Source organism: Ursus maritimus, unplaced genomic scaffold, assembly GCF_017311325.1.
Source record: "Ursus maritimus isolate PB19 unplaced genomic scaffold, ASM1731132v1 scaffold_17, whole genome shotgun sequence".
Classification (NCBI taxonomy): domain Eukaryota; kingdom Metazoa; phylum Chordata; class Mammalia; order Carnivora; family Ursidae; genus Ursus; species Ursus maritimus.
In genome coordinates, this window is record NW_024424119.1 from 46765419 (window position 1) to 46909597 (window position 144179).

The window sequence follows — 144179 nt, forward strand, 5'->3', positions numbered from 1 at the left end:
AAACTAGACGTGCCCAATGTGGCTTATAATATGGCCCCTCTGCCACCTTCTTCTTTTTAGCTTCTTCACTCCAGATTTTTGCACCAACTATAATGATCAACTTAACAACCAGCTGATTGTCATGTTCTTTCTTCCCCTTTTCCTGGGGTTTGCCCAAGTTGTTCCCTTTGCCAAGCAAATTCTTCCCCCACTGTCCTACACCTTGACTAAATTCTTGACCTCTTTCAGGCCTAGGATGAAATATCACTTCTGGAAAACCTTTGCCTAAAAATAAAATAAATAAAACATATTGAGAACTTACTTTGGGGCCCGCACTTCTCTAAGTTCTTTCACAGGCATTAACTTTTATAATTATCAGGAAAACTGTAGGAAGTAGGTACGATTATCCCATTTTGTGGATGAGGAAACTGAGGCACGGATAGAGGGAATTTCTAAAACATTGTTACAAAGATGGGACCATGAATTCTCTGATAAAGTCAGAAACGGATTTGGTTAAATGGTTAAGAATGAGGGATTGAGTATCATAATGAAGTTAAGCATTGTGGTGGGACGGGGGGTCTTTTGAGCAAATGAGTTAAGATTCGAAGGTAATGGTTAAAGAGAGGTAGTGACTGCATTGGAGACTTCTGGAGATGGTGCAGCCTCTGATGGTGGTGACACGGTTCAAGCTACAAGCCGGGAAATGAGAGGCTGGGGTGGAGGAAGGTGTCCTTGACGATGTTTTTGGTTTTTCTTAAAGATTTTATTTGTTTATTTCCAGAGCGAGTGGGGGAGGCAGAGGGAAAGGAAGAGAGAGTCCCAAGCAGACTCCGCTGAGCATGGAGCCCCATGTGGGGCTCGATCTCACCGCCCTGACATCATGACCTCAGCTGAAATCAAGAGTCCGAGCTCAACCGACAGAGCCACCCAGGCACCCAGAGGATCATTTTTGTTTTTTGCTTTTAAATTCACAGTATCTGCTAAGTTCTCTTTAACCGCTGGATGGATGCTGTGAAACGCAGCACTTTCAGGCAAGCCCTAACTGAAGTCTCCTCAGACGCTTCTTGCTTTTCTTTCTCTGTTCCGCACCAGAGGAATATTCTCCACAGCCCACGGGAACATTCGCTGCCCGGGTTTCCAGGCTGGTCTGGCTCCCTTCACCTCAGGTGGCAGCCGCGTCCAAGCTCAGCACTACATCCACGTCCGGCCTCACTGGTCCCTGAAGGCGAGAATTCGCCTCAGAAACAGGCCGCGCAAGGAGGAGAAGCCGCTGCCAGTATCGGAAGGGCGGCAGCTTGGCTGCGCACGCAGTCTGTCCCTCAGGTCGGCCTGTGGCCCAGCACCCCGCAGGAGCGTGTCCGAGCCTCGGCGTGAGGCAGCTGCGGCTTAGTCTCGGGGAAGGGAGATGGGCTCGTCGGCGGCTGCAGCAGAAAACCTCGCCCCCCACAGGATCCACACCATTAGGAAGCCTCGCGTCCCTGAGGACCCGAGGCAGAGGCGGCAAAAGCGGCGGGAAGCCCGGCCCCGCCTCTTCAACGGCTCCGGGAGGGGCGTGGCCGCAGCAGACCCCGCCCACGCCGCGCGCGGGGCCCCTGGGCAACCGGCACAACACAACAAAATGGCTGCCGCGTCGCTGGACGCCTAAAGGAAAGGAGCTGCGCGTCTCCCGCCCCGCCTCGTCCCGCGGGTCTGCTCCGCTCGGCTCCTCGGCGGTGAGTGCCAGGCCTGATCGAGGCCGTTCTCGGGCATTGGGCGGAGCCGTGGGGGCCGGCGGCGAAGGCGGGAAGGCCTGGCCCGAGCGTGGGGTGGGCCGGCTGGAGATGGATGCGGGGACGGGGGCGTGTTCCTGGGAATTGGGATTGGATGAGAAGGAGGGGACGGCCCGGAACGGGCGTGGAGAGGAGGATGAAAAGAGGGAGGTTTGGATGAGTAGTGAGAAGGTAACGCGTGGGGATGGCGGGGGCGCTTGGGGGTAGAGAACCAGAATTTCTGGGGAGGTGTGGACGTTGGGGTGCGGCGCCGAGAAGGATGGGGGTCCCGCCACCCAGAGGAGGAGGGAGGGGCTGGAGTGTGCCAGGTGTCTGTAGGGAATGACGAGCATAAAGGACGTTTTGGGTGTTCTCACGAGTGTCATGGTATCGGATGGAGTATAGTACGTGGACAATGAGGAAAGTTAAAGTATTGGGAAGAAATGTTAAATGGAAGAGCAAATATTTTGTTGTCTAATGGTTAAAGGGTGGGTGAATTTTCATGTCAAAACTTGGGTTCAAGTTTTGACTCGGCCACTTTGTGTTACTTAACCCGCTCTGTGACTTTGGGTGTGTTCCTTAATCTTCCTGAGCATGTTTTCTCGTTTGTAAAAATAACGGCTGGTTACCTTTGAGTCTACGCTATGTGTCAAATTCAATTCTAAGCCCTTTGCATGTATTAACTAATTCGGAATTTAAAATAACTTGTATGAGGTAGCCATCTTCTGTTTGAAGATGAAACTGAGGATCAGAGAGGTTAAGTAATTTGCCTAGTGTCAGTAAGTGGAGAAGCAGGATTTGAACTCGGGCTGTTTGGTCCCAGAATCCAAGCTCTTAATTCTCAGTGAAACACTGCCATTTGTAAATGAGGTTAATAATTCTGACCTTATACCTCATGTGTGAGAATTTAAATTTCCTAATGTCTTTAGAGTGCTTAGTACAGTCCTCTTTTCATTCATTCAACAAATATTTATTGTGCATCAAATAATAGAATCTCTGCTGTCTTGTAGCATAGAAACAAGTAATAATCAAGTTGTTGCACAAATGATTATTTAATTCTAATTATAAGATGTTATAAAGGAGACTACTTGGTGCAAAGACAATGTATACTAGGGAGATGTAAACCTTTTGTGTATCTTGAGTGTAGAAACACTGCTTTCTCAGTTTTATTTTTAATGCCTGACACGGTTCTTAGTGCATAAAAGTTACTCAATAAAATTGAATTACTGAATAAATATATTAATGGGAGGAGATGGGCAGTATGGGCTTTTAGGCAGACACTCCCCTCTTTTATTTTTTTAATCTCCTCCCTTTATGAAAACTACATATAATTCAAAAATAAATATATTTAATTTTATTTGTTTATTTACTTATTTTTACAATTTTATTTTTAAAGCACATGCCTCTTAGCTATCCTCAAGTTTGAGTATATATTATTCTTATTTAGAAAGAGACACCCTTACAGAATCAGTATTACTAAGAAACTTGTTTCCATGGCAGAATGGTGTGATAGTAGCAATAGAAGTTTTTGCCACACTTGGGAAATTAGGACCAAAAGCATTGTCACTGGCATAAATAGCAGTTATATGAATTGGAGGAGGCTTTTCTGATCTATATGGATAGTTTAACATGAAAAAATGAAAGAGAAAGTAAAGACACATAGAAGTTTGCAGTTTAAAGTGGACTGTACTGTTGGCACAAGGCAGTTGGCCATATTGTAATGTATAACTGTGAAATAATAATCACTTTTTAAAAGCAAATGTAGCAGACTTTTGTTCTCTTCAAACTTGTCACTTAAGAAGCTAGATAATGAGTTCAGTGATGTTATTATATTAAATTTTCTGTGTTTCCCTCAGGAATTATCTTATAGGATATGCTATCTGTTGATCAAGGTCAGTTAGTGTCATTTATTCTGGTCTATTTTGTGTGAGGCACCATGCTAGGCTCTAGAGAGCAAATCAAACATGATCTGGACTCCAGAAAACTCAGTCAGCAGTATGACATGGTAATGAAGACCTGGGCTTTGATATCAGATCAGGATTCAAGCCTTGGATTAACTAATTAGTTATGGGACTTTGAACAAATTACTTAACCTTTTAATCTTTAAAGGGAGAGATGATAATACTTATTTTGGGGAATTGTTATATTTAATCCTCCTAATGTGATGATACATGTAAGAGCTTATCACAATATTTGACAGATGGTAAAGTTAATGTTCAACCTGGGAAATTTAAAACAAAGTGTAGTTAAAGTGATGGGTCTGATTTTCTGGTGAGATGTATAAATAATTCTGAAAGCAGGAGCCAAAGAGGAATTCCAGCCATGTTTTGGGTAAGATCAGCATTTCTAGAATGACTACGTCATCATAGAAAGATATTACATCTATTAATTGTTGGTTAATTGATTGACTATATTAATGGTGCCTCTCTTTTCCATATATTATATATGTTCTAACCATTTAACAAATAAATTTCTTCATAATCCCAGCCTGTATAATAATACCTATATACTTGTGAAGGTGTTCACACATCAAACCATTATAATATCTCATTCTAATACCAATTTATGTAGCATTAACATTGGGGCTGCCCAAAATCTTTGAATTGATAACTTTTCTAAAAATTAAAGATTTTATTTGAGAGAGAGAGTGAGCAAGAGAGAGAGCATGAGTGGGGATAAGAGGCAGAGGGAAGGGGAGAAGCAGACTCTCCCGCTGAGCAGGGAGCCCAAAGCGCCGGGCTCAATCCCAGGACCCTGCGATCATGACCTGAGCCGAAGGTAGACACTCAACTGACTGAGCCATCCAGGTGCCCCAACCTTTCTAAAAATTAATTTGTGTTTTGTCTTCACATTTTAAGAAGGGAGAATAGGGGAGATTATGGATATTGAGCAAAAATAGCATCATTGTTAATACAACCTTGCTGAAAACCTATCCATTTTATAAGATTTTTTTTTGTCTAAAAGTTTGTCAAACTTATGATTTTTGCAATGGTTATACTTGTAAAAGTCATAGTGTATCATGAAAATCTGTTTTGCATAAACCTAACCTTGCACATTAGGACTCTTGGTGTTGAGGACTAATATTGCACAAGAAGATATCCTTTTGTTAAGGTATTAAATAATTGCATTTTATCAGTTCTTCATGAGTAATTCATTAGATAAAATTAATTAGCTGCTTTCTGCTAAGTTCTGCCCTAGGCCTGGAATAAACCAGTGAACAATATCCCTGCTTTCATGGAACTTACATTCTACTAGATTAGTTATGTGATTTGACATACAAATTAGAGAGGAGGACTGATTCTCTTCGTTACTATAGCTAGCATTGTGTCTGACCTAGTCATTTACCAGTCTGGGCTTTAATTTTCTTTTCTGAAAAATAAAGGGATTTGACTAAGATCCCTTTCATCAATAAGTGCTTTCATTCCTTCTGAGAGACCCAACCTTCAACAAAATTGGTTATGTTTAACAAGGCAGATAAAAATATTCTATGATTTCATTTACATATAGTTCAAAAATAGCTTATGGAGTGCCTAGCTGGCTCAGCTGGAAGAGCACGTGACTCTTGATCTCAGGGTTGTGAGTTTGAGCCCCATGTAGGATGTAGAAATACTTAAAAATAAAAATCTTAAATAGTTAAAAAAATCTTTGGCATTAGAAATCAGCGTAGTGATTACCCATGTATGTGGGCTAATGACTGGAAGGGGGTACAAAGTGGCTTTTGGGGTTCTGGTAATATTGTTTCTTGATCTGAATACTGGTTGTATTCACTGTATAAAAATTCATGGAGCGGTACACTTAATGATTCATGCATTGTTCTGTGTGGGAGGAATGGGGGAAGTGATAAATTCAGTTTGGACAGACTGAGTTTAGGATGGCAATGAAATATCAAGTAGACAATTGGGAACAGGAATCTGGAACTCAGAGGTTGGATTAAAGATATAAACATCAATATACAGGTGACATTGGGAGTCATGGGTGTGCATTAGATTGTCTAAAGTGAGATTGGAGAGAGAATAGAAGAGACTCGAGGAGCTCTGACATTTGAAGATTGAATACAGTACATGAGCCAGCAAAGGAAGCCAAGGAGTGGCCACAAAGGCAGGAGGATACCAGGAGAATGTGGTGTCCCAGAAGTAAAAGAAGAAACTTTATCAGGAAGGGGAGAGTAATTGTCAGTATTAAATACTGCTGGTTGCCAAACATTTCCAGCTTCCTACATTCTAGGACCCTTTGTGGGTGTGAGGGGTGCTGTGACTAGTTTGGTCCAATACAGAAGAGAAATGACAGGTGAGATTTCTGGCTGGAGCATGTGTCAATACAAGAGCTTTTGGAGGTCTCTTTTCCCTCTGGCAAGGTGATCAGCAGTGTTTGAAGCAGTGTCTGCTCCCATCAGGTTGGAGTAGTATGGGTCCTAGGATCTGTAGCCTCTGAGTTTGTAACTTCGTCATCTTCAGAACACTAGAAATAAGGGCGCTTGGCTGGCTCAGTTGGTAGAATGTGTGACTCTTGATCTCGGTATCATGAGTTCAAGCCCCACTCTGGGTGCAGAACTTAAAAAAACTCTAGAAGTAGATCAATAGTTATGAGAGCTCTAAAAAATTAACCTTGTTAAATATGCCGAAATCTCTTACAGGTTTTGATGGACACCTGGCTTTATTCTTGCCATGAAGAAAGGTTCTCAGCAAACATTTTCCAATGCAAAGATGCCACCATCGCCTCACTCTCCTAGTCCACCATCCCTTATGTCCAATATGAGATCTAGGTCACTTTCACCTCTAAGTGGATCTGACAGTCTTCGTTTTGGAGGACAATGGAGTGAACAAGTTGAGATTACAGATGAAAACACGGTGCTTTTGGACAGCCAAGACCATAAAGGTAATGCTTTTTAATCTAAGAATTTGAACACATACTCTAGAGTAGAGATGGACAATTACCAAACTTACATTTTTGGTCCAAGTGAAATATATATCTTCGTACTAACATGACCTATTGTTTATATCTGCAGGAAGTGTATAAGGACAGTGGAAGATGAAGGCTTCTGGGTGAGGGTGAAGCTGTCTGAAAGAGTTAGGAGAAGAGAATTTCCAGAAAGAGGAGGCTTTATTTCCTGTGGCGGGAGAGTACCTTAAAGCTCATATTTCAAATTTACCATCATCCTTAGTTAGAGGAAAAGCATATCTGTTCACTTCAGAGTGGAGTGTCTTAATTCAGTACAAAAATATAATCTACCCTTGGGCTATTCTAGTCTGCTTATGGTCAAACTGCTTATCATGTTCCTGTAAGGGACATGTATATGTTCCTCCAAGGTTTTGCTTTTATTTTTTTCTTAAAAGCAGTCTGTTCATGTGGGAATCTGTTTTCAGAAATATATTCTTTTTTTCTAAGAGACCCTTTAACGTGACTGAATGTGAATGAAAACTATGTGATTTCTTTGCTAAGTCATGAAGTCACAGCTATCTAGCTGCTCAGTTTTTATTACTAAACCTTATCAGCAATTGAGTTTAGACTGTACTCTTACTGTCAGTTGGTACACTGTTGACTCTGATTTGATTAATATTTTAGAATATTAGTCATTTTCTTTCCTAGAATAGCCCAAATTAAAGGAAAAAAATCACTTTATTTTGAACCCAGATAAATGTAATATTAATTTATTATAAATAATCTTAGGGAAATTTTGTCATACAGCCTGAATCTGAACCCAGCATTGATTTTTTTCTGACTCAAAGAAAGAATTTTCTTTTTACAGCTGCTTTTGTAAAATGTAAGATGGCTTTGAGAAGCTTTGACAGCAATGTCCAGTCTTAGGGCGGGAGTGCTGTCCATCAAGTTAGTACTTTATAAAATATATTGTGTTATTCTCTGTTTAAAAGAACAACAAATTTGAGTTTTTCACCACTAAAAAAAGAAAAAAAGGATTTTTAAGAATTACAGTGTTTCTGAAATTTAGATTGGAATTTAAAAAAACAAAAACAACCAGAGTAGTGACAGCTTATTTAAAACAAAACAAAACAAAACAAAAAACTAAGTAATTTAGCACTGTAATAAGTCGATAACTGTAAAAAAAAAGACCCGAAAACTAGGGCGTGCCTGGGTGGCTTAGTCGGTTAAGCCTCCCACTCTTGATTTTGGCTCAGGTCTTGATCGCAGGGCTGTGAGATCCAGCCCTGCTTTGGGCTCTGCTCTTGGTGTAGAGCCTGCTTATGATTCTCTCTCTCCCTTTCCTGTGCGCCCCTTCTCTCTCTTTCCCTCTCTCTCTCTCCTTCTCTAAAAACAAAACAAAACAAAACAAAACAAAAAAGCTAATATCAAAAATATTGCTAAAACTTTAATGCTGCATGGGATTAAAAGTATAAGTTTTGGATTCTTCTGCCTGGGTTCAGGTCCTGGATTTCCACATCATTAGCCACAAGATCTTGAGCAAACTATTATAGTTTTTTTTAAATAAATGGGAATAGTAATTTCTATTTTAAATGTTGTACAAATTAAATTGTAAGTGTAAAGCGTATAGTGCAAGCTTGGGACAGAGCTAATATTTATAAAGTATAACTTACTATATATGTATGCAATTATTATAATATAATGCTATATAAAGTAAAATATAATTAAAACATTGCAGTTAGAACTAACCAGCTGTTTTTATATTTGCATGTCATAAAAATTTTTTTTGTTATATATCATCAAAATAATTTGTTTTTCAGAGGTGTCCCTTCTACTGATGATAATCTGTTTCTGTAATTTCAGAAGCCGATTCACATACAGGAGTCCGATACATTACAGAGGCCCTTGTTAAAAAACTTACTAAACAGGACAATTTGGCCTTGGTAAAATCTCTGAACCTTTCACTTGCTAAAGATGGTGGCAAGAAATTTAGGGTAGGTTACCAGCATTGTTTTTTAATTTTTCTGTTTTAAAACTGAAAATTAAAAGATTATACTAGATTTACAGTAACATTTCATCCTAATGTCACCTAATTTGTAGCCGACCTTGTATTGTTTCCAGTGGAAGTTCTATATCGGAAGTATGACATCTTCACATTCATAAGCTCCTATTATTCTATACATTATTGGATTCTTTCTAGAGATGGGGTTGGCAAACTATATAGCTTGTAGGCCAAATCAGGCCTGCTGCCTGTTTTTGTAAATAAAATTTTATTGGAACACAGCCACACTTATTTGTATACATATTGTCTGTGGCTGTTTTTGCACTACAATAGCAGGGGTAAATAGTTGTCACAGAGACTATATGGCCCATAAAGCCAAAAATATTGACTATGTGGCTTTTTCCAGAAAAAGTTTGCTGATCCCTGCTCTTGAATGTTTATTACTTTATTCGTAAACTATACAACATGAATACATTGTAAAAGACAACTTAAACATTTTAATTGGAAAAAAATATAAACTTAGATGCCTACTACATTAGTCACAAAAATTAGTTCCGGAAGGTTGAAGATTTAATGAAACCAGAACAAAACCCACAAAAATGCTATAGAAGTATTAGGAAAGAATATAGGAGAGTTTATTTTAGAGTCTTAGAGTTGAGAAAGCCCTTTAAGCGAGCACCAACCCTAGTACCACAAAGAAAAATATTGACAGACTTAGTGTACATAAAGATTAAAAAGTGTTTAATGAAAGATATGTTTTAAAAAGTTAAACTGTCAGGGAGTGTTTTCAGCATATGTAATAGTACCCATATAAAGAGCTTCTACAATTCAGTAAGAGAGACAACTCAGTGGAGAATGTGCAAAGGATATGAACAGGGCATTCACAAAAGTATTATAAGTGGCATGAAAATATATCCACCTTTATTAATATGAAAAATATGAAAACAATAGTTTGATACCATTTTCATTCTTGTATGTCTAATGGTCAAGAATTAAAAGGATTATTTCAGTGTTCAGAATGGTGTGGGAAGTGGGTATTATCATATTGTCTTAGTGGGACATACACATTGCTCCTGCAATTTAGAAAGACAGTTTGGTAGCATTTATCCAAATTTCACGTGTACTTATTTGATCCAGCAATTGAGTTTATGCTTACTGAATTTATACTTACCAACCCAGCAGTTCTACTCCTTGATGTCCGTTCTACCGATATTACATGCACATATATCCAGAAGTATCTATATAGTCATGTTTATTAAGCATTATTTAAAATAGAAAAATTGGAAATAACCAAATTTCTATCAATAGGGAATTGGTTAAATAAATTATGGTGCTGTAGACCAAGAAATACTATCAAGTTTCTTAAAAAAAATAAGAATGTCTTAATGTGGGACAATGTCCGCAGTGCATTTAATGAAAAAAATTCTAAAACATTTTGTATAATAAGGTCTAAAAATTCTGTTTTTCTATATGTGTATATATGGATGTAAATGAATAGAAAGCTACAGATGTTTATATGTCAGCCTCTTAGCAACGGTTACCTTTGATCAGTGGGATTTTTTTTACGGGTGCCTAGGAACTTGAAGAAGAGAGCTTCTTTTGTTTCATTTGAAATTTTTATTAGAATATGTTTGTATTTTACTTGTGTAATTAAAAAGGAAAAGGGAGACATTCTGGAGTTTACAAGTTGCAAAAATGAAATCAAAGTAGTAAATATTTACTGTATGGTTATTATATGCCAGGCATTATGTTAGGCTGTGGGAATAAGTACACAGGTAAATAAGCTAAGTTTCTGATCTCTGGAAACTTAGAGCTTCCTAGAAGAATGTCTGGAATTAAGAGGAGAAATAGTGAAGGGGAGTCAGAGAGAGAGAGAGAGAAAGCACACACAGGAGAGGCATACCCAGTGAAGAAATCTGAAGGGGCTATTAGAACAAGAAGATCTAAGAGTATGATGAATGGAGACCAAAGGAAGGATGGATGATATAAAATGTCACAGAATCATTAAGTAGGACAAAAACTTAGAAGTCATTTGGATTTGGCAGTTCAGAAGCCCTTCTATTTCTCAAACTAACTGGGCCTTTGTATTTTTCTCCTCTGCCTGTTGTTCTCTGCCCCCACATGTTCACAGAGCTGGCTTCTTGTTATTAAGGTCTCAGTTCAGTGTACTTCCTCTATGAGGCCTTCTCTTACCACCCAGTTGCCATTAGCTACCTTCTCCATGACTCTCTTTCATTCTTTCCACCAACAAATACTTATTCAGTGCCCACTATGTGCCAGGCATTTATGCTTACGCAGTGAACACAGCAGACAAATCTGCCCGCCTTGGTGATTTGCATGCTGTCACATCACATTATCTTTAGTTTCTTGTTAGTACACTTCAGTGTCTGAAAAAGTTGTTTATTTATTGACTTTCTCTGTGAATGAAAGCATGAACCTTGGTTTCCTTACTCACCAGTGTATTTCTAGTACCTAGAACAGCCCCTGGCAGATAATCCATGTTTGATAAATGTTTGTGGAATGGATGGATGAATGGCAATCGTGGAGAGAACTATTTGAATACATAGTAAAAGCAGAAGATATTTTGCCTTACCAATAGAATAAATGGAAGGCAGAATGAGCAAATGTACACAACTCTTGTGAGAACATGATCACAAATAAAGGAGCTAAAATGATAGCTTGATAGGAAAACAAGTTTAGCATGAGGTGATTTGTTCTGTATAGAGGAGATTAAACCTGTTGAACAAAGGCTCCTGTAGCAGGGAAGTTGTCTAGTTCACTGGTATCCATTGCCTGGTGGTGCATCTGATATGTAGTAAGTACCTATTGGATAGTGACTTCTTCTTTTTTTTTTTTTTTTTAAAGATTTTATTTATTTATTCGACAGAGATAGAGACAGCCAGCGAGAGAGGGAACACAAGCAGGGGGAGTGGGAGAGGAAGAAGCAGGCTCATAGCGGAAGAGCCTGATGTGGGGCTCAATCCCATAACGCCGGGATCATGCCCTGAGCCGAAGGCAGACGCTTAACCGCTGTGCCACCCAGGCGCCCCTGGATAGTGACTTCTTAAACTTAGGGGAAGATCCAGGAGTGAAAGAGATTAAAGATGCAAGACCGTGGGGGGGGGGGGGAGGAAGTAGATGAGGTTATGCAAGAGCATAGGTATCTAGCTGAATTTCGAAGAAAGGAGGAGGAGAGGAGGCATAGAAAAGTTGAAGTGGAATTCTTGTTGAATAGTTTTGATTGTCTTGATACATAGGAAGTGTTGTCCATCCAGGGGCAAGGAGAGCTGCTATTCCTGGTCGAAGGAAGCTGTACCAAAGGATTGTCCAGGAGAGCAGGAAGGGTTTATTATTCTCTGGTGACTGATCAAAACAGCCCTTGATGCATATACATACATGTTGTACTTTATGTAAGGAATTTGTCATGTAAAGTATTTATTCATTTGTTTCCAATTAGTATATTGAAAATTTGGAAAAATGCGTTAAACTTGAAGTACTGAATCTCAGCTATAATCTAATAGGGAAGATTGAGAAATTGGACAAGCTGTCAAAATTACGTGAACTCAACTTATCGTATAACAAAATCTGGTAAGTAAATACTCTTTATGTAGCATTGTAGCATTGTCTTTGTTAAAGAGGTAGATTAATGTTGCCCACGTTACTGAATTGAAAGAGTCCTTTGAACAGCAGTTACTTGGATCCTCATTCATTGCTAGTCTAGCCCTTCGCGTATGATAACTGCTTTCGTGTTTTGGCATTACTAAAGTACCGAATAATATTTTTCTAGCATTATCCTTCGCGTATGATAACTGCTTTCGTGTTTTGGCATTACTAAAGTACCGAATAATATTTTTCTAGCATTATCCTTCGCGTATGATAACTGCTTTCGTGTTTTGGCATTACTAAAGTACCGAATAATATTTTTCTAGCATTATCCTTCGCGTATGATAACTGCTTTCGTGTTTTGGCATTACTAAAGTATCGAATAATATTTTTCTAGCATTATCAAAGAAGGAGATACATGAATACCAAATTTTATTTTACTTCCATTTTTGACAGGAAGTTTTCACAGATAGAGTCTTTGATCCACTGCCTTATTACATTAAGAAAGTTGACATGAAGCAGAGTGTTTTAATCCTGTCATTTTGATCCTGAAGATATTTCAATGTATTTTGATACTATGTGTTTATCCTGATGTTCTTTGTTCATTGCTGTAATACATTCAGTCGTGCTTTCACTTCATAATATATATTACTGTGAGGAATAAACATAATAAAACTGACAGTGGCAAAAAACCACACATAGAAAACTTGTTATAAACAAAATGATGCAATTGTCAAGTCTTGAAAATCTTTATATCTGTATACTTCCCCCCACCTTAGACTTGGAAGATAGTGGCCAATAAAATAAAACCACTAACAGTGGCAGAAGCTCTAATATGGCAAAAAATGAAAGGGGAAAAAAAACGGAACCAAATCCTTAATATAAAGTTTGTATAAAAAATGATCCTGATAAAAATAATTTTAATAAAATAAAGAAGCTTGGAAATATTTGCCCATAGAAAATTTACCAAGGAATTAAAAGTGACAAATTGTAATCAATTAAATTGACAATTAAATTGGCAAAATATTTCATCAATGAAAATTCATCAATATGATAAATGTTCTATTGATTTAAATATTCTGATTAAAATATTTATGTTCATAAATTAGTGTTCTAGAGAGTCCATCAGTTCAAAATGGCAATCATATCCTGGTGTTGTAACTAATCTTTTGGTGATGACTTAGGGTAATAACGAAGGTTATCTCTTGTGCAGGGCTGTAACAAAGGAGTGTGTGCTGCTGAGTTTTTCAGCTCTCCCCTGGCTATCCACTAGTACTGCTCCCAGTGAGTAGTGATAATGCCATGGATAGACTCTCCTTTTCTGTGTTGTGGGATCCTAAAGATAGGTAGGATTTCTGGACCCAGTAATGAAGAGTTGGCAGCTTAGCTGTTCTGGTCAGTTTCTTTTTAGCCACTTTTGTTTGGTTCTCGTTTATTAAAAGGGTTAACAAATTATAATTATGAAAAGTAACCCCACATAAAACCAAGGCTATTTATTCTTAAGCATACAGTGGAGGGACTCTATCATTGTATTTACTAAATTTGATTTTATCCTTTGGTTTCCAGCAAAATTGAAGGCATAGAAAATATGTATAATCTGCAAAAGCTAAACCTTGCAGGAAATGAAATTGAACATATCCCAGTATGGCTAGGGAAGAAGTTAAAATCTTTGCGAGTCCTCAATCTGAAAGGCAACAAGATATCATCGGTAAGTTATTCAAAGTAGCAAGAAGTTTTTTCAAATTTTTAGACTTGTTGAAAAAAATATTAAAGTCTAAGTTTTTAAAAAGTGAGATTTCTTGGGGCACCTGGGTAGCTTAGTTGGTTAAGCATCTGTCTTCGGCTCAGGTCATGATCCCAGGGTCCTGGGATTGAGCCCTGTATGGGGCTCCCTGCTCATCAGGGAGCCTGCTTCTCCCTCTCCCTCTGCTGCTCCCCCTGCTTGTGCTCTTTCTGTCAAATAAATAAAATCTTAAAAAAAAAAAAAAAAGATTTCTTCTTTTAAGGTTCTTGGTCCTTTGACCAGACATCAAATTTAGGTATAACCTAGGACTCTCTAGGGTAATTAAATATAGGCATTTCTGGTTTTGCATGGTTCCATGGTAACTGAGAGTTGACCTCTTCGGATTTTTGCATTATCATTTCATTTGAGCCTCAGAAAACTTTTCTTAAGGAGGCAGTAAAAAGATTATTTTTTGACTGCTGTCAGTTAGGTAGCATTGTCTTTTTCTCATTTTCAGGTTAAATCTCTTACCCAAAGTCACACAACTTGTGCCAGAATCCAGGTCACTGAATGCCAGGAACTGAGTTCTTTTTTTTTGTTTTTGTTTTTTTAAACTTACGAATTAAGCTTGATTATAGTGTCAGGTGTTATAAGTGGTTATTCACTAGCTCTTTTATCATAGAGCAATTTTGTTATCATGGCTCACATAATCTGATAATTGTGTATGCTTTCCTTTGGAGTATAATTAATGATTTTCTTGTAACATTTATACAGTTAGGTGTTTAATAAGTATTTGTTAAGTAAAAACATGAATTTACTTAAATCTATATTAAAATTGAAACAGCCATGCTTAAAGAACATTAGTCATAGAAAAGACAATAAAAGATGTGCTTTCTAATATGGGTCTAGACCTGCCTTCTATGACCTTGGAGAATCCCTTTATCTCTCTAAGATTCTTTGTTTAAATTAGAGCAAACAAACCCTACCCTGCCTTCTTTACAGGGGTGTAATGGGGCTCGATAAAATGATAGATGTGAAGATGTTTTAAAAACTCAAAAACACTAAATGACTCCTTAAACCTTCACCAGTGGAAGAAGCCATTTGTTTAATTACTGTGTGATTCACAATGTCCATGCTTTCTTATTCCATCTTTATAAAGGTCTGGTAAGGTGACTACCATTTCACTGCAACAGCCCAAGAGCCTCAGAGCCCAGACCTTATACTATGTTGCACTGCATCACCTTGGAGCTCTTGGGGCTTATGCTATGATGGAAGGAGGTAGCCATGAATCTAAAAATTGCTATAAATATTCCTTCAAGTAGTCGATTGTTAGATAGTACTCAGTGTCAGCTGATGTTAACAGGAAAATCATTCAATAAATATTATCATTTCTAATTTTTCATGACTTTCTCATCCCAGTTTATATTTGACATTGGCATTAGTAAGAGTGGTACACATTCACTTATGAGAGGTATTAAGGTATTAGGAGTAGCATTTCTTGACCTTTTAAAGTCCCTCTTTGGATAAACATAAAAATCTTTAAAAATGTGACTATCTCCCAGTCTCCTTACTTATTTCTTTTAACGATCAATTATAACTGTTATCTGAAGATTTACCAAAATCTTTTTTATAGCCATTTATATTTTTGATGTGTTCAATCAATATAATGAAAAAATAGTAGGTTTAAAGTTACACAGATAAATTCAAATCCTCTTTTGTTCATTTGTAAGGTCTGAGCTTTGGGCAAGTTATTCAACTTCTTCAAACCTCAGTTTCTTCGTCTACAAAATTAAGATGTTGTTTCTATCATAGGTTGTTGTGAGGAGTCAAATGAAATGGTATATGGAAAATGCTTAATACTGTCCTGATACACTATGGATCCTCAAATACTCACTTTCTGTTCCTCCCCTCACACCACTAATTTTGGATAATGGGTTCCATGAATAGGTTCCTTGCCATGTTGATAGCAATTTTCTTGATTTATTACTTCCTTTAGGTATGCTTTTATTATTTTAAAATTAAATTATACTAATACTGTTACATATACAAATATTGTTACATATCATTTCAGCTCCAAGATGTAAGCAAGTTGAAACCACTTCAAGATTTGACTTCTCTGATCCTACTTGAAAATCCAATTGTGACCCTTCCTCATTACATCCAGTTTACCATTTTTCACCTTCGCTCATTGGAAAGTTTGGAAGGTCAGCCAGTAACTACCCAGGACAGACAAGAGGCTTTTGAGAGATTCAGTTTAGGTAAGGTGACATTAAAAAAAAAACAAACTAAATTTGGGTGGGGGAGGAATTTATTTTCAGAAGTTATCCAGAAAAATATGTTGAAGTGTGAGCTATTTAACTTAATTTTTTTGAAAATACCCCCATAAACCAATTAACATTAATGTCATTATACAACATTTACACATTATTATACAACAATTATACATTAACATCATTAAGAATCATCAGATATTTATTGAGCATGTACTGTGAACCAGGCACTGTATCTGGCACTAAGGATACCATGGTGAACAAGACATATGGTACTGGCCTGCATACAGCTTGTATTTTAATGGAAAAGAAAGACAAAAAGCAAGCAAACCCAGATAAAGTAACAGGAGAAAACCTCCTTTTGGCAAAGGTGTTGTAAAGGAATGACTCGCTCAGAAGTGACATGTAAGCTGACGGCATAGGCAGGAGAAGATCAGCCACGTGAAGAAAGACGTTCAGAGAGAGGAACAGTTTGCACTTTCAGGCTGGAAAGCCGCTGGTAGATTAAGGAACTAAAGGTTCAGTATGACTGGAGGATAAGTCAAGAAAACGTTGGGAGAGATGGGGGAAGGGTGAGATGACAGAGGGCCTTGGGGTTTGGATTTTATTTCAGGTGCAGTAGGAAGCAAATGAGAATTTTTAGGCAGTAGTGGGACACGATCCACTTTTTATTAAGAAAATTATTTTTAGAGTACACTTATCCTGATGAGCACTGAATAATGCATGGAATTCAGTCACTGTATTGTACACCTGAAAGTAATATATGTTAAGTATATTGGAATTAAAATTTTTTTAAAAGATTATTTTTAATGCAGGGTGGAGAGTGATTTGAAGCAGGGCAAGTGGAGATAAAGGGACATGTCCAGAGGCTGTTGCAGTAATCTAGGCTAGAAGTGTTGGTGGTCTGTATTCAGGTGGGGGATGTAGAATAGACAAATCAGTTTTGGGGGTAGAATCAGCAATACATTCTAATGAATTGCATAATTCCCAGGCTTCTTGCTTGAAGAAGTAGTTGGATTGGTGATACTATGTTTACAAAAGGGAGGCTTTAGAATGCTAAGTTTGAATGTCTGCAAGACAACCAAGAAGAGGGTTAGATATGTGAGTCTGGAGTTCAAAGAGATATAAATGTTGTCAGTGTTACAGTGATATTTAATCCCACTGGAACTGATTGGCTCACTCAGGCAGGGGTGGAGAAGAGTCTGGAGTTCAAAGAGATATAAATGTTGTCAGCGTTACAGTGATCTTTAATCCCACTGGAACTGATTGGCTCACTCAGGCAGGGGTGGAGAAGAGCAAGGTGAGCCATCTAAGGAGACTGAGAAAGAGAGGCCAAGTAAGGGGAAACCCAGGAAGTAGTGGGTTGCAAAAGCCCCAGGAAGATTTCACGAGAGGAAGTGGTCAGCTAGGTTGAGTGTTGCAGAGACATAGAGAAAGTAAGTAAGAAAAAGTAAGATGAGGACAGAGAAGTGCTTTAGATCGCAATACATGATGGTCTTGACCAGCACAGTTAAGGAGTGGTTGGAACAAATTCTAGATTACAGATCCAAGAGTGAATGGAAGGGACACATTTGGGTGAAGATTTGAAATTTCCTCCCATGATTTCTCTCTCCTAGTACCTAATAAATGAATTTTTAAAAAGAGTTTAAGTTAGAAAAAATTCACCAGTATCTTCCAGACCAGAAAATGGACAGAAGCAAATGCAGTAAACCTCGAAGCTAGTAACCGAAGAAAGAAAGAGAATGTTTGAGGGTGGAGTGGAGAGACCATCATGGCTCAAATTCTTACGGTCCTTGAAAAGACAAGATGAGATCAGAGAAAAAAAAGAAAGAGTGNNTCTTGATAAGAGGGACACTTTATCAGAAGGGAGCAAAGATGTGTGCAGGTGTGGGTAGTTTTTGTTGCTTTGGTGGTGGGAAAATGAGAAAGTTCCCACGGATGGGGTCTCTTTTCTCAGTGAAATATGAGGTCATCAGCTGAGAAAGAAAATGGAAGGAGTATGGGAAGTTTGAAGAAAAAGAAGAAGGTATGAAATAGCTATTTTAGAGCATTCGGAAGTGAGTCTGTAGGTTCAACCATTCAAAATTGATGTTAGTCCATTTTGGCTTACAAAAAGAGCAGTTTCATATGGTTTGATACAATCCTTGAGAAATATGGTAAATTTTTATTAGTTTGGATCCCCTAACTCAATATTTATTACCCTGAAATTTATGTTTTGGAATCTTTAAAAATATAAATAATGCAAAGGAAAGCCCTCATATAAATACACTTTTGGGGAAAATGTTTAAATTAGGATTATTTATGACTGAGTATTAATTAAGAGGCTCTTGGGATCCAGCGGTGAGCCAGACAGATGCAGTTTCTGCTTTTACAAAGCTTTAGTGGGAAAGGCAGATGCCTAGCCATTTGATCACATTTTATAACTCATTGTGCGACAAAGGGCACAGCAGAGGTACAGGGTGACCTGAGAGCATCTCTGGGAAGCATCTCACCTGGGGAGAGGATAGAATCAAGGCAGGCTTCTCAAAATATTTTCAAAACTAAGACCTGGAAGGTACAAAATAGGTCAGTAGGAGATAGAAGAAGAAAGTTCCAGACAGAGGTGTGAATAAAAGCCTGCAGGATGGGATGCCTGGGTGGCTCAGTCGGTTAAGCATCTGACTCTTGGCTTTGTCTCAGGTAGTCATCTCAGGGTTGTGAGATAGAGCCCCACATCTGGCACTGTGCTCAGCAGGGAGTCTTCTCATCCTTCTCCCTTCCCCTTTGCCCTTCCCTCTCTCTCTCCCTCTCTAAAATAAATAAAATCTTAAAAAAAAGAAGCAGCAGCAGCAGCAGCAGCAGCAGCTTGTAGGTAAGAAGAGGCATCACAAATCTCAAGAAGTGGGGTCACTTCAGAAAGGCTGTAGGGAGTGTACTTGAAAATGAGCCTGGAGAGGGATTTTGAGACCAAATCATGAAGATCTTTGTGAGTTTCATGTAAGTTTGGATGCTATCCTATCCATAGTAGGAAGCCTTGGAAGGATTTTTAAGATCACATAGTATTTTGCAGACCTACTTGCAGCACCCTTTAAAGTGTAATTACTAATATCAGATAAAATATTGCGTGTTTTTTAATAGGAGACCTGGAAAAAACCTTATTTACCAACATGCTAAGTGAATGAAATACTTGGAAGTAAAGTGTTGTTTGTTTTTTTTTTTTAAAGATTTATTTATTTATTAGAGAGCAAGCGCATGAGCATGTGCTAGAGAGCAGAGGTAGGGGCAGATGCACAGGGAGAGAATTTTCAAGCTGACTCCCCACTGAATTCGTGAAGCCCAGTACTGGGCCAGATCTCACAACCCTGAGATCACGACCTGAGCTGAAACCAAGAGTCGGACGCTTAATCGACTGAGCCACGCAGGTGCTCTGTAATGTGTTATCTTTTAAAATTGTTATCCAAATGATAATGCCTTCTTCCTTTTTGATATAAATCACTTGCTAGCTCAAGACTATCTTTTTCCCCCAAAACCATAGTGAATAGTTTTCAAAGTAGAATTGTACTTATATTATTCTAAGACATCTTCTGCTATTATTTGAGAAATATTCTTACCTTTCTTCAAGTAGAAAATATAATGATTAATAAACTATTAAATTTGTGTTGGCAGACGAGGTAGAAAGACTGGAAAGAGATCTGGAGAAGAAGATAATGGAAACTGAAGAGCTTAGGAGCGAGCAGACAAGGTTCCTTGAGGAAATTAAAAGTCAAGATAAATTGAACAAGTCACTGAAAGAGGAGGCCAGGTTACAAAAACAGAGCTACGTGGAGATGGAGAGTAACCTAAACACAAAAAATGAATTGGTAAGCCTGTGTTTTACATTGCTTTGACTATATTCTCTTGAAATAGAGAATTCTTTGCCCTTGGGGCTAAAAACAAAACTTCTTGACTATAGAATGGGGAAGATGTGGTTTAACAGAAATTTGTGCAGAAGTTTCTACAAATTGTAGCTGACCATGCACTGTGTGACATGGGTCCCCAAAGGACGAATACTATCTTGGGCTGCATTATGTGAGAAGTATGGTATCCAAAATAAAGGAGGACAGTGGAGCCCCACACTGAGGAGTCGGTCAGACTGCCCCTAGATGTTTGTATTTTATTTTTAACAACATTGTTGGTAAGACTATGCCTTGGCAAAAACTTTTAGAAGGCAAATTGGCAATATTATCCAAATTTAAAGGGACATACCCTATGTTCTATATATTAGAAACATTTTATATATTTAACATATAATAGTTATATATGATACACATTTCTAATACATTTTGTAGAAATTGTAGCAAGAATGTATTGGGGCGCCTGGGTGGCTCAGTCGTTAAGCATCTGCCTTTGGCTCAGGGCGTGATCCCAGAGTCCTGGGATCGAGCCCCACATTAAGCTCCTCCACTGGGAGCCTGCTTCTTCTTCTCCCACTCCCCTGCCTGTGTTCCCTTTCTCGCTGGCTGTCTCTCTCTCTGTGGAATGAATAAATACAATCTTAAAAAAAAAAAAAAAGAATGTATAAAGATATTGTATACCTACATATATACACATACATACATGGACATTCACTACAATATTGTTTATATTAGTAAAATACTGAAAATAGTGGAAATGTCCCTCAGTGGATATCCATCTGGAAGAATGATTGTGTTGCTATTAAAATGAGGTAGCGTTGTATGTCCTGATATGGAGGTATGTCTAATCCATATTGCTACGTGAGAAAAGCAAGCTGTGAAACCGTATATCAAGTATGATGCTATATAGGTAGTATATATAATAGTATAAGTGTATGTAGGGAAAAACGGTAGATATGTACCAAACTCTTGACAGTAGTTATTTCTGGGGAGTGGAATTATAAATAGCACTTTCAAATTGCCACTAATGTGTATCTGTAATGTTTAAATTTTATATAATTTGGCTTTATGGTTGAAAGAAGAAGAAAAGATATTTTAAAAGAGATTTAGACAGATTAGATAGCTTATAATCAGAAGTGCCAGACCCAGAGACTTCAGAGGCCTTGAGACCACACCCTATGAGGAGTGGCCAAAGTAACAGGGGTGTCCAGGCTGGAGAAAAGGAGATCTAGTGAGCTATGACCATTATCTTCAGAGAGTCAAAGGACGGTTTCATGGAAGAGGGACCAAAGTTATTGACCAGGGTCCCAGGCCATAAAATCAAGAAATGGCAAATAAATTTATAACAAAACAATTTTCCATTGAGTAATAAAGAAGAAATTTCTAGGGGTACCTGGGTGGCTCTGTCAGTTGAGCATCTGACACTTGATTTGGCTCAGGTCATGATCTCAAGGTCATGAGATGGAGCTCCACGCCCAGCATGGAGCCTGCTTAGAAAGAGAATCCTTTTTCTGACTCCTCCCCTAGCCCTCCCCCCCCTCCCCACCCCGCCACTGGCTCATGCATGTGCACTCTCTATTTTTTTTTATAATAATATTTTTTATTATATTATGTTAGTCACCATACAGTACATCCCTGGTTTTTGATGTAAAGTTCCATGATTCATTAGTGTGCACTCTAAAAAAAAAGAAGAAGAAATTTCTATTAACTGCCCTGAGACAATGTGATAATTCTGGAATGGGATTGCTGTCACTGAAACAGGCATATATGCTCAGGGCTTAGAGAAAAAATAAAAGACATTAGCTAGGGAGATGGACTAAATGATCTTAAAAGGCCTTTTCAACCCAGATAATCTGATTCTGTAAAATAATTAAGTTATTTTCCTTGAAGAAAAAAATAGCTGTTGCTACTCTTTTTTTTTTTCTTTTGACAATTCTTTTTCTGATCTGTGGATAACTTAGAGAATCTGATTTCTCATATAACTAATGAAATCCTAGATAGTTCTCTTTCTTTTTGCACCCCCCCCCTTTCAAGATGGGGATTCTGGCTTGAATGACTTGATTTGTTGACAAGAATTCTGCTTAAGCACTTATGTTTTTTAGCAAGAAAAAAGCGTTTCCTTCTCTGTGTAGAGATGGAAATTGTTGCTTGAAATCTGAATACTTGACTGCCTCTTTCTTGAGCTCTTCTTTGACTGAGGAAAAAGATGATTTATACCAGGGGGAACATGATGAAAGACAGGGCAGCTTCCCCAGCTCTGTCAGTTAACTGTTCAGAACATTTGTGGGTTTCTTCATATGCCTCTTATTTGAAGGTATTTTTCAAATATGTCAGCCATATTCTGAAGGCATATTATATATGATGTTAATAATCCGATAATTATCAATAGTTTTATGTTATACATCTGTGGCTCTCTAGTCCATAATTCCATAATGATGAGTAATTAAATCATTGGAAACTTATGTGACAATCAGTTTTATTTTAGCAGTGAACTCTTTGGGCCACCACTTAACATTTGTATGTAAAATACAAGTATAGGGCACCTGGCTCAGTTGGTAGAGCGTACAACTCTTGATCTTGAGTTCAAGCCCCATTTTGGGTGTGGTGCCTACTTAAATAATAAGTTAAACTTAAAAAACAAAAGAAAATACAAATATAAAAGACAGTATTACTATGGTATTCCTTGGTATTTGTGAACATTTAATAAATTTTCCTGCGTTACTGATCTTTTTTATAATACAGAATCCATTTTTTATTACTAAGATAAAAGAACATTATAACTTCTATATGCGGACCCCCTGGTAAATGTTAGTTAACTCATTGAAAACCTGGGCAAGGGGTGCCTGGGTGGCTCAGTCCGTTGAATGTCTGCCTTTGGCTCAGGTTCCTGGGATCAAGCCCTGCAGGGCTCTCTGCTCAGTGGGAGGTCTGCTTCTTCCTCTCCAACTCCCCCTGCTTGTGCACGCGCTCTCTTTCTCTCTGTCAAATAAATAAAATCTAAAAAAAAAAGAAAAAGAAAAAAAAGAAAACCTGGGCAAAATGTTGTATCTTTTGACTTTGCGCTTTCCCCAAATTACGGATTATCATAGTTGCTAATTTTCTCTTTTTTCTACTAATAATGTTGATACGTTTGTGCTGTGAATAACTGTTTTATAAATTGTCAACAGTTTTTGCTGGGTTTATTTTCAGTAACTATTTTTGGTTAGAAGATATTGCTTTTCTTCATGTCATTGTTATTTTTATCATTAACCATTTAAAAACATATTGACATATGAAGTTAGTATATATTTATCGTGACAAATTTAGACAACACAAATGTATACAATAGAAAATGAAGGTCTCACTCTTTCCCTTCCCTATTCCCTGATGTTAATATATATCCTTTTTGTTTTCTACGCTTAAATGTATGCGTATATTTATATAATGTATATGTAATTAAATATATATACCTTTAAATATTTTGTGATAAAAAGAACCTTACTATATTTTTTAATTCTGCATCTTATTTTTTTTTTACAAAATGGTATATATATCATAGCTCTCCAAGTTAAAAAACATACCCACACACATGTGCACACACAAATATACACACATAATCTTTTTTACTTTTTTCAAAGTTTATATTGTATTCCGTTATATGGATCCACAATAATTTATTTAACCTACTCTTATTGATGAATACTTAGGTTGCTTCCATTTTTTTTACTAGAAACAATACTACAGAGAAAATCTTTGTAAATATGTACTTATGCATTCATAATAGTAATTCCTTGGTATAAATCACTACAAGTTGGGGTGCCTGGCTGTCTCAGTCAGCAGAGCATGTAACTCTGAGTCTCAGGTTTGTGAGTTCAAGCCCCACTTTGGGGGTAGAGGTTACTAAAAAAAAAAAAAGAAAGAAATCACTACAAGTGGAATTACTGTGTAATTTGCATTTTAAATTTTGGTGAATATTAAAAGTGTATATCTGCTTTATATTTCTATAACAGTGAGTGAAAGAGCCCAATTCCCCACTTGAAATTATTATTTTAAACTTATAAATAGGATAGGAAAAAAGTGGAATCTCATTGCTTTAATTTCACTTTTTTTTAGTTGTTGGGAGAGTTGAGTATTGCGTATGTATTTATTAGCTATTTTATATTTCTTCTTTAAATTTGTTTTTTCTTTTCTTAATCAACAGGCTATTTTTTATTTAAATTTAATTAATTAACATACAGTGTATTATTAGTTTCAGAGGTAGAGTTCAATGATTCATGAGTCTTGTATAACACCCAGGGCTCATACATCCCCATGCCCTCCTTAATGTCCATCACCCAGTTATCCCATCTTCCCAACCTCCTCCCCTCCAGCAGCCTTCACTTTTTAAATTCATTTACCTGTTTTTTCAGTATTCCAAAAGACTATTCTATGTTTCAAAAAGAATTCTGGATCTTATTCTAAGAGCCTGCATTTGAAAAATATTTTCCATTATCTTCTGCAGAATATCTGGTGATAATATCATCTACAGTTATATAATGTTTTCCAGTTTCAAAAAGTAACTCTTCACATAGTAGGTCATTTAACCTATAAAAGAAATGTAGTAACATTAAAGTAAAACTTCTGGTGCCATTCAAACTATAATAATCCCCCTCTCCTGCCACCAGTAAATATTAATTTAATTAACTTTAATGTTGATATTACTCTTTGTCTTTTTGCAAGTTATTTAACTCCGGTTTTTCAGTTTCCTCATTTTTAATATGAGGATGATTTACCTGTTCTGCCAGCCTCACAGAGTTGTGAGGACTAAACAAGGTAATGAATATGAAAATAATTTGAATTGAATTAAGCTAAGTAATGGAAGGTGGTAAATCTGTAGCATAGAAGGATGATAAAATGTGTGTCCATATAAGAGCGGTGCAGGTTCTAATAACATCTTCCTAAGGTAAGTTGTCAGTAAAGAGCAGCTTCTAGTACTACAGCTTAACTCTCCAAAGTTCTCCAGGTGATGGTCTCTGTTTGCTTTTTTCTCCTTTCAGCCCTTGTCTTGGTTTCTTGCAGAGCATTTTCTGCCGATTGTTTATTCTTCTTTAAAGGTAGTTCCTTCAGGGCTGAATTGCACACTATGTTTTTCATGGTTTGCATGATAACTTGAGTTAATATGCTTATGTACATCTTAAGTTTTGAAACTGGCTTGCCTTCTCAAGAAATGTGCTTGTGTGTGTATGTGTAATTTTTTTAATGGATGTGTACATACGACAGTGAATTTGAATGTGAGGGAAAGAATTTGTATCATTTTTCTGATCGGTAAATGTGTTAACTGCAGTCAACTCTTGATTATCCACAGCTAATACTGTAACCAGCCTACTTTCCAGGTCCTTCAACTCCTAATTTGCTCTCATTTATGCATTTCTTCAGCAGACATTTATTGAATACTTACTAAATGCTAAGCCTCGCACTATAAAAGACACAAAGGTAATTTTAAAATGCACAGAGTATATATGAGACCAGTCCATATGTTGTCCATGGTCCCAGTCACATATGCCTTTGTTTGGCCCTACTGCCAATGATCTTTGGGAAGAGAAACCTGAGATTAGCTTATGCTGTTGGTTGTGAGTTGCTTTCTTGAGATTCAGGGACTTAAAAGCATTCAGTGGAAGCATCAGTGTGGGTAATGTGCTGGACACCCTGCAGCAGGACATCAAAGGCAGCGTTGTAGAGTGTTAGATTTGAAATCAGGAGACTCGTAATGGAACTCTGCCTCTTCACTATGAGCTGCGCAATTGGGCAAGTTATTTAATCTCCTGGTGCAGCTTTTATCATTTCATAGGGTAGTTGTAAAGACTCAGTGAGCAGCACAGGTTCTGGCATATATGAGTACTTGATCGAGATTGCCTGTCATCCAGGTTAGCGTTACTTCCACTTGGATGGATAATCAGGAGATGACTGTAAGCTAAATCATGCACGAATTTGAGTTCCTGAGCCTTGTAAAATATTCATGTTTGTTTATGTTTTATTCTCTTTAGCTTGCATTTTCATATTAATGAAATTTTTTCTGCATGTTTTTTGTCTGGTATTTGTGATCCGATGCTGTCAAAAAAAAAAAAAAAAAGAAAAAGGCAAAAATCACTTAGTGGACCTTTGAAATGAACTCACAGGATTGGTTTAGTAGGAAGGGGGCTGATAGTGGTAGTTAATAAAATATTTAGCTTCTGCTACTAATCTAATATGTAACTTTTGACAAGACAGTTCACTGATCTACACTCAATTTCTTTATTTGTAATTCAAATAAATCAATAAATTAAATTAAATTCAAATAAATAAAATAAATTAAAATGATCTCTTTTCTTCTAGCTCCAAAAATTTCTAAGAATAAGTAAAAAGTTGTAATTACAGTAGAATTACTTTATTAAAAATTTAATATTATATATTGGGATCTGATTGACCTTATTTATATCCTTTATCCTCTATTACAAAGAATAATGTACAAAGATATACAGCAACAACAGTATAATTGAAATCAATCTCTTATTTTCATCCTTCTCACTCCTTCTTGTGATTCCTTTGTAATTCCAAATATCATCTCTATCCATAATTTGAAGCTATCATTAACATTGCAGAGTAAGTTAAATAAATTAGTGTTAATTATTGAAAAATCAGGAAACAGATACTTAATAGAGTATTTAAAAATAATTGATACAGAATTATTTTCATGTTTGGATAAAGCAAATTTAAATGATCTTTAAATCTTTATTCACTGTATCCTGAAATAGCATATAAACTTCAAAGGTCTTTTACGTGATCTTTTATGAAGTGATAATTTTATATTGCATTCTTTGTAATACTTTAGAATGAAGATAAAATACTGTGACTGTTCTGCTATTTGCTGTGGGGTTTAAAACAATCTAATTATTAGTTATGATTAGAACTTGCCATGCCATTGTACCTTTATACTAACTTACTGACATTATATGTTGTTTCACATCAAATTGGGACTATAGCTAAAACAGAAGACCATGGAACTAATGCGAGCATGTCAGAAACAGTATGAGATGGAACAGGAATTGGCCTTTTATAAAATTGATGCCAAATTTGAGCCACTAAATTATTACCCATCAGAGGTGAGTTTAACTTTTATTTATTTATTTAGAGTTTAACATTTTAGTAATCCATAGTTAAAGCCAGCAGAGTGGAGTGGGGGAAGGCGGATGGTGAAAATATTTAAGAGACTATCAATAACCATTCCACTTTCTTGTTATGAGGGCATCAGCAGAGTAAACATATTTTGGTTGAGGGGCGCCTGGGTGGCACAGCAGTTAGGCGTCTGCCTTCGGCTCAGGGCGTGATCCCGGCGTTATGGGATCGAGCCCCACATCAGGCTCCTCCGCTATGAGCCTGCTTCTTCCTCTCCCACTCCCCCTGCTTGTGTTCCCTCTCTCGCTGGCTGTCTCTTAAAAAAAAAAAAAAAAAAAAATTTTGGTTGAATCAGTGAATTTTTTGGTTCAGTAAGTTAGAGCAGCATCCAAAAGAGGTAAAAAGCCCCAAGACAATCTGTGATTCCAACCGATATCCTATTATTTCATAAAAAATTCAATTATTAAAATTTATTAGACTGAGATTTTACTTACATATCAGCTAAGAAACCAAAATAAAACACCTAAGTTTCTGATTTCAGAGATTAAGCAGTGTGATTAATCACATAACTGTAGGCAGTTCTTTACTCAACCAATCTAAACCCACTTTTTGGGGATAGGAGGAGGAATTCTTAGAGACCATTTTTTGTTTTAGTTCTTTTTTGGTATATTAAGAGTGAGGTAAAAAATGGCATGTATTTTTCAGCTTCGAGGCATGTAGGATTAATATTTAGGCAATTCTGTGATATGTTCTTCACTAATAAAATGAATAATGTCACTTGGCTACTTAGAAGTTACTTATTGAACTATAAATATTTATTTTGCTTTTAGTATGTCGAAATTGATAAAACCCCAGATGAAAGCCCTTACATTGGCAAATCCAGATACAAGAGAAATATGTTCACTACAGAGAGTTATATTATTGCAAATGCCCAGACAGTAAAGATCAAGAAGATGGAGCCAGATGAAGGGGAACAACCCAGAAATGAGCATGTGAACTTGAGAGCTCATACATCCCTGGACATACAACTGGAAGACAAAGAAAAAAAAATAAGTGCAGGTTAACAAAAGTTATTTTTAAATTATTTTAAGAATTTAATCTTTCAAAAAGATTGAATATATAGACAAATTTTGTTTTATAATTCTTTTCATTAAACATGCTGAAGGCACTTAATTATATTGTTTACAAGAAAAGCCTAAAAAAAAAAGTAGTGATTCATTGAGCAAATCAGTTTTTAATGATTCCTGTTATGGTTGAGAATGGGGTTCTTGACAGTAATTCGGTGGCAGCATATCCAGGGGATCCAAGAATGCTTAAATCTTGACCCTGGTAGAAATTTGAGATTTCAGCATTTTTCTTGTGTTTGTGTTCATGGTTTTTAAATTTGCAGCACAAACTCGACTATCAGAACTACACGATGAAATAGAAAAGGCGGAACAACAAATTTTAAAAGCTACTGAAGAATTTAAACAGCTGGAAGAAGCTATACAACTTAAAAAAGTACGTAAAAGCCAAGTAGCAATGCAGGAGGAAGTGAAAAAAATGAAATGGGTTTTCTCCCTTCATAACCTTGTTAAACAAATTTTAAAATCAGTGCTGCCTAATTAATTACAAAGTAACAATTTTCAGCGTCAGCTGTGGTTCTAGTATTTTTCAGTTACATTTTCCTTCCATTCATAATGACATCCTATTAACATTTTATAAAGCATGCAGAAATAAATTACTTATAATTTATGTAAAAAGAGGTGTTCAGTCTACTCTATTATGAAAGTGTCTACTTTACCCAGGGAGGTTGATGCTTCCTGTTATATCTGTTCTAATTTAATTAAGCACTACCCACCTTTAAGATCCTGGGACCTAGATTAAGAGTCAGAAGACATCTATACTATACATGAACATTATCAAACACAAGCAACAAAAATGAAATGATATAAAATATGGTGAACAAAAAAAGGGAGGTGTTATACTCTCAGAAATTACCAAAGTCTGTCATGAAGAAATAAGCAGCTCAAATCCATGATGTAATTGCATGAGGAATAGGGAAGTATCTTGACACTTTTCAAGTGTGTAAAGGTTTTAGTTATTTGCAACTTTTAAAAATCAGTATTTCAGAATTATGTTGGTAACTGCATTCATACTATAGTAGGTAAAACAAGAATGTGAAGTCCAAATTGTAGATTCTTTCAAAAGATACACTATATTTTGATTTTAAAATTATATAGTAACTAGAAATTGTTTCGAGTTTATTGGAAGCTTACTATATGCTAGTCCCTGATTGGGCTGGGCCCTGAGTGATGAATAAAACAGGTATATTTCCCTCCCACGTGGACAGGATATAATAGGCAATGAACAAATATAAAAAAAAAAAAGTAAAAAGGAAATATAGTTAAACAACATGTATGTTGTAGGAAAAAATAGAAAGTTAGGAGAGGCAATAAAAAGGCTATAATTTAGATTGTGGAGCCACAAAGGCCTCTCCGAGGAGGTGACATTTGGGCTGAAACCCAAAATGTGAAGGATCCAGCAAGGCAGCATTAGGGGATCAAGTATTCCAGGCAGAGGTGACAGCAGGTGCAAAGACCTGCACACTAAAGATTTCTCTGCTGAGGGATGGAGAGTGTGTGGAAGATGAGGTCAAAGATTATGCCAGACTTCATAGGCTGTCCTATGGTAGAGAGTAAGGCATTTGAATTTTAGTCTGAAGGTAATGGGAAGCTTTTGAAGGACATTAGATAGTAGAATGGCTGATCCTATTTGTATTTTTATAAGGTCACTTTGGCTACTGCTTGAGAGGGAAATGGGGTGAAGGAGATGGAAAGAATGGAGATGGGTGAATCTCCTATGGGACTGTTGTTCAGTACAGGCAAGAGATGGTAATGGCTTGGACTAGGGGGGCGATGGTGGATGTAGAGGGAAATAAACTGGTTCTGCAGAATTTGGAAGGTGAACTGATCAGACTTAAAAATGGATTGAGGGGTGCCTGGCTGGTTCAGTTGGAGGAACATTCGACTCTTGATCTTGGGGTCATGAGTTCAAGCCCCACATGGGGTGCAGAGATTACTTAAATAAAAACTTAAATGGATTGAAAGTGGGAGATGAGGTAGAGGGAGCCATCAAGAATGATTTTAATAATTAAAAAAATGTTTTACAATAATGTTGACCAAAGCTTATATAGATAGATCGATAGATGTAAATAATATACATAATTTTTAAATAAATGGATGCTTACAAAATGTGCTTGAAAAAAGTTATTTTATATGAGTACATATAAGCCTAAATTTTTCATTACGCTATTAATTTGCTTGACATCCTTAACAAGGGTAAGTGCTATATAAAGTCGACTATTAATATTGTGGTTATTATTATTAATAATTTACAAGTTGCTTATACTAGAATGACAACTTCATTTTTACCTGCTCTTATGAGTTTTCATAAACTTTTATAAAATAAGATTTTCTACATGTAATAAGCATAAAAGTATAAGATATGAGTGGAATGCCTAGATGACTTTTACATTTTACTTCTATTAAAAAAACTGGTAGAACACAGAATACCTTTTTAAATTTTAGAAGTTTTCTTTAAATTAGTAAATCACTGTTGCTATCCTCTGTTAATTGTTTGTTGGGTTTGGGGGGATTAGATTTCAGAATCGGAGAAAGACCTTCTCTTCAAGCAGTTGAGTGGTAGGATACAGCTTCTCAATAAATTACGCCAAGAAGCTATGGATTTAGAAACACAGATGGAAAAGCAAAGGCAAGAAATAGATGAAAAGCAGAATGAGATCAAGGACCTGCAAATAGCCATAGATAGCCTGGATTCCAGAGACCCAAAACATGTAAGTAAATGAAGAGATTTTTGGCTTGTTCTATAGGGACGGGAGTATCATTCCATCTAGAAATTATGTCTCCTCATTTTTAGCCGCAGAGTTCTTTCTGAAAGTCTTTTAGTTTGATGCACAAATTTGAGTGATACATATGTTTATGTATGCATGTATCATATATATCTGTATGTGTATTATATATCCATATGTCTGTATGTACATAACATGTGTATATATACTTATATAGAGAAGTATAGATATCTCTGGTTGAAAACAAAACCTAAGGTTTGAAGGAGATAGCGTTCAGTAGAATGGTACACTTATTTTGTTTAAGTGGCTGAATATCATATTTCAGATCAAGAGAAACGTGCTCCATGGTGCTGTCCAAACCTCTCACCCTTTCTCTTTTCTTTGTTTTCTTAAGAGCAAAGTAGTGAGATGGGAGAGCTAAGAGGGGTTTAGAGGCTTTTCTCTACCTCTTCTTTAATCCTTTATGCAAATATTACACTAAAGCTATTTGTTGTTTCATATTGTTTTGTTTTGTCCTTAAAAAGCAAACATTTCTCTAGGGCGTGTCTTCCTAAAATGTAGCCAGAGGTGGTCAGGGGGCTGCATGATGGAGAGTTAGGTTCTTGTCTCTGAGAAGTCTTACTAATGGCTTACATTTTACCCAATATTTGTAAAAATATTAGTAAAAATACTAACTGCATATTTCACTGCTATACTTTGAAAAATTTTATTTTTTAAAAGAAGTTCGAAGTCTCTGATTCAAGAGAGATCATAGAATTTAGCATGGTAAGGACAATGCACTATCATTACTTTAAATATTTGTCAAGTTATTTGATTATCCCTTTAAACATTTAATAAAATATCGTCGGTAAATTTTTTTGCAGGCCAGCTAATTTTGAAGGTAACCTTATGATTCACAGAAATGAGGTCTTTTCTAACAAAAGCTTAAGACTAAGTATTAAAATTGAAACTAAAAGAGGACTTGATTAAAGAATTTTCATTACATGAAAAATTAGATTTTACATAATGTGTAATATGGTCAATAATATCTTGCCCTATTGCATTAATTTGTTTGGAAGTCTGCCACCCTATGTAAGGGTCCTAAGGACAGGAACTATATCCTACTGTTTGTTACCTGTATTCCCAGGGGCCAGCCCTATGTTTATGAGTGTTTGTATCTGGGAAGGTAGGAAGGAACCCAGCCTATACGCACTATCCAAAGCTCCTTTGCTGCTTCCTCCACTTCTGTGGTCTATGAGTCTTATTAGAACCTAGATTGTATGTTTGCTTTTAACAAATGACTTTGATATTCTTGGCAGACAGGGAGTCTAATCCTCATGGATTTCTATAAAGAATTACATACAGAAAGGAGTTAAATGAGAAGCAGGAATGGCATCCACATTTTGAAGGTAGTCAGTCTCTGTTAGTGGAGATGAAACATACAAACCTAATTTAAGATTCCTTTTTGGGTATTGTTAAAACGACTAAGGGTTCATTTTTAAGGTTACAGCTTTAGTCAAAGCAACAGAGGGTGTGTCTTTAATTTGTTCACCCAGAGGGAGCATCTTTTTCTAGTTTGCACAAAGTCACCTTCTTGGCTGTTGTTAGGCTCGTGTTAGGCATCACATTCTACAAAATGTGAACATTTTAGCAAAAGGGAAAGAACCAAAAGTGGGATCCCTGCATATTTTTCTATAGATGGAGACAGACTTTTATTCAGTTAACTTTTATTATCTAATCAGATAAAGTGCCTTTCTGAATATCAAATAGAATTTAAAAGTAAAAGCTTGAGAGATTAGAAAATATTATGTGACTCTGAGATATGGTGGAGAACAAAACATTAAGTGCCAGTGAAGTCTTCCATGATGCTAGGGTTTTTGCATATACTGGTGAGGAACTTCATCACAACATCCAAAGAATTGGTGGCTTTTTTTTTTTTTAATTTGCAGAAGATGAAAATGTGATTTTAAAAGATTAAGTGATTTCCTAAGTTCACCCTTTTAGGAAGAGGCTGAGCCCATGCTGTGCTACTGCAGTGACCCTTTCGCCACAAGGCAATTAAAGGTCTACAGAGATTAATTATTTTTAAAATTAGCTCAGAGCCAAACCAGTCAAGTTGTCAACAAACAGAAGCATTTAACTAGGTTTCAAAAGGAAGAAGTACTATTTAAAAATCAAATCCCATTTTAGCTGTAAAAAATGTACGTAGCTAGAGGCAGAAACACCACAGCAACACACATAATAAAGGAAGATTTGTGTTGCTCTTCGCTACCTGGCAATGCCGTGTGGGAGCGGAAGGTAGTAACTGTTCTCTGTGGGGAATCAGCCTGCAATAATCTGCAAAGGTTGTGCGTGATTGGCCCTTGGGAGCTTCCTGTGTTGTGATTTAAAGCACGGAGGGTGGGGCCTGCCTACAGAGGCTGCTCGTGATTGGACGGGCTGGGCTGCCGCTCACTCTCCGCCAGGAATGTGGTTTGAAGCTCAGGGAAGTTACTGAGGCTTGGAGGCGCTTACAAAAATGTGGCTGTCAGAGAGGGAAGTGCACGTGAATTTGAAAACAGCTTTAGAAAGCGCTCCGCCTACAATTTCCCTGTTCTCAACGGCTCAGTTTTAACAGGACACATTTTAAGTTAAGGTATGATGATTTTCTCTCTCTTTGTGCAAAAGACTTGAATGGAGGAGGAGTCAGAGATGTAAGTTCCTGTTTTTACAACTCGTTTGTGAGCTCCATGGTCGTGAAAATCGCAGAATGTTCTTTTGCTCCCATGTGCTTAATGCAGATCATTGGCATATTGAGCCTTTTTTGGTTCCTGCGTGTAAAGAGATTTCAGTGGCATTTTTAATGGTGAATTTTAAAAGTTTAATGATGGAGACATGAAGGCAGGAGTTGTTTTTTGCTTTTTGGGTTTTTTAAAAAATTCTCTCGTGAGCCATAAAAATCCTAAATTTACTTATAATTTAAGCTGTTATCTGCAGTTTCCTTCCCAGAAAGATTTCAGATGCGTATTTGGGGAGGGCAGGGAAAGAAGAGTTTTGAAAATCCCATCAGGTTTTACAGTAGTAAAACAAAAACGTTCTGAAAAGGCTGTCATTCACTTGTTCTTTAAAAATGAAGGGACTTTCTTTCTTATCTTTGGAGGCAGCAGAACATCTAAAATATTCTTTTATAAATCATGGCTATTAGACTTGAGAGCTCGGAGTTGGTTCTGACTGTGATAGAGTCCTTTCTCCTGATAACTTTCTCTTGGTTTATTGTTCTGTTCCTCTGATCCTGTGGGGGCTAACTTGAGCCTTGAGGGTGTGAATGAGGGAATTATTTTGTCTCCACAGGAACAGTTGCTTCTGAAGAGATCTGGGCAGGCCATTGGTGGATCTGAGATTCAGTTTTCTCACATGTAAAAGGAAGGGTTAAACTAGACCATTGGTTCTCAGGTTTTTTCCCTTGAGCATGCCTGAAAATACAATCTAGTCTTTTCAGTTTACAGCAGCTCCCGAATGCATGGCTGTCAGGGTGTGAGTGGGTGCGTGAGTATGGGAAAGCTCTGTTTTCCACCAGGGGCATATGTCGAAATAGAGGAGTGTGCCTCTGGAGGGCCCTCCGTCTTGAGAATCACGGGGCTGAATGGTCTTGAGGTTTCTCTCAGCCCCCAGTTTATTGAACTGAAAAATAAAATGTTTCTTTGTATAAGGAATTGAAAATAAACCTCAATTCCAAGTATTTCTTCCGTGTCTCTATTTTTCCCCAAGACACCTTTTTTTAAAAAGTACATTTAATGTGCTTTTTTGATTAAAAGGATATGATTATAAATTTTTTAAAATATTAAACATATAAAAAAGAAAAAATCTCCTGTTACCTTTCCACCCAGATAGAATTCTTTTTAAACATTTTTTTTTTTAAGATTTTATTTATTTGACAGCACAAGCAGGGGGAGCAGCAGGCAAAGGGAGGTGGAGAAGTGGGCTCCATCCCAGGATCCTGGGATCATGACCTGAGCCAGAGGCAGACGCTTGACCAACTGAGCCACCCAGGCGCCCCCCAGATATAATTCTTGTTAACATTTTGGAATATAGTAATTTTCTATGGATATGTGTATATGTAATTAACCTTTTTGAAGCCTTGTTAAAAGACATATTCAGTGCCAGGAATATTGAACTTGGCTATATTACCTAGTAGGTGTGCCCTTGGAAAAATCATTTAAATTTAACCTCCTTGATTTTCAGTTGGTATATCTATGAAATGGAGATGATTTCCAGATCAAGTTATCATGAGGTTTAAATGAAAACTACCTGTGTGAAGTCAACACGGAGCCTGACACAGATAGACTCAAATTGTTACATTTTACTTTCCATTCTTCCTTTAGAAATGTTAAGCATATTATTATTTTTAAAAGAGTTTAAGAGACTCAGGATTTTGTTGATTTCTTTTTCTTTTCAATTCAGTGCCATATGAAGGCTCAGAAAAGAGGTAAAGAACAACAACTTGACATTATGAACAAGCAGTACAAACAACTTGAAAGCCGTTTGGATGAGATACTTTCTAGAATTGCCAAAGAAACCGAAGAGATTAAAGACCTTGAACAACAGCTTACTGAAGGTGAGAATTTAAGTATGATTTAAGGTAAATTTATTGAAATTTAAACATTTAAGATGTTTTAGTATTAACAAAAGACAACACCCAGGCAGGCATTAATCCAGCTATTGGCTGAATATGCTTCAGCTGTTCATACCAGTGTTTGATAGGGAAATATTTGCAAAGTACCCAAAAATGTTTACAAAAAGTAAAACATTTTTCCAGTTTTAGTTTTGCATTGATTTCCAAGTGAGTGAGGTCATTGCATTCAGTAGGCAAGAAGTCAGTACATGTTCATGATGAACCCTGGCATGTCACTGTCTTCTTCCAAAGCATACAATCCTTTCAGGAACAAAGAGGCCATTGACACCAGGGCATTCAGTGTCTAGTTCTAAGGAGAGTGTGGAAAGAATGTTAGGATCCACTTTGCAATGCAGATTTAGATTGTGACATTGCTGTACTAGTGAAAGAGGAAGATAATATAGGTCATAGTGGTGAGGGCCTGGGATGGGGTAAAAAGAGCCCAGTTCCCATTTTGCCATTATCAGCTGTGTGACCTGGGACGACTTATTTCTAACTCCATCATTAGTTGTTGGGAAGATTAAATGAGGTGGTGTTTATAAAATGCCTGGCACATAGTAGGTACCCAATACATGGTTTGGGTTTTCTTGTAAGTCTTCAGGTTACACGTTTGTGCTGCCAGTCTTGGATTAGTCTTGTACGTTGAGTGGTTTTGTTTTGTGTATCTAGCAGCAAGGACTCATGGTTCTGTTGAACAGTTTTCATTATTTTATTTGGAAATTTATTTGGAAAAGTTTAGTTTCATTATTTTATTTTAAACTTTTTACAGCCTGAATTGAACATTTTATAAGCAATGCCCACTGAATATACTGTTTTATTGTTAGTTAATTAATACTACTGTACTATGGATAATAGAGGGAAGAAAGATCATTATGTCTTGAAAAGGAAAAACAAGATGGTACAAAATCATTGAAAGCTTAGAATTTCTTTCTTAGCCAGTAACAAATAACTAAAGAGACTAAATGCAGTAATTATATATCTTGAAAGCATTTTCTTATATACATTATCACCTTGCCTTTTTCCATTTTGCTTAGGACAAATAGCAGCAAACGAAGCCCTGAAGAAGGATTTAGAAAGTGTCATCAGTGGGTTGCAAGAATACCTGGAGACTGTCAAAGGCCAGGCCGCTCAGGCCCAGAGTGAGTGCAGAAAGCTACAGGATGAGAAAGAGACATTGCTGCAGAGATTGAGTGAGGTCGAGCAGGAGAGGGACCAACTGGAAATAGTGGCCATAGATGCAGAAAATATGAGGAAGGTATGATTTGTTTTTTTCTTGCCTGTTTCCTCAGCCTCAGAAGTAGGTGATGCCCAAATTAAGTTAGTTAAAGAAGTTAGCAACCGTGTAATTGGAAGTAACAAAAAGTATTAATGGCCATTTAATGGCGTTTTTCTCTTTAGTTGTGAAACACTAGGAATCATTATTTTTCCCCTACTAAGAAAAGGAAGATTATTCTGAGTTTTTATCCCTGAAGGGTGTTGTTATCAAAGAACTCTAAAAAATATGCAATTTAGTTATTACAGTTGCTGTATTAAGTGTTCGTATTTTGTTATTTGTGCAGAATTAAGCACAACATACTTGTCTTATTCTTGTTGTTATTCACAATTTTAACTTTATTTTACGAAACAAGACACAGTATTCTAAACAATACCCTTCCATACCTGGCTTGTTGCCGTTCATTTGGAGATTTCACTTGATCTCTTTTACGTTTTAGTTGTTTGACAAAATTTATCATGCATGAGAACCTGGATTCCCAAATTTCATGCCCAGTAGGACTTGCTATGGAAGTTTGAATTCATATATTTAATATTATGAAAATTCTCAGGCAGATAAAAATGTCAAAAATTATGTTTAACACCATGTACTCTCAACTCAGCTTAAGAAATAAAACATTGCAGATATATATGAAACCCTCTGCATACCTCCACATAGAGGTAACAGAATCTTAAATATAGTTATTTCCCCGCACCTCTTTTATTATATATGTAGCCATCCACAAGCAATATGTAGCATTGTTTTGCATAATTTTAAGATTTATATTAAAGATATCACAGAGTGCATATTCTTTGGCCACTTTTTTCTTCCTTTCTGTTTCTGTTTTGGGGAATTATACGCATCCATACTTATAGCTCTAGTTTGCTTATTTTTATTAGTGTATATAGCATTCCATTATAGGTACTACCACAAATTTATTACTTACTCATTCTTCTCGTGGAGGACGTTTTGGTGGTTTCCGGTCTTTTGCTATTACAGTGTTGAGTGTAACATCCTTGCACACATCTTGGGCACGGGGACTATGTTCAAGATTGAAACTCTTAAGTCAGAGGGTGTGTGCCCCCCTTAACTTCACTAGACACTGTCAGATTACCATCCATAGGGATTCAGTCAGTTTCTACTCAACCAGCAATGTGAGCACCACCACTCTACCACATCCTTGCCAACACCTTAGTGTTATCTGACTTTTATTTTTTTAAGCTTTTATTTTGAAATAACTTTAAATTTACAGGAGAGTTGCAAGAATCATACAAATAACACTGTACCGTGCATTCAGAATCATCAATTAATATTTTGCTATATTTGTTTTCTCTTTCCTATATAGTTTTTACATGTTTTTATATAAAATTTTTTGTAACCACTGAAGAATTAGTTGTAGACATCACCCTTAGCTCCTAAATATTTCATCATGTGTTTCCTAGGAACAGGGACATTTTCTAACATAGAGTATCTAACACAGAATAATTATCACATTCTGGAAATTTAACATTTTGTCAGTCTTGGTGTTGCCAGTCTGCTGAGTTTGAAATGGTATTTTTTTATTATGAAAATTTTACATTTATAGGGAATGTTAAAAGAATAGTTCAGTGAATATGTGTTCTCCTAGATTAAAAAAATATTTTGCTGTATTTATTTTTTTTTCTCCTTGAGTAATTTGAAAGTTGCAAGCATCAAGACATCAACCCTTAAGTACACATCTCTTAAAAATCAGGACATTTTCCTCCATCACAACAATACCATTATTATACCTAGAAAAATTAATAGTAATTCCCTTATGTCATCTAATATCTGAACCGTATTCAAGTTTTCCCACTTGTGCCAAGAATGTCTTTTGTAGCTGTGTGTGTGGGTGTGTGTGTAGAGATCAGGCTAGTCAGCCTGTAGAGTGTCCCACATTCTGAATTTGTCTGTTGTTTTCTCATGGTTTGTTTAAATTGTTCCTCTGTGCTCCATGTAAACTCATATCTTGTTTTATAACTGCTTTTTCCCTGGATTACTGAAGACATTGAGCACCTTCCCTTTGTTTATTTGCTATTCAGGCTTCCTCTTCAGTGAATTCCCTTTTCATATTTTGTGTCCCTTTTTCTATTGGATTGTCTGTCTTTTTCTTAATGATTTTTAGGAGTCTTTATATATTCTGGACGTTTGTTGATTATAAGTGGAATTTGCATTTTGCACAAGCAACCCAAATAATTCAGACGCCAAGTGGTTTTTGGACCACTGCTGAGAATCCCTTCTATAGACGTTCTCATCACAGGATCCTCCTCTTTAATTTAGAATAGTTTGATCAAGTTCTTCATGATCCCAAATAAATAGATAAAAGCTGAAATAATCATAAAAAACCGACGAACTAAAATGAATCAGAACTGTGGTATGCTAATCAATACGTACTTATATTCTCGTCAGCACTCATTCAAGTTCATCTATCATCCTCAATTAAATTAGAGAGTGCTAATCCAATTTTGTTCTTCTAATAAGTGAACGTGCTGTGGTTTAATAGAAAGGGTGTGGGTTTTGGAGTCAGATCTGGGTTCATATCCTATCTTTTTTAAGCTACACAGCCCTGTGCAGTTTACTTAGATAGTCATTCTCCAGTTCCTCTTCTGTAAAATGGGGATAATACTGTGCCTTACACAGTTGTTGTGAAGATAGGATGAAAGAATAAATATGAAAACATTTATTCCGGTGACTGATGGAAAACAGGCCTTATATTTTATCCCCCCCTCTCTTTTCTTCTTATGTATTCAGACACGTTTAAAGTTTCACACAGCTGATTACTTTGGAAAACATGTTGGTAGCACACTGATTTTTCTGATTACGTTTAGTCAGGATTTTGTTTTCCAACCTGGATATGCATAGCCTGCAGCTTCCTCGTATTGCTAATGAAAACTTTCTGTGCCAGGCCAGCATTGGCTGGCCATTTGGTTCACGGTGCTCCAGTTACTTATAATGACTTGCAGATGCGTATGCAGAACAGGGAGGGTTCCATAAACGTACTGAATCCTTACAGGAGCTCGCAGAACTGGAGAGTGCCCTCCAGGAGCAGCATGAGGTGAATGTGTCCCTGCAGCAGACCCAGGGAGATCTCAGTGCCTATGAGGCTGAGCTAGAGGCTCAGCTGAAAGTACGGGATGCTGAGGCCAACCAGCTCAGGGAGGAGTTGGAAGAACTTAGAAGGTTCAGCCAGGTGAGTAGGTGCATAAAGCCATCTAGAATGCGAGGCCTGTGGCCTTAACATACCAGCCTTTCTTTAATGTTAGATGAACCATTTTTTAATAGAATATATGTGGAATGATGGGAAGAGTACATTTTTGGAGTCAGGTGTTCTGAGTTCAAATATTGCCCCTGTGAGCCCCTGTGTGAGCATGCAAATCACTTCATAGCTCTTGAGCCTCTGAGAAATGCCTCCTTGTCTGTAAAATGGGTTATCGTGAAGATAAGGGCAATATTGGGCATGAAAGCACATAGCAGTTGGTATTCAATAAATTCTAGTTTTTCTTTCTCAAAACAAGGTTAAGAGACCTCTTTTAAGTTAGTGTTATATTTTATTTTGCTACTTTCTATTTTGGTTGGATAAAGTATCCACTTGTTTAGATTGTACTTGCAAATTAGAGAAATAATTATTCATCCAATAACCACTTACTGTCTGGCCACTGAGGGCAGGTGCTATGGACGGTGCAGTGAACAGCACAGACACGGTCACTGTCCTTGTGGAGCTGGCAGTCCAGCAGTGAGACAGGTGTGGGAGAAAGAAAGGGATAGTGTTCTGTAGCGGGAGAGGTGTGGTTAGGGAAGACAGCCTTAAAGAAATATTGCAGCAGAGACTCAAAGGATGAGTTGGATTTTGCTGTGCAGAAGGAGCAGGGGTGAAAAGGGTAGGGGTAAAGAATGAGTGTTCTAGGCTGACACGAGGAGAAGAAGCATAGTGCATTTGAAGTGCTGAAAGTATGCCTCTTGGATGCCAGGAGCGAGAAGAAGAGTAGGAAAGAGGAAGAGAGAGAAAGAGGGGCAGACAGGGGCCCGTTACAGCATATTCTTTATCAAATTAAAAATTAATTTTGTTTAGCTATAATTCACACGGGCTGCATCCTTCTCCAGGAAGCCCACCGTGACCTTCCCTCTTGTGCCTGCTGGAAATCTGGGTTCAGGATCCTACTTTAGTTTTCCTGTGGCCTGTGCTCAAAGCATTTTAGATTTTTAGATCTAAAATTTGTAGATCAGCTTAAATTGCCCATCTCTCCTGCCAGACTCGGAGCACAGTGAATACCTAGATTGTATATGCCTGTTTCTGTCTCAGTGCCTGGCACATAGAAGGGGCCAGTATGTACTTATTGGATGAAAGTGAAATAAAATAAGATAGTTTGAATCCCAGGAATGTATATAAAATAGCATTCATGTGACTAGAAAAGGAAATAAAAATAGGTCATGCTTATTGTAGTAATTAATTTGTATCCCTTATCAGATATCAAATGACCACCTGACAGTTGTCAAGATTATATTTCTCAAGAGTATCAAGTTTTACAAAACTATAGTTGGTAAGATCAGAGTATAAAAAAATAGGAAATTGGGGGGAAAACCATTAAGATAACAGTAAATACAGATTTCTAAATAATAAGAAATAAAATTTCTACATGGCATCTCATTTCAAATAAATTCTCCTAAGTTTTCAAGCCAGCCTTTACTAGCTTGAAATCTATTGTCCTTTGTATTCCCATGGTCCTTTTTTTTCCTCGTAAGTCTTGACAAAAATATTATAACATCCTGGCCTTTTCGCAGATTTACTTGGTATTAAGAGGGATATTCCCCTTCTTGGGAGGAACACTACCAGCATTGGTCTTCAAGCCATATATTGAGAATATGGAGCTTAACAGATCTCTCTCTGATCTTCAGATCTCTAATTGGTATACTTTAGCTGTATGAAATCACTTGTGAAGCTTATTAAATGCAGATTCCTATCCCCCCACCCCCGCCAGAGCTTCTGGCCCATTGAGGCTGAGATGTAACCTGGGCATCTGCATTATTAACAAGCACACCGAGTGATTTGGTACAGGTATTTGAGGACCACAGTTTGAGAAATATTGGGCTAAGGGAAGGAAAAGCAGTAACTGCTGAATCACTCACAGAACTTTTAAAGGTAGGTACTTGGGCCCACCCCTGAGAGTCTAATTTGGTATATCTGAGCTGAGCTGATTCTCATGTTGACTGTTAAGTATTAATGGTTGAAGGAGGCATATGAAAAAGATTAACTTGGGCTTTGAAATTTCAACATATAAACATAAAACCGCGTTATTATAAAACCATAGCTATCAAGGGAATGTGTATGTATATGAATGTATTTAGGCCTTTTAGATGAAAAAAAGTGTTGCTGTTTATGTTTTCCTGTCGTTGCTTCCCATGGCAATAGTTAGAACAATCGGCCCTTCAAGCGGAACTAGAGAAGGAAAAGCAAGCCCTCAGNNNNGCCGTCAGAAAAGCCCAGCTCTCAGAAGGGAAGGACCAAGAAAATAGTGAGCTCCGCACACAACTCAAACAGCTGCAGGTAGAGACATGTCTGTCCAGGATATATTCTTACTTGGGACACCCTCAGTGTGTTTAGTCAGACACTTAACCTGCTCCAGCCTGTGGTAAGCAACTTGAATTATTAGAAAGGAAAGATTCTGGATGGGATAGTACCGTAGCCTCTGTTCCCTTGTGAGCCCATCGCTGTAAGATTATTAACACACACATCTTTTGTGTTGTTCTCGTGGAGCCAGTGTCGGGAGTACACAGCAAGTGCTGTATAAATGAACAGGGGAAAGCAATACCTGACGTTTCCCTGAGAAGCAGATTTGTCACCATACTGAGCCAGAAGGATCAGATTGATGCATTCTTCTTCCACTGAAATATCTTTGTAATTATCCAGGAATTTAACTAGAGTGGGTTGCAGAACTTCTTAACCGTAAACAGTTTTCACAATCCCCTCAGAAAGGATGCTGTTACAAATGCAGTCATGGGGCGCCTGAGGGGCTCAGTCGGTTGAGAGTCCTGCTCTTGGTTTCAGCTCAGGTCATGATCTCGAGGTCATGGGATTGAGCCCTGGGGTTATGGGGTCAAGCCCCACATCATGTCGGGCTCCCCACTTAGTGGGAAGTCTGCTTCCCCTCTCCCTTTGCCCCTCTCCCCCGCTTGTGTGTGCGCACACATGCATTCTCTCTCTCTCTCAAATAAAATAAGTCTTTAAAAAAAATGCAGTCATTTTACATCTGTGGCAGTTTGCTTTGGCAGAGTATTTTTACTGCCGCTGTCATAATCTGCCTAACAGACTGCCAGAGAAGCAGGTGGACAGGACTTTCCAGATAATTAAGCTCTCAGAGAGCACAGATGTCTGAGCAAACAAGTACCTGGATCCACACTCAGGTTTCAGTCTGTGAGGCCAACGGCCACTTGGCTGGCTGAGGTGGCATGTGTTATATGCTTGGTTATATGCTGTGGTTTTAGGGAAGGCTTCCGTGCCGGGGGGGGGGGGGGGGGGGGGTAGGGAGAGGGGGGAGGTTGTGATAAATAAGACTAATAAGCTCACCCAAATTCTCTCTCCTCTTCCAGTGCCTTGAATATTTTTTCCTTGAAGTTTAAGGAAACGTAATAACCTAGAATTTAATTTTTATTGCTATCAGCTTAATTTCTGAAGCAAGTATCATAAAAGATGTACAGATTTTCCATTCTTGTTTGACTTGTGTGTCAGGTGTTCAATAGCTTACTGTTTTTTATTTTTACTACGGAAATTTTCAAATAATCACAAAAGCAGAATAGTCTTTTGTTTACCCTACTTAAATAATCAGCATTCTGCCAGTCTTGGTTCTGTCATTCCACATGTTTTGTTTGCTGGAATACTTCAAAAGAAAATCCATACACCTTTATTTCACCCATAAATACTGTAGTATACATTTCTTAAAGAAAGGGACTAAAATGTCTTCTTCTGGGGCCTTCCCCTCCAAGTTAGAAACTGAAGTCAGCTTTCCAGAGTACTTAGCCCATGCTGTGAGACTACCTTACTTGGAACTAGGTCCTTGGCCTACTAACCTCCTGATACAGAGTTCAGGTTAATCTCACTCTGCATATTGTCTTTGTCAGAAAATCATTTAGCTGCAGTGAACAAAAGCCTACTAATACGAGCTCCAGAAAGGAGACAGAGCTGCTCTGTCAGTCAGTCTTTCAGGAGCTACATGGCTCTCTCATTTCTCCTTCTCTGTCTCTGTGGGCATTGTATTTGCCCACCATGGACTCCAGCCCCAGCTGACATATCTTTACAAGGCCTCCTCTTACGGACTTGATGTCCTGGGTCTTGGTCCAATTTTGAAGAGAGTGAGAACTTGTTTTCTGGCTAGTCAGCGGATTGTCTGGGTCGGATCACTTATGGCCAAGATTAGACAGTGGTACAGATCTGGGCGCCTCAGGGCAGTGAGCAGGACAGTTTGCAGATAACAGGCTCCAGATGGGATAGGCAGTTAACATGTTCATTGCAATTCTGAATTCTCCATTTTAGTTAAGAGTATTTCGCTGAGTTTGAAGGAAATTAATCACTCCAGTGGAATATAGGCATTCAGGGGAATACAGGCAACACCTTAGGATGCAGAACTATTTTTCTTTACAATTCAAGGTGATTTTAGCATTTCTTTTTACTTGAAAGAGGCGATGTGTGAATTTAATTCTTGGGATATTTGTGTTTGTTAATAATATGCTGGCATGTCACAAATACTCCCACAGAGAATTATAAGCTATTAGAGAAGTTTCAGTATTAGAGGTTTTATTTTAAGTTGCTTGGCAGACGGAGTATCATGGCAAAGTGTTTTTTGGTTTTGTTTCTTTAACTTTGAATTATGGACATTTCAAACACATACAAAAGTAGAATACGAAAATGAATCCTTATGTATGTATTACCCGTCTTTACCAGTTATCAGCACGTGGCCAGCTTTACGTCATTTGTAATGCCTGCCGTAACACACCCCTCACACACTGAATTATTATGAAATACATCTGAAAATCTTGTGGTGCCTGGGTGGCTCAGGTCATGATCCTGGGATCCTGGGATCCAGCCCCGCATTGCATGCGTCAAGCTCCCTGCCCATCGGAAAGTCTGCTTCTCCCTCTACCTCTGCCCTTCCCCTCCCACTCATGCTCCCTTTCTCTCTCTCTAATAAAATCTGAGCCTGATGCGGGGCTCGATCCCAGAACACCGGAATCACGCCCTGAGCTGAAGGCAGACGCTTAACGACTGAGCCACCCACACGCCCCTATACAAAGGGTTTTTTAAAAATACCACTTTATATTTTTAAATTATAGTAATTCCCTAATAGCAAATGCCTTATCATATGCAACTTTTCAAATTATCTCACACAGTTTGATTTTGTTTTGTTTCAGAAAGAGAGAGAGAGAGTGTGAGTGGGGTGGTCAGGGAGAGGGAGAGAGAGAATCTTAAGCAGGTTCCACACTCAATGTGGAGCCCAGTGCGGGACCCACTCCCGCAACCCTAATTGCTCAGTTTTTACAAGTGTTGGTTGGAATCAGGATCCAAATAAAGTGCACACATTGCATTTGGTTGACTTGATTCTTAAGTCTGTTCTGGTCTATAGGTTTCTTCCTTCTTTCCCCCTTTGTTATATTTTAAAGAAAACCAGGTCTTTGTCCTGTATAGTTTCCTATATTCTAGATTTTGCTGGTTGCATCTTTTCTGGTCTTGATTAATATGTTCTTAAGTTGCAGGTGGAGGCTTATTTAGATTCAAGTTAGTTACTTCTCAACAAGAAGGCATTCCTAGGTAGTGTTCATAGGTACTTAGTTTTGTATCACATCAGGAAACATTGTAATGCCTGGTTCTGTCTTTTGTGACTTTAGATTTATCAGTAGATTCAGATATTGTCAGCCCAAACAGAAAGCATTTTTAAAGAATCGATAAAGGAAGTTGAATAGAACTATCATATGACAAGTACTACGGTCTGTGTATGGGTATGTGTGTATTTTAAATTTTGTTTTGGTAACTTTTACCTCCCCATTTCACTATCATCCATAGGATGACAATGACCTATTAAAACAGCAACTTAAAGATTTCCAGAGTCACCTTAACCATGTGGTTGATGGTTTGATTCATCCAGAAGAGGTGGCAGCTCGTGTGGATGAACTAAGGAAAAAACTGAAGTCAGGAGCTGGGGAAATGAGGTAATGAAAATTCAGGACCTCCAGATACTGAGATTACTGAGTTATGAACATCAGGTTCATATAGACTCACCTTCCCAAGTTCTGTTAATGGCTGATTTCTTTTGTAAGTGTTCCTATGTCATATTTCTGTGATCGAGACACAGGATTGCTTCATTCAAACTGCCTGTCACTGATTTTTTTACATTTTAAATCTTTCATACAGTTTGGTATTATTTAATTTAAAAAGCAGAAGTTTTAAGAGTAACTCTTTCTTGAAAATTCATTGAATATGGTCTGGAAGTAGAGCCATATTATGAATTTTAAATAGAAAATAAATATGAAAACCAAGGCTAATTTAAATACATGAAAGGACATTTATTCTTTGAGCAAACATGCTTAGCTTGCTAGGAGCCTGTATTTTCGGAGTGACAGCGGTCACTGGAATAAACAGTGATTTGCACTTGGGAGGTGCTGAGGTGCTGACCGACACCAGCGCCGTTCTAGGCAGCTCTCTCTGCTCCCGCTCTGCTACCAGCACGTTTGCACCCAGCCTCCCACATGAGACCTAAAAGGTCCCATTTATACCATCTTTTTTTCTCCCTTACCAGAATCCATACTTCTTCGGATGTCTTGGGGAAAAGTCTTGCTGATTTGCAGAAACAGTTCAGTGAAATCCTTGCACGCTCCCAGTGGGAAAGAGAGGAAGCACAGGTGAGAGAGAGAAAACTCCAGGAAGAAATGGCCCTGCAGCAGGAGAAACTGGCGAGCGGACAAGAAGAGTTCAGGCAGGCCTGCGAGAGGGCCCTGGAAGCGCGGGTAAGGAAAGGGCGAGAGAGGCAGCTGGAGGGAAGTGTTTGGCCAATACTCAGGTTTTCACCAAATTGCAGTGCTTCCTTCTCATGTAAATACAGGATACTTACTGTTATTTTCACTCTAAACAAGTCAAACTGCCTGTGACTGAAATTCAACCCTGAATATGGTTACTGATGTCAGTCAGGAGTCTTTGTGGCTGTGTTTTCCTTGTGTTGGAAGCAAGTGAGAAAGAAATGTTTCTGAGCATGTAGGTAAACAGTACTACAGTGCTAGAGTGTAGTGTCGAGCTAGAATCTGAATTTTTGGATGTAATTCTTTTAATGATGATGAGAACATTAAAATGGATCCTAGAAAACATTCAAGATAAAACCATGCCCTGTAATTCATTACTACAAAATTTCGTTACACTCTTTAGTAAAATGACATGTGATTCTCTAAAAAGTTTTTATTTTGCTTAAAAATCATCTTTGAAATTTGATTTCCTCACAGATTAGTTTTGATAAGAGGCAGCACAAAGCGAGAATCCAGCAGTTGGAGAATGAAATTCACTATTTGCAAGAAAATCTAAAAAGTATGGAGGAAATCCAAGGCCTTACAGATCTCCAACTTCAGGAAGCTGATGAAGAGAAGGAGAGAATTCTGGCCCAACTCCGGGAGTTAGAGAAAAAGGTGGGAAAGACCATAAAGCATGATACCTGTGTCCCCACACTTGGGTCCTGCCACCCCGAGAGCAGGCACTCTGCTTGGGGCCTGATCCACAGTGGCCTCTGGGAGCGTTGCTGGCCCAGAGGTGGACTGGACCCAGGGCAGACCGGGATGCACGTGATCGAATCCAGGGCCTGAGCCAGGGTGCCACGGTAGATGAAAACGAGAGAGCTGGCACGTGAGGAGGGACCTCAGGGCTTCAGTGCTGATGGCAAGAGTTTGCCTCCTCAGAAACCCCTTGCCCAATTGGACACATCCATGGGAAATTACTTTTTAACTCCTCATCTTCCTTTCTAACACGCCGGCCTCTCTTTTTGCTCCTCCATCCCACTTCAACCATCTCCTCCCATTGTCACATCCTCAACCTTGTCCAGTTCAGAAGTTGCACCCACCACCTCTGAGATCCCGAGCTGAAGCAGCCCATGCTGGTCATAACTCTCTCCGCTGCACCCCACACTGACAATTTTTCAGCCTCATTGACAACTCCAGGGCACAAGTCCCACCTTTTCTGTCTGTTAGGCTTTCCTGTCTACCTTGCTCGTCATCGCCTGACCTAAATTCCATGGTTCCCCACTCTAGCCATTTTTGCAAATGCCCTCAAACCCCTTGTCCTTTTCTCCTGTCTCGCTTGCCTGACAGAACTGCAGCTGTATGCTTTCTTTGGGCTGAAACCCATGCTGAGTATTCCTGCAGAAAAATATCACCCACCCAGGCCTAGCGGCATCATTATAATCTCTTGGTCATCAACCTCAGACAGGCAGTATTATCCTTCTCTCTAACCAGTTCCCTCTCCCACGCTCCACTGTTTCGTACCTTGTCACTCCCCACACGTGATTCTCCCTTCTCCCAGCCTCAGTGAATGACTTGCTTCATACTTGATGGAGAACCTTTCAGTTCCCAAGTCCTGTTGTGTCTGCCCCTCAGATATATCTGGAATATAGTTCCTTTTCTCTTCTCTGATGCCACCACCCCCATCCAGCCATCATCTCTCTTCTGAACAACTGGTATGGCCACCTGACAGATCTCCCAGTCCCACTGATGACCCTGCTCCACTGAGCCACCACCAGGCTCTTTCAAAAACATGCATTGGCTTTTGTTAGTCCCTACCCCGCCCCCCCAGCCATTTCTCCCCTCTCCAGGAACTTCTGTTGTTTTTATGAAAAAGACCCAAATTCTTAAGTCTATGAGGCCTGGCATGATCTGCCTCTTTTAGCTCGCTCCTATTCTCACCAGGCTCCTTTCAGTTCCTCAAAAATGCCAAGTTCTCCTGGCCTTCCCACATGCCGTTCTGTCTCCTGGCCCATGTTCCTCCACCCTTCTCTCTGCCCCCTACCCACCAATCTCCGTCTCTCCTGCTGTTCTCTCAAACAGTACCCTGTTCTGTCCCTTGATATCTACTAACTACATTTTGGTTGTATATCTGAGTGTCGCTCATAAGCTCCTTGAGGGCAGTAGCCCAGTCTGCTTTATTTACCACCATATCCCAGTGCCTGACACGGCAATCACAAGGGGCCAGTCCATCACTTGGTGATGGTGCCAGGAAATGGTTTTCCAGTGAATGGGTAAATCTGTGATCACTAAGGTTCTTGACTAAGAAGACTGATTTCATTCTAAATTTACCATACAGCTTTGCGTTGATTTTATTTATTCATTTCCTCAGTGAATATGTATGGAGCACCTCCTTCGTCCCGGGTATTATCATTGTAGGCACGGGCCAGGTAGCTGTGAACAGAGTCCCTGCCCTCATGGAGCTTGTGTCTTAATTCATTGCTGCCGAGTGGTTCATCTATTCAATTAATGTTTCTTTTATTTTAGAAGAAACTTGAAGATGCCAAGTCTCAGGAACAGTTTCTTGGTTTAGATAGAGAATTGAAGAAACTAAAGAAAGCCGTGGCCGCCTCTGACAAGCTAGCCACAGCTGAGCTCACCATCGCCAAAGACCAGCTCAAGTCCCTTCATGGAACTGTGATGAAAATTAACCAGGAGCGTGCAGAGGTGGGTCCACGTGCTTAGAGCAAGCTTCCACCGGCACTGCTGCCCAAACACATAGCCACTTGGATCATTGTTCTTTTGTTATAGACTTTGGTTATCTTAGAAACCACTGTAAAGTTGTCTGTCTCCCTTCAGACCTAAAGATTGTATTTCTCCCGTCACAGCCCTGCCACGGGTCCTGCCCTCTCCTGAGCCCTGACAGGAACCACCAAATGAGACGTACTGTCCCCACCTCCAAGTGTAGAGCTCTGCCTCGGGAGATGGCTGTGCTTACACAGCTGAAAGGCTGGCCATCTCATCCTTCTGAACCCCAGACTTCTCCTCTGTGCAGTCAGATAATATGTGACTTCTCGGGCTGTTCTGCCTTCTGACTGAAATGCTGTCTGTAACAGCTTAAAAGGGGCAGATGCTCATGAGATTAAGACAATAGATCATAGGAGAGAAAATCTAATGATGAGAGTCCAGAGAGACACCAGTCATGGAAGACTGGAGAATAGTGAAGAAAAAGTTAGCTCTTGCTCTTTCTGATGCAGCCCCTTGCCCACCTGGCCCCGTGGAGGGGGCGAGCAGGCTGCCAAGTGATGGGAACAGCACAGGACAGGGTGGGACCCGGTGCCACACACCCATGGGCTAGCCAGGCTGGCGATAGGACAAAAACAGAGGGGTCAGTCTGAGAGGAAGAGAGAAATGAAGAAGACAGCAAATGATGGCGGTGCTGCCTTTCTCCTACCTCTGTCCTAGCAGGAGCTGCAGGAGACGGAGAAGTTCAGCAGAAAGGCGGCGCAAGCGGCCAGGGATCTGACCCGAGCAGAAGCAGAGATCGAACTCCTGCAGAACCTTCTCAGAGATAAAGAGGAGCAGGTCAGTGCTGGGACTCTGAGATCTCCTCCTTATTGGGCCTGTATCAGTTCCTAAAAGACAAAAGTAGTGGAGGTGACCGCTCAGAGAATTTGGAAGTGTAATGAGTGGTTCGTCAGCACTTGGTCCTCTACTGCGTGCCAGGTGGAGTGCGGTTTCAATACAAGGAGTGATGTGGCATCCTCATGAGTAAAGCATGGGTAAGAGTTCTAGAAGCCTAAATCAAGTTGCAAGGATAAGTGCATCTGGGAAAAAGTACTTGTGGGCAACTTTGTATATGTCATTTTTTAATAGTTTCGAAATGAGATGGAGAAAGTAGATGTTGGCAGTGGAGGAGCGAACTCACAGGTGCTGGAGATGGAGAAACTGAATGAGACAATGGAGAGACAAAGGACAGAGATTGCAAGGCTGCGGAATTTACTCGACCTCACTGGGGCTGGTAAAATATTGGGCTTTGATTTGGGTAGTAGTTTTAAAAACAGTTGTTCTAAAGTCAAATCATGTTGAAAAAAAAGATGATCCTGTTTGTTTTCGCCTTAGCAGATTTTTTGAACTGAGATAGATAATTCCATGCTTGGTTTACAGAGCTGTGATAATTAGCTTAATGAATAAAAACAAAGAATTTAAAAAACATTTTATGTAAATGAACTGTTGAGGAACTTGATTATAGTGAGACAAGAGATTTTTGAATTTTCAAAAGAAATAATGTTTATGAATCTGTTTTCTCTCTCTGGCTCACTTTATAAATGAACAACAGAGGGGTATGTCTGTCCTTTTTAAGGGTTAGCAAAAACTTATTACCGTGGAACAGGCTGAAAAGTCAGCTTTGAGGAGCTGATCAAGGTCACTGGCCGCCATGGCATCACTTGTTGAGAGGGGAGGGAGATAGATGATTTCATGCCCAATTTCACAGAATGGCTTTCCTTTGCAGATAACAAAGGAAGCTTTGAAAATGTTTTGGAAGAAATTGCTGAACTTCGACGTGAAGTTTCTCATCAGAATGATTACATCAGCAGCATGACCGATCCTTTCAAAAGACGAGGCTATTGGTACTTTATGCCACCACCATCATCATCGAAAGTAGGAGTCTGTGATGCTGGGAGCGTATACTGAATTTTCTTGAAGGAAATGTGACAATGTTCTCTTCTCTCAATTTGTGAAGAAGGTGTCGAGAACAATGTGTCTAGGCTAAGCCATGCATTGAAGTTTAATATTTGAGATGAAAATAGGGCCTTCTCAGGAATATTGCCATTGCCCATTCATGCTCAGGTGGTATGTTGTGGGTCCCTGATAGAAGATCCTGCAAGGGGATAAGGCGACGAGCCCAGAGTGCCTGTTGGAAATGGGTATAAAACTGTGCAGAGGCTGACAGAAACCTGGGCACCTGGATTTCAGTTGATTTTAGCCAACATTTCATTCGTGTTCACTGAAATCCAGGTCAGGTGCTAGGTGGGGTGGGGTGCCATGAGGAATGGTCTAGCCCTTGCTCTCAAAGAGCTCATGCGCTGGTGCAGACCGGTACACCAGTGTAATTACAACAGTGGCGTGCATGTGACAACAGACTTGACCTGCGTGCTCTGGTGTAGAGAAGTGTTAGGGATTCCTCGCATGGGGAAGTTCAGGAAAGAAAGCTTCACGCACAGTCATGAAGTCAGCACTTAGCCCTCAAGGGGCGGGCTTTTAGAAGGGAGGAAATATGTGGAAGGGGGGAATTGGTTGAGCTGTGGTGAGTAGCCTTGTGGGGCTGGACGGTTGGATGGGAACAGTGAAAGGTGAGTTTGGAAAAGTAGATTGGACTCATACTTTTTTTTTTGTTTTGTTTTTTTTAAGATCTTATTTATTTGACAGAGAAAGAGATAGCCAGCGAGAGAGGGAACACAAGCAGGGGGAGTGGGAGAGGAAGAAACAGGCTCACATGGGAAGAGCCTGACGTGGGGCTCAATCCCAGAAAGCCGGGATCATGCCCTGAGCCGACGGCAGAGGCTTAACAACTGAGCCACCCAGGCGTCCCGGACTCACACTTTTGAAAAGGGCCTCAAAATCTGTTGCACTGACTTGTGGAGGCCTTGGAGACAAGGCTGTGTGTAATATGATCAGAGCCATAGTCTAGGAGGAATAATCAGGCTGAGGGTGGGGGCCTGACTGGCGGTGGGTGAACTTGAGGCGGGGTGGGGGGCGCTGTGTGATCTCATTCTGTGAGGGACAGGAGCCAGAGCTAGAGCAGTGGAGCTGGAGGAGAAGAGACGGCACCGAGAGATGTTCAGGAGACAGAATGGTCAAGGCTTGGGGCTTGAAGGTGGGAAGTAAGGAGAGGATGGTAAGCGGCCCGCCTCCTGAGCCAAGGGGCTGGGTGACATCCTGCCAGAAATCAGCTGACAGGCAACAGTCAGGGTGAAGCGGCTGACACATTAGGATCCCAGGGCTGTGTAGATTTAACCAGAATCCAGACCGCCTTGACAGCCAGGGCTGGATGTGGAAGCTGCCAGGTTAGATGTAACATTGTAAAGCTGGGCGAGGGTTTGGGAAGGAGACCTGCTTATGACTGGGAAGGAGGCAGGGTAGCAGAGTGTAGCTTCACAGCCACACCAGGCTCCCAGGACAGCAGGAGACTAATATCCCAGATGGCCTTAAAAATTCACTGGTTTCCTTGGCCTGCCTTGGTGGTCCGTCAAGGATAAGGCAGAAGGGGAGGAACCACCAAGAAAGATGAGTACTGGCGAGGAGAGGCCGACACTCAGTCCATTTACCTGACTCGACTGTGTAATCATGTCTCACTTCTGTCTGAAAACTGATAATTAGAATCTATGAAAAGAAATCAGTTCTTTCTCAACTTTGCTACATCTCAACTTTGTTCTAGACTTTGGCATTTCTCCAACTCAGCCTTTTCATTTCTAATAAATAGTGGGCTCTTCTATCATTTATTTTAGGTTTCCAGCCACAGTTCCCAGGCCACCAAGGACTCTGGTGTCGGCCTAAAGTACACAGCCTCCACTCCTGTTAGAAAACCACGTCGTGGACGGCAGGATGGAAAGGAGGACAGTGGGCCTCCACCTGTCTCAGGATACTGGGTGTATTCTCCCATCAGGAGTGGGTTACATAAATCATTTTCAAATAGAGGTAAGTTAAATCAAAGAAGGGAAGTTGCATTTCTCTTTTATTGGTTCCCTGAAATCTGTAAGACACAGTCCAGACTCCTTAGCTTGCTCTGCAAGCCCTCTGTGCTGCGGCCTTGGCCAGTGACCTCTTGTCTCACCTCCCATTACTGTCCCACAGTCAGCCATCCCAGCTGCCTGAGATACCCACAGCATGGCACGTTCCTCTAACCTCCCTGTTTTAAACCCTCTGTTAAGAACGTCCTTCTTCCTTCCTGTCCTTAATCTGTTCCTGCTTAACCTTCAGCAAGACTCAGGTCCTCCAGCAACACTCCGTTATGTACCTTCGTCCCCCCTGCCTCACGCAGGCTGACTGAGCAGCTTCTTCCCCTGTGCTGCTGGAGCATGGCAGGTGCTTCCATCCTTGTGTCCTGGCGTTGTTTAGCTCGACTAACGTGAAGTGGTACAGGTCCATGTTCTAAAACCCCGAGAGGAGGAGTCGGACTTGGGAGCCCATCCTAGCTCTTGCTGTAGGCAGCTGCGTGGGCCTAGGCAAATTATTGAGCTCCTTTTACAGTGTTGAGTGTAAAATGGGAATATCACCTTTGGAGAATGTGTTTATTCGGGAGCTATTTATTGAGTGCCTGCTGTGTGCTAGGCTGTCTGTCATCGGTGCTAAATGTGGATCCTGCCGGTCAGGGAGATAAGCAGGGAAGCCAGCAGCTCGGAGTGCCGGGCACCGTGATTGTGGGTCTCACTGCTCAGCTCTGCATTTCTGTTGGTCTCTTCTGCCACCTGAAGCAGGCACCCGAATGGTTGCTGAATAAATGAACGAATGAACACAGAAAAAAGCACATCAGCAGATAGGCACAAGAAAAACTCAATTATCAGCTACTGAAAAGAACATGAATCCCTGTTTTGATCAGCTTTTCAAAACTGCTTTTGACCTTTTTTGCAAAGTTTCATTCCCATGTCTCAGGGATTTGGGCCTAAATGCTGCCATTCTCAACAAAATTTGTTTACCTAATAAGCCATGGGGGTAAAACACGCTTCTGTTTATTTGTTTAAGATGCAGACAGTGGAGGAGATAGCCAGGAAGAGAGTGAGCTAGACGACCAAGAGGACCATCCATTCGTACCTCCTCCCGGATACATGATGTACACTGTGTTTCCCGATGGTTCTCCTGTACCCCAGGGCATGGCCCTGTATGCACCCCCTCCTCCCTTGCCCAACAATAGCCAACCTCTCAACCCCGGCACTGTTGTTTATGGCCCACCTCCTGTTGGGGCTCCCATTGTGTATGGGCCTCCGCCTCCCAGCTTCTCCGTACCCCTCATCCCCGTGGGGGTGCTGCATTGCAACGTCCCAGAACATCATAACTTGGTAAGTGGAAAGACACAGTGCGTCCATGGTAGACTGAGTAAGTTTATATATGTAATGATTCGACCTATTTATGAACGAGTTATGTCCCAAGTTTGTTTTCTAAGGTTGGCGTTTAGAATGGAGGAAGCATTCTCTTATTAAAATACTCTTCTGGACAAGAGTTAGGATACCAGGCCAGTCTGCAGACTTTAACCATCTTGTAACAAAAATGCTTTCAGTCCAGAAATTAACCATTTTTGGAAAGCTTATTGTGTATTTTGAGAAGTACTGATGTGTACAGAGAGGTGTCTTCACGTAGTACCGCCTGTACTTGTACACACATGTATCCGTGTGCACACACACACGCATGTGCTGTGTATTCGCGTGTATGAGCAGCAAGTTTGTAGTGGGGATAATCTCTGGGTGGGAAGATTCATAATTATTTTTTTCTTTTCATAATTCTTACACAGATTTCATATTCTGTTTTTCCCACTTAACGTTACAAGCATTTCCCCCGTGGTTTTACAAATGTTTTTAAGCAGTACTTTAATGACTGTATAACATTTCTTCATTTGTAGGCACCTTAACTACGTAAATTTTAGTGTATTTCAAATTCTTATCTAAGGCTAGATTTCAAAAATGATTACTTCCTGATCACTAGCTTGCTTTGTAACTCTGTGGTTCTAAAGAACTAGAATGTACTACAAACTCCTCCTTCAAACTCAAGACAGAGTCTAAAGAGCTCTTTAGATTTTCCTTTCCCTCCCAGGAGATTGAGAGGAAGACAAGGACTAGGACAGTCGGTCAGGCTGGTGGCTGAGGGCCTGCGCGTGCTCACACGGCTGAAATGGTAGTCACTCACGTCGCCCTGCAGAGTCTCAGCACACGTGTGTTTATGGCAGTGCTGTCGGCTCGGCATGTGACCCCCTCTTACACTGGTTCTGTTACCTGCCAGCAGTACCCGGCTGTCCTGTAGTTTCTCACATGCCCTCCTAGACCTCCGTGCATTTGCACGTGTTCTTTCTTCAGCTTAGGTCTTCCCCATGTCCTTTATTCTTCAAAACCCAGGCGAAACACCCCTTCCTCTGCGCAGCCTTCCAGACAGCTCCCCTCCCCTGTGCCCAGAGGAGGGAGAGACCGCTGTGTCAGTCTCTTCTACTTTCTGCCCTCTGGAGGTAGAGATCATGCATAAGAGGTGCTTGGGGAGTGGGTGTCCACCATAGTTGGGCTGATGGAAAAGTTAAAAGCTCTCTTAGGTCATCGGTTTCATCTGTGGGATGTGAAAAATTGGCTTGGCGTAATTTTTCTTTTCGCACTGAAGTCTTAGAAGCTACCACTGTTTTCACATTGTAGATAGCACTCCAAGCCCAGTTAATTGCAGCCTTTGGCAGGAAAGAAGGGAAACATCAAGTGATGTTCTCAGTACTACTTTTTTTCCTTTGTTCAGGAGAATGAAGTTTCTAGATTAGAAGACATAATGCAGCATTTAAAATCTGAGAAACAGGAATTGTGCATGAGAGCATCTAAGCAGCAGTCGGAGAAAGAACTGGAAGAACTGCATCGAAATATTGATGGTCTTTTGCAAGAGAAGAAAGACTTAGAATATGAAGTAGAAGAATTACATAGAACCATCCAGAAACATCAACAGCGGAAGTAATTATTGTTAGCCATTTTATTTTTATAATTCTGATGAATAAGATACTGGCTCATTAAGGTAACCTAAATTAGTGTTTCCAGTAGAACTTTCTGTGATCTTGGAAATGCTGCAGATCTGTGCTGTCCAGAGCAGTGGTCACTAGCCCCATGTGCCTATTGAGCCCTTGAAATGTGGCCAGTGGAAGTGAGGAATAGAGTTGAATTTAAATTAAAGTAGTAGCCGCTGGGCGACACCCAGGCTGCGTAGTGCAAGTCTGAGTTCTCTTGGCCAGTAATCCAAATCAGCTCTTCTTGTAGGCCCTGTTGGAGAATGGCAGAGCCATCCGCCCTCCCCAGTTACCCTGACTAAAAACACGCCAGGTGTCCTCCGTGTCTCTTTCCCCACTTTGCCACACCTCCAGCTGGTGTCCAGGTCCTAGAAATATACACAAAGAGTTGTTAAGCTGGTCCCCTTCTTTCATCACTGCTGCCCCGGCCTTTAATCAGGTCATCCTCGGTCATTGTAATAGTTTCCACATTGGCCTTCCATGTCCAGCCTCTCCATTCTACCCTCAACATAGCTAAGATCTGAGCATGCCACTCCCCCATGTGACACAGTCCCATCACAGTACATGCCGCCCTCCAGATCTGAACCCTGCCTGTCTTACCTTCTCTCCCACACACAGTGTTTGTTCACGCCCTGTCTACTCTTCTGTGGTTTCCCCAAACACCACATCTTCTCCTGCCTCCCCACCTTTGCACATACTGTCCTTGCCTAAAGTGGCTTCCCTACTCCCTGCCTAACTCCACCCTGTCTTTCCGGGTGAAGGTCAGGGATCCCATCTCTCACACAAAGCCTTTCTCATCTCAGGCTCCCGCAGTTTGGGGTTGACAACCTTGGGCATAGTACTGTTCATGCCATGTTGTAAGGAGCCCAGGAGGGCAGTCGCTGGGCCTCCGTCTTTGTGCCCGGCATCTGGCATAGGGTCCGGTAACAAGCGCAGTATCTGCTCAGCGCGTCAGACGGGTAGAAGCCCATCCTCGGCGGTAGTCCGTGAGTTATCGTGGTTCCCCGGTTTTTTGTCGTGGAAGCCAGACTAGCCCAGGCACCACAGTTGGGGGGAGATCTGTGGAGGTCACAGAGGTGAGTGAGCTATGGTCTCTACCTTCTAGGAGCTCACACATGACTGGCTAATAGACCTGGCAGGGAAAAGCAGGGGTCACACCAAGAGAAAACGGGGACTAGATGTCGGAGGGTTGCAAAGGTGATTATGCTATTTTGTACGTATGTGATGGGGGAGAGGGTTTTTATTGTGCGGTGGTTTGAGGGAGGGTAGGAAGGCAGTGGGATAACCACTTCTTTTCCTAGTTATAAAAGTATAATAAATGATCATTTTGAATTTGGATAACACAGAAATGTCCAAGCAAGAAAATAAAGATCATCTGTCTGCCTTTATTTAAAGAGAAAGAATTTGTTAATATGTTGATGAATTTATTTTCATCTTTTTCTGTCATAGTTTCATTTTCAAATAATTTTGACATGTTAGCCTTGAGTTAGTGAATCCTGTGTCTTGCTTTCTGATCTGTCAAATACTGTCACCATAATTTTACTCTAGCAGAACAGAGTAAATGGCGAAATTAGGTAGTCCTTGAGGCAGCTGCTGAGCTGCAACTTGAGAGCGAATTTTAAGGGAATGGATTATTACTATGGTAGTAGTTTGTTTTATTTTTATACCACAGAAGAATAGAAGTATCAACACTGTCTTGACAAGTGCTGACCAAAAAAAAAAAAAAAAGAATCAAAAAAGATATAACAACTACATCATACTTTATGCATATTGTGTACTCCGTGTCAACAGTACACCATATATTTTTTTGAAGATTTATTTACTTATTTTAGAGAGAGAGAAAGATTGTGCATGTGTGTGAGGGGCAGAGGATGAGGGAGAGAGAGAATCTCAAGCAGATTCCATGCTGAGCACAGAGCCCGGTGCAGGGCTCGATCTCATGACCGTGAGATCATGACCTGAGCCGAAATCAAGAGTTGGACGCTTAATCGACTGGACCACCCAGGCGCCCCCAGCAGTATGCCATGTTGAATAAGAGGGTAAACATAGGCCTTGAACATAATCAAATGTAGGTGTCTCTCCCACTGCTTCTCATATGAAATTAGAAAATCAGGGCACCTGGGTGGCGCAGTCGTTAAGCGTCTGCCTTCGGCTCAGGGCGTGATCCCGGAGTTCTGGGATCGAGCCCCACGTCAGGCTCTTCCGCTGGAAGCCTGCTTCTTCCTCTCCCACTCCCCCTGCGTGTGTTCCCTCTCTCGCTGGCTGTCTCTCTCTCTGTCAAATAAATAAATAAAACCTTTAAAAAAAAAGAAAAGAAAAAGAAAATCATCGTACATTTTTTAATCAGGCTACAAGTGTCTATATCGTCTGCATTTAAAGTGTCTTAATGTGTGTATATATGATTTTTTAGAGACTTCATAGATGGAAATGTTGAAAGTCTTGTGAATGAACTAGAGATAGAGAAGTCACTCAAACACCGTGAAGATATTGTCGATGAAATTGAGTGCCTTGAGAGGACCCTTCTGAAGCGTCGCGCAGAGCTCAGGGAAGCCGACCGGCTGCTGGCGGAGGCCGAGAGCGAACTTTCATGCACGAAAGAGAAAGTATGTTCTGTTGTGGTTTGGGCTGATGGTGCTTACTTTTGGCGGCATGAAGGACTAGGAAGAAAGCATGATAAGAACACAGTCATCCGAGGCAGACAGTTGGGTTTCAGGCTGCGCTCTACTAGTTAAAGAGCTGTGAGAATTGGGGCGAGCCCCCTAAAATCCCCAGCTTTGCTTTCCTTCTCTGTCAGTTCAGGCCAGGAATACCAAGGCTGTTCAGTAAGGGTTAAATGAAGTAACATATATTTTTTTTAAGATTTTATTTACTTGAGAGAGAGGGAGCAGCAGACTCCCCGCTGAGCAGGGAGCCCGATGCGGGCCTGCCTCGATCCCAGGATCCTGGGTTTATGACCTGAGCCAAAGGCAGATGCTTAACTGACTGAGCCACCCCGGCGCTCCTAAATGAAGTAGCCTATTGAAAGCTACCAAACTCGTTTAATTCCTAACGCACCCCACTTCCTTATCCTGCGTGTCTTTTCTAAATTACTTGGGCTCTGATAGCTCTGTGTATTAAATAGGTCAGTCTTATATTCTTCTAAAACAGCTGAGGATCTCAGAAGACGACTTCCTAGTATTGCTTTGTTCTCCTATAAAATCAAATATTTTTTGGTCTGAGGTCGTGTTCTTGAGACTACAACATAGAAGGAAATCAAGGAGGAAAAGGAGCTATCTTTTACTGGGCCTTTACTCTGGCCACACATTGGCTGTTTTATAAATACCGCCTCATTTAACGTTCCTGGCAACCTGTAAGGAGGTGGTTAGCCCAGTTCAGCAGTGCGGCACAGAGAGGCTGGCAGCTAGCCCAGGGTCGCACAGCTGAAGTTCTGCTTCACCAAGAGAACTTTCTTAGTTTGAGGAGAATTCCAGAGTGAGGAAGTCCCAGACTCACATGGAGCATTTCAGGAACTACTATTTACATGTTGCTCTTTCAACATGGATGGATTTAAATGAACAGAAATCTATTATCCAGGAACCGAAATGAAGGATTTATTAAAGAAGTTCTGTGAGTGATGGCTTTAATAAGAATGGAAAAACATCCTGGTGTCTTTTCAGACAATCAGTTCCTCCTTCTGTTAGATACTTGTGAGAGAACATAGGTGTGAGCAGGACTGGAGAAGAATTTATCACTGGTGTATAAAGAAAATGAAAGATATTGGTAGTCGGCAGAGATAGTAAGTGAACCGAGGCTAGTAAGCTCTTCCCCTTCAGCCTCCCAAAATGACTCAGGGAGGCAGCTTGCTAAGGGGGAGTAGAGTAGGGGGGAGAAGATGGTGTTACGTAAAGATGCCAGATGTGTTAAAACCTAACAAAGAAAGAGACCAAAAACTGCTTAGAAGCATGGGCATGTAGTGCATTATGTCCAGTGCTGTGCCGATGAAACTGACTGGAACCAGCTCTCTGACATGGAAAGAAGTGTGGTGAAATATGTGGCTGTATGAATGGATAAAGATGTGCTTTATATGTACAATGGAATATTACTCAGCCATCAAAAAATGAAATCTTAACCATTTGCAATGATGTGGATGGAACTAGAAGATATTATGCTAAGCGAAATAAGCCAGTCAGAGACAGATATATGCTTTCACTCATATGTGGAATTTAAGAAACAAAACAGATGAACATAGGGGGAGGGAGGGAAAAATAAAAGACGAAATCAGAGAGGGAGACAGACCACAAGACTCTTAACTCTAGGAAACTAACTGAGGGTGTGGGGGGATGGGGTCGCTGGGTGATGGGCATTAAGGAGGGCACCGGATGTACTGAGCACTGGGTGCTGTATGCAACTGATGAATCACTAAATTCTACCCTTGACACTAATAATATACTCTATGTTAATTGATTTTAAATTTAAAAAATAAGGAAATATTTAGCTGTTTGGGAGCTTGCCAGCCCTTCTGCCTCCACACGGGGTATTTAGTAGGCGAGTTTAACATACGCCTGTGAGTTTAGTGCAACTGCAGAGCTGGAGCTTTTTGCCTGAAGGTGAGTCACTGCTCAACCAAGTGCAAATCAAACACTATTTTTGGACCTTTGATGACATTGTTTTAAGCCTCTTATTTTAGACAGAAAAAGGAAACCAAGTTGATTAAAAAAAAATAACTGTTTTTGAAAAGAAAGAAAGAAAAATCTGTTTTTGCCAGATCTTGTATAGGAAGATTTTTAAATACTTCAACAAAAATATTTAGTATTTGTGTTTCTCAGCCATAAATAATCATCTTTAAATCATTGAGGTTTTATTTACCATGATAAAACAGTACAGAATAATCTCTATGAGGAGGGAATATTGGTAAAAATCAGTTTGTTGTCGCTTAATTGGGGAGATATTTTTAATCAAAATAGTGTAATAATATACAGGTTATTTTTTTAAAGATTTTATTTATTTGTCAGAGAGAGAGAGCGCAAGCACAAGCAGGGGGAGTGGCAGGCAGAGGGAGAAGCAGACTTCCCGCTGAGCGGGGAGCCAGATGCGGGGCTCGATCCCAGGACCCAGGATCATGACCTGAGCTGAAGGCAGACGCTCAACCAACTGAGCCACCCAGGCGCCCCTGTACAGACTGTACAGTAAAAAGATTCATAGCCTCACTACCCTTAAGGGACTGTTTCTTTTTTGTAGCCTTTCTGTCTTTGTGGGCAGAGATCCAGTTTTACATAGTTGCTCTTAGAGTACTTATACCATTTTAAATTTATTTTTTCAGCCAACATAATATCAACAACATTCTTCCATGTTGCTGTGTTGTCATTTTAAAGGCTACACAGTATCCCATTGTGTTAATGTGTTATCACTTATTGAATCTGTTATTTGTGATAGTTTTTTCTCCTGAATTCTTTTCCGAGAATTGGAGAGTCAAAGTGACTGAACATTTTTACCAGTCTTTTGTCTTGCCTTGTTGTTTTCCGAAAGAGTTGTACCAATTTACACCAGAATAGCTGTGCGGCAGTATGGTAACTGAATTGCTTTTAATGACGATGTCTTTTTTAGACAAAAAATGCTGTCGAGAAGTTCGCTGATGCCAAGAGAAGTTTATTGCAAACCGAGAAAGATGCTGAGGAGTTAGAAAAGAGAGCCCAGGAAACTGCTGTTAACCTTGTCAAAGCTGACCAGCGGCTCAGGTAGGTGGGGTCCCTCAGCTGTTCAGTGAGACGAGTGAGAAGTTTGGTCCTCATGGGATAACAGTCGCCTTATGATAAATAATGCAGGTTAAGTCTAAGGGGCCGTGGAGAATAAAGCAATGTGTTTTAGGCTGCTCCAGGCTGACACAAAGGATTTGGAGCAGCACAAAATGGAGCAAGAGGAAATCTTGAAAGAAATAAATGAAGTTGTGGCAGCAAAAGACTCAGACTTCCAGTGTCTAAACAAGAAGAAGGAGGTCCTGACAGGAGAGTAAGTACAGCCTCTGTCGGGCGTACGGGGCTTGAGCTGGAAGACAGCGCTTGGGGTCCAGCCTCCCTTGGGCCCCGCTCTAGTACTGCTGGTGTTCGCAGGCTGCAGAAGCTGCAGAAGGACCTCGAGACGGCGCAGCACAGCGAGGATCACCACCTGCAGGTCCTTAAAGAGTCAGAGACCCTCCTGCAGGCCAAGAAAGCTGAGCTGGAGAAGCTGAAAAGGCAGGTAGGGCAACAGATGCCTTGAAAAACCAGCTCGTGCTGCTTTGGAACCTACATCATTTCTAATCCTAATGTCTGATTATAAAAAGTAATGCATGTTCGATTGTAGAAAAGACTGGAAAATACAAAAGAAGATATAAAGCATAAATGAGGCTGTATTTCCTAGTGATTAAGAGTAGAGTCCAGCCCAAGTTTGAATCCCGACTCAGTGGAATATATTAATGAGTGAAAGAAGTAAGTCTCAAAACAGGATGCACCCTAAGATCACTTGTGCCAAATGTGTTTATGAACACTTGTGCTTGTATTTTTAGTTTATATCAAAGTACCAAAGCTGTCATCTGATAAGGGGACATTATGAATATTTTCTGTTTTCTTCCTTTTGCGTGTCTGCATTTTCTGCTCTTTATATAAACAAATGTGTACCGTCCTTAAAATTGTAAGTCATTTTTAAATTTGCAAAATGAATAAATTTTTAAAATCCCTGCCTGACTTCCATGCCAAGATAGTTGTTAAATGGAATAAGGTATAAATATGTGAGTATTTTGAAAACCATAACCCGAGGGATAATCATTCTTATCGTATTGTTTTTGCTATGCTTTGAGTGCTTTTACGTAGGTGAGCTCAGGATCTTTATTAGGCATTTTATGCCTGCAGCCCCGGCCTGGCCCTCCTGCCTCTTGCGGCTGGGATAAGTACAATGAGGCTAGTCCTCATTTCCCCCAGTCCCATTAGCTGAATGGGGTATCCTCCATCACAGCAAGTGCTGAAGGTTGCCTGGCCTTTGGCAAGCTCCGCATTCTTCCCTTTTCTTCAATGCAGGTGTCGGGTCAGCAGCAGGAGATGGTGGACTTGGACAGGCAGTTAGGGCATAAAAAGGAAGAGCTGCATCTACTCCAGGAAAGCATGGTCCAGGCCAAAGCTGACCTCCAGGAAGCGCTGAGACTGGGAGAAACCGAAGTGACGGAGAAGTGCAATCACATTCGGGTGTGTTTTTCACTAGGTTTTTTTAAGAGTCCTAGGATGATGTTGTAGATTTATTTTGAGACTTTATTTTTCTATCAGACAGCCTGTTAAGTGTTCTTTAAATATAAATTGAACCTTGACCCCTCTGTAACATCAGTTTAATGTGGTGTTGCATATGCAGGCTGTGGCTGCATGGGTAGCTCTCCCATGGAGGTTCTCTGCCTCTGTGCCTTTTCTCATACCATTTCTTCTCTAGGAAGTTCCTTTTTGGGAATGTCCAGATCCTACCCATTTTTCATGGTTCACTTTGATGCCACTAAGAAGACTTCCGTGACTTTTCCTTTACCTTGGAAGGAGTTTCTCTGTCTCCTGAGTTTGGGGCACTTTGCACATTGCCTAGGGCATCTTGGCCTTTCATGATCGTGTTTATGCTCCTTGCCTAATTTTCCCCAAGGTGCTCAGCCTCTTGAGGGCAGGAGATGTATCAGAGCCAGCCTTTTCTTTCGATAACATAGTGCCTTGCACAGAATAAATACCGTTTATGCATTTTAAGCGAAGGTAATGTGTGACTTTCTTCTATTGTACAGAAATACGTTAGTGTAAAATAAAACACAGTGCTGTTCTTGACATAAAAGACAAAGTTGAACTTGTTTCCAGTTTAGAATTTTTGTGAAATGAAATAGTTAATAACAAAATTGATTTCAGTGTAATTTCTATTCATAATTTTGTAAAGCAGAGCTGAGCTTTTTTCTTTCTTTCTTTCTTTTTTTTTTTTTGGCACAGGAAGTAAAATCTCTTCTGGAAGAACTCAGTTTTCAGAAAGGAGAACTGAATGTCCAGATTAGTGAAAAAAAAACTCAACTCGCATTCATAAAGCAGGAAATTGAAAAAGAGGAAGAAAATCTTCAGGTAGTTTTAGGGCAGATGTCTAAGCATAAAACTGGTAAGTTTAGAGGAAAGCAATCATATAAAGTCAGAGGTTGGAAATATCTCTATTCCAGATCGCAGAAAGAATATAAAGGGTGGAATAGATTTCTTTTAAAGTTCAACTTTGTTACAAATGAGCAAAGAAAAGCAGTATTATAAAAGGAATACGCTATTTTCTGCCATTCAGATTGGTAAAGTTTATTTAAGAGCAAGATAGTCATAATCATTGCTGACCAGGGTATGGAGAAGGAAGAACACTGAACAGGCTTTTGGATAGAAAAATAAATTGGCCCAGCCCCCCAGTATTTCAGGTCTGAAAATTCACACCTATTGAACCGTTTAGCCCATTTCTAGTTACTGAGAGAGGGCAAGCATTCATATATATGGCAGCAATGTTGTATTTATTTAGTAAGTAAGTAAATCTTTATTTCCTTGTTTTCCAAATCAAGCTGGCTGAGTTGGTTACTTGTAGCAAAATTTATAATAACAGAATTTGGAAACTTGGCCAATTTAAAAGCCACATTTTAAATATTTAATGACATGCAAAAATGCTGATGGGAAGCCTGAAAAAATAGATATAAAACTGAATATAGAGCATAGTCCCAGTTTATTTTGAAAATCTGTGCATGTGTGTGCACACACGTCTGCACGCATGCACGTGCACACACACTCCTAGAAGAAAATACATCAAAATGCTGTGGCTGTAGTGATCATCTTTGGATGTGAGGTGATAATGGGTTTTCATTTTTTCTTTTTACTTTTTCTTGAAATTTTTATAGTGAGCAAATATTTGTATAATCAGAAAAGAGAGTTAATACTTGAAAATCTGTATTTTAGAAGATAAAAAATTATCTGAATCTCAGCTTATGTATTTTAACATTTTTCCTATTTTAAAATTCATTTAGTTGGGGTAATTGCTCTTAAAACTAGATCTTTGTTAATGTTTTTATTAAAATGTTTTTAACAAAAAGTTAATGTTTAGCAATATTTTAAAGGATTTTTTTTTCATTAAAATACATAATCCATAATCATAAAATACAGTTAGCTCCAGGGTGGCTCAGGTGGTTAAGCGTCTGGCTTTGGCTCAGGTCCCTGCTCAGTGGGGAGTCTGCTTCTTCCTCTGCTCCTCCCCCTGTTCGTGTGCACGCCTCTTTCTCTCTCTCTCTCTCAAATAAATAAATAAAATCTTTTAAAAAATACAATTAACTCCATTAATTCAGCACTATAGATATGTTTTGATGACCTATTGTTTCTTGTATCAACAGCATTATTTTCTGTTTCATTTTGTAAATGTTTCCAACTTCATTTAATATCATGGACCGTGTTCTGTTCCTCTTAGAATTAAAGAATATTCTGGACATGTTGCAACTTGAAAATAATGAGCTGCAAGGTTTGAAGCTACAGCATGACCAAAAGGTGTCTGAGTTGGAGAAGACTCAGGTCGAAGTGCTGGAGGTAATAAACAAAGCCGTTTTCGCCTTAGCCTACTGCAGTCTTTCTCTTTGGGCATGTGTGAGTCCCCTTTTATCTGATTTAGGAGAGGCTGCAGTTAGAGAGTCTGCAGCAGACAGCCCTGCGACAGAGAGGGGAGATAGAGTGGCAGAAGCAGCTGCTCGAGAGGGACAAACGGGAAGTAGAGCGGATGACTGCTGAGACCCGAGCATTACAGTCGTGTATTGAGTCTTTGTGCAAAGAAAAGGAAGATCTCGAAGAAAAACAGGCCAGCTGGGAAAAGAAGTTGGCGCAGACCAAACGGTGAGAGCAAAAACCAATAAGCTTGCAAGATCCCTTCCTGAAGACTAAAAAAAAGAGTGGAAAATAGAGAAAAGGAAAAAAAAATACTCCACAAACTCAGTATCACAATACAGCTCACCAGTAGCATTTCTGGGTGCATTTCCTTTTAGGCTTTTCTTTTTCCAAAGCACTTTTTAAAATAAACAGTTGTGGATTTTCTTAGGTAAAATAACAAAACCTAGAAGATACAGCCAAGTGGAGAAAGAAACCTGTTTGTGGGTAGAAAGGCAGTATTCTTAAGATTCAGTTCTCAAATGGATTTGTAGGTTCAGAACAATCACAATCAAAATCCCAACAGGCTTTCAAAATAGAAATTGACAAGCAGGTTCTGAAATTCATGTGGAAATGCAAAGGATGGACATAGAATCTAAAACCTTTTAGCTATGGCACCAAAACAACCTTGAAAAAGAGCAAAAGTTAGGGCTAACACTACCTGATGTCAAAATTGGTATAAAGATGGAAAAATCAGTCAATGGAACAGAATAATAAGTCCAAAAGTAAATGCACAAATGTGTGGACAACTGATTTTGACAAAGATGCAAAGGCATCTTTTTCAGTAGAGAGAAGGCGGTCTTTTCAAAAAATATTGCTGAAAGGATTGCATATCCAAAACCCCAAAAATGAACTTTAAAAATGAATAACCACACTATTCATAAAAATACCTCAAAATGGACCATAAACATAAATGTGAAACCTAAGTATAAAACTTCTAGGAGAAAACATAGGGAAAAAAAACCTTTGTGACCTTGGGTTAGGCAGAATTTCCTAGATCTGACACCCAAAGCATGGTCCATAAAAGAATAAATTGGTAAAATTGAACTTCATCAAAATTCAAAACTTCTCTTCAAGAGACACTGTTAAGATAATGAAAAGACCTGTCACAGACTAGGAGAAGAATCTTTGCAACCATGTATTTCCATGAAGGGCTTGTGCCCAGAGCATGTATATACAAAGAACTCTCATAACTCAATAATGAGAAAACGAACAACCCAGGTTTTCAAGTGGGGAAAAGGTTTGAGCAGACATTTCACTTAAGAAGATGAATGGATGGCAAATAAATGCATAAAAAGATGCTCATCATCCTTAACCATTAGGAAAATGCACATTAAAACCACGTCGCCCTAACACTACATACCTATTGGGGGGGCTAAAGTGAAAGACTGACCATACCAAATGCTGGCATGGAACTTTCATACACAATTGGTGGGAATGTAAAATGTTGGACCACTTTGGAGAATAACTTGGCAGTTATTTAAAAACTCTTACATACATTGACCGGAAGAGCTAGCCATTCCGCTCCTCCATATTTATTCATGAGACGTGAAAGCGTATGCGCATACAGAGAATGATGTGCTTTAATGTTCATAGCAGCTTTATTTGCAACAGCCAAAACCTGGAAACAACCTAAATGTCCATCAGCTGGTGAATGGATAGAGTGTATCCATACCATGGAATACTGTTCGGCAGTAAGAAGGGAATGCAGTGTTGGTACACACGACAACATGGCTGAGTCTCAGAGCGACTACGCTCAGGGAGAGAGGCCAGAAGGAAGCAGCCCATACTCGAGGACTCCGATCGCTAAAAGAATGCAGGCTCGTGCTTGTCTGCTTTTTGGACAAATCCTGTTATACACTTGTGTTTCCTGCTTTCTCACTTATCAGAAGCTAGCCATCTATTTTAATCACCAGATTTGGGGAATTCTGAGTGCTGTCCATGTTTTTATATCTGATTTTTATAAAACTTCAGTTTAGTGAGTCACTTTCCAAAAAATCTCCTGTTTGGAAAGCTGAAAATAAGATGTCTTTTGAAAATGAGTTGAAGAGCCTTAAGTTTTGTTACGGTTTATAATCATTCACAGTCCATAACCACCCGGTGAAAGCGCAACACTGTTCGTCGGCTGTGTCTTTGTGTGCTTGGACGTATTATGTTCGATAGTCTGACTTACTCTGCTTGCTCGGTAGGGTTTTAGCAGCTGCAGAAGAGAATAGCAAAATGGAGCAGGCAAACTTAGAAAAATTGGAATTGGATGTCAGAAAGCTGCAGCAGGAGCTAGACCGACTCAACAGAGAGAAGATCTCACTGCAGAAAGACCTGGGAGCAGCGCAGCAGCGGCTACAAGGTAAGAGGCGTGGCGGCGGGGGCGGGGCTCTCTCCTTCGGTTAGGTTCTTCTTTTTACAGAATATACAACCTTTTATTTTCCTTCAAATTTGGAGTTTAATTATACAAAGATGAGAAGTCAGGTTTTATAACCTAAAAATATTTCCTTGTTAAAACCGTATTAGTACTTTCGTAAACTATACGACAAAGATAGGGAGACAGACATGTGCATTTATAGAACCGCATGTCGGTCCTGCCGGATCCCTGCGGAGGGAATTGCCACACGCCCTCGTTCGTCTGCGAGGACGCAGCCGTCCTTGTTGAGACATTCACCTTCAGTCCGGCGTGGTCAGCCCTCTGCCGTGAATGTGCCTGTCCAGTTGTCTGCTTCTTAGAGCAGACATTTACCTTCCTCATCCACCAGCCACTGGGGGAGGACGAGGGCCGTTCTTCCGGGAGGGTTTGGTTTCCTGCTGGCCCTCTTCTACCCGCATATCTGGAACCAGAGGCGTTTCCATAGCCTCTTCTCTTTTTCATGTCTTGCTGAAGCGCAGAGTCTTGAAAAAAACAAAACCAGAACTCAGCTTTTCCTCAGAAGGAGCTGTTAGCAAACATCATCTGCATGGGGACTGACCCTGGTGTCCAACACTTGGCCATTCGAGATGTAAACTGGCTTTGCCCCTTGGTCCCGCCTCCCGGGTTCTTCTTTTAATTGTTTGCTTTTCTTATTATAGAAATAATTCATGCTAATGGGCATGGGACTTATTTTAGAAGTGACGGGAGTGTTCTAAAATTAGATTGCGGTGATGTTTGCACAATGCTGTGAATATCCTTAAGCCAATGAATTGCATACTTTAAAATCGGTGAAATGCTTGATATGTGAATTGTATCTCAGTAATGCTGTTTAAAAAAAATTAGTTCGTGTTCCTTAAAGAACAATTTAAAAACAAGCAAAAAGATGGAATAAAAATTACTGTTGACCTCACCCCTCAGAGGTAATTCCTATTAACAGTGTGGTAAATATCCTTCCCGATTTTAGTATGTGTGTGCATGTGTGTGTAGTTTTAAAACAAAAAAGATGCAGATAATACCTTTATTACCAAAATTTTGTAAACATCCGTGATTAGAAGTTCCTAAATAATTCTAGCTACCAACGTACTCGTTGGGCACTGCTGTGTCTCAGACACGATGCAGGTATTTTATATGCATTTCTTCGTTTAATCCTTGCAACATTTTTATGAGATAGAAACTCTTTCACCCACTTACAGATGAGGAAGCTTAAGCTTAGTTTCCTTGTGACTTACTCAAGTGCGAAGTAACTTCCTCAAGGTCATAGGGCTAGTAAGTGCCACAGCCCGCACGCATACAGAATCTCTTCCCAGATTGTCTCCCTTTAAGGTTGAACCAGATTTGCATTTCTCCCAGCAGTGTAGAAGGTAGCCATTTTTAAACCATGCACGTCATCAACACTAGGTATTATCTACACATTTTTTTTTATGGTGAGGTTTTGAACATGTAAATCTCAAAACCTGAGCTCCAGGCCCAGATATAGGTTGTGTGTGTTAACTCACTCTTTTGACCTTTTAGTGAGATGGTATGGCATTTAACAGAAATAAGTTTATATTCACTTGCACTCTACTTTCGGGGGGGGGGTGCTGATGGGAATTTGGAAAAGAAGTGTATTTATGTTATGTAAATGTTACTTCTGTAGAAAAACAAGAAGCAGTAAACTCATTACAGAAGGAACTAGCTGATGTCCAAGACCATTTGAGCCTAGCAAAACAGGTAAGCACAACAAATGTAATTTAATAGTACCCTGAGGGCGTGCGGACAATTGGTTAAAAACACAAATCAAGTAGGTTGGTTCCTTTTCATACCAGCAGGCCCCATAGGGCCGTTTATAACACACAAACATGTATACACAGAACTTAAGGTGCAGAGCAGTGATTTTCTCATTTATTTTAGCCCTAGAACTCTTGATTCAAAGTTTTACTCAAAGATAATAAGGTGGTGGCTAGACCAGAGCCTAAACCCTCAGCCAGCCTCTCGGGGAGGCTTCAGGCACCAGACGGACTGTCTCTTATCCATGGCACAGACAGGGCCCCCACAGGCTGGGCTCAGACTTGGTCACTCAGTGAGCGGCAGGGTGACTGCCGACTTCAGAGTAGCTGGGCCTGCATCTTGTCAGATGTTCGGTAGAGCTGATTCTTGACCCTTGTACTTAGAGATAATCGAGTGCTGTCCTATGAGAATAGTGCTATAACAGTTTCAGAGAACCTCAAGCAAGTTCTGGGCCTCAGTTTCCACCATGCAAACGAGGGATTGGATTAGACAGCTGAATTCTTCCATCCGTCTTTACGATTCTGTGTTTCTAAGATGTATAGAACTTAAAGTACTCCATCTTTAAAATATTCTTACATGGCCTCTAATGAATATTTTCTGTGTTAGAAATATAGTAACTTTTTCAAAAAGTTTTAATTTGGGTTCCTTGCAGAAAGAAGAATTTATTATTTTCTGAGTTTTTCAACCCACATAAATATTTCAGATAGTAACAAAACCATGACTTTAGGTTCATTTTCAATGTGAATTAAGCCTTATTTGCAGCTCTCCTTAATCTTCTTAGCGATCTTGTGAGGTGGGTGTTGTTTATTCCCACCTCAGTGACGAAGCAACTAAAGTTCAGAAGAACTGGATCTCTTAGGTTGTGACGTCTTCTGTCCTCTTCTTAGACACTAAAAAGAGGAAAGCTGATGATTAAATTGCGTTCTGGGTGCCTTAAATAAGTTTGCTGAGATAATAAAGGAAGTGGGACTTACATGTTTAATTTGCCAGACTTGCTGGATCTCAGGAGGGGCACTCGCCAGCCCTAGAGCAGATGGCTTTATTAGTAGTTTCCGTTTGTTCTTTCACATAAAGGACGTGCTCCACACCACCAAGCATAAGGACGTGCTGCTCAGTGAACAGACCCGGCTCGAGAAGGACCTCGGTGAATGGATGAAGAAGTTTGAAGACTGCCGGAAAGAAGGGGAGACAAAGCAGCAACAGCTTCAAGAGCTTCGGAATGAGATTGAGGAAAACAAGGCTAAGCTGGCCCAACAAGAAATGGTACTACACATTTTTGATTTTACCGAAAAAGAAACACTTTGTCACTGGGGTGAGCTTTTCCCGGCCAGGGGCTGTGCAGAAGGGTCCCCCATAGGACTAGTGCCTTTATCCGCCCTGTGTAACCGGGACGATTTTACACCAACGCTTTGACTCTCTCGGTATTAATATTTGTGGACCATTAAGACCACAGAACACGGGTCCTGTAAAGATTCTTGCTGGCCCCATGCCACCGGCTGCATGATGCCCTCCTCACGTGCTGGCCAAATAGCTTTCCAGCCCCAGCACGATCACCTGTGTGAAGGGAACTCACTGTCTCACTGTGGGCTGTTCCTACCTTCTCTGGAACTGGAACCTGGCTGGTGTCCATGAAGGTTCCCTCATCTGGGACACACTGTATTTGTTATTTTATGACTGTGGTTCTCTATTAAGATGTTTCAGAGACTCCAGAAAGAGCGAGAATATGAAGAAAAGAAGTTAGAAGCCAGTAACGTGGCTCTGAAGGAGCAGCAGCAGCAGCTGGAGAGGGAATTAGGCGAGCAGAAAGGCAGGCTGGACCAGGTACTCTCGAAGCTGCTGGTGGCTGAGGAGCGTGTCAGGACCTTGCAGGAAGAGGAAAGATGGAGTGAGACCCTGGAGAAAACGCTCTCCCAGACCAGTATGTGTTGCCGAACATGGCACTGCGGGAGGGGGGCGGCGCTGGTGGTCTTGCCAGGTGTTTAGAGGAGACCCAGAGCCCGGCCGAGGCCTAGAAGGGGGTCGGGAGGCGCGTGGCGTGGAGGAGATGCCCCATTGGATCCTGCTAGCCCCATGAGAGGTGACAACAGGCTCAGAGACACAGGGCATTTGTCTTTGTGGAGATGGGATTTGATCCTGAGACTGTGAGATCTTTTTACTTGACCATATTGCCTTCTTCGAGAATGCCGCCTCGAGGAAGAGAGCAGTTAAGGCAAGGAAGTTCCAGGAGGCACTCTAAAGGTTTTCTACCAAGTACACTATTTTGAGCTTTGGAAACGATGATCCGTTTCATCTCACCCTATCAAAAAACAATATTAACAATTCTGCTTGTGTCCAAATTTGACATAGTGAATGTTGCCAAAAGACAGGTGTTTGCTTTTGGGTCTGTTTGCTCTCTCTTGAGCCATGTGTCAGTCCCAGGATAAATGATTGTTCCCACATCAGTAAATGATTTTTTTCTTTCTTAGGCTTCAGGGTTTAATAATGCTCAGAAAATGTTGTTGTCTCTCAGGTGGACTTGGTGAAAGCGTTATTACTCCTCCCCCCGGCCCGACTCTTGATACATCCAGACCAGCCATTTCATTGTGAAAATGAAACTTACCGGATGTGCTGAGTCTGACCACAGCAGACATGTGAAAGTGAAATCTGGGTAGGGTGTTACTCCAGAGAGCGTGGTTAGAAAAATCTATTTTAACCGTCACTCTTCTTCATAAGCATTATTTATTGAGTACTCCCTGTGTACTGTGTGTTTGCATACAAGATTCCCCTTGAACAGGAAGTAGGCGCCTCCAGCATAAAACAGGGCTCATGCCACTCCAGCTTCCATGTTCTTTCCACCGCACTGCCTCCCGTGAAGGAAAAGTACGGGTGCACTTCCCTTTATTAAAATCCAGGTGTACAAAAAGCATTTCGGCCGTCTGTGCCGTGTCTCCTACGCCTCATGATTGCTGCTTATTCTCACTGGTCTCTGACACTCAAAGGGAAGACAATTGCTGTCTGTCACTTTGGAGTCTGGCCCTCTGGGACCCAGTTTGGTCAGGAGGCACCTTCCTTAGGGCCTTTTCCTGGGCCTCTGATGCGGGCCGGGGGACTTGGAAGACCCAGTGATGCCCGAGTGGGTGGCGTGTCATTACGCAACCTGCCCACGGCCGGCCCAGGGCCTCTGGCTGAACGACTGAAAATGCTCATTGCAGAGCGACAGCTTTCAGAACGGGAACAGCAGTTACTGGAAAAGTCAAGTGAGCTGCAGGCTCTCCAGAAAGAGACGGACTGTATGAGGGCAGACTTCAGCCTCTTACGGAACCAGTTCTTGACAGAGAGAAAGAAGGCCGAGAAGCAGGTTGCCAGCCTGAAGGAAGCACTGAGGAGCCAGCGGAGCCAGCTGGAGAAAAACCTTCTGGTGAGTACCCAGTGCCCCGGCGGCTTACGAGGAAATAACGCGTTTACATTTTTAAACAAAAACGCTGCTTCAGTGTGGAGAAAACAGCTCACCTGGCAGCCCAGTCCCTAACTCAGCTGTTGTTTTTGGTGTATGGATGCACGGTGTGATCTTGAAGCTGATGGTGGGTTTTGCCGGAGTCTGGGCTGTGGCCTAGAGGAGCCCGGCTGGCTGGGGAGATGGTCACGTGAACAGGCAGTGTCAGCACGAAGCAGAGCGCACGCTCAGCAAGGAGCCTCTGCTCACGCCTCCACCGGCGGGGGCTGCAGCGGTCTGGGGGGAAGAAGGCTGAACACGTTTGCCCAGCTGCAGTCACTGCTCACGGATTTTTCTCATCCTGCCCTTTTCAGTCAACATTAGCTTTAATTCATCATTATCCTAAAACCAAGGATCTCAGTCTACCATGCTTTTATCCCTAAAATACATTTGGGATAAAAATTTGGAGAGGGGATACTCTGAAGTCCACAACAGTCTATGGTGGGTGGAGGCAGATGGGCAGCGGTAGAGACTGTCGCAGGAATGGATTTTTCTAACACCCTCTGGAGGAACCAATGCAGCCCTGTTGTGTGAATGGGTGTGTGTTTCCCAGAGGGGGACACGCTTACCACTAGTGATTGGCAACATGACTGTATAGATAGCCTGGAGGTGTCTAGGTTTTCATCCTCCGGGTAGCTCTGTGATGGTGGCTGCTGCTCCTGTTGCGGACGAGTAACGAAGGCTCAGGAAAGGAAGGTAACATATTATCAAAGGTAACGTTTGCGGAGCTAGGATTCAGACTCTGGGCTGACAGACTCTGACCATGTAGTACTCCAGCTCTACCACAGCCGCTAGAGAAGGCCGGTAGTGTTACCCCACGTTACAGCTAGAGCCCCGATGGGAAATGGAGTTAGGGAGCTAGTGAGTGTGTAAGCCAGCAGCGCACGGCTCCACGTGCCAGAGCCCAGTCATGTCCCTCCTCCGGCGCTAGGAGCAAAAGCAGGAGAACAGCTGCATGCAGAAGGAGATGGCGACGATCGAACAGGTGGCCCAGGACAACCACGAGCGGGCCAGGCGCCTGATGAAGGAGCTCAGCCAGATGCAGCATGAGTACACGGAGCTCAAGAAACAGGTGCGTGCCCGGGAGCCCCTGCTGGCCGCCCAGGACAGAGAAGGCTCGATAGGCATGCTCCCTCCCTGCTGGGCTCAGATAGATTTTGTTTCTTAAATAGCTCTTTTAATAAGAGTATTTCTTTGTGGAAATTGTGAAAGCTGATTATAAGAATGACCTTTAAGTCAAATCTGTTTTTCTAGTCTTAAAACTTAGAAATGCACCTCTACAAGAAAAAAGCATTTGTTCAAAATATACTTTTAAAATCCCCATAAGTTCAGCGAGCATCTTATGTTTTTGAAAGAAAAATGGCAGTTCTTCAGCCTGAAATTTTATCGTGTCCCAAAGAACTGTGTTGAAATGTTAGATTTTGTGCCAGAAACATGTCTATGAGACCCAGATCCCTACGAAGGAAGAAATGACCCCAGGAGAAACCTCTGATACCCTGTAGTGTAACCAGGCTGAGAGCAGGTCACACTTAGACTGGGAGAGTCTAATCCTACATGGAAAGTTCCATAAGTACACGACGCATTAAACAGTTCAATTCCAAGTAGGTCCCAAATTTTACCCAATGGTATTTGACTGTCACTCTTCAGATGACAAACCAAAAAGATTTGGAGAGAAGACAGATGGAAATCAGTGACGCGATGCGAACACTTAAATCTGAGGTGAAAGATGAAATCAGAACCAGCCTGAAGAATCTCAACCAGTTTCTTCCAGAACTACCAGCAGATCTGGAGGCTATTTTGGAAAGGAATGAAAACCTAGAAGGAGGGCTGGAAAGCTTGAAAGAGAACTTCCCATTCACTGTGAGTGAGAGACCATCACCTTTTGAAGAAAAACTGAATTTTTCCCAGACTCACATAATGGTAAGGGTGTATCCTGCGGTTCTCTGGACTTTGTTAGAAGGATAATTTGTTTCCGCCTCCCCCCAGATAAGCTGAAAAACAAACATGGGACTGGGGAAGGGCGGGAGGAGGGAAAGGCTAGCAACGTTTGGGGACTCTGATGTTTCCCTTTCCCTCTGAAAAAGGACGAACACTGGCGTGGAGAAGCACTCCGCGAGAGACTGCGTCACCGTGAAGATCGACTCAAGGTTGCCCTTTAAAACAGTACAGTATGAGATACTTGGCATGTTGAGGACGGGGGGGAGATTGCTTACCTCCACGTACTGCTGTCATTCCCTCTGGTACCGCATGAGCAGCTTTCTAGATTACGTGGTGGAAGCTCAGAGAAGTTGGCATCACACAGTAAGTGGCAGGGGTTAGCGTTCAAACCATGAATTCTGGAGTTGAGCCCAGTGTTCTGGGTAATGCTGCTTTGCCTCAGCTAAAACTGACAGAACCGAAGGACTTGGGACAGAAAATGGAGATCCAGTGATAAAAGGGGGGTCATAGGCCAGTGGTTGGGGAAAGAGGGGGAATACTGGCAAAGTAGGCTTGGCTGTCAGACAGGAAGTTGTTTGGCTGAGAACACGTGGAGCCTCGAGGCCTCTGAGACCTCCAGGGCCGCCCCCTCCGTAGGCAGCTTTCAGGGAGTCTGGGATTTAGCGATCAGCGTTGACCCAAAGATGTGCGGGTTAAGAGTACGGGTGGGAGTTGGAAAGTGAGAGGGAGGGAGAACGAAAGGGCAGAATGTGTTTGGAGAATGGCTCCCTACACAGCATGAGCTGAGAGGGAGCCCTGTGCCGTGTTGAGGGAGTGGAGGTCCTTGATGTTCAGTAACCTCCAGCCACATGTGGCTCTTAAATGTAAAGGAATTATACATCAGGGTAAGAATTCGGTTCTTCAGTTGCCACAAGTTTTAGTGACTCAGTAGCCACGTGTGACTAGTGGCTGCTTTATTGGACAGCGCAGATACAGAACATTCCCATCATCACAGAAAGTTCTGTTGGACAGAGCTGCTGTAGACTTGGAGAGAACCCTTTCAAAGAAACAGCGCGGGGGCAAGCCGGAAAGTCGCGTGGGGGTGAGGATTGAATACGTTGTGAGAGGCACTGAAGATACTGAGTATAAACCAGTCTTCTGCTGAGTCTGGAAAGGGAGAGACGGGGTCATAATTTAGTGGGGAGGCCAGGGATGCGGAAGTCCGAAGCACTGTGACAGTGGGGAGAAGAGGCCGAGCGGCGGGCCGGTTGATGGCAGCACAGCAGGGTAAAGTCTGCGCGCAGAGAGCAGCCACCCGCACCGCCTACGTTTCCTTTTTTTTTTTTTTTTTAGGATAAGAGCATTTTCAGCAGCTATTCCTAATTTACGATAATCAGATTTGCCCATCAAGTGTTAAGCATGAGGAAGCTACTGAGTTCTTTTCTTCTGTGTAAAACCCTCCATTTTACCGCAACACTTTCAGGCCCAGCTCCGACACTGTATGTCCAAGCAAGCGGAAGTGTTGATTAAGGGGAAGCGGCAGACGGAGGGCACGTTACACAGCTTGAGAAGACAAGTGGACGCGTTAGGGGAATTGGTCACTAGCACTTCTGGAGACTCCACGTCGTCACCCGGTCTGTCTCAGACGGAGTCTTCCCTTGCTGAGGACTCTCAGCCTGGACCAAGCCAGGTAAGAGGAAGCTCTGTTCTGGACATGAAAAGTCCCTGAAAGCTTTGGGGTCCATAATCTAGATAGAGGAGACTCAGAGGGCCACAAATGCCATCTTCAGGTCTCTGGAAGACTTAATACAGATTTGCTCTTTCAAAAATGGTCCCTGGGAAAACTGGAGTGGGTTGGTTGGTAGACCTAGAAAGAGGATAAGGTGATGGCTTAGGGAATGGCCTAAAATTGGAGACTGGATGACCTGTCAGGGACGTAGCGAATTCTCATGATGTCCTCCACTGGTGGGTTTCCTTGTTCTCTCCTCCGTCTGTAGAGCATTTAGGCTGTGAGGCCAGCGTTGAGTCCTGGTTTAGCCTATCCGTCTCCCTGTGGCTCGGGGAGCAATGACTGGCTGTGCCCACTGTTCCTCCTCAGCAGAGGTTGGAACTCAGACCTCGTAGCCCAGGGTCTCTACAACCCCTGAAGTTCCCAGAGGCTTTCTGCGTGAGACCTCAACAAGGTTAACAGTCCTTTAGTAGGAGGAACATGAAATAGGCTCATGGAATTGGTCAGTAGGGACCCAGCGATAGGTAATAGCTGCCATTTTTGAGTGCCTACTGTGTGCGTGTACTAAGCACTTTATATTATCTCATGTAGTCTTGGTATCCTAGGAGGTAGGAAGTATCCCTTTAATAGATGAAGAAATTGTGTAAAATGAAAAATGTCACAGCAAAAGATGAAACCAGGACTTCGGGGCTCATCTGTCACTACCACAGAGCAGTAGAGTGTATGGCTGAGCCACAAGAACATTCAGAAACAGCTGCCTCTTTTGGAGGCACACAGCTCAGCAGCAGCAGACCCACGATTTGAGTAGGATTACCTTAAAACCTTTATGGTGGGACCAAGTCAGGCACGGACCCAAACTGTCATGGGCCTCAGGGCAGGTCTTAAGAGTGTCGGAGGCACTGAGCATTGGAAAGAAGGTGGGTTTAGGGGTAAGACGGCCCAGAGTCATGGAAGATGAGTACATGGAGGGTTGGGTGCCAGGTTCACTCATCAGCTCAGGGTGGCAGCCTGGAGAGTTCAGGCGCTCTGGATGCAGGAGAGTAATGGAGGTGTTAGAGGTGCAGTGGGTAGAGGGGAGATTGCTAGAATTCTTTTGGAGTCTGGGGTCATAATCCAGGTATGTGGGATGAAAGCCTAAACTAGGTTGGAGTTAAGGGCTGGCTTCTGAGCTGTCTTTTCATCTCCCTTCTTTTCAGAGCTCCTTCCAAGTTCCACAAGGTCCGTCACAATTACTAGACAGCTACCGACACTGACGCCATCCCCAGCTTCCTGCTCGCGGGGTACATGTTACAGTTCTTTTAACTACCACTTTCAGTTGGAACATCCTGAATCCTAGCTTATCCTACAGTCAAGTAGCCTTTTAACTTTACTCTTGGATAATTTTGTATAGGGGTTCATCTCAAAATATTTTTCCTAAGAGGTACTCAAATACGTGTTTTACCTGTTAGCCATTGTGCTGTCACTTAGTTCTGTTCATCGAAGACTTGTTTTTACTGTTGCAAGAATGCATCCTCTTTGTATTCCTGCAGGAAAAGAACTGCTCAGCCGGATGAGGAAACTCTGAAGAAATCCCTTCTCTACTACCTCACTGCAGAACTGGAATGCCGCTTGGTTTCGCCCCCGAGGCGGGGAACTCAGACGCGGCACCTCCGCTGTAGCTTAGCTCACTGTGCTGTGAACACCGGGGTTTCTGCAAACCCCACGTACATATGGAAGACTCGTATACAGTTTAAACCTGGATGGCTGGGGGGTTTGTTTTTTTACCTTTGAAATGTGTTGCCGTAAAAGCAGTGATTTTAATAGCAAATTTGAGGCTATAAACTGGTAAAATCTACAGCTGCAAAGAAAAAAAAATGTACTCAAGCCCTTCTTCATTTATAGTGTCAAATTTTATTTTTGGATGTTGTTTAAAATCTATTTTCATATGAAAATAAAAGATAAAATAGTCTTTCATCTGACTTTACATTTCATAGATCAACAGTAAAGCCATCAAACGTTTACCTTCGTTCCAGGAAAATGGCAATCTTCCAAATGGCTCTCCATCTTTGGCCTGGAAATTGAAGTATGTTGTGCCTATCAATGAACATACATCACATGCAAATATCTTTTATAAAACTACTACACTCGAGGTGCTTTTCCTCAACCAAAAATATTCTTTGGCGGAAAACTAGCAGAATCTGACCCAGTGGTAAATTCAAATTGTGTTCAACTTTTAAATCTTTGAACTACTGTAATTACTGGCTCTGCTCCATGATCTACAAATACATTTATTTCTCTAAATAGCAACTATTGTCACAAAGACTGTGTAGCAGACTTCTTTTCATGGGTAAGGGGAAGTATGAAACTCCATGCTATCAATTAGGTTTTAATATACTCCCAAGGCCTGTTTTCTAGGCCTGTAGACAGCTGCTGAACCATAACCATACAGAATGGTGCCGTGCAGTCATCCCTCTCCACCCATGCAGGGCTATATTCCCAAAAGCTGTTTGGCCAGACCTGGACCATTAAGATGTGGGATAAACAGAGTTACAATAAAGGCAATGGAAGTGGCATAAAATTTAACACACAGTTAAGTTCTAGAAGACATCTACTCCCAAAATAAAAATTAATTTGGCGTTTATCTTTTGTACTTAACATTCTCCTTTGTTTCATTTTCACAGGCCTTAGCAAAATGCTGAAAAGTCAGGCCTCTGCACAATTAATGAAATCCTTTAGGGACACTTTTTCCCATTCTGTCCCTGTGATGAATGGGGGTAAAATGTCTTCTTTCTAAACTGCCACATGAACGCTCTCTATTCCCCTGTGGACAGGAATGGAAGGTAATCATTTGATCTTCTGTGTGAGTGACCTGAACCACACATCTATACAGAAAGATCACACCTGAAACAACAGATACATGAGCAAAAAAGTTCTCGAAACTACAGTCTGGAATTAGGGGAGTTAATCAATGTGTGAAGCCAAACACCTGGTTTCAAAAGACATCTTTCCGAAGAAACTTTACTACCTCTGGTATTATGTGAACATCACCACCAAAGAAAAATTTTTTTAATCAAGGTTACTGCATCAAACACTTTTATTATCCATGAAAAACACTTGAACATTGTACTGGAATGTCTAACCCATAAAGAGTACTGAGCACCAATTTACTAATCAAGAGGGCCTCCTCACAGGTGCAAGGTTAACAAGTAACCCAGAGAAGCAGGTGACCCCACAAGTAGTAAGCTCTCCTGGATTAAAGATTAAAAGAACTTCACATTCTCTCCAAAGAACTTGCCCAGTGTCTGGCACATGTATGTTACAATATGACAATCTGCTCTTCTAATTTTGAGCACCCAAGTTTATTACAGGGGATTACACATGCAAACAACAGAATTTGGCCCCAAGTACAGTCAAGGGAGAACACTATCAGGCACCAAGTGTGCTGATCTCACACTGAAAAAGGTCGACTGAAAACATTGCAAGTGTGATCCAAACACAAGGACAAAACGAAGTCAATTACTGAGTGATGTGGCGTTATACGCTACGTAGGTAGACTTCTCTTTATACAATAAGGACAATTCTCCAATGAAAACAACTTCTGCCAAATAACTGTTTGCCTGAAGAAAATATGAAATCCTGTTGTAGTTCAGAAAATAATGCAAACCATTTTAATTTAATCTAGATACAGGTACTTTATTTACAAATATTTAGATTAATAGCATTTTGTTACATCAAATGAAGAGTACAGCAGTCTGAATAAATCCTGTCACAAAACAATTAAGACCCACTGTAACTAACTTTGGGAATCAGGGTATTGCACCTAAACAAGCCGCAGTCTTTAGTTTGTGATTGCTACCTTATATCCCAATGGGTGGTTGGTTTGTTTTTTGTAAATATATACACACACCAGCAGGTCATGGTCCCTGGGCGAGTCCCTTGTGAAGCAATAGGGTAAGCAAAATGGGTCACTGTAAGTCTTTAACAGAATATACCAATCTACTCCAGGAATCTTGTTTTTAAAAAAGTTAAAGACAAAAATAAAGATGAGTCCACAAATTAACCAAATCCTATTTTCTGCACATTCCAGTTTTGGCTTTTATTTAACATTGACTATACAATACTCCAGTACTACCACGTGTTTACAACCCAGAAAGCCGTATTTTTTATTTTTACTTTAGTGTCTGTAAAGAGGGATTTAAAATGTGTATTTTAAACACAGCAGTTGAGCTAAGTGATTTTATAGAATATACTAAAGTTTACTTATCCTACTTCAAATAACCTCAATTCTCCATCTGAACCATAAACTCAATCAGAAATCAATCAAAAGTAGTAAAGAACTTGGTAAAACATTGAGTCTGTTGTCTAAAGAGATTGTTTCCCTTGCAATACAGTATTCTTTCAGTGGCCAAACCACCTAGTGCAAAGTAATAACTTACTTTGTATCAGCACAAACACTGAAACACCGTTAGAAACACTTTCCCTTTTACAAAACAACTTATGCCAACACGACATAAAATAGCCCCTCATACTAAGAACACAAGGGATATCTTAAATTACTTCACTGTAGTGTTAAAAATGCACAATTTAAAATCCCTTAACAGCAGACCTGCGGTTCTGACTGTCCGGTACACAATCTCACCATTCCAAGAAGATAAAGGTATAAAAGCTTAAAATGTGCAATAATAAACCCAGCCTTTTTTCTTTTTCTATACAGTAAGGCAAAAAATGCAGCCTGTAATGCAAAATGTTTACAAAGAGAAAAGCAGGTTAGCACATTGTCGATTGCACAAGAACAGTTAAGAAAATCAGCAGGTAAGCCACAGTGCAAAGATGGAACAGAATCTGCTAGTGTTAATCCTCTCACGCTAGGAGCTCTTTCCAGCATAATGTCCCCAAACACTGCCAGCACCAGAGGGTGGAGCCGGTATTACTTGTGAACTGCAGTTGTGTCTATTTCCTTGTGTGAAATGGAAGGGAGTAACATGGTCACATATAGGTCATACTGTACAAACTGGTATTTTATACTGTTCCAATGCCAGTAATCAATTTATTTTCTTCATTAAAATAATATACACAGAATGTATTGTTAGTTCGGTTCCTTCAAATTTTATACATATTTACTTTGCTAAAGAGAAAAGGATAAAATGGTGTAAAAAAAAAAAAAAAGATAAAGCTATTAATTAAGCATAAGAGAAAAGGTAAGTGGATATTTTCCCTGTGCAGCAAACCTCCACGAGAAAAATGCCACCCACACAACAGGAAATTTATCCAACGAAAACAAAACAAAAGCAGTTATAGAACCCATTCTCTATCAGAAGTCATTTCACAGCAATAAACTTATTGATTACAACAGACATACTTGAACAGTTAAAGATGGGAAGAAAGGCTTAAGATATCCTCAAATTAAACCATACAGTAAGACAAAGCCTTGCCAAAAAGAGGGAAGGATAAAAATCATTGAAGTCCAGCATCAGTGCTCAGTTTAAATCATGTACTGGTGACATACCTATCACGAGGACAATCAAGGGGAAAAAAAAAAAGTCTAGATTTACCATGCAGGAGAGATTTATTACTCTACTTGCCTTTTGATAACCTGATTACATCTAGTTGTTTAGCAGTTTAGTATTGTGTTAAACTGTTTTTACAACAGAGTTGTTTTTTTCTTTTTTTAATTAAACCCAGTAAGATGTACAGAAGACAATGAGGCAGTAAAAAGTACTGCTTCCAACAGACAGAGGTGAAAGGTCAAATGGGAGCTACGGCAAAGAGGTCACTAGCAGCCACAGCCTTCTCTCTGGGGTTGGGGTTCGCTCGTTAGCCGGCCTCCCTGTGGGGCTGAGGGTTTGTGTTGTACACCGGACTCGGCAGCATTCAGATCCAGGCTTCCATCCTGAATGTTCTGATAGATTTTCTTGGCAGCCTCAAGGAAAGCATCTTCTACATTCTCTCCCCTAAGAGGCAATTGATAACTTTATTGGAGAATCACAGCTTTGTACCAAAGATAAGACATTATACACTGACTTTCTGCTAACCTTTAGTTAACTGCCATGATGTCTTCAACTTAGCCACTGTCATCTAATAAGAGATTACCAAAGACTGAGCTAAGAGAGTAATATGGGGAAATATTTTCTGTGGAAAGCTTATAAACACGGTACTAACAGCCGTTTCTACAAACCCTATTTGGATAACTGGATGTGTTCTAATCATTAAAATGTTATATATTAATATATAATGAAAGTGATGATAGGCCATTTTTATAATAAGGTATTCCAAATACAAATGAGATTCCAGGATTTGTATGGTCTGATTAGCCAAGCATCAACATACATTTTTTTTTTATCATGTGATGGTGACATATTCGTGCTTGACCATGTTCTCACTTCAGTTCTCTTAGTACTAATAATATGGATGAAACTAAACAAAAAGGGGCTAGCTTCTCACCACGGCAAGGAATTTTTGGCTTAATAAATGAAGAACTCTGCTGGGAGCCCTGGGGTTCAATAATGGACATGGAATAACGATTAGAAAATGTTAATTATGCTTCTGATTATTCTTAGACACTGTTTCCTTAAAGCCATGCTTTTCAATCAGAACTATTAAATAAACAGATTACCTAAGCTTGAGTCCAAGATGCCAAACTCAACCTCAGTTGTGAAAGTCAAACACTTTTGAAATGCTAACACAATTTCGTTTATTAACCTGGATTACCAGGGGCATAATCAAGGTACAACCTTTTAGGTGAAGTAACAAAAAACATTACCTCTAAAATGTGAAACAGGAAGCAAAGGGATGCCTGCTTACCGTTCTTCCCACAACAGACACTACACATACACATATTATTATATGTATCCAAATACATTATACATTTTCCACATGTACAGTTCTACTTTGAGAAGTTCGAATGTAACTGAATGTAACTGAGAAGGATTAATTTTAGCCATACTTACGTTTTCGCACTTGCTTCAAGGAACAATAAGCCTAAAAATTAAAATTCAGACTATGATTAAGACATTTCAAATTAACTCACAAGGGCATTTTCTTCAATAACATTTGAATAAGAGTTTCCCATCAGCTATCAGTATTCCTACCATAGTATTTTACGAAACAGTACGTTAGTTTGAGATGGGGGAGTCTTTATATTTGTCATTAAATACTCGCACTACTGCCAACATGAATGTCAAATAGAGACACATTTTATTTCCTCATTCTTAAGATTTAAGCAGTTGGCATTAAAAGAAAAGTATCAAATAATCTGCAGTATCAAAATCCCACCTTTCCTATGTGTGACCCCAAAAAAGCCATTAAAAGTCTTAAACCCACCATTTTCTTCTGCAAACTGTTTGGCTTCTTCATATGTAACATCTCTTTGTGCTTCCAAATCTGCTTTATTTCCTATGAGAATTATTACCTAATTTGTGACCAAAAGAAAGACATCTTAAAACAAAGCAACCATTTAAAATCAACCATGAAAATTCTGAAATCCAAAAATTTTGACAGAAAAAACATGTGGGCCTAAAAAGGAAACCCAAGCACCAGCAATCACCCAGCAGACAGATATGAGAACCATGAAGTCAGTACTACTGGGAGGGAGGTCAACAATTATCTAGGCCACGGGCTGACAAACTTTCTGTGTAGGACAAAGAGTATATATTTCAGGTCTGTGGAGCCCAAATGGTCTCTTTGCATATACTTCTTTACTTTTTCTCTTTTTTAAATAACTTTTTAAAAATGTAAAATCCATTCTTAGCTTGCAAGTCATTCAAAAACAATACAGCCCATGAGGAGCACCTGGTCTAGGCCAAAGGTTATGATTTATCTGAGTAAGATTACTACAGGATCCATGCACAAGCTCCAGGGGATCTGTGAATACACTGAAATTAAGCACACAATGCTGTAAACAAGAACATTTCACTGGAAGAGAAGGCTCATGGTTTTTGTCACATTTTTGAGAGTCTCTGGGACCCTCAAAAAGTTAAAGTACTAGTTCAACTCCTTCAGGCTATTGGTAAGGAAAATGAGTGCTCAAATAAGGCAAAGGGACTTTGCCTGTGTCAAAGGTCACTCAGTGAGTCAGTGGTAGGACATTAGAACCGAGGGAGAAAACCCGAACTGTGACCTTCAAATACATCTTACACTATGCTAGCCCTAGACAGGACCAAAGGTTTGTAGCAACTGAAAACAAGTGTCTGTGTTCTATGGGGAACAGTGGTGGTGGGAGGAAGGGCTGGGGGGACACATATGCAAGCAAGTTCAAATCCATGGCAAGATAAATATCACACACACCGACATCCACTTTGGAATTTTTTATATAAGTGAAGTTCAGGCCAAAGTTAAAGTTCTAAGAAAAAAGTCTGCAGCCTTAGGAAAATAGAAAATAAGAGTTTTTTGATCTTTATGGTGGTTTCTGGGGGGATGGGGGTGTCTATATATAAGCTTATTTGATACCAACTGGTGATCCCCCCTCCTTTTCCCTTCCAAAGAGATGTGGTAATCCAGATGCAGATACTTTAGGAATGGATGGTTTCAACCTAAAGTGATTTCCACCATTAACTTTTTCTCATGTGAAACTGCAGCCCCTGACTCTCCTGTTTCTTGAAAATGATGTCCAATGAACTGAAGAACCATTATAATCTGAATGTAAATCTTAAACAAGAACACTTAAGCAGTGTAACAAACATGAGCGTTCTTTAGTGTGGACGAGGGTCCAACGAGGAGGGAAAGACATTTTCACATGAAGTCTTCTAGTCTTTTAACGAGTAAGGTAAGAACACTTAAAAAAGGAAATCAGTTGTTTTTTTTAAATCAAGGCTGCTAAAGTCACAATGGCCTAGTACAAGGCCATCATATGACAGCTACTCAAATGTTTTGTATGTCAACTATACTTCAATAATAAACTTAAAAAAAAAATAACACTGAACTGCAACTTTAAATGGGTAAATTATGTTAATGATATCTCAATAAAGCGGTTTTTAAAAGATAATTTAAAAAATTTTTAAACATTTGCTGAATGGAAACACTGCCTCCTCTCCCAATTCCTTAACAATTTCCAAGCTGTGCTTCCCATCATCCTGAAAGGAGACATAAGCTGGCATGCTAACCAGAGAGAGGTACAAAATATACCACCAACAAAATGGGAATGTATGTAATTTTTTTAAGGGTCTTTTTTGTTCTGTATTTTTTTAGTAATTTTTATTTTGTTGTATTAGTCACCATATAGTACATCCCCAGTTTTTGATGCAATGTTGCATGATTATTTGCGTGTAACACCCAGTGCACCATGCAGTATGTGCCCTCCTTAATACCCATCACCAGCCTATCCCATTCCCCCACCCCCTCCCCTCTGAAGCCCTCAGTTTGTCTCCCAGAGTCCACAGTCTCTCATGGTTCATTCCCCCTTCTGTTTACCCCCCCCTTCATTCTCCTACCAATCTTCCTATTTCTTATGTCCCATAAATGAGTGAAACCATATGATAATTGTCTTTCTCTGCTTGACTTATTTCACTTAGCATAATCTCCTCCAGTCCTGTCCATGTTGCTGCAAATGTTGTGTAATCGTTCTTTCTGATGGCTGAGTAATATTCCATTGTATATATATAGAAATTGAAGGCAATGTTACAGAAAACGTAACATTTGAGCTGGAGCTTAAGAGATTTTCTTACGTAGGGGAGCAAATTTTGCCATCCCAAGATATTCCTCTTTGGAATATTTATTTTAAGCTGGTTTATTTTTAAGAAACAGCAAACACAGGTGAAGCTCTGAAAACCCAGAAGTTTCCCTTTAAGAGACATTTACATTTATAAGAAAAATCTCCATTTGTAAGGGTGTTTCCCTCTCTACCAGAAGAGAGGACTGACTCAATCTCCAGAAACTTGTAACAACTCTGTCAATTTATTTCTTAGACAAGCCAGAAGAATCTTGAAGGGTAAAGTTCTTCCTCCCTAACACACTCTTCTGAAGATCTGGTAAAATTTTGAAGAGGCATAAACGAGGCAGGAAAGACATGGCTAATTTGTCATTATGTACCTCTAAGCGCCTTCTACAATGAGTTTTGTTTGCTTCTTAATATTTTCTTGAAATAACTACAGAATCACAGAAGCTTACAAGAGTAGAGCTTCTATATACCCTTCACCAAGCTTCCTTAATAGTAGCATCTTACAGACTCAAAACCAGGGAACTGACATCGGTGCTATCTATGTCCTTACTCAGATTTCACCAGTTGTACACCCGTGTGTGTGTGTGTGTGTGTGTGTGTGTGTACAGTTCTATGCAATTTTACTGCAGATATACATTTGTGTCACCACAACCAGGACATAGAACTGTTCCATCACTAGAAAGGAAGTGCTTTGTGCTGCCGTCTTTATAATCTATGCGCACCACTCATACCCTTCACCCCCACTTGCTAACCCCTGTCAACAATGCATCTGTTCTCCACAATTTTGTCTGAGAATGTTTTATAAATGGAATCATACAGTATGTAATTGAGATTAACTTTCTTCACTCAGCGTAATGCCCCTGAGATCCATCTAAATTGCTGTTATGTATCAATAGTTCATTTCTTTGTGTAGCTGAGGAGTATTTTACAGTATGAATGTACCAGACTGTTAAACCAGTCACCTCCTGATGACCATCTAGGCTGTTTCCAATTTTTGGCTATTGTAAATAAAGCTACTATGAACATTCATCTACAGGTCTGTGTGTATATGTACAGTGGGTTTAAGGTGATAATGGATATGAAAGTTCCAGGCACAGTCCCTAGCATAAATGGCAAATCATGTTGGGAAACACGGGTGGCTCAGCCGGTTAAGTGGCTGGATCTGGATTTTGGCTCAGGTCATGATCTCAGGGTCACAGGACTGAGCCCTGAGTCAGGCTCTGCATTCAGCGGGGAGCCTGCTTGAGGATTCTCTCTCCCTCTCCCCCAACCCCTGCTCATGCTAATAAATAAATCTTAAAAAAAAAAAAAAGGCAAATCATGTTAACTTTCAGTACAATTTATTGCTGTTCCCTGATAAAACCCAATCTTGCCGCTGATTACGTATTTATTGAATCAGACCTCTGCTATACGGTGGAGCACAAAGCCAAGTGAGACAAGGCCTTGGAAGCTCAGAGTCAGTCGCAGCTCAATACCTTTCCTCGCTTGTTCCTGGAATGCCCCCTTTAGCATTTACTAAAACCTTACTCACCCCTACAGTCCCAGCTCAAACATACCTTTCTCTGTAAAGCTGGTTTCTCCAGATGGCACTGCTTATCCTGGGTACTTCCAGCAAATACCAGTTGCTCTATTTCTAACTCATATTTCACTCTGCTTTTCAGCACAGTTGTTTGTATACACACAGTTATCTCCTTACTAGACCATAATATTTTGTGGGCCAAGGACCACATTTATCTTTGGATACTGCAGAGTCTAGCATGGTAGCCGGCCTTTAAAATCTCAATAAGTATCTTCTCAGTCTGGTAAAAAAGCTAATTTTAATTTTCATTTTAAAAAGAAAAATTTTTTAAATTTGCAATTTGAAAATACAGCACAATGGTTACTTTTTAAATTTTTTAAAATTTATTAAAATATAGTTGAGATGTTTTTGTAAAAAGAAAAAAAAATTAATTTTTTAAAAGCATGAAGAACTCTTTATTTTTAACTGAAATTTTACTGAGATAATTGTAGATACACAAGCAATTGTTAAGAAATAACAGAGATCCCTTATACTTTGCCCAGTTTCTTCCATGGTAACATTTTACGAAACAAATGCAGATCCTTTTTAAAGTGATTGTTTCAGATTTCATGGTTTCCACCTGACATGAGATCACCACCCCATTCATAACTTTCATTTTTTTTTTAAACCACAAACGTGAACAAAAACCAAGTATAAGACGTAAAATCTGGGGTAATTAGTACTGAAAAAAAATGTTAACTTCTCTACAATTACTTTAAAAACAAAATAAAGATTTTTTCATTCTTCGTACTCATATACAAAAATCCTACTAGCAAATGACTCTCCTTTTGCGGTTAGCATAGATCTTAAATTTTCTACGTAACAGATGTTATACAACTTACAGTATTTGGATTGGTGAGATTCCTTGCATCTGTCAACCAGCTGCTTAAGTGATTATATGTACTTCTTCTGCAAAATTAAAGTTTACATTTGTGACTACCACATACAATTGCCCTTTCAATTTTTTAAAAAAGAAATTTCAAATAAAGATTTATAATATTCCCTTTCATCAAAAACTAATTGTGGAATGTAAACACATACTTTCCAGAAATCTAGCCATTATTACTATTAAATAAATAAATCAATATCCGACAACTTTGCTAATTACATATAGAAGTATACTGTTTACATTTAAAGGCACATTCATAAACAGACCAATAAGCAAGCAAGGAACAACACAGAAAATTAACAAACGATTCTGAACTCGGAATTTCTAATCTGAAGTAAAAACTAAGATTATTTTTAAATCATCCAGATTTTCAATCACAAAATGGGAGAAATAATACCAAAATGGTACGTTCAATGGAAAACGTTTGCATCTGTCCGTTTCAAATTAGAAATCAAGATGGTCACACCACTGTAAACGGATATAAAATTCACCTTTCTTTCAAGAGAAAATTAACTCTCACAACATAAAAACCAGCTTTAAAATGGCAATATATTTGACTGGAAATTCAAGCCCCCATATATCAGAGTGAGTTTATTGTAACTTTGTATTCTTATTTACCAGTAACTACATCATTTTGGGATTCAGACTGCCCCATTTCTCTACTTTCTCCAAGCAAGAGTTTAGAAACTCATAGGCTCATTTGCACTAGCAAATGAACACAGCAAGCAAATCCAAATAATTTACAATATTAGAGACAGTAGACAGAATAGTAATATTATCAGACTTCACCAAAGGGGTCAAATAAAATTTGAAAGTTAAAAATGTTTGATTTATATACATTCACAGAATATTAATCCATCTTACTCATTTAACAGGTGAGAAAACAGAAGCTCACAAAGATTTAAACGAATTTCAGAGCCAGGCCTTGAGCCCTTTACGCAGAGTGTCTCAAAGTGTTTCAAATTTAGCCTTGTGAATATATCCGTGAACTCCAGCTGCCAGTGCCCATATAGAGTTGGATATTCCAAAGACTTAATCCTTTCTCAGTGGAAACTGAAAAGAGGTTGTAAGATTCTCTTTTTATTGTGCTAAATTATGTTAAACACAAATCATCACCTAACTGAAAAAAAAAAAAGGTCAAATAAATAAAAGAAACATTTTCCCAGTGTTTTAAAATTTTCTAAATAAAATCTTCTAATGGTCAAATATTTTTAAAAAGCATGAACCATATCACTTTACTGTTCAGTATTTGTAGTACTGGCATACCTTGCTTTTACACAACAGATTTATCCTACTTTGTTCACAAAACTTAAATAGCACAAATCCAAAAATATTAATACTGATTTTGATAAATTTTTAAAATATCAAAGCTAGCACCAAGAAACTGCCACCACTTTGGTAAACAGAAAAATCTACACATTCTTTTTAAGTATCAAGATCACATAAACTGTTATTTAGATGTGTCCATAACCTCTCCTAATAATTCCGATAATTGTTATTAATTTAAAATTCACCATAATTTCAAATCTGTAACTATAGCAGCATCCCAATATTAATTAATTAGTGGTAACAGTGCTAAAAAAAAAAAAAAAAAGTAAAAAATATCCCTAACTTTTCCAAGGATGTTAAATGACATATCAAACAAACGATACAGCCAAACAAACTGCCATGATAAGCTATGCTGTCAATTTAGGAAGTATCCTGTAACAATTACAGTTAATGCCAAAAACAAAGGTATTATTAAAGCAGAACTTCCAAGTTTGCAAAATGTCAAGGAATAACAGGAAAAAAGGGAAAAAATCAGTGTCATGGATGCAACATCAATGTCACTTACGAAATATCAATAAACTGTCTAAAAAGCCTGAAGTACTTTTTTTCAGTCATAATTTTATTGGGATATAATGAACTTACCATAAAGCTCATGCTTTTAAAGCATACAGTGGAGTGGTTTTTAATGTATATTTCAAAGTTGTGCAGTGATCACCAGTATCTACTTCTAGAACATTTTTATCAACCCCAAAAGAAACTCCTGTACCCATTAGCACTCAAACTGCACACCCTGGCAATCCACTTTCTGTCTCTCTGAATTGGCCTATTCTGGATATTTCATATAAATGGAATCATACAACATGTGGCCTTTTATGTCTGGCTTCTTTCACTTAGCAAAATGTTTTTAAGATTCATCCACTATATAGCATGGATCAGTTTCTTTCCTTTTAATGGTAATTATATTTCACCGTATGAATACACCCATTTGTTTATCTATCCCTTAGTTAATGGACATTGGGGGTGTTTGCGCCAGAATTACTTCTGATGATTCAAATAGACACAACTTTTACCAAAAGTATTTACTATGCTTAAAAGGTTATGCTTAAAAGCAAACCATATACATGTATCAAATCATCACCAAGACCTTAAACTTACACAATGTTATATGTCGATTATCAGTAAACATGGGGTGGAGGAGAACACAAGCACACTGCACAAAGCAAAACAAACTACAACACTTTAGACTTTTACACTCTAAATACACATCACCACATTTAAATTTATTAATAATGGCGTTTTTAATTAAGCAAAGCCTTCAGGAATGCATCCCTCATTAGGATGTCCTGCAGAGAAGGCCAGGTCTTTAATATTCTTCCCACAAAGCTATTTCCTTATCATGTTACCAGATGCTCAGATATACAGAAGAGCATTAAGACTATTTTGCTCTGTGTTGCCATGCGATTACCCAATTCTAGAACTCAAGGAACTTCAAGCACTGTAATTATAATCAGCCACTGTCTTATTCTAAGTCCACATACCCCAAAGTGTGTTCCTCAACAAAATAAGCTTAGGAAACACCAAACTAAACTAAGTTAAAGAATTTCTTTAATGCAGAACTTCTCAAGGTGCAAATATGTTAACATGCACTGTATTGTGACTCTTCAAGACAAACAGTATAAAGCATTTCTCAAAAGGAAATATCCATTGAAAGAAAGTCCATTTGGTCCCACTCACCCATCCCTCCTCCCCCCAAAAAAGTAAGACAAGAGTCACACTGCTTTAAACTGGTACTCTGCATTAATATGAAAGGTAATCTAGTTCATTTTCTACTCAGCACAGTTTAATGAAGTGGCACAATTTTCCATGTTTTCTGAAGCCAAATATTTACGGTCCAGTTTTGTTACTTTTTATCAAGTGCTTTCAGTTTCCAGAAATAGCCAAGTTGAAATAAATTTAATCTTGCTGCATAAAGTACTGTAAACCATTTCAATCCATTTTAGAACAAAAAAGAATTTAAGTTAATGAACAATTAAATACCTCAAACACCTTCAGATCCAAGCATAAAAACTTTTTACAATCTACCATGTTGGATTAGCAAAACTACTTAATTCCTTCCCTGACCTTGTTTTGAAAAGGTGTCAACTTTAACACCAGAGACTGAATAGACTAACTCCTCAAGACTTGCTTGCTTTCTACTGAAGTGAAAACAACAAAGTTTGGTATAAAATATTATTTCACCTCAAATAAATGAACTGATGCTGCTTTTCAGAATAGTATTCTTCTATTAGCTCCACCAGCATCTCCTAAAGTTTTTCTTCAGTCATATCCACTTTCAGAAAAGGAAATCAACATGTTACATCAAGTCTTACACAACAGTGTAGAGAAATAACCATAAGATCCAAATAAGCTCATTTATAGTCACACGATCACAAACTAATTTAAAAAAAACCCCAACAAACCACATTGCCTAACGTAGATTTCTTTTTTCAAGTATGAAGTCTGAAAAAGATTAATCTCTTACCTAGTGATATCATACACCATAAGCGCTCCTGCAGCTCCTCTGTAGTAGCTTCGTGTAACAGCCCTAAACCTCTCCTGTCCTGCTGTATCCCAGATCTGCAGTTTGATTTTTTGGCCACTAACTTCAATTATTCTTGTACCAAATTCAACACCAATTGTGTGAGGACAATCAGCCATAACTGTCAGAGAAAAAAGAAATATAATATTCTAACTTCCAGAAAGCTTTGGATTAAGATCAGCGGGGAAAAGATCCACTGGATAATTAAATAATATACTAATGCTTGTAGGCTATAAGTGGACTAAGCTAGCATTGAAAAAAAATTAGCAAAAACACAGAAGTCAAAGAAATTTGACTGCACTACAACAGGGGTCAGCATACTTCTGTAAAGGACCAAATAATAAATATGTAGGTTTTGTAGGCCAAAAGGTCTGCCACAACTACTTAACTCTGCTGTTGAAGTACAAAAGCAGCCAAAGACAATAAGTAAAATGAACATGGTTGTGTTCCAATAAAACTTTATTTACAAAAACAGGCAGTAACTGGATCTGACCCATAAACTATTGTTTGCTGACCCTTGGACTAACAGAATCTGCTAATTAAAAATATAGATTTTTAGTAAGTTCTTCATAACACCAACATTATGCTACTTAGACTTCTGACAATTATTACATATAACAAAACAATCAATGGTTTTAAGACTCTAGGAGTGGTCAAATTTTTATCCTGAAAAATATTATCAATATCTCAAAGAAAAACACATTTAATATATACTTACAATTACATATTGGCAAGTTATATATTTCCAATCCAATAGGACAAGTTTATTAGTCCTTTCCTTATAATTAGGCCATTGAAAACCTAAACCCTCTATTCTCTGGTACAAGTACACACAGAGTGCTGGAGACTTCATAAAATTTACATTAAGGAAAAAAAAAAAAGCCACAAAAATAATTTCAACTACGTGGAAACAATTTCAACTATATTTAGCATATCAGTTACATAAAATAACATGGTCTCCTCCCCACCACCCGAGACAGTTATACTTCAAATATTAATCAACCAGTCCTGGATACAGAAAGAATTTCACTTAAATATTTCCAATCTATTACAATTTAGTTAAGAAATGATACATGCAGCAAATTTCTAATAATTTCTAAAATGGAGAGTCAGAGAAAAGATTATTTAAATTTGACATTATAATACACATTTTTAAAAATTTTCTACAATCAAAAAAACCTACACAAGTAACTCAAATTATGTATGTCATATAAATTAACGCTCTATACATGCAGGTGTACTTCATTTTATATGCACCTATTTAAAAAAAACTCCCTACCTAAAGACAAAAGTGTAGATATACAGAAAAGTTATATTTAAATGCACAGAGTATACTAAAAATAACACTTTTTAAAAGGTAGGAAAGTGAATATAAATTTATTCATGTTTTACCTTATATATTGAACTTACATTTTTTTTCTGTAAATTGATGAAGTAAGCAAGATTTTCCTACTCCCATGTCCCCTGTTTAAAAAAAAAAAAAAGTTTCAAGTGGCAATTACATTTCTCAATTTTGTACTCATAATTATATGCAAAGATTGCTATATGCCCTACCATATCACATCACAAATTTCTGGGACACATGAAAAGATGAGTTTGAAAAATCCTACAGGTCACTTTTCACTCTGACATACAAACTGACTATTCCCAACCTTCAGCAGTGATAGAATTAAGTTATAAGTTATGTTAGTAAATAACTATCAGCTGGGAAGTGCTTTTTAACAGAGAAACTGTTGCAAGAGGAGAATTTTTTACTTTGAACTGTTTCAAAATGTTGTATTTTTTCCCTTAATCCATGCATAAAAGCAAAAGACTTCTGCGAGTAACAAACAGAGCAGCATATAACAAGCAAAAATAGTTAAGTTCCGAAAGTTTTGCTTGACTAGATCCCATTTCTTCTCATATTCCTTGTATTTCTTATAGAATTCCACAAAAGAAAGGCATGTGCATTATATGAAAACCACAACAGATGTCCTAACTATACTACAGCAATTTAACCCTTGGTGAAGGAAGTATTGAGCCCATCATTACACCAAACTGTTCTAATATGAAGAATTAACCGAAAAGTATGTGTACTTTCAACCAAGCTCTTACAACTATACCTGGGTAAACAATCCTTTTACTTTGAGCAACATCCTGAAACTTAACAGAAAAACACTAATATTATATTTTATGTATATTACACGATTACTCTCAATGTTCTCTTATCAATTTTTGGAATCCAGGGGGCTCCAAGGGTTTTCATATTTTTGGAATGTTATCAGTGCTCCTAGGAAATTAGTACCATTTCGAGGATTAACAAGCTTTCAGGTAGCCCTCAAGAACAATCAGTATTATTTCAAAAAGTACTCACCATTGTACTACAGAAGTATCCAGGGCCACAATGCAAAAAGTACATCATTAACCACAAAAATAAATTAAAGGAGCTTTAATTTTGCAGTAAAAAAAAAAAAAAAAAGAAAAAAAAAACCCACAAAAAACCACTCAGTTCTTCTGGAATGGTATGTTAAGTATTAGCATATAAATATTTCGTATATTAACTTTCTTTGTAGAACAAGAGCATAAGTTAAATAAACTTACCAATAATAATATATTTAAAGATGTAAGAGTAGTTGTATGGTGCAGTTGCCATGGTGGCACTAAAAACAAAGAAAACTGTGTTACTTCAAAAGGATATACACAAGTTATCCAGTTGATCATTGCTAGCCTTTAAAGATACATAAAATACAGCATACTGATTATAAACAAAATGTTGGTTACAGTAAGCCAAGAGTAAAAGTGCATTTTCCAAACTGATCAAATGCACAAATTCTCTTGGATGAACATTAACATTCTCATGTGTTATCCACAGAAATATCAACCATTATATCAGAACAATTCCATTATTTCACTTTAGGGAATATCCAGTAAGAAAAGCTACTGTGGAAAATATCAAACAAGGAAATCTTTATAAATTTGAGTTATTGTTATAAACTGTCTTCCAACTTTGAAGTCCCCAGCCATGTCAACTATCAAGTGAATTACTGATGGCCAACTTGTTCAGAACTCTTTGGTTTTACAACAGAATGTTATAAAAAGTAACCACTAACTTATAAAAGTTATAAAAAGTAACTTTTTTTACTCTACTTGAAATCATGGCTAGCATAGCATCCAAAAAAAGACCAATCCAACTGTTTCCAAACCAAATTACTGCCAGAATTAGATAAAACCACATGAAACTGTTGTTCTGACAGACTTTTTAAAAAGTTATTTGCAATTTCATATGGTTCAAACTAATACAGGATTTGAAGATTAACAACATATCAAATGCCTACTATACGGGCGCCTGGGTGGCTCAGTCGTCAGGCGTCTGCCTTTGGCTCACTTCATGATCCCCGGGTCCTGCCGCATCAGACTCCCTGCTCGGCGGGAAGCCTGCTTCTCCCTCTCCCACTCCCACTCCCCCTGCTGGTGTTCCCTCTCTCACCGTGTCTCTCTCTGTCCAATAAATAAATAAAATCTTAAAAAAAAAAAAAAGCCTACTATATACTACTCTAAAAGCTGAAATAATGGCATAAAATACTACTTAGGGTTGTAAAATCTGCAAGTTTATACATTAGAAGATATTTAGAAAGATCACAGCCTATTCTTTGCACTCAGGTATACTTCACCTAAATAATTCTAATTTCTTTCCACTTTAAATAACTTTAAAAAAACCCTCTCCAATTTATTCAAATGAATGCCTTGAATGTGTCAGACACTGTGCTAGGTGCTAGAGAAACTTAAGAGGTAAATTCTAATAATGGTAAAAACTTCCAGCAACATTTAATCTCAAACCAGTTTTCAGCTTAAGCAAAGATAAAAATTATGCACATGCACTCAGACGCACACAAAGATTTGACCCCATTTTTTAAAATTTGGTTTCCAATTTTTAAAATAGGATTTTTACTGTTATGGCCAGTTGTCATATTATACAAGCCAGATGTGATATGATTGCAGAAATTCGTTTACTAAAACTAACAAAATTACTATATAATAAAATTTAACCTGTAGAAAATGTGTTTAAAATAAGTGCATTATTGTTATCAGGGAAGAGAAGGTTAATTACAACCTCTCTCACTCGGCTGTGAGGATTACATTTAACAAAAGTGGATGCCCTGCTACCATTCCAGCTTGATGTGTTGTAGCACTTTCATCATCAGTCTGCAACATCACTGAAAACTCCCTTAACCAGTTCGTTCAGGAAGGGAGTTTTTCTAGTTAACTGATTCTGAACATCATAATAATTTGTTTTCCTTTTTCCAGATACTGGGGACTCAAAACTTTTAAGAATGAACTTGGTCCTGAGGCTAAAACTGGTGTGGATTATTCACCAAATCTCTGAACCAGATCCCAAACACAAGGAAAAGAATAATCTTTCACAATAAAAATACTTAAAAGTTATTAAATTCTTCACATGCATTCTTCCCAGACCCTGTAATTAATTTTTAACTCCTTTTTTAAACTCCTCTTTTACCATTCAAACTTGGGGAAAAGTAATCAGTCACCTTGAAATTACTGTTTCTTTCACGTTCTTCCCCTTCTGACTTTCCCATTCCTTTCTCCTTACTCAAAGTTGTAGCCCTGTACACTTTGCTTCCTTCCATTTTATTATGTTAAAACCAAGGCCTCAGGGCGCCTGGGTGGCTCAGTCAGTTAAGCGTCTGCTTGGGCTCAGGTCCTGATCCTGGGGTCCTAGGATGGAGCCCCACATCAGGCTCCCTGCTCAGTGGGGAGCCTGCTTCTCCCTCTCTCTTTGCGTTTCCTCCCTACTCATGCTCCCTTTAATCTTGCTCTCTCAAATAAAATCTTTAAAAAATAATAATAAAATGAAACCAAGACCTCTACAAATCCTAATTTCTCCTTGAAATGCTCTAAAGGCTGATCATGAAATTTAAAGCCAATTCCAGTTGCATTAATTTGTGTACTTGCTAATTATCACACAGCATTCATTAAATATCTATAAGATGACTAATTTTAAAACATTTTTTTAAATTACCAAGCATTAATTAGCATAAACTATTCCCTAAGAGAATGATCACTTTTTCAGAATAAATACCAGTGCCTTATCTTCACCTCACCACACAACTTACTGGTTCAAGTTTCTTAAAAATCAACCCTAAAAGCAAAGTTAAAAAGGGGGGGGCGCCTGGGTGGCACAGCGGTTAAGCGTCTGCCTTCGGCTCAGGGTGTGATCCTGGCATTATGGGATCGAGCCCCACATCAGGCTCCTCCGCTATGAGCCTGCTTCTTCCTCTCCCACTCCCCCTGCTTGTGTTCCCTCTCTCGCTGGCTGTCTCTATCTCTGTCGAATAAATAAATAAAATCTTTAAAAAAAAAAAAAAAAAAGGGAAGCTACTAGGGCGCCTGGGTGGCTCAGTCAGTTGAGCGGCTGCTTTTGGCTTGGGTCATGATCTCAGGGTCCTGGGATGGAGTCCTGCATTGGGCTCCCTGCTGAGCAGGGAATCTGCTTTTCCCTCGCCCCGCCCCTACCGCCTGCTCGTGCTCTCTCTCTAATAAATAAATAAAATCTTTAAATGAAAAAAAAAAAAAAGGAAAGTTACTCAAACTTAATTTCAGCAGACAATGAAAGCAGAAAGTATCTAGCACTGTAGCCACTAACAAAACTAACCCTCTCTCATTATATAATAACTTAGATACTAGCTAGGTTTAAATATACTCCCAGAGTTCACTGGTAACACTCACTCAAAATTATGTATTTGCAGTAAAATTATATTCAAGTGGCCCCTTTTAAATATTAGCCATGCTTAATATTGTTCTAAAAAAGGATTTCTCAACATCATTTCTTGAACATGAATGAAACATACCACTGTTAAAGGTGAGGAATGTACTTTTTAATTAGCTTTAGAAGGGGAAAAAATGTTTTTCCCCTTTTAAGGATGCTTTTGCTTTACTCAAAAGTCAAAAAAGGGGGTACGGGGGCAAAAACTGTTGGTCTAGTTCAAACACTCTGAAAACATGAGTCCATTTCTAACACTACCATCTCCACTAATTAAAAAACCTTGATAATATTCTGTAACTTGTGCACAACTACTGGTGTGATTAAAATGTGTTCTCCATGTGTTACAAAAGCATGAGAATAAGGTTCATAAGCAGATAAGACCTCCTTCAATGCCTCTGATTTCCTTAAGAGTACTACTTTCAGACAATAAGCATCATTAAATACAAATGAACAACCTGTAAACTACTAACAAACAACTGTTACAGTTACCATTTATTGGGCACTTAATATACTCCAGGCAATGTGCTAAACATTCTACATGCTATCTCAATTAATTCTTACTACTACAGCCTTATAAAACAGCAACTATAATCCTCATTTTACAGATGAAGACTCACAGGTAAGTAACATGCCCAGGTCACACAGCTAAGTGGTCAAGTCCATACTGAACCTAAGACTGTTTTAACTGCAGAGAATCCCCTCTTACCCACTACACCATCCAGCCTCCTCCATAGTGATGAGATGCACCATGAAACCCTTTAGTGGGGACACAAATCTTTTTCAGTTCACTCAACTTGGTTCTAATTTAATACTCAAAGTAGTATTAAAAAATTATATCCAGAGGATGTACTGTAATCAGGATTTACAGATACGGATAAATGACAACACTAATTCAAATTATATCTACTTACAAAAACGTTTTTGAAGGTAACATTTGTTGACAGTAAACCGTGTGATGATCAGCACTACTTTTCCCTACATACAATTCATGCTTAACTGTCACAACTCTGCAGAGCCATTATCATTACGTCCATGTAAAAACCGAAGAAACAGGGGTGCCTGGGTGGCTCAGTCAGTTAAGCATTTGCCTTTGGTCAGGTCATGATCCCAGGGTCCTGGGATTGAGCCCCATATCAGGTTCCCTGCTCAGTGGGGAGCCTGCTTCTCCCTCTCCCTCTGCTTGTGCTCTCTTTCTCTTGTGCTCTCTCAAATAAATAAATAAGTAAATAAATAAAATCTTTTTAAAAGCCCCAAAAAACTGAAGAAATTGAGGTTTGGAGAAATTTACTAATTTGGCCTGTGTTACAAAATAGTAAATGGCAGAGCTGGAACTTGAACCCAAACCTGAATCCAAAAAACATGATTTTCTTTACCTATGGTAGCTTATTAAAGGTATATATATGTAGAGTGATACACACACACACACACACACATGTGGACTAATAAAATAAAACCAAAAAATCAAAATCAAAGAAAAATGGAGAATAATTACACTAAATATTTAGGGTCACTGAGTTTTACTATCAGTGCATGTAAAATGTAGCTCTAAACATCCTGGCTGTCAAGAGAAATGATTAGTAAATACACACTGAACATTGATGATTGTTGCTTGGCTCCTTTAAATATTAACTATGCCTAATATCGCTTTAACAAAGGATTTTTTTTGAGATTAACAGTAACTCCTGAGCACAAGAAACACATCATCATTACGGTAAGGAATATATTTAAAAATGGGGTGTGCTACTACATAAAACTCTGCAGTGTGTTTTACACTTAACAAAATGATGGACCTATTTCCAGGCCCATACCCAGAGCTGTACATGGTTACTAAATGCACATTAAACACTAATCATTGTTGCCCCAAAAATAAAATCGCATGGTCTCCATATAGTTAATCAGATGCGTCTCCAAATTAAATTATACAGATATATAAATGACTGCATTTGAAATGTGCAGATAGAGGTTAAGGAACTTTCATACACTCTGCTTATGGGAGTCTGAATAGCCACATCTTTGGGAAGTAAACAATGTATTTTAAAATCTTTTCTTCTTTTTTTTTAAAGATTTTATTTATTTATCTGACAGCACAAGCAGGGGGAGCAGCAGGCAGAGGGAGAGGGAGAAGCAGGCTCCCCACTGAGTAAGGAGCCTGATGCGGGGCCTCGATCCCAGGACCCTGGGATCATGACCTAAGCCAAAGGCAGGCACTCGACCGACTGAACCACCCAGGCACCCCTATATTTTAAAATCTTAAAGATAATCCAAATCACCCTTTGACCGAGAAGTAGCCCATAGAAACAAAATCTTTAATCCATAACGTTATAGGTCCAAGTGCATCTAATATAGCATTTTTACTGCAAAAAGCCCACAAAAAACAAAAAACCAAAACTGGAGAACAATCACTCTACACTCCTATCAACAGGGAAATGACTGAATAAAGTACATCTGTATTATGAAATAATCTGCATCTAGTTTAAAACCATTCAGATATAGATGTATTAACCTGAAAATATATCCATGCAACAGCTTCTCCCATTTTTAAATACACACACACACTCGCACACTCTCTCTCTCTCTCTCAATCCTGTATACAGATAATGTGGAAGGAAACACACCAAACTGTGAAAAATGAATACATGGACTGAGAGCAGAAAAAGGATAGGAAGAAATTATTAACTTTCTTTATATAACCCTGCGCTAACAGTACAAGCATATACTATATTCACTGCTAATTTTCTGAAGTATTCAAAGTAGAGAAAATAAAGAACTCTGAAATATTTTTAAAGCATGTTTACATATAATTCTAATACAAAACAAATTTAGGAAAAACAAAAACAAGCAGCACCTGGATGGCTCAGTCGGTTAAGCAGTTGACTCTGGATTTCAGCTCAGATCATGATCTCAGGGTCCTGGGATTGAGGCCCACATGGGGCTCCTCGCTCAACACGGAATCTGCTTGAGGATTCTCTCTCCCTCTCCCTCTGGCCCTCCCCCAGCTCGCATGTGTACACCGATTCTCTCAGCAATAAATAAATCTTAAAAAAAAAAAAAAAAAAAAAAAAGAACAGAAAAAACCCCCAAAAAACTCCCATTCATAATACTTCTAACATTACTTCCACATTTACAATAATATAGGGGACATCATATGAAGTCAATCATATGATCAGCCTCAAAAAAACAAACAAAAAACTCCACTAATTGACACTATTTTCTCCTTTTTTTTTTTAGAGCTTGGCTTTTTACTGTGTTAACTTATGCACTATGTCTGACTAATCCTTTCACAACTGTTTTACAGCTATTTTATTCTACTCCTTAGGACATATGACATTACCATGTAATTTTTACATAACTTATTCAAGACAACGCAAGACAACCCACAAAATATTTCAGGTGATTTAAAATCTAATCTTGTTAAAATTAGTAAGTTTGGTTTTTGTTTTTGTTATATGCAAGACACTTTGTTATAAACACCAAAATCAAGATAGACTGCTTTTGTGATTACAATACAAAAATATTTGTTGAGCATTTACTAAGCACAAAGCCTTACGCTAGGCTTTGACAATATAGTAATGATCAAAAAAACCACATTGTTCCTGATTTTATGAAACTTAAGAACAAAAATAGTCTGATATGCTTACAAGCTCTCTAATGTGGACTGCTACTTGATTTGTCAAGTGGACATAAAACTTGGGTAGTTATTCTAATAATATAATCGAGTCAAAATGAGTGGTCAATTTCCTTTCTTCAGTGGTAATGCAACCTCTGAAAATAACCCACCCATTTCTGACACCAACTTTAAAAAATTCACTTTTGACAAGACATTTAATGTCACAATTCCACATAAATTAATATAAGAAAAAGAACTGGATTCCTTACTGTGTCAAGAAAAACACAAAATTTCCCAATTATGATGGTATGCTATGAAAAAGAAGTACTCCAATACTTCACCTCTGTTCATACAATGAAAGTATTTAAAGGAAAAAAAAACGAAACACCAAAACCCTGTACTTACTCCTAGAGTTAAAAGGATTAGTAATAGCAAAAATTTTACTAATGAAATACCATGTCTGAAATTTGCTTTAAAATAATTTGGTGGAGAGCGTATAGGTGCATATATATAGATGAACAGGCCAATCATTATTGACACTGGCTGATGAGTATGTGAAGGCTCATTATACCACTCTATTTTGTATATGTTTAAAATTATCTAGAACATAAAATTTTTTTAAAAGTACAGTATCTTTGATACCTCCTTTGTACAAGGCTATCTCCAACCACGCCTGGCATTTTTAACCACACAAAAATGTTTTAAGCTTTAGAAGAAAGAGAAAGAAAGAAAGAAAGAAAGAAAGAAAGAAAGAAAGAAAGAAAGAAAGAGAAAGAAAGAAGAAAAAGGGAAAAAAAGAAAGGCAGGCAAACAAGTATCTCTCAGTAGTCCTATTTTAACATATTTGCCTTAACCAAAAGTTTACTCTAATAGTACAAAATCTTACTAAGATTATGCAGAGATATTTAATACTAATAAAGATTAGTTTTAAGAACACTCCAAATTCTGCTGCACAGTATGCCACAATAAAGTTTAACATGAAATATAAAAAGCAGAAACTTTTTAAAATGTAGCTTTAATTTCAAATAATTTTTTAGGTTATTAGAATCTAAAGGAGTCTTACATCTTTGAGTGCCTGATATATGCCAGCTACTTTATAACAGTCTCTGATCATAAAAACTCATTTTACAGGTAAGGAAACCAACTCAGAGAGTTGATATATCCGCAGTCATACACTACAAAGGGAAAAAGATTAAGGCCCAGGTCTAACTGTACAACTCTCTGAAGCCGTGCTCCTCTCTTCATTCAACAAATAGTAAACATCCACTACATGCCTGGCACTGTTACAGACTATGGGGCACCTAACTATATGCCAAGTAACGTGCTAAGGGTTTTTTAATCCCATTTAATCCTCAAAACAACTCTAAAATGTAGGTACAATTATTCCCTAGGACACTGACTCTGAGAGGCTAAGTAACTTGCTTAAGGTCACTCAACTAGAAAGTGGCAGTAATGGAGTAGGAACCCTCCAAAACTCTTAACTACTACATGCCTCAAGGTGTGAACAAATAAAAGGACCCAAGCAAAACTCTGATGAAAAATTAAGGAAAGTGCTGAGGGAAGAGAGAGTGGGAGCTGGATTACTGCAAGGTTAAGTCCGTCTTCAATAACCACATATAAATAAAAGACAATTGTGACAGTAAACTTTGCAAGGGTTCAAGCGGGCTCTGACACTTGTGCGGAACCACCAGAAAAGCACTTGCCTTCTGAGCATCCCAGTTTCTTCTTCCTATATAAAATGAAAATCTCGCCATCTCTCCTCTGGGGTTGTGAGCATGAGGACTGGCAGTGGAGCAGCTGACACTACAGACTTTCAGTTATAAAGGAGTCGTTAGTTGTCATCCAACGCAAACATAGGAAAAGAGGAATTAAGCTCTAGGTACATTTTAAGTGGTCACGTCTGTAACACGAGCCTAACTTGAGTGTAGTAGGGAAACACCAGGCAAGTGTGGGGAGAGGCCAGTGTCCGTACCATCATTAACCAGTCACATCACAACTTCAAGCCTCAGTTTCCTCACTTGTAAAATGGAGATAACTTTACTTATCACCAAGGGCTACGCCAAGCAAGAAAAACCGGTGTGAGAACAGCTAAATCTGCGTCTGGCTCACACGAAGGTGCAAACCATCAAAATAAACGCTTATTTTGCCTTCTTTCCTTAAATTCTAGAAATGCCAAAAAACTTTTTGTCTTCTTCACCGCTTCTACATGCTATCTAAGCTCGACGCCTTATAGAATGTCACAGGCCTTGTAGGGCCTCACCCAAACCAGAACTTCGCCAGCACAGACCCTTTCCCCAACCCGTCCACAGTCTACCCACATCGACAAGGACACCGGAGCTCCTCCAAGATGCCGGCGAGGCTGCGAGGTGCTGCCTTTTGTACTCCGGGCAGACGCGGCCTACGGGACGGGGTGTGCCACGTCTGGGCTCGTGGGCTGCGAGGCGGCGCGGCGCGCCTCGCGTGGATAAATACCGCGGGGGTGGTCTGCAGCCGCCAGAACGGCAGCGAGGAGAGGGGCCTGCGGGAGGTGCTGTCTGCCCAGCCCCGCCGAGGAGGTGGGGAAGGCGAGGCCGAACACACCCTTCCCCGCACGCCCCGCAGCTCTCCGCTGGGCGGACGCAGCGCGGGGACACCCCCGCCCCCGCACGGGAGTCCCGTCGGGCCGGGAGCCCCGGCGCCCACCGCCGAGCCGGGGCTCGCCGCGGCCTCGCAGGGCCTGCCCTGCGGCGCCACCCGCCCGCCGCCCTGCTCGCCGTCTTCCACACCCCCGCGCCCGGAGAGCCGGGCGAGGAGGCCTCGGTGGGACGGACACTGCGGAGGGCCCGGCTTACCTGGGGGGTTGCTGGTGGCTGGGCAGCTTTCCGGGCGGGAGGGGGGCGTCAGGACGAGGAAGAGGAGTGCGGGCGCAGCGGGAGAAGGGCGGGGGCGGTCGGCCGAGGCCCCGGCAGGTAGCGGGCTGGCCGAGAAGGTGCAGACGCGCTGGCGGTAGTAGCGGTGGCAGCGGCGACTGCTCCTGCGGCTCCCTCAGGATCTTCCTCGGGCAGGTCCAAGATGGCGGCGCTCCCTGCACAGGGTTTCCTGTCACCCTCGCAATGGGCCGGACCACAAAAGAAGCGGGGGGAGGAGAATGCGCGCGCAGCTGGCGGAGCCCGGAAGAGGGTGGCCGGGGCCCCGGCCTGCTAGCCACGCCCCTTCCTCAGCCCTTCCCTCTGGACTCGTCGCGCCGCCGCCGCCGAGGTCCGCCCCACTGGCCGTGGCGCCTGAAGGGGCGGAGGAGAGCGCCTAAGCGCAAGCGCAGTCGCGTGCTCTTGCCTCCCGGGGAGGTTACTGCGCAGGTTCGCGTGCAACCTGCTGAGGTACGACTGGGTCCCCAAGGGCTGGGGTTGTCACTTTGTGGACTTCTTACTATTTTTAATGCCAGCGACAACTACTTACTGGACGGTTATGGTACACTGGCCACAATGTTAAGCACACGTCTACTGCATTCACTCAACATGTTCTGAGCGATTCGTACATAGCAGTGAACAAGGCGCGCTAGGTCCATGTCCAACAACCTCAGGAGGTACTTATCCCCATTTTATCGATGTCGAAGCTGAGGCTCATGTTGATCAAGTCACTGGTCCAAGATCATGCAGCTAGTTTCAGTGTTTCACCTCTGTCCTGTATAACCTCTCTGAGGGTTCCTTTGAGAGGAGAAGAATTGTGACCACATTTTCCACAATTTAACCACCTCCCTTCACCCCTTCACTCTTCCAACTTGGTCTGCTATTATCACCTTCCCAGAAAGTTTAGCGCACCTCAGCGCAAGGCCGCTTTGGCTTTCGTGGAAACTCCACACTTTGGCCTTGTGTTTGTGGAGATAGATATATATATCTATATCTATCTCCACAAATATATGTATCTCCACAAATCATATATATGTATATACACACATACACATATAAAAACATTTATATAGTTCATATTTTACAACTAAGTTAGTATAGAGTCGAATATATTAATGTTATACAACAGAACATTTTCTTTAACCTAAAAGTTCATCTTTCTTTTCTCACTTTATACGTAAAACATTTTTGTGGGTCCCTAAAAGTATTGTGGGCCGCAGGCACAGTGCTTGTTGTGCCTAATGCAGAAGACTGCCTTCCCTCAGTCCACCAAAATGAAGTTCAGGCATTGAAGAGGTTTCATAAGCTAGCTTTGCCTTAGGTAAGTGAGATTTCTTGGGAAAGTGTATGGCAGTTTACAAATCTCTTATTTTCAGAAAGACCTGGGTGTGAATCCCCGATCTTCAGCTTACTAATGATCCACCATTGGGCATGTCACTTGATTTCTCAGATCCACAGTCTTTTCTGCAAAATAAGGATATTGATACTTATCTCACATGGGCCCTTGTGAAAATTAAATGAGATAATATAAATTTTTAATACATGGGAATGGCTACTGCATGATAATCCAATGTAAGGTTATGTTGAAATCCCTTCTAGCCCTATAGGTCTATGCTTCTATTCCTATATTTTTTATAGGATATAAAGAATATGAGTATGTTTGTGGTCATAATTTAATATCTCTGAAATCAAGAAATTTGCCTATGCCAAGTAAAGAAGAAAACTGTATTGCCATTATTTGTCCACCTGTGAGCTTAGGTCTGGCTGGAAAGTTTCTGTATATCCAATTGTCACCTGAATTGAAACCTAGCTAATGATTTCAGTTGTGATGAAATTGATGTTTCATGATGAACATTCATATGATGAAGAATGATGTTTCACAGGAACTGACCCAAGAATCATGTATACTTTCCTATTTAATCCTTAAAACATCCCCACAAAGTCAGTGCTATATTTGCCCCGTTTTGTGAATGAGAAAAATGAGTGTCATATAGGTGAAAGACTTTATAAAAGACATAAAAATTGTCAGTGCTGGGACTTGAATTCAGACACATATGACTTCAGAGCACTCATTCCTAAGCACCATTCTATACTTCATCCCTTATTTCCAGTTGTAACAGCTTAGGTGTGGGTCCCTGATTGTTACTTAAGTCTATGTGGAAGATATTACCCTGGAGGCAGCATTGAAGAGAAACATTGTTGTGCATGCAGTGTGCCTATTACATGCTAAGCAATACAGTTGAAGACTGTGGAAATTGTCACTTCTTGTAATAAGTCACAGAATTTTCAAAAGAGAAATTGTGTGTGACCAGTTGCAGCATAATTAGAACTGTCCATTGAATGCCTGTCAAGGTTTCTAGTTAACTTTTTTTAAAGGCTGCTTATATGAAAAGAGATGTATACACAAAATATTGAGTGCAGCACTGTTTGTAAAAGACTAGAGACAAACTATCACTGGAGAGCTGTTGTAATACATTTTAATACATCCATACTGTGGAATATGTGCAGCAATTAAAGACTGAGGCCCATGAGTGTGTCCTGATATGAAACAATCTCCAAGAAATACTTCAAGTGAAAACAAGAAGGATAAAAGCAAATAGTATGCCAACATCTGTTAAACTATGAAAGGAGGTCGGGGGGGGGGATATATATATTTGTGTAAATGGACATTGGGAGGGATTTTTCCTACTGTCCTGAAACTGCTGCTGAGGCCCAACTCTGAAAACCAGAAAGTCCATAAGGAACCCACTGCCAGTGATTGGAACCAGCTAGCTATCTTCCAGGAGAACATTTGAAGAAACATTGTTTGAGAAACCAGCCCTTCCACCAACGCCTACCTCCACTCCACTACTCCCTACCCATTCTCCATTCCCACCCCCTCTCCCCACAGATAAACCATCACCACTAATCAGTGGAAAGAATGAAGAGTTGAGAGGGAAGTCAGGCTTTAGGAAAGAGTAATGTCCTAGAAAGAGACTCATCCCTTCCTCTCCCTCCAAGGGGGATTGTATCACTTCCTAGAGGTAAGGGAGGAGGGCTCCAAGGGAATCACTAGTGAATATTAGGTGTGCTTATAGGAAGAGGGCACTGGCAACCCCCTAGATATCTGTTTGGGCATTGGACTCACTGATATGCTCTGCCCCATTGTATCTTTGCCAAAGGAAAACACAAAAGAGAGACCACATGGCAGGGGACTTTGGATGGCATGGTGGCAGGCTCTAGATGGGGAGGGACAGAAACTGCCCCATCAACGCACACATACCTTGATTTCTCAGTCCTAGATTGGAGTGCAGCAAAGAAATGTTCATCGTCGGGATGTGGCATAAACGACACAAGCTGGCAGTCAGCTGGAAGATAAAGCAAATGTATGAAGGGTCACCCATTCTTAGGGAGATGAATGGGATCACTCCAGGTACTGATACTTTATCATATCTGCTCATTCTTGTTACATTTCTGTTTATACTTTTATAATTTCTTTTGTAAAAATAGATGTTTTCCTATTCTTTATCTTTTTCCAAAGGCTAAAAATTTGAAGTTATTTTCAGATCTATCTTTTGTGTTTATTTAAACCAAATTAGTTTATCTCCTTATTGGTTTTAAAGGCTTAATTTCATTGGTTAATTTTGCTCATTTATTTTAGATTTTTCATTCATAATCATATCTTGGATTATAGATCTCCCCTCCGCACACTTACCCCTTTTTGTCTAGTGGTTTTGGAGTTGCCACCATTCCAGAACCAGATATTAAAATATTGGTATTCCAATTCCTGGGTGATATTGAAGATACAGCAAAACCAATACAATTTATACTCTGAATTTTATTACCGTGTACATGTGCTACCTAATTTAAAAACCTAATATATTTTTAAGTTTGGTCACTCTCCAGTGATACATAATTCAATTAAGTAAAAACAAACAAATAATAAAAAAAACACTACATCAACCCAAAAAAATAGCAATTGATGAACTTCAAAATTTAGCAGATTGACAGAGAAGTAAAAATCAAGTGCAGAAGACTCTTCGGTCTCTGGAGAGGAAAAAGGATTAGATGCAAATTCATGATACAAAAGAAGAATGATGCATAAATGTAAGGATACGTATGTGTTCTACTCAATTGTAAAAGAAATGTTGTCACCATTTAAATAGCCCCCCTCCGACATACCCATCCACCTTATACCAATTCCCCCAAAATGTAATCCTCTGGCATCACAGCTTATTAGGGCATGACTTCTAAAGTTAACAACAGCAACGAAACCAAAATTATATAAGGTGAAAAGTGTACTTAAAATTTCTCAGGAAGGCTCCTCACTAGAGACTGATTTATCATCTACTTGTTTTCCTCTAGTGGCAGATCTGATAGCCATCTCTTTGGCTGACTGCCAGAAGAAGTGGGTGGTTTGGATTTAGAGGCCACGTTACATGAAAAAAATGTGTATCTTTGAACTTTAGAATCACACTCACTGTGGCCAAATGAGCATGCCGTGAGATCCACACAAAAACAGATCTACTAAGAAAATAACAGATTCAACTCTTTTATCACATATAGAGTAGTATTTATATTTTCTTTATTGGTTTGTTGGCCTTTACATTTAGTTGAAATAATGTAAGTTAAAAGCACGTCTGATGTGACACAAGTGTATCAAACTGATGGTGACTGTCACCATGACACAAATTTGGCAGGTGCTGTCAAGAACTGGGATTTTACCCTAGTTGCAAGCTAAAAGTTTAGCCTTATGCAGTTTCATGGATAGAAGCGGAAGACATGAAACTTCCGGGTCAGAGGCAAAGGACTGTATCCTCCACCACATTGCATGCAGCATGAACATCAACACTTTTGCATCTGTTCTGGGTTGTCTGAACACACGTGTTGTTACAGTAAAGGAACTCTGAGCTTAGGGAAACCAAATCTTTCATAGTGGAGAGTAAGCATTTCTGTCCTTTGCTCTGGAGGAAAACTCTCTCTATCTTCAAAGGCTGTTTGCTAAACAAACATCCTTGAAAAAATAGTCTGGGCAAACGACATTCAGTGCCTCTGCTCACAAGACACAGAAGAGACCCATGGAGGGTTGTCTTCCCACAGGGGCAAGATTTCATTGTGTTGTATTACATTTGGTAAGTGAGTGAGTGGCATGCTAGAGATGAACGAATATGGTTTTGAGAAGCACAATGACTTTAGCTCCATTTCTAGCAAACATTTTATTAGCTATGTGATCTTAGTCAAATTACTTAAGTTCTCTGAGCCTCAACTACATAATGGAATAATAAATGTATCCCAATGGAATTGTTGTTCAGATCAGCTGAGAAAGTATAGCTGAAAGTGTCAGGCACAGTATCTGGAATATCGTAAGCATTCAACAAATGCTCACTCCTTCTATCCTTCCCTCATTCACTGATGCCTTCATACATGTGACTCAGGTGCCAGATCCTTACACCCCCTCCCCGAAATTGGGAGCAACTTCTTGGGTTCCTACCTGTGTTAGTTAGGATACATGGGTTCAGATGCTGTAACTAAGAGACCCAAAAATGATAGAGGCTTTCACAAGTTAGAGGTTTACTGCTCACAGAGAAGTCTGGGTAGGTAGTCAAGGGCTGATCCGGCAGCTTGAAGGTGGCGAATTTTAAGATCTCCCTTGGTTGTTGCACTGCTACCCAAAAAAACACAACTTCCATGTCATGGTTCAAAATATTTACTTCAGCTGCCACCATCATGTCCCATTCCAGCCAGCAGAAGGGAGGAAAAGAAGTGGATAGTAAGGGCCTTCCCTTTAATGTATGACCCAGAAGTTGTACTCATCCCTCCTCCTCACCTCCCATTGGTGAGTCAGGTGGCCGCACCTAGCTGCAAGGGATGCTGGGGAATTTAGTCTTTATTCTGGGCGGGATTATTATTAATAGAGGGAGAAAGGAACAGATGCTGAGAAACAACTAGCCATTTCTGCCACACCACCCTTTGCTTAAGATGGGGCAGGCATTAGAGCTCGAAGGCCTAGGGAAGTTGGAGTTACACTCAGAAGTCACCAAGGTAAAGATTGGAGTCGGTAGCAGACCATCAAATTTTCCCACCAGTGTAATTCCCTCAGGATGCCCCTTTTGGGCTCTCCAAGGGACTCTGAGTAAATGGCATCCCATTTGCTTTGCCTGCATTCTGAACAAGTTGGGACATAAAACGAAAAGGAACAGAGAGGAGCCAGTACAGATCACCTTTACTAGTGATAATAAACCAGGTTGGAGAAGAAGCGTTCAGGACTGGTAGCTGAAGGGCATCACTAATAGTGAATCCCAGAACCAGGCTGCAAGGACCAGGACAGCCCCCACTGCTAACAGGGGGCAGAGCCCCAGGAGCAGCTCCCTCCCAGGGAAAAGGACAGTGCTGAGTTGAGCACAACCAGGTGTTCTCAAATTTACCAAACAGAGCAGTTCCTCATCTACCCAGGAACAGATAAAGCAGGGAGAGAAAGCAGGAAATGTGCTTAGAAAAAACCCTTCCCCATTGAAACTCAGACTGGAGAAAAAGGGGTTCCTCTCTACCATCCACGGTGAACACAGAGCAAGGCTTAGAAATAGTGGAGGAAGCAACGGTAACACAGCTGACAAATACAAGAAGGACCCACACTGACAGGTCGGAAATTATCCAACACTGTAATTGGATTTGAGCCCCAGCAAGGCCTCCTAGGAGCTGTGTGTCTTTGGGTAGGTTCCGTAAAGTCTCTAATTCTTCATTTCCTTGCCTCCAAAAGGAGGAAATAGGAGTGTCTAATTCCTCTGGTAGTTGTGAAGAGAAAATGAGGGAAAACATGCAAAGCTCTTTGCCAAGTGCCTGGTAGCGTAGAAGCCCACGGGAAACAGTAGCTGCCATTATTATTTCTGAGGGCCAATGAATAGCTCCTGGAGCAGTTTTTCCACGTACACTGGGAAAGATAAGAAAACAACAACAACAACAACAAAAAAACAAAATAAAACACCTTTATCAGCTCTCATGGCATTCAACTGAGATCAGAAGGGTTTCTGCCAAATAATAAAAATAATTGGGAGAAAGAAGAGGGGAAGAATGGGAACCCAGCACCTGCAGGCTCAACTGGTCAGAAAGACTGACTGGAGTAGGGCCCAGGGCAAACTGGGTTGGGCCTTCCCTTTCCCACACCTGCTGTGCCACCCCAAACACACACATTTTAGGAAGGGGTGGAGGGGGGATAGAGCCCACCTATTTGAACCTCCCTGGCATACTCTGAGGTCCAAGTAGGTGGGCTCTATCCCCTGTCAATCCCCTCCTTAAGTACCCCTTCCCCCCAAAAAAACTCACATAGCAGTTAATTTTTTGAAGGTTTTTATGAATGGTACTTGTGTTTAAAACTTTAAAATCTGCTGGATACGGGAATCTGAGGTCTTGGAAGTTCTGTGTTTTGTTACTGAGAAAGCTGTGAGATCCATTCAGGAGTGATGACACATCACAGTTAACAAGGCATTCACTCATCAGTGACTAATGATTGAACTTGGACTTGAGCTCCTCTCTTCTCCCATCCATTGGAGCCCCTCAGGGCCTTCTTCCTGTTTTTTTCTGCTCAGACTCTTACATTGGCAGACCAGGAAGTGTCTGTGGACACCTTTTTAGTCAAGCCTCCATTATGCAGAAGAGAAAACAGAGATCTGAGATGTTAACAGTCACTCAGCAAGCGGGTTCAGACCTGGGACTAGAAACCAGACTTTGGATTCCTAATCTATTGCTTTGCCAAGACTTAGATCCTAACTCCACAGCCTATTAGCTCTCAGACTTAGGCAAGCTTCTTCATCTGTCTGGGCCTTGGTTTCCTCAGTAAAGTAGGAATGGTAGCCCCTAGTTGATTGGATTGTTGTGAAGGTTAGAAATCTATCTTAAATCCCTCTCCACCATAACCCCCCCCCCCATTCCCACCCCTCTTGGGTGGCCAGAGTGTCAGGTGGCTCCTGGAGGATGTCCCTGCAGACTTCAAGCCGAATTCTGGGCACTGCCTCTGATTTCACTGGGGGGAGAGGGGCTATCCCCTTCCTTGTCACGCCTCAGTATAGGTGAGGATTTAGTTATTTTAGAATGCCCAGAACAGAGTATCTTTGACACAAGTGAAACTTCTGAGAGCAGATAGACATCATTTTAATGAATTACTATGCTTAAAAGTCTTTATCTCTCATTCTTCGGTCTTGTCCAAGATTCTTTTTCCATCCAGATATTGGAAAGAAGGCAGAGAAAAGGGCGTGTGAGGGAAGAGCTCTTTCTTGCCTTCATATGTATTCTGCGTTTTACAGGTTTAATGTCCGACCTCCATCACCCTGAGCTAAGGAAGAAAGGTACCATTTCTGTTGGATTACTGTTTATACCTGATACAAGTATGTACAAGAGGTAAAAACAGAAACAACAAATAATCTGCTTCATCAATAAATGAACACAGGGCCGCTGGGCTTCAGTAAGTGATGGATGCCTTCAAACAGTCTCTGTTTTAGGACAATAGCTGGGGTCACTGGTTTTCAAATCTCTTGGGACAACTACTACGATTCCTGCGTCTATTCTGGTATCAAAATGAAAAAGCTGGCAGACCAGAGCATTTCGGACGAGCTCCACAAGAGGGTGTAACAGGCCCACACCAGGCCAGCTCCCCAGTCAGAGCGCAGGGCTTTGGACATGGGTCCCAGTTGTGTTGCTCACACGGATCTGGTCTGGCAGTGGTATGTCCTCTGTCTCTGTTTTAGGTCCTCTCTTTTCCGAACTTAGGAAGAAGTGGAGAAGTTTTTGGAGTCAGGCGTACTTGGATTAAAATCCTGGCTCTGTCATTTGCTGAGGCATTGGCAAATGAGTTAGCATCCTGAGCTGTTGTATTAATGATTGGTAACTTCTTCCCAAGGCTGGGGAATCACAGAAGTATAGACTCTTGGTGCAAGAAGGGATCTTCAAGATTGGCCAGTAGAATCCCCACATTTCACAGATGGGAAACAGAAGCCCAGGCTAGACCAGAACCCAAGTCTCTGAGCCCTTGAGCCTGTGCTCTCTCTGCTACACCCAACTGTCCCCTTCAGATACACGCAAAACATAAAAGCATTCATCAGCAAACAGATGAATGAAAGATAACCAGCAAGTCCGTGCCTTTATAGAGCAAGGGCTGTGGATCCAGACAGAAACACGGAGTGCCGTATCATCATCCAGCTCCAACAGTGACTAACTTGAGCAAGTTACTTGATCTGTGGTGCCTCACTTTCCTCATCTCAGCAGGGGAGAGGGGAAATAATTGGAGTTATTAATGGTACCTATCTCGAAGGGTATCGTGAGGATTCAGTGAACTCACACATAAAGGGCTCAGCTCAGTGCCTGGCACCTAGTAGGCAATGACGTGATGTTAGTTCTTATCACCTAAGCCGTGTAACCTTTCCAAGCCTCGGTGTTGTCATCTGTAGAGTGGGTATTTTATATAATGTTGTGGGGAGGATTAAATGGCACAACATATAAAAGACCTCAGCAGGGTGCCTGGGTGGCTCAGTCGGTTAAGCATCTGCCTTAGGCTTAGGTCATGATCCCAGGGTCCTAGCATCGAGCCCCGCATTGGGCTCCCTGATAGGTGGGGAGCCTGCTTCTCCCTCTCCCACTGCCCCTCCCCACTCTCTCATGCTCGCTCTCGTGCGCACTCTCACTCAAATAAAAAAAATCTTAAAAAAAAAAAGCAAGCCTTCAGCATAGGACCTGACTCATGGTAATGACATAAAATATAATCTATAATATGTAGTAAATTACTCTGTCCCCTTCCACAAAGTAGAGAATGGCCATTTCTAAGAACAGAGCTTTTCACCCTCCCCCCCATTGCTAGTGCATTAGTTGAGACCTCATCTTCTCTCTCCTGAACTATTGCTACAGAGTCTACACCTTAGGAAGAATGGGTGACGCCACCTCGGAGGGGACTCCAGCCAATTGTTGCTGGGAGGGCATACACGTTCCTCATTGTGTGTTTCCTACAGCTACTCTCACGAACTACCACACACTGAGGAGTTTAAACCAACAGAAATGTGTTCTCCCACAGTTCTGGGAGTTAGGAATATGAAATCAAGATGCTGGCAGGGCACTGCACCCTCTGAGAGTACGCTGAGTCCTTCCGTGCCTCTTCTAGCTTCTGGTGGTGGCCATCAATCCTTGCAGTTCCTTGGCTTGAAGCTGCACCGTTCCAATCTCTGCCTCTGTCATCAGCCACATGGCATTCTCCCTCTAGTGTATGCATGTCCCTTTTTCTCTTCTTATAAGGACACAGTTCATATTGGATTAAGAGCCTCTCCTTCTCTAGCATGACCTCATCTTAATTGCATCTGCAAAAGCTCTATTTCCAAATTAGGTCAAATTCACAGGTAACCAAAGGTTAGGACTTCAACATGCCCTGTGTGTGAACACAGTTCAACCCACAACACTTATTATAAGATTTTCAAAAAATGTGAAATGTTATGAGCTCTTCCAACTTATTAATATCTATAATTTACATATAAATATATTAACATAAGTGACTTTATTTCATTCGTTCATACAATCAATGTACTATTTATTGTTATAAATATATACATTCAAATTCTATTAATAAATTACTAATTGAATTATTCAAATTAATTATTTATAATTCGTTGACTGTTAGAACAGTTCATTTAAAAAAAAAAAACCTAGATGAGTCAAACAAAACATTTCTGTGGACCTGAAAGGTGCTCGGACTATCACTTTTCAACCCCTGGCTCATGGACTGTCAGGGTGGTCTTCCTACAAAACAAATATGTTGATGTTACTCCCTCTGTGATGGCCATGGGGAAATGGCCCCTTCCAAACAACGCTTCCAGCTACCTCTCCCCAGTCTTCTTGGGAAGCGTGTGCTCAGGTGTAGCTCCCCTGTCTTAACCTGACCCAGAACAGACCTTCACTGCCAGGCCTTTGCTTGTGTCTTTTCCTCCAGAAACAGTCCCCATCTTTCCCACTCCCCACCCGCAACAACCCACCCCCGAGTTCTCTCTGCTACTCATCATTCAAGGCCCAGCTTAAAAGCCACTTCCTCTATGAAACCTGCAGGCCCAGTAGTGTCCTCCCACCCTGGGGTTCTGTGGTACCTTACTTCTGCATTTGTAGCACCTTCCCCAGTTTTCCTGGTATCGTAGTGAGGTTGTACTATTAACTGCTTCTCCCATGAGGCTAGGAGCTCCTGGAAGTCAGGAACTTACCCTGGTCATTGTATTCGTTTGCTGGGGCTATGATAAAGATTTTTTGCTTGAGCAAACTTTAGTCATCCTCCTGAACCTTCTTCTAGACCCATCTGTGCATTTCTTTATAAAATCCAGTTTTAGCAAGAACCCTGCTAAGTCATTTTAGCAAGAACCCCCAACTCTAGAAACCTGATCACCCTCATTATCTGTTCAGGTTCCTCATCCTCCACCATCCATCAAGTGATTTCCAAATACCAGGCTTGTCTTCAGTAAAAATCCTATTAGATCAATTTAGCCAGTCCCCCCCCCCCCCCCCCCCCCGATGTTTCCTCTTAGTAATTTTCCATCTCCTGACCCCACACTACTCCCTGGCTACAAATTCCTAGTGACCCATGCAATGCTTGGAGTTGAGCCCATCTCTCTGCCCCACCGTAAAATCCCATCACAGCCCCTATACCTAATGCTATCATCCAGAATAAAGCCTGCCTTACCATCATGAGCAAGTGTTATTGAATATTTTTTTTCATTAGCAGCTGCCATAACACATATCACAAACTGAGTGGATTAAACAACAGAAATTTATTTTCTCACAATTCTGGAGGCTGGAAGTCTGAGATCAAGGTGTCAGGGGGTTGGTTTCTTCTGAGGCCTCTCTCCTTGGCTTGTAGATGGCTGTCTTCTCCCTGTGTGTTCACATGTTCTTCCCTGTGTGTGTCTCTGTGTCCCAGATATCCTCTGCCTGTAAGAACACTAGTCATGTTGGATTAGAGCCCTTCCCAATGGCCTCATTTTAGCTTAATTACCTCTTAAACACCTTATCTCCAAATGCAGCCACATTCTGAGGTACTGAGGTTAGGACTTTCAACATATGAATTGGGACTGGAACACAATTCAGCCCATGACTACCATTTAAAAAAAAATTTTAATAACCCAAATAATATAGAAATGTATTATTATTATTATTATTATTATCATCATCATCATTACTACTACTACCTCAAACAATACAGGTAAAGCTAAAGTCCCCTTTTCCCTACCTGACTCCCCCAATGGTTAACACTGCTACCAGATCCGTTTCTGAGCCTTTGTATATGTGGGTGCACATACACGAAGATCCAGCTTCACCGTTTTTTTTTTTTTTTACATAAATAAGATCATATTGTCCACTTTGTTTTGCAAATCCTCTTCTTCTTCTCCTTCTCCCCTTCTCCTTCTCCTTCTTCTATGTGTGTATCTATCCCATCACTGCCCTGACCCAGGGCTTAAGCGTGTTCAGAACATTTGTTGAAACAGCGAAAAGAACGAAGGCATGGAGCGTGGGTCTGCTATGAATTTTCTGGCAGTCGCCTGATATTATAGAGTCTCATTTCCCTTGTATGTAAAGTGGAGGACAGTAATCATAATACTCATCTCTTCATTGTCTGGCATTTCGCAGTTATCCTTCACTCTAATACTCAACCAGTACTGTCCGAATGTCCATCCCACATGACCCCTGGAAGTCCAATATCCTTATTCAAATAAATGTCACTTCCCTGACATTTCCAAGAATCCAGGGAGCACTTCCATCTCCCACTAATCCATCCTGGGGGGTAGCTCATGTCTGCAGACCCAGTGGCTCTTCTGCTGCTCTTCTCTCTGCTCTTCTTTGCTCAAGCAAAGACCCAGACTACTAACTCAGTGCCCCAAAGCACTCCTAACCCTAGCTTAAGGAATTTTACCAATGCCTTCCTGATAGCACCATTATCATCCTCATCATCATCACCATTATCACCTCTCAGAGAAGCCTCTGGATTCATTTCTGCCAACACATCCCTTTTGCAGGTGAGGAATTGGGGGTTCAGAGAGGTGGAGGCACTTTCCCAAGGTCACTCAGCTAGTTGGTGGGAGAGCAGGGTCCTGTCCACAGCATTTTCTAAAGTGTGGCTAGTATACTGGAGGAGCCACACGTCCCTGAGGCTGTTTTACACAAAGGCATTAAGTAACTGAACCACACATGATCTCAGGGTGGTGGGATCCAGCCCCACATCAGGCTCCGTGCTCAGCGGGGACTCTGCTGGAGAGTCTCTCTCCCTCTCTCTCTGCCCCTGCCCCCTGCGTGCTCATTCTCTTTCTCTTTCTCTCTCTCTCAAGTAAGTAAATCTTTGAAAAAAAGTAACAACCATATTGTAAGGTAGTTACTCTATTTTCCGTTATCTTCTGTTCCTTCTGGTTAAATTCAGGAAGGCCTCTCATAGTAACTGATTTCCTTGTAAAACTTCTCCAACATGTGCCAATTTCCCTTTCTAACCAAGAGAAAGCAGGCAACAGTATCTAGCTAGAATTTAATCACACTGTTTTGTTTTCCTTGTATTTATTTTTATGGAAATGATGATTTCCCATTGATGTTGCCATATTAATGTCCTTGTTATTAAAAGTGAATAGACTTACAGAAAAGTATTAAGTAAATAGTAGTAGGTAGTAGGTAGTTCATTGAAATGGGGAAATTGTGCATTTTGGGGCTCAAGGCTGGGGAACACTGTGCATAATAATGAGGGACTTAAGACTGGATGCCAGAATCCACTGCCTGGCCTGGTCTTCTGGGTCCTGGGGGAGGGGGTGGCGCCTCTCTCCCCAGTTCCTGGCAGGGAGCATGAAGAGAGGCCCCTCAAGCCAGTCCAGTTTCAGCCCTAAGAAAAGCCAGTTGACATCACAATACTCCAGACCCACCAGGAACTCAGCCTTTCCTTTATGCTTGCCTTATTATCCTAAAGGGCTCCATTTCAAGGGGGATCTCCATCTCTCTTCACATAACAAAAGTCTCCTAACACTATTTTTCCGTCAAACAAAAAATGCAGCCAGTGTTTCCCTCAACTGCAATTAAAATGGCAGGCAGCTTTGGAATGGCAATTTATTAAAGGTCTGTAAAGCCTTAGGTCACAAGAGTAGGCTCCCTTGCCTTTAATAAAGACTCTTCCTAAAGGCCAGCCCTTGCCTGACCTTGGCGCTGGTTTGTTCTGTTCAACAGGCCTACTTCTCATGGGCAAGTCTTCTTGGCTTGGCACTGGAGGCCCTTCACCATCAGTCCAGTCTGGTGAGATAGAAGCTCCTTGGGCCAGGACTTGGGATTCTGGGGTTCTAGTGCTAGAATGATCCCTAATTTGCTCTGTGACCTCTGCTCTTCCCCTCCCCTCCCCAGGCTTGTTTTCTCATCAGTAATAAGAAAGGATCAGAGTCTCTTCCAGGGCTGATTTTCAGTTGGCTGTGGCTTGAGGCTGAGTTAATTGACCAGCTCAAGATCAGAGAGGCTGAAAGAGCCAGCACTGAGGTCCAAGCCTCAGACTTGTCCACCCCCAGGCCAGCCACCGAGAAGACTTGGAGACTTTGCCACTTCAGATTGTTTTGGGCCTGAGTGCCCCATCTCAGGAAAAATAGGTCTGCTGGGAACTAAGCTGGCCTCCCCGCTTGCCAAGGGGTTTCCTTACCTAAATAACCAACCACAAAGCCCTACAGGGTGAGGAAGCTGTTCACACTTGACCCCTTATAACTCTGCTCCCATCTTAAATGACTGGTTCCAGCAGGAGAATTTTCTGGTTTGTCTTTTAAAAAGGAGAAAATTTTTTTTTAACATGCCGTAAAACATGTTCTGCATGAAAATGTTTGGAGAGTATAGAAATGTATAAAGAAGAGACTCAGAGTCAACTGAAATATTATTTACCTACCCCTGCCCGAGACATTCTTTTTTTTTTTTTTAAGATTTTATTTTTAAGTAACCTCTACATCCAACATGGGGCTCAAACTCACAACCCCAAGATCAAGAGTTGTATGCTCCATCTACTGAGGCAGCCCGGTGCCCCCCTCCCTGAGATATTCTTCATAAACATTTTTGTGTTCATCCTTCTAAGCTTTCTCTAAAAATATAAAGACATGTATCTTTATAATGAGGAGAGGATCAAACTAGAAATACTGTTACAGTTTTTTAAAAGGCAACGTTACCTTTCTCATACAAATATAAAATGAGCACTTGTCAAAGATTGCATTTAACTCAATAATTAATGAAAGAACCAGTAATAAATTAAGACCAGTTCAAAGGAGAATCAGATATATCTAGATCTAGATCTATATATAAATTTGCTAATAGATGCAAAGTTGGTTGTTATTTTTAGGGCAATAAAGTGGTGTTTGGAATTATCTCTTAAATTGTACATTTACAGGACAAGATCAATTTGTGTTTCTGTGGGCAGAATAATTTGTATTACCAAGAATAACTTGTATTACCATCACTTTTCTGTAACTTACAGGGTTGTGAAATAGTCTGGTCAAAGACAGTGAAAGACTCAGACCCCTGCAGTCAGATAACCCCTAAAGATAGCACCCAGCATATCACTGAAACAACACTCAATAAACTTTCAAAATTTTCACTCAAACATATATTATGGTTATAATAGCTCATATTTTGGCGGGGGGGGGCTCACTATGTGCCAGACACTGTTGTAAGTACTGTATAGTATTATCTCATTTAACCCTCACAACAAGACTGAGGTAGACTCTATTGTCACTCCATTTTTACTAATGAGAAAACTCAGAAACAGAGAGGTTAAGTAATTTGGACAATGTCACACAGCTAGGAAGTGGGGAAGCCAGAATTCAAACCCCTGTTAAAGAACAAAATTTCAACCAAGTAAATTTTAAAGATCTAATTAGCTTTATGAATCGATTCATGAATCAGGCAGCTTCGCATCTAGCAAGTAGAGGGGAGCTCCAACGGGCTACAGAAAGGGAAAGGTTTTTAAAGGCAGGGCAAGGAAATCATAAACAGAAGAATGGATTATTTTGGGTGAGGTCACCTTCCTTTGGGGACAAAAGGGTCCTATTAGGTAGATTACCTCATCTTGCTTTGAGGGATACAGTGGGTCCCTGTGACAGATTACCTTATTGGTACTGACCATAGGATTCCTGACTGACCAGTTAAGACTGGTCTGGGGGAGGTCAAGACTAAAATGAGGTTAAGTCCTAAGTCCCAGTTTGGCGACATGGCCTAGCATAAATGACTCTATTTGGGGCATGTGGCTTTCTTTCTAATACCCCTAACTACTACATTATATTATCATTTATCCAACTTTTGATTGATGGACATTTGGGTTGTTTCCAGGTTGTTTTTTTTTCAATGATGAACATTTCAGTGAATATCTTTGTCTCATTCTCTACTTTTCAGAATTCCTCCAAGTGGAACAGCTGGGTTCAAGAATATGTGCATTTTGCATTTGATAAATGTGGCCAGATTGCCCTCCAAAAAGCGGCATCAATTTACACTCCCATTAGCAGCCAGCTTAGGACCGTTTATTTTCCCGCATCTTTGCCAACAATGAGTAAGAACATCAATCTTTTCAGTATTTGCCTGTCTGATAGATGTAAAAAAAAAAAAGGAAAAAAGGTTTCTTGGTGTTATTTTAATTTACATTTCCTTTTAAGGCAAGAATTCTTCAGGACTCTTTTAGATGGATAATTATCCGTGCCAGAGATCACTTTGCGCTCTCTCTCTTTGCCTCCCAGCCTTGAGCTTTAAACCCCGAGTGAGGTGCCCAGTGAGGAAAGGGCCTGTCCAAGGCCATCCTGTGAGTCAGGGGCGGACCCGGGGACTCTACTCAGGGTTTTCTGATTTCTTTCTGAAATAAATAGTCTTTCTTATGAGCCTCCCTAGACTATAAGAAGAATATGAGCAAATTAGTTCTACCATTTATTTATTTTTAGTTCTGTGATTTATAAAACAAATCCTAAAGAAAGGTTTAACAAATTTGACTACTAAACACTTTAAAACATCTATGTAGCAAAACCAACAACAAGCCACCACAAATGAGTTTGAAAGACAAAAGGAGAATTTACACAAGATCCCACTGTTTTAAACAAACAGAAGACACACATCAGAAATCACTTAGGCATTCACCAACTGTTAGATCAGTTATAAGACTGAAAAAAAGAGTGCCTGTGAACGTGGCTTGCACAAAGGCTTTTTTCCTCAATGTAGGCATGGTTGTTAGGACTGCCGTCATGATCTTTCTGATTTCCAGTGATGTGGTCAAAATCCGTGGAAAAGTGTCAGACAAGGGTGCGGGGATGAAGGAGGTTGTGGGGGGGCCTTTGAAAATAATCAGACTAGATTTGAATCCTGGCTCTGCCGGCATTTGCCAGTCCTTTAGCAGGATATGTAACATCTCAAATCCTTATCTCCTCATTTGCAAAATGGGGCCAGTCATATCATGTCTCAGAGTGTCTCTGACGAATCAGTAAGATGATGGATGTGGACCGTCTGGCACAGAGCCTGGACTTATTAGACAATTAAAAAGTGTGTTCCCTTCCCATTTCCTTCTCTGAGAAGCCGCAGAGATTTCCTGGACTCTGCAATTCATTCGTTCGGCAATGTTTGTTTCATCCTGGTGCATGCTAGGCGCCGTGCAGGTGCCGGGGAGACCAGTGGGAATGTAAGAGAAGCAGTTTCTGTCCTCTTGAAGTTTATAGTCTAATGATGACATTGGACACGGATCAGATAATTTTTGCAAAAATGTATTGTTTATGGCTGAAGCAGAACTATGAAGAAAAGAAACCCAGAGTGCAGCAGGAGCCTTGGGAATGTTCAGGAAAGGCCTCTGAGGAAGGGATCTGAGGGATGGGGGAAGTAGATTGGTTGGAGCTGAGGAAAGCTCTGGAACGGCCTGAGCAAGGTGGACCAGGGTTACCTGGGGAAACCGAAGGAAGGCCAGTGTAACTGGAGGCAGGGCAGGGCATTCCCAGCTCGAGAATTCTGATTCTTACCTCCCAGACAGAAGTTCATCACAGTATCTGTCAGGACATTCTATGGCCAGGAGTTCAGTACTTAGGTAAGCTGGTCCATCTGGGGTATGGTTGGTACACCCAGAAATTCAGTGGCAACCTGTTGGCTACTGTACCCCTGCAACTAGGGAGTAGACAGCTGGCACCAAGTACTTGGTCTTAACCTGAAGCAATCAGTCACTCTTTTACCAGGCCTCACTTTTCCTCTCTGGCATTCATCTGTGTTGTAGTCACCTACTCTTATGTCTTCCTCCACTGTCTTATAAGCTCCCTATCAGAAGAGAACGTGTCTTTTTCTTCCCTCTGTCCCCAGCTCCTAGCACAGTCCTTGTGCATATGAAGTGCTGCTGAGTGTGTTTTTGTTGCATGAATAATAAATGATGCTTTGCAAAGATTTGGCCATTTGATCTTAGGTAACTACTAACCCCCAAAACCGTTTTATTGAGCATCTGCTGTGTGTCAGACTCATTACTGATGTTATCTCCTTACGTTGCTTTTTAGAGACTGTCATTATTTTGCCTCCATTTTCCCCTCAGCTTTATATTTTAAGAAATTCAGATAAACAGAAAAGTTGGGAGAACTGTACAATAAACACCCACACACCCTTCATAGAGGTCCACTAATTTTGCCATAGTTTGCTGTTGCTCTGTGTGTACGTATGTATGTACACACATACCCACACACACATACACACACACACCCTGAACCATTTATACGTTGCTGATGTGGTAACTCTTCACCCCTGAAATCTTTAGCTCCTAAAAACAGAAATACTTCTCTACACAATTATGATGTCATTGTCACACTCAACAAATAAAAGATTGATAAAATAATACCTAAAAATGATCCATGTTCAAATTTCTCCAGTTGGCCTGATTTTGATAGCTTTTTAGTTTTCTTCCAGAAGCATAGAAAACATTTAAAATTGTCATGTCTCTTTAGTTTCCATTAATGTGGAGCAATTTTCCCCACTTTTTTTTTTTTTTTTTTTTTTTTTTTTTTTTTGGTCTTTCATGTCATTGACATTTTTGGAGGCTTGGACAGTTGTTTTATAAAGTGTCCCACAATTTGGGCTTGTCTAGTGTTCCTTGTTATTTGATCAGGTTATGCATCTTTGGGCAAAAATGCTATGCAGATGATGCCATGTTTTTTTCTAGTGCGTCACATCAGAAGGTACGTGCTGTCAGTGTGTGCCATTGTGGGTGGTGCTAAATTTCGTCACTCGTGTGAGATGATAGAAAATATATTGGTCTCTGCCCTTGGTTCCCGGCACAGAGCTCCTGAACCTTTTGTAATTTCCTAAGTGATAGAACCACTAGCATCATCTTTTGTTCCAATATCTGGTCTTTCACCCCGGGTCCTGACACAGAGCTCGTGAACTCTTGTGATTTCCTGGAGTGATAGGAGTGTCTTTTGTTCTCATGATGCAACTTTGGGGGGGGGGGAGCTCCTGGATGGCTCTTGGATGAGGGCTGGTTACTTGAAAGACAAAGCCACGACTAGAAGTGTGGAGCTTCCAGCCCTGCCTCTCATCCTCTCGGGAAGAGAGAGGGGCTGAAGATGAAGTTAATGTTCAATCATGCCTATGTGATGAAGCCTCCATAAAAATCCCCAAAGTATGGGGTTCCGCATAGCAAACATCCACACATGGAGGATGATGCACCCCAGCTCCATGGCAAAAGAAACTCCTGTGCCCAGGACCCTCCCAGGCTCACCCTTGTATCTCCGTCTGGCTGTTCTTCTGTGTCTTCTATCATAGCCTTACGTAAACTGGTTAGTGTAAATGTTTCCTTGATTTCTTTGAGCACTCTAGCAAATTATTTGAACCTGAGGATGGGGTCAGGGGGACCTCCACTTTGTAGCCCAATTGGACAGAAATGGTGGGTAGCCTAGGGACCTACTACTTGGAATTGGCATCGGAAGTAGGGCAGGAGCAGTCTTGTGGGACTGAGCCCTTAATCTGTGGGATCTGATGCTATCCCCAGGTAGATAGTGTTAGAATTGAGTTAAATTGTAGGATACCCATTCGGTGTTACAGAGAATTTCTGGTGTGAAACCCACCCTGCCCCCCACATTTGGTGATCAGAAGTATCAGAAGTGAAATATTCTGTGTGAGTCATACAGGGGACACACGGGACTGAGCTGAGTTTTTCTTACACAACTTGGTTAAGGTGGTGCCCACCCGATGGTCTTCATTGTAAAGGTGCATTTTCTTTGTGTAATTAATAAGTGATTTGTGGGGAGACACTTTACTACTATGTGACTATTCCATTCCCCGACAATTTTTTACCAGTGGTTTTCACATCCATGAATGGTCTTACCTGAATTGATTATTACTATGGTGATTGCAAAATGATGGTTTTCTAATTTCTTTTACCTTTGTTAGCTGACAATCTTCTGTATAGTAGAGCTCTCTCCTTTCACATGGAGAGAGCCTCTTTTGTCTTTTTTGTTTGTTTGTTTTTTGTTTTGGTTAGAGTGTCGTTATGAACTCATGGATTACTCTTGTATTTAATGTGTAGCAATCCTTTATCACCATTATTCATTTTGATGCTCAAATTGTCCCAGAGTTGACCAGTGGGACGTGCTTGGAGCCAGCTCCTGTGTGCTGTGATGGGTCTTCAGGAGCTTTTAGCACTTCTTTGCTTTCTGGCACAAGAAGATAGTCTAGGTTTGCTTTTACCCTTATTTTAAATAGGAGAAAAAGGGGGCCCAGAGAGGTGAAGTGGCTTGCCACCTCACAGTTTTCGTGAGGTCCTAATCAAGCTCAGGACTTTCAATTCCAAATTGCTGGGGAAGTATTAACTTGATAGGCCCGCCATTCCTATAATGCAGAAAAGACCGTATCAAGACATGCAGATGATCCCAAAGCCAGCTAAATCTCTAGCTGATTGCACACAGCGCTTGCCTAAAAAGATGAAAACATTTGCGTTATACCTTTGAACTTAGACACTTAGCAACACGTTCCAAGGGTATTTTATTTATCGAGGAAGTTATAATCTGGAGGATAAGAGCATAGGTTTTGGAGTCAGAAGGAACCAAGCTTTCCTTTAAGACCCAGGCAGATTCTGCCCTTGTGTTTGTCTTTGGGCAAATTACTTCACCTTGTTGAATCCCAGACTCTTACATCTGTAAAATGGGTTCATTCATATAAACTTACTTAGTCTAGTGTCTGACACATGTTAAATGTTAAATAAATGAAAGCTAGCTTCACCAACAATGCTGTTGTTACTATTAAAATCTGAGAAAATTCTGTTATTCAATAGATTATTAAGGTGATAGAAAAAGCCATGGATTTGGATCTGGATCTGGATTTTGAAGATCCTACTCCAGCTCTGTGACCTTGGACAACTCTCGTCCCCATTGATGGATTTCATTTTCCTCACTTGTAAATCAGGGCTCATAATCCCTCCCCTGCAAACTTCACAGCATCACTCACCAGATTTCATGAGCACCTACCATGCATAATCACAATCCCAACGTTAAAAGCAAAGGGTAAACGTTGTTGTACCCCTCCTTTAACACATGATTAATTGGCACTTGAGAGCCACTGAGCAGCAAAGCAAGGATTCCATCCAGCTCTCCCAGACCTTCAGGCCTGTCCTCTTTCCTTTAGGTCACAGCTTTTAGAAGAGCAAGTGAGAATATGACAGTATTCTGCAAAGCTGCAGGACCCTATAAAGGGAAAAGAATATGATCAGCAGCATAGTAACAGTCCTTCCATGGAGAACGTCATAGGGAGGAGAGCAGGAGACTTTGGGTATTCCCCCCCCCTTTTTTTTCTATCCTCAGGATAATTTGTGAGAGTCTTAGACTGCCGTTATCTACCACAGACTCCTACACTTCAAACAATAACTAGGTGAAGGTAGCCAAGATCCAAGCCAGCCCAGAAGTAAATACCTCAACTGAGAATGCTGATAAGAAAAGCTCGTAGTTTACCTGGGACACTATTTCTTTTTTGTTTGTTTATTTTATTTTTATTATTTTTTAAAATTTTATTAAGTTTTTTATTTTAATTCCAGTGTAGTTAACATACAGTGTTATATTGATTTCAGGTGTCCAATGTAGTGATTCAACAACTCTGTACATTACTCAGTGCTCATCATGATAAGTGTGCTCTTAATCCCCTTCACCTATTTCACCCATCCCCCACCCACCTCCCCTCTAGCAGCCATCAGTTTGTTCTCTATAGTTAAGTGTCTGTTTCTTATGAATTCATGGATTACTCTCTCTCTTCTTTCCCTTTGTTTGTTTTGATTCTTAAATTCCACACATGGGTGAAATCATGGTATTTTGTCTTTCTCTGACTGATTTATTTCACTTAGCGTTATACTCTCTAGGTCCATCCATATTGTTGCAAATGGCAAGATTTCATTCTTTTTATCGCCAAATAATATTCCATTGTGTGTGTGTGTGTGTGTGTGTGTATATATATATATATATATATATACACACACCACATTTTCTGTATCCATTCATCTGTTGGTGGACACTTGGGCTGATTCTATAGTTTGGCTATTATAAATAATGCTGCAATAAACATAGGGGTGCATATATCCTTTTGAATTAGTGTTTTTGTAATCTTTTGGTAAATAACCCATAGTGCAATTACTGGATTATAGGGTAGTTCTATTTCTAATTTTTTGAGGACCCTCCATACTGTTTTCCAGAGTGGCTGCACCAGTTTGCATTCCCACCAACAGTGTGAGAGGGTTCCTTTTTCTCCACATCTTTGCCAATATTTGTTGTTTCTTGTGTTTTTGATTTTAGCCATTCTGACAGCTGTGAGATGTTATCTCATTGTGGTTTTAGTTTGCATTTCCCTGATGATGACCGATGTTGAGCAACTTTTCATGTGTCTGTTGGCCATCTGTATGTCTTATTTGGAGAAGTATCTGTTCATGTCTTCTGCCCATTGGTTAATTGGATTATTTGGGTTTTTTGGTGTTGAGTTGTATAAATTCTTTATATATTTTGGGTACTAATCCTTTATCAGATATGTCATTTGTAAATATCGTCTCCCATTCTTTTAGTTTGTTGACCATTTAATTCGCTATGCAGCTTTTTATTTTGAAGTATTTAGGACACTACTTCTTTTTTTTTTTTTTTTAAGATTTTATTTATTTATTCGACAAAGATAGAGACAGCCAGCGAGAGAGGGAACACAAGCAGGGGGAGTGGGAGAGGAAGAAGCAGGCTCATAGCGGAGGAGCCTGATGTGGGGCTCGATCCCATAACGCTGGGATCACGCCCTGAGCCGAAGGCAGATGCTTAACCGCTGTGCCACCCAGGCGCCCCTAGGACACTACTTCTAAAAAGGAGGAGGAAGTGGAGGAGGAGCGGACCCAAAGGCCAAGCCCTGGGTGTCAGACTTCTAGTCAATTCAGTTGAGAGCTGGAAAGTGGGGAGGGAAAGTGACCAAAAAGGCTGGCAGATGTCTTAACTCTGGGTGTTCATGCAGCCAGGTGTCAATTCCAGTACATTAGATAGGAAAGGCTACTGGGAGACTATTAACAGTACCTGCCCACATCTGTGTCCTGGAAAAAGAGAGACACAGGGAAACAGCATCACCTATGGGATACTGACTCAGAGCATGGACCACTTCCCCAGGAGAGCAAGCAGTTATCTCCCAGTGGATCCTGTGAGCCATCCTACTGTTGTTTAAGGCCAGCTGTTCCTGGGTCATGGGCACGATCCATTAGGCAGACAGTGAATCCTGTGGGCATTAGGCCATTCCCACTTCTGCCATGAAGTGAATTCCTTAAAAAGAGGCAGTGTCATACCATGAGTGGGTGAAAAGCTTTCCGTAAGCCCATGAGCTCTGGCGCTGGCAGAGGCAAAAAGTACTGGGAAAGCAAATCCAAATAAAAAATAAATGTAGGGGCACCTGGGTGGCTCAGTCTTTAAGCGTCTGCCTTCGGCTCTGGTCGTGATCCCAGGGTCCTGGGATCGAGCCCTGCATCGGGGTCCCTGCTCAGCGGGAAGCCTGCTTCTCCTTCTCCCACTCCCCCTGCTTGTGTTCCCTCTCTCGCTGTGTCTCTCTCTGTCAAATAAATAAAATCTTAAAAAAATAATAAATGTAAAATATTCCTGTGAGAACAATTCAGTTGCTCCAGATGGAGTTAGTTACTGGCTGAGCAACAGGCAGACATTGGGCATGAGGGAAAGTGTTAGCTTCCTTCTCCAGGAGAGAGGGGTACATAGGAAAGGCTGCAGACAGAAGACAGTTAGTGGGTTCTGATTCTCCAGGTCCTCTGAGACCTCCACATAAGTGCATCTTTTCATAAAAGAAGCCTGGCAAAATCACATGGTTAGCCAACACTGCCATTCAGCAACTCCTTGAATCTGAGTTTGGCTTCCAGCTGTCTTAAGCCCATGGCTCCGACGAAAGATTTTTCACTTGGCCGCAGAGAAGCTCCGAATGTCAGTCTGTGCCGTGTAGCATACAGCTCAAGACCTGAGCTCGTCATTCTCTCAGCTGAAGATAGCCGAATGCCTTTGGAAGCAGCCACCCTGCTGGTTTGGGTATCTCGCATCTCCCTTTTAGGTTGCTGAGAGTTTGGCTTCAGCTTGTAAAAAGTCCCAAGAGAAAAAAATCTGGAAAATTTATATAAATGGACTCACACACTAAAAAAAAAAAAAAAAAAAAAAAAAAAAAAAGCCCCAAGAGACCTAAAGAGATTATTTTCTTGGTCACTGTTCCATGAGCTACTATTAGTTTCCATTCTGGAATAGGAGCAGGATTCCCACCGCCTTGCATCTCATCTCAGCTGAATAACCACGGATCCGTTAGAGGTAAAGCTAAGCTCCTAATAAAAAGACAAATTAGGTTGGCCTATTTCCCCTTGAAGGAAGTGGTCTAGAGCAACTGGGAGTCTTTCTCCTTGGCCATGCATTCTTCCATGGTATTGGCAGGGTTTTCTTCTGCACAGATGAAGCCCTTGCATCTGGGTTCTAACTGGCAAGAAAGGAAACAAGAATGGAGGAGTCTTGGGCCGCCTGGGTGGCTCAATTGGTTAAGCATCCGACTCTTGGTTACACCTCGGGTCATGATCTCAGGGTCATGAGATGGAGCCCCAGGTTGGGCTCCATGCTCAGTTCAGAGTCTGCTTGAGATTCTTTCCCCCTCCCTTTTCCTCCTGCTCTGCTCCTGCTTGCATACGCTCTCTCCCTCTCAAATAAATACATAGAATCTGAAAAAAAAAAAAGAGAGAGAGAGAGATAGAGAGAGTGGAGGAGTCTTTCTAGATATCTTAGAGCTCAGACCCAGCATGGCACACATCACTGTCACTTATGTTCCACTGGGGAGAAGTCAGATACAAGGCCACCCTGACCACAAGGGAAGCTGGCAAAGATGATCTAGTGGGGCGGTCATGTGCCTGGCTACAAGGCGACTTATAGGCAAAAAAGGGGAGAAGGCTTTTGGTGAACAGCTAGCAGTCTGCCATACATAATTCAAAATAGTCCATATTCCCTCGGGGGTCAGTATTAGTTTTCTAGGCCTGCCAGGATGCAGTACCACAAACTTAAGAAATGTTTTGTTTCACATTCTGAAGGCCATAACTCCAAAGTCAACACTGTCGGCAGGACTGCACTCCCTCTAAAGGTGCTAGGAAGGAGCTATTCTTTATGTCTCTTTCCTAGCTTCTGGTCATCTCCAGGACTTTTTTTGCCTTATAGATACGTCACTACAATTCTCTGTCTTGTTATGGCCTTCTCCCTGTGTGTCTCCATATTGTCTTCCTTTTATATGTGCCTGTCTCTGTGTCCCAATCCTCTCTTTTCAGGGACACCAGCCACATTGGATTAGGGTCTACCCTATGGCCTTATTTCAACTTGATTGCCTCTGTAGAGACCCTATTTCCAGATAAGATCACATTTGGAGACACTAGGGTTAGGACTTCAACATTTTTTTTTTCCGGTGGGCGTTGGGAGGACACAATTCAACCCACAACATGATGAATTGTCTGCAGCTGATTCTTGGGCACTGATATCTGTATCATTTGTAACAGAAGCAAACTAAGCAAAGAGAATGTACTGGAAGGATGTTGGGTAGCTCCTGGAACCAAAGGAGAACTTGAACAAACAGGCTTTGGGAAGGATAGAAATCTGGGTAGCTCCGGGGAAAAACTCATGGACATCTGTTTAGGGCCCGCCTTCTCTATGACTCCGTTCCAATGGCCTTCTGGCCAAGTGTCCCTTCTCTCAAGGTACCAGTTCTTAGAAGGGGTTGGTTGGGTCAGCCTGTGGTGGAACCAGGGCCCCTTTAGGGAGATGTGAATGGGATCAAGTGATGGACAGTCTTGCCAGGACCTCATGGATTGTGGGAGGGGTAGTTCCCCAAAAGAAAGAGAGGCACAGCTTCTAAAAAATAGGGGGAAGGATGTGTTGTGCAGGCAAAACCGCAGCTGTTTGCTACACATTGTAATTCATTTGAGAAAGATTTTTCAGCTCAGGCAGTTATATTTCTAAATATTTTGGCACTTAAAGGAGCCATTTAGTCATCTGGAAAATGCAGAGCTGTGGAAAAATGCAGTGTCATGTGGTACAAGGAACGCTCATGGCGGAATCAGAACAGGTTTTGGGTTTTTTGTTTTTTTTTAAATAATTTGCAGATGGAATAATTCTGTCCTCAGAATTGAAGATCAAGAAAAGCTCTTAGAAACAACAAGAATGTTCAATCAAGTATCAAGTTACTAAATGGAAATAAAAATCATGTAATAAAAATCAGTTAGAAAAAAAGCATAACAGAACTGAAGATGTCGTTCAAATTAGCTACCAAGGCAGCTTGTAAAGGAAAAACTCAGCGGAAGTGCAAAGGGTCTCTATTAAGAAAAAAAGACCAAAACATGAGATTCTACTTGGAGGCATAAAAAATGAAGGATGGGAAGACTTGAGATTTTAAAGATGTCATTTCTCACCAAGTTGATTTATGCAGTGTAAAAATCTCAGCTAAAAAAAAAAAAAAATCACCTCAGCCAATCAAAATCTTAATTAAGTTTTTTATACTTGAAAATGAGAGTCTAAAATTCATAGGAAAATGTCAGGCCCTCATTGCCAACAAGCTCCCTCCCAAGGAACAGGCCCCAAATTTTGATTCTGGCTCTGTCACTGAATGATCTCTGAGACTTTAGGCAAGTAATATAACCTTTTGGGAGTCTTAGTTTCCTCATCTGTGAAGTGGAATAATTTATTCATATTTTCCTCCTCCACAGACCTGTAGCAAGGCTCACATGAGACAAAGTACTTGAAAGTGTTTTATAAACTGTAAGGCATTCTTCATGTTATAACTGTGATTTTTAATTTTTTACCCCCTAATGATGTTGGATAAATGTGACAATCACAATTGCTCTCATCTTGCAAAAAAAATCAAACACCCTTTCTCTTATTAAACTCAGTTACACGTTAATTTGTAAATACTGGTTCCTGTGGTGGGGCGAGAAAAGTGAAGTGAGCCTGGATCATATTAACTGAACAAGACATTTATGCCTCCCAGTGCCCCCCTCTTCTCCACCCCTCCACCCTAAGTGTTCATTTCCCATCTGTAGAATGGAAGGTTTTGGACTTTGTGGGTTTGAGAGAAAAAACTTTGGAGTCTTTACAGATCTCAGTTTGAACCCTGGTGCCAGCATTAATCTTGGATAACTCACCCTTTCTTTTCCTGGGTTTCAAAATCTGTCAGATGGGGATTATAATATCTATTTCACCAAGAAGACTCGAGGATTAAATGTGGTAATAAATATAAAGTGCCTGAAACATAATAAATACTTGAAAACTTGTAGCTGTTGTAATTACAATTATTATTTTTATTATTATTCATTACCTCTAAGGGCATTTGCAGCTCTGAAAGTCTAGGATATTATGTCAGAGAAAAGCTAAAACAGGAAGAAAACAGAAGATTCCCTTAATAGGACTTGAGTTAGTATTGCAAGTGGGACGTTTTTCTGGAAGACAGGCTGTGTTCACAGGGCCTTATATAACCTTGGTGACTCACAACCAGAGTTCAGCTCGGCCCTGCCTCCTCTGTATAAGAAAGAGAGGAAGGTTAAGCCAATATGATGTCAGACAGAGGAAAACCCTGGTTGGGCCAGGGCATCAGATGTAGCTAATGGCCCCTCAGAGAGCCTACTCCAACTAGATTTTTAAATTCTTATAAAATGGGGGCGCCTGAGTGGCTCAGTTGGTTACGCATCCAACTCTTGGCTTTGGCTCAGGTTGTGATCTCATAAATCCTTGTAAAATGTATATTAAACTGAAGAGTTTTCTTTTTCTACAAAAAATTTTTTTTAACATTTTATTTTTAAGTAATCTCTACACCCAACATTAGGCTGGAATTCACAACCCTGAGATCAAGAGTCGCATTAACTACCGACTGAGCCAGCCAGGTGCCCTCCTGCAAATAATTTTTGAGATACGTACCATTGGTGGCCAACCGAAAGCTATAGCCCTCTCCCTCCTTAAGGGCAGAACCCTGATACTGGCCAGAATTAGGCAACTGTGTGGCTGCATCCCCAGGCCAAGGGGTAGGAGGAAGTTTGAGTGTTCTTGCCAGTGATTGGTTTAAGAATGACCATGTGACATAATTCTGGCCAATGAGATGTCAGGGGATGGCTGCTCCGGGGCTTCCGGGAAAATTTCCCTCTTTCTTAAATAAAGGACACCATTACACTTTTGGTGGGGTTAGAAGAACAGTATAGTCACCATGGAGGGTATTAGTCTTCAATTGCCATGGTAACAAATTACCACAAACTTGGTGACTTATAACAACACAGATTATCCTCTTAAAGTTCTGGGGGTCAGAAATCTCACTGGGCTGAAACCAAGGTGTTGGCAGGGCTCTGCTCCTTCGGGAAGATCCGGAGGAGGTTCCGTTTCCGTGTCTTTTCCACCTTCCAGAGTTTCATTCCTTGAATTCCTTGGCACATTGCTCCTATCTCCATCTTCAAGGCCAGCAGTCTAGCAAATCTCTTTCTGTCCTGTCTTCACATGGCCTTCTCCATGGTAAAACCTCCCTTTGCCTGTCTTTTATAAGGACACTTATGATTGCATTTTGGGTTTACCTACATAAGCCAGGATACTCTCTTTATCTCAAGATTCTTAACTTAATATGTCTGCAAAATCCTGTTTGCCTTATAAGGTAACATCCACAGATTACTGGAATTAGGGCCTGAGTATGTGTGGGAGCCGTTAGTCATTCTACCACAGAGGGGATTTTGGCACTAATTAGCAAAATTACCTGTACATTTATTCTTTTTTTTTTAACCTCAGGTTTACTGAGTTATAATTTACATGTAAAATTAATTCTTTTTAGTGTACAATTCTATGAGTTTTGTCAGACACATATAGTTGTGTAATTACCACCACAGACAAGATGGACAGCAGTTCCATCGACCTCAGAAATTCCTTCGTGGTGCCCCGTAGTGGTCAAACCATCCCCTCGCCTCACCCCCTGACAATCACTGATCTATTCTCTGTCCCTCTAGTATTGCCTTTTAGAGATGTCATATAAATGAAATCATGGAGTTTGTAGCTTTGTAAATCTGGCTTCTTTCTCTTAAAATAATGCATTTGAAATTCATCGACATTGTGGTGTACCAGGAGTCTGTTCCTTTTATTGCTGCGTGGCATTTGATTGTAGAGATGTATCCCATCAGGTGGAAGGCACTTGAGTTGTTTCCAGTCTTTGGCAATTATGAATAAAGCCTCTACAAATGTTCAGGTACTGACAGGTTTTGTGTGAACATAATATTCATTTCTCTCGAGTAAATATATCAGAAAGGAATTGCTGGGTCATATTGTAAATGTATATTAAACTTCATAAGGGACTGCCAAACTGTTTTTCAAAGTGGCTGTACCATTTTGTACTCCTATTAGTAATGTAGGAAAGTTCCAGTTGCTTCACATCCTCATCAGTATTCAGTATTGCATTTTCTCTCTCTCTCTCTCTCTTTTTTTAAAGATTTTATTTATTTATTTGAGAGAGAGAGAACACAAGCAGGGGGAGTGGGAGAAGAAGAAGCAGGCTCCCAGCGGAGGAGCCTGATGTGGGGCTCGATCCCAGAATGCCAGGATCACGCTCTGAGCCAAAGGCAGATGCTTAACAACTACGCCACCCAGGCGCCCCATGCATTTTTTTCTCTCTTAATTTTAGTCATTCTGACAGGTGTGCAGTGATATAGCAATCCCACTTCTAGAAACAGAGATGCCCTGGCAAAAATGCAAAAAGATGTTCATACAAGGCTACCCATGCAGCTCTGTTTATAACTGCAAGAGACTGGAAACAACCCAAATGCCCATCAGTAGAAGACTAATTGAGGGCACCTGGCTCAGTTGGAAGAACATGCAACTCTTGCTCTCAGGGTTGTGAGTTTGAGCCCCACGTTGGGTGTAGAGATTACTTAAGAAGGAAGGAAGGAAGAAAGGGAAGGAGGGAGGGAGGAAGGAAGGAAAGAAAGAAAGAAAAAAAGAAAAGAAAAGAAGACTAATTGAATAAACTATGGTACAGTCCCCCAAATGGAGTATTATGGAGCTGTACCAAGGGATAAGAAAATTCTCTGTGACTATGGTGTGATGTCTAGGATATATTTTTAAGTAAAGAGAAATGTAAGAAAATAATGTATAGAGTATGTAATCATTTAACTACAAGTAAAAGAAGAAGCTATAAAAATTTAATACAACACTGCTGTAGCAGAGAGAGTGCTTAGAGAGGAAAGGATAAGGTAGAATCCAGACTTTAAAAAATTTACAACAAAGTTAAATAAAAAAAAATCCTTAGAAATTGAAAGTAAAATGAAATAACAGTGATCCTACTTGTGCATTCAGTGGCTGACATAACCACAAAGAATGACTCTGAGTGATTTTAAATCGCTATCAGTTGACTCCGTACCCCTAAAGGGATATATCCAAAGATGGAAAGACATACATGTTATGGGATTAAAAATAAGTAGTTATGTTGGTGTCCTTGAGAACTGAGATAGAAATACAGATTAGGATTGGTGAGGATGAATGAAAACCATAGTTCTCCATTTCAACTGGGATTATAAGTATGAATATCTTATACCTTTTATCTTTAGAAAATAATATACATTCCCTTGCTATAGTCACTAAAAAGGATGTAAGTTAGCAAAATAACACATTTTTGAGACAATCAGGGAAAAGGGACCCTTTTGCAAATTTGATAGCACTAGGAAATATTGTCAATATTTTCACCTGTGATCATGATATTGTGGAGACTACTTTTTAAAAAAGAATTTGTATCTTTTAGAGATATATGTGAAATACTTACAGAAGAAATAATGTCATGTCTAGGACTTGCCTCAAGATAATCTGAGGGGTGGGAAAGGCATGTGAATGTGCAGATGATTCAGGGTGACTATAGTGACAGCTGTGAGCGCTGGGTGATGAGTAGGTTGGAGTCATTATACCACTTTTTTCTGTGTTTAAATGATTTAAAAAAATTTTTTTCATACTAAAAAAGGGCCACCTTATGACCATAAGCATGCAAACCTAGTCAGAAGCATCCAAATGGATAGATATGTCATTTGCATAAATTCAAATTTATTAAACTGGCTAATTATAAAGCTAGTTGGTGAGAAAATGAGGTAGTTTTGATGGATGAGAATATTGAAATTGGAGTTTCTCAATGTATATACATGAGATTTCTTTGTCTGCAACTAATAGAAACCTTGGCTTAGTTTAGGCAAGATTTGGAGATTTATTTTGGGCATGCAGGGCAATCTCATGGAATTCTAGTACAGAAATGCTACTGAGACACATGAGAAACATAGTTCAGAATGGAAAGTCTGGCAGTATTCTTTCTCCATCTCGAATCTCACTGCTCTATCTCATTGTAGACCAGCTTTCTTCATTTTCCAGTCAACACCATAGAACATATGCACATTCGTAGTTTCTGGTTTACACACCAGATAGAGGCTGATTTTCCCCCGCTGGGCCCTGTTCCAAAAATTCTGGAGGAAGGGATTGAATGGTCCAAAAGCTGAGGTTGTCCTGTCCAAGAGGAAGGGCCTAATTCTAGGTCAGTCACAGCCAGGGTCCAAGGTGTGGGCAAAATGGCCAATCCTATGGTTTCTGTGGCGTTCATGTGAATGGAGGGGGTGGCAAAAACAATTCCCTGAGATGCGGGGGTGGGAAGCAACCGGGCAGACAGACGAAAGATATCTAGTTGAGTCAGGCCAGATCAGGAAGTTTAGAGTGAGTGCAGAGATCAGTGAGAATGATGACTTGGACAGACTTTACTTTGGTTGACTAAAGCAAACGAGCAGTGCAGAAGACAAGCGTGGGACAAGGATACAAGTGAGGGGACTTGACTCTCTGCTGCTCCTAGGTCCTCACAGAGGCAAGCTCAAGTTCAGTATAGTCCCCAAGGAGTTAGGAACCAGCCAGGCCAGAGGTGCTCAGGCCATGATCCTGGAGTGGGGGTGGGGGGGCGTGGGAGGCTGTGCCAGCACTCAAGCATCCATTTGCTCCCACCTAAGAGAACCCTTGCCACACCACTGTCCAACATTTGTCCCACATTGTTCTATTTCCTACCACACCATTGGGCCGAAACAGGCCCCACCTGGCCTACTAGACAACTGCAGCATGACAGCTGGAGCCTTCCATCTGTGCAGCTTCTAACTGCCTCCTGCCTTCTATTCTGGTTGCAAAGTATTGAGAAAATCCTGATTCCCATGGATAAGTAGTTGCAAACTGAAGCAGTTTTTCGTCATCTCCCCTTGCAGCATCTAGCTCAAGCCACTTTCCAATTAAACTGATCCAGAACCTTGAGTGAGAAGTAAGTAGAGATTTGTTTAATTTGAGTTAAATCATTAGTAATGGTCAGTGGTTGCAGATATTCCTTATTTTTCATTAAAATCAGGACCCAAGATTTAATCAGTACAAAAGGGATCCTAAATAGAATAATGTTATCAAATTAATTCACTTGTTACATTGTGGTCCTAATGAATCACAATGTCAGCACCACCTGATTCACAAGATTCTGGCAATGAGTCACTGATAAAACATAACCAAATCTACCTCACTGCCCCCTGACTCCTACCCCTGCAAGGGAGCCCTGACCAACAAAGGTGGTCCATTAAGACCGTAGTCTTTAAGTAGTTAGGAGAATAAATACTACCCAACAGCCAATTAATAATAATGAATGTTTGCATAGAAATAAAGTGCTTCCACATTCTTTTCTTTATTTGATCTCCAATAAGCGCATGCGTTAGGGTAGGATAGATGTTATTTTATGAAGGAGGAAATGGAGTCTCAGAGAAGTGCCAAAAACTGTCTGAGTTGGTGATACATAGGAGAGAAAACAAGACCTTTGGTCTTTCCTTAATCCTTCCTTCATCCTTCTCTCCTTCCTCCCTTCTTCCCTCCCTTCCTTCCATTCATCCTTCCTTCCTCTCTCCCTTCTTCCTTCCCTCCCTCGGTCCTTCCTTCCTCCCCTTCCCTTTCCTTCCTTCTCTTCCCTTCTCCCTCCCTCTCTCCTTACATCTTTCTATGAGCATGTGTTGATTCCTACTATGACTCAAGCCCTAGGCTTGGAACTGGTGATTTGAAGGTAAATGAGACATGATTAGTGTTTTGAGAGAACAGAATGGAGGAGACAGATGTCTCCAGAGCTAAAAATAGACATAATGTGGAGTCATCACAGAGGGAGGGAAGACATTTAACTGGACCCTGAAGAGTAAGTAGCATCACCAGGCAGAAGTGATGGAGATGGGAAGGGTATCCTGGGCAGAGGGAACAGAGAGAACAAATGCTTGAGAAGATAGGAAAGCACTGAGCTGGTGAGGAGGGGTGGGGAGAAGTCCTGGTGTCTAGGGAAGGAGAGCAGGCGAAGCTCGTGCTACACCAAGGAGGGCCTTGAAGGCTGTGCTAGGAGGTTTGGAAGGTGATGGGGGCGACCGAAGGGTTTTAAGTGAGGAGATGACAGGATGACATGTCATTTAAAGAAAGATCATTGGGAAGCACTGGTCCGGTGGATGATCAGGATGAAGTGAGACTGGAGGCACTGAGAGCAATTGAGAAGCTGTCGCAACAGTTCAAACCAAGGATGATAAGGTAGGACCTGAGGCAACAGAGCTGGGGGTGGGAGAGCTATTTCACAAGAGATTTGGAAGATACAGTAACTATAAGTGGCGCCTGCCATTTTAGTTCCTTCCTAAATTATGTGTCCTTCTCATTCGTTCTTTTCAGACTATATATTCATATTTATTATGTTATCTCTCCATGAAGCAAATTTCTCAAGAACGCTTCTCCCTTTCTCTGATTTTAGGCGGACAGCAGTGGCTTTTTCTTCCTAGGCCCAGTTTTCTGGTGCTTGGTTCCTCCGTGAAGAAGGTCAGGGTGAGAAATAGCCCCGGGAATGCCGGGGAACTTTCCATCCTGGTCACCCGCGCGGTGGGGCCAGGTGGGCACGTGACCACGCTGGGCCAATCAGAGCCCTTCTCCAGGGTCTGAAATTGGGTCAAAGAAGCTAGCTGCTGCGTTCTGGAAAGGAGTTGGCTACCAGCTAGCTGTTGGTTGAGGTTCAAGTGGCTGTTTTCTGAGAAGGAGAAAAAGCTGATTTTTAGGGAGTGAGAATAATGAAGTAGATGCTCAAAGAGAAGCGAGACCAAAGAAGTAAAGAGGGTTGTGTGTGGTCCCCCAGCACTCAGGTAGCAGATTCCACCTGATCCTGAGGCCAGCATGTTTCCACCCGGGGTTCCCTTTTGCTTTAGCTAGCTCCAGCCAATGTAACTGTCCCCAAGGGGACTTCGGGACTTTTACCTACAGATGCTATTACAATGATTGAACCTTCTGGAAGTGTCTTTGTGTTTGTGCAGTTTACTCTCTCAATACTTCCCTTTTTTTGCTCATCACTGCTGTTTGTTTTTTATTTTTTAAATATTTTATTTCTTTTAGAGAAAGAGAGAGAGAGATCACGGGGAGGGGTGACGAGGGAGGGAGGGAGAGGGAGAAAAGAATCTGAAGCCCACTCCACACTGAGCTCAGAGCCCGACTCAGGGCTCGATTCCACAGCCATGAGATCATGACTTAGCTGAAACCAAGAATCAGACCCTCAATGGACTGAACCACCCGAGTGCCCCTGCTGTTTGTTTGTTTGTTTGTTTGTTTGTTTTAAAGATTTTATTTATTTACTTGACAGAGAGAAAGAGAGAGCACAGGTAGGGGGAGAGGGAGAAGGAGAAGCAGGCTCCCGCTGAGCAGGGAGCTGGATGCCAGTCTTGATCCCACACCGTGGGATCATGACCTGAGCCAGAGGCAGCCGCTCAACCAACTGAGCCACCCAGGCGCCCCTGCTGTTTGTTTTTTAGAATAAACTTTTTTATTGAAGGATAACATACACATAGCAGATGCTTATTTTTAAAAGACATATTCGCAATTTTTCATTCATTACTTAAGTATAGGACGAATTGGTCAATTCTCTGCAAAACATTTGCTGAAAATTTCCCAGTGTTGGTAGGTAACGGGAGAGTGGAGATAAATTAAGTTTAGTCTGTGGGGCGCCTGGGTGGCTCAGTGGGTTAAACGTCTGCCTTTGGCTCAGGTCAGGATCCCAGAGTCCTGGGATGGAGCCGCACAGGGGGGCTCCCTGCTCCACGGGGAGCCTGCTTCTCCCTCTCCCTCTGCCCACCGGTGGCTCGTGCTTGCTCTCTCTCTCTCGATCTGAAACAAATAAAACCTTAAAAATATATATATTTTTAAAAATTAAAAAAATTAAGTTTGGTCTGTATCAACCAGAGTTCACAAACTATTGTGAGTGGGTGGATGGGTGTGGAGAAAGACTTACAATTAAATTGTTGTCTGAAAAGTTCTAAACGCAAAGCATTTATTCAACCAATATTTGTCTAGCGCCCATGATGCACCAGGCACTGTGAAACAGGCCAGGAAGTCAGTCCCACGGACCCTAAGTGCTAAGGGAAGTATATAAAAATAGATATGGTGGAACTGAAAAGGGTCAATTAACTGTATTCCTGAGGGATCAGGAATGGAGAAGATAACATTTGAGCTGGGCTAAAAAGGAGAAGTAGAATGTGACAGATGGGAAAGGTAGGAAAGGGGCATTTTATGTTCAGGAACCGGCATAATAAGCAAAGGTATGGGGGTGCGTGGTTCAAGGACATACCTGGGGTGCTGAGAGAAAATTCCTGTGACCACAGGCGGATTATGAGTTGGGAAGAAGGATAGTGGCAGGAAATGAAGCTAAAGGCAGTCCTGGGAATAGATCACAAAGGGTCTTTTTTTTTTCTTTAAGATTCTATTTATTTGACAGAGAGCGAGAGAGAACATAGCAGGGGGAGCAGCAGGAAGAGGGAGAGGGAGAAGCAGGCTCCCCACTGAGCAGGGAGCTGGATGTGGGACTTGATCCCAGGACGCTGAGATCATGACCTCTGCCGAAGTCAGACACTTAACCAACTGAGCCACCCAGGCGCCCCATGATCACAAAGGGTCTTGAATGCTATGTATGACAGAGATATTTACCACTAACCACATAATCATTTCCTCCCCACATCTCTGGGCCTTTTTTTTTTTTTTTTAAGATTTTATTTATTCATTTGACAGAGAGAGAGAGAGAGCACAAGCAGGGGGAGTGGCAGGCAGAGGGAGAGGGAGAAGCAGGCTCCATGCTGAGCAGGGAGCCCAACGCGGGACTTGACCCCCGGACCTGAGATCATGACCTGAGCCAAGACAGATGCTTTGACATGTCAGTTCTGAGCTAAAGTATTTAAAAAAGCAAGTTCTCCCTTAGCCTTCCTGCCTTGCCACAGTGACTGGGGAGGCCACATGTTCCAAGTGGTGCAGCTCCAGGATGGTGGCTTCTCGATCTGTCTCGGTTCTTGAGTGACTATGTGGTGTACACACACGAGATGTGTACCTTGACCAAGAAATAAAAACTTTGGTTATGTGAAGCCATTAGGATTCGGGGGTTCATTTGTTACTGCAGCAGAAGTTAGCCTATCCTGATACACCAGGCTGAGAAATTTGGAATTTATCCTAGAGGTAGAGAGTAGCCCTCAAGAGGTTATAGGCTAGTGAGTAGCATTGTCAGATCTGCCAGACCCTGCTATCCAGATCGCCCCTATCCATGCGCAACCCACAGTGTTGTTAACCACTGTCCCATCTCAGGAGGGTTTGAGCTCGTTCAGTTCAGCTCCCACTTTTCTTATTCTCCTTCTACCACTGAGTACAGATGCCCAGAGCTTTCTTGTTACCACATCACTGAGTCCAGGGTCTCATTCCTTGCTTCGGGCTTATAGATTTTGTCCTGGGACATGATACAGGTACCTGTCACCTGGAGTAATGGAGCAGGTGCGTGCTGAAGTCATGTGGTATGGGTGGGCATCTCTCCAGCTGGGCAAGCATCCGGTGTGTTACCGATGCTAACGGAGCGACCCGTTCACTGGCTGCCCACACGGGAACAAGGTGTGTAGGCTAGTTTGGTGTGGGCAACAGGAGGTTCTCTCTCTAGTCATAGCTGAGTGATCTGTGACAACGCCACCACTCTCGCCCTGCTCCCTGACGCTCAAACAACATCCCTTGAAACCTTCTTTGCTAGTTCCATTCACCTGCCTCAACTGAGCTTTGGATCTTCCTCCTTTTTGGTAAACTGGCCCAGATCATCAATCAGGCGAGTGGGGAACTTGTGGCAAATTCCCCTGTCACTTTCTTCCCCTCCTCCAATCCTCTGATCTCCTAGTTTTGAGAAGACTCTTTCTTTCTCCCTTTGGTCTCCTCCACAGTACTTCCTTCTTTCTCTATTCCAATTCCTGTTCTCTAGTTCTTTAACAGAAGACTTGATGATCTATTAAATGTAAGCCCTGGATCATCAGCAAATAATACAAACAGACCAAAAAAGAAAAAGCTGTCCCTCTTCTTAAGGGTAGGGAGGACTCAACACGGAGGCTGCATAAGAAGTGAGAGAAAATAGTTGTAGACAAAGAAAGGGAGTCAGCTACACACTGGCTTGGTTTTAAACCAGTCTGAGCTTTGCCATCCTGCCACTCACACAAGAGAAAGATTTGACTCCCCCTAAAACGAGAGTCACTAGCCCTAAAGGCTTTCAACCTTACACCATTACAGGGAGCCATCTCAGCCCTGGAGGGTCCGTTCTTATCTCTTATTCTTATTAGACCTTTTTCTTTCCTTTTCTCTCCCCCAGTTCCCAGTGCCCAAATTCCATTTTCCTTGGGTCAAGAATTGCTTCAAACCAGAATGACTCTTTGCCCGATGAGGTCATTCTTTACTATCTGATGGTTTTAACCTTTCCCCTCCAGACTGGGCCCTGGGCTTTGGCTTTGCACAACAGGAAGGCCCTTAGAAGGCTTTTCCCCCAACATTGAGAGCAACTTTCTGCAGGAGGTGAATTCTTCTACTATCTCTTTAGTAACAAGCATGTATAGCGATGTTTTTGTGTC

General features: G+C 40.5%; 3 protein-coding genes across 10 annotated transcripts; 2 read left to right on the forward strand and 1 right to left on the reverse strand.

Moving 5' to 3' along the window:
- The first annotated feature begins 1558 nt into the window (after nucleotides 1-1558).
- CNTRL (centriolin) lies at nucleotides 1559-79538 on the forward strand. Of its 8 annotated transcripts, none has more exons than XM_008698824.2 (44): nucleotides 1559-1691; nucleotides 6361-6602; nucleotides 8469-8599; nucleotides 12065-12195; nucleotides 13777-13918; nucleotides 16005-16191; nucleotides 19849-20042; nucleotides 27053-27172; nucleotides 28016-28244; nucleotides 28576-28685; nucleotides 30826-31020; nucleotides 35455-35608; nucleotides 36700-36920; nucleotides 39949-40125; nucleotides 42343-42477; nucleotides 45985-46130; nucleotides 46718-46925; nucleotides 47412-47591; nucleotides 49443-49622; nucleotides 50364-50480; nucleotides 50772-50916; nucleotides 51409-51557; nucleotides 53405-53594; nucleotides 54639-54952; nucleotides 56379-56584; nucleotides 59045-59237; nucleotides 62218-62348; nucleotides 62479-62619; nucleotides 62721-62847; nucleotides 63663-63827; nucleotides 64590-64749; nucleotides 66073-66188; nucleotides 66271-66488; nucleotides 68489-68646; nucleotides 70337-70410; nucleotides 71542-71730; nucleotides 72160-72385; nucleotides 73659-73864; nucleotides 74871-75011; nucleotides 75587-75859; nucleotides 76024-76086; nucleotides 77340-77546; nucleotides 78782-78865; nucleotides 79115-79538. In XM_008698824.2, the coding sequence occupies exons 2-43, from the start codon at nucleotides 6392-6394 to the stop codon at nucleotides 78836-78838; spliced, it is 7017 nt and encodes a 2338-aa protein (XP_008697046.2). In that variant the 5' UTR covers nucleotides 1559-1691; nucleotides 6361-6391; the 3' UTR covers nucleotides 78839-78865; nucleotides 79115-79538. The 8 variants fall into 8 exon arrangements, 7 of the variants coding, with proteins under 7 accessions (XP_008697046.2, XP_040487747.1, XP_040487748.1 ...); XM_040631813.1 differs by having other exon boundaries at nucleotides 75587-75799; XM_040631814.1 differs by having other exon boundaries at nucleotides 46718-46820.
- A 1698-nt stretch (nucleotides 79539-81236) lies between these two features.
- RAB14 (RAB14, member RAS oncogene family) lies at nucleotides 81237-105935 on the reverse strand. Its single transcript, XM_040631820.1, has 8 exons — nucleotides 105710-105935; nucleotides 96091-96149; nucleotides 94921-94974; nucleotides 93454-93631; nucleotides 89617-89683; nucleotides 84885-84972; nucleotides 84512-84542; nucleotides 81237-83515 (listed from the first exon to the last, which is right to left on the reverse strand). Exons 2-8 carry the CDS (start codon nucleotides 96140-96142, stop codon nucleotides 83338-83340), a joined length of 648 nt encoding a protein of 215 aa, XP_040487754.1. The 5' UTR covers nucleotides 96143-96149; nucleotides 105710-105935; the 3' UTR covers nucleotides 81237-83337.
- Nucleotides 105226-109175, forward strand: LOC103670368 (translation initiation factor IF-2-like). Its single transcript, XM_040631346.1, has 3 exons — nucleotides 105226-105433; nucleotides 105480-106234; nucleotides 109039-109175. The coding sequence occupies exons 1-3, from the start codon at nucleotides 105226-105228 to the stop codon at nucleotides 109042-109044; spliced, it is 969 nt and encodes a 322-aa protein (XP_040487280.1). The 3' UTR covers nucleotides 109045-109175.
- The last annotated feature ends 35004 nt before the right edge of the window (nucleotides 109176-144179 follow it).

Bases quoted from the DNA above. Each gene is read 5' to 3' on its own strand.
- RAB14 (XM_040631820.1), bottom strand. From the start codon at position 96,142: ATGGCAACTGCACCATACAACTACTCTTACATCTTTAAATATATTATT. The intron at 94,975-96,090 runs GTAAGTTTATTT...TTTTTTAAACAG, and splicing joins CTTTAAATATATTATTATTG to GGGACATGGGAGTAGGAAAA. The intron at 83,516-84,511 runs GTAAGTATGGCT...ATTGCCTCTTAG, and splicing joins CTTGAAGCAAGTGCGAAAAC to GGGAGAGAATGTAGAAGATG.
- LOC103670368 (XM_040631346.1), top strand. From the start codon at position 105,226: ATGCCGGCGAGGCTGCGAGGTGCTGCCTTTTGTACTCCGGGCAGACGC. The intron at 105,434-105,479 runs GTGGGGAAGGCG...CACGCCCCGCAG, and splicing joins TGCCCAGCCCCGCCGAGGAG to CTCTCCGCTGGGCGGACGCA.